This window comes from Vanellus vanellus (assembly GCF_965231255.1).
Source record: "Vanellus vanellus genome assembly, chromosome: 3".
Taxonomy (NCBI): domain Eukaryota; kingdom Metazoa; phylum Chordata; class Aves; order Charadriiformes; family Charadriidae; genus Vanellus; species Vanellus vanellus.
This window is the reverse complement of record NC_138907.1, coordinates 25,648,651-25,792,829: the sequence shown is the minus strand read 5'-3', so window position 1 is coordinate 25,792,829 and position 144,179 is coordinate 25,648,651. Positions and strand designations below refer to the sequence as shown.

The 144,179-nt window shown below is 40.8% G+C and overlaps 2 protein-coding genes across 2 annotated transcripts; one reads left to right on the top strand and one right to left on the bottom strand.

Annotated features, from left to right (window-relative positions):
* Nucleotides 1-35,484: 35,484 nt before the first annotated feature.
* On the top strand, nucleotides 35,485-64,824 carry SMYD2 (SET and MYND domain containing 2). Its single transcript, XM_082481328.1, has 12 exons — nucleotides 35,485-35,815; nucleotides 38,910-38,973; nucleotides 46,425-46,535; nucleotides 48,151-48,211; nucleotides 50,388-50,512; nucleotides 53,804-53,871; nucleotides 55,672-55,774; nucleotides 58,143-58,253; nucleotides 59,716-59,836; nucleotides 60,637-60,811; nucleotides 62,230-62,338; nucleotides 64,408-64,824. The coding sequence occupies exons 1-12, from the start codon at nucleotides 35,634-35,636 to the stop codon at nucleotides 64,486-64,488; spliced, it is 1,311 nt and encodes a 436-aa protein (XP_082337454.1). The 5' UTR covers nucleotides 35,485-35,633; the 3' UTR covers nucleotides 64,489-64,824.
* A 7,542-nt stretch (nucleotides 64,825-72,366) lies between these two features.
* Nucleotides 72,367-142,172, bottom strand: PTPN14 (protein tyrosine phosphatase non-receptor type 14; the record flags this gene model as incomplete). Its single annotated transcript, XM_082480900.1, has 18 exons — nucleotides 72,367-72,495; nucleotides 76,476-76,639; nucleotides 78,780-79,014; nucleotides 79,952-80,080; nucleotides 84,116-84,334; nucleotides 85,359-85,502; nucleotides 88,237-89,726; nucleotides 91,042-91,120; nucleotides 94,480-94,537; nucleotides 96,777-96,859; nucleotides 97,573-97,660; nucleotides 99,303-99,391; nucleotides 101,847-101,934; nucleotides 103,672-103,742; nucleotides 106,503-106,570; nucleotides 108,771-108,868; nucleotides 134,076-134,245; nucleotides 141,999-142,172. 18 exons carry the CDS (start codon nucleotides 142,170-142,172, stop codon nucleotides 72,367-72,369), a joined length of 3,576 nt encoding a protein of 1,191 aa, XP_082337026.1.
* Nucleotides 142,173-144,179: the final 2,007 nt, after the last annotated feature.

Sequence of the window (144,179 nt, the reverse complement as noted above, 5' to 3'; positions counted from 1 at the left end):
TGAAAGGGCACTCAGTCCAAGGCAGAGTATGTGTATACATAGGGTGCACGTTCACCTAAATGACGCCTGGATTATGAGCACCTTGGTACGTACACGGCATGATCATTTATAGCACGGGCAGTACTGTATGGCATATGACTTTGTCCTCACATGTTCACTTCAAATACAGGTGCACTGTAAGCGCTGTGCTCCTTTTAGCCAGAAAGGCTGTTTGATCCATAAACACGCTTTTTACTCTTTTGCTCCTCTTAGAAGCCCACCTGTGCCTCAGAACTAATTCTTGAGTGGGACTTCCAAATGCTCTAAGGGTGCTTGTTCCCCTCTCCACTCCCAGAGCTTTACCATATCTGTTCTTCTCCAAGTCAGAAAATGCACCTAAGGAAAATGTGCCAATAGTTTCAGACAAGACATCATGCATATCACTGACGTGAAGCTGACTGTTCTGCTAAGACACATAAATTCAGCATCTACCACCTCCCCTGTGGTCTAAATGGACTGTCACCTGGAAGGAAGCCACAAAATCAAGCAAAGAAAATGTATTTACCATTGGTTACTATTAGAGGACACAGTATCCAAGCCATTACAGCCTATAAAACTTCCCGGACCAAACCAGGCACAACATACCCTTGTTTATTGTCCTTCTCCCTAAAATTCATTTATGCAAACCCTGCTCAAGTTCCTCAGCGAATATCAATGGAATGATTCATGTAAATGAGGACTGGAGAGGGTTTTGGCCCTTTAAGTTTTGTCTTTGGTGCTATCATTTTTACCATGTTTTTCCTGTTATTTTCTTTCCAACTCAAAATATGGAATATTTTGTTACTTTAAATCTGCAGGTAAGAAGATTAGCCAGCTTTGGAACATGGAAATGTGCTTCTAAGCAAGTGGCAAGCACCACCTCAAACACACAGCCCTGAAAGGTGTGCTCAGTAAACTAGTACGATTTTTTTTTACTGAAGAGATGAGCTTCCTTCTGCTCTCTCTCGTGTAAAGCTCATTATGGAAGCTAGTTTCACCAGTTCACCCCCATGTTTATCAAACCTGTATACTGAGAGCTCAGAGAAATAAAAGAAACTGCAGAAGTATATAAAATAATAAATATTGGAAATTATATGTTTAATTCATACAGCAAATTACCAGAGATTACTTGTACAAGTAGCCTGCAATGTCCTTAAAAATATTCTTTAACTGAGGAAAAGTTTTCTGACCTTTGGAGGAAATGCTTGCTTCTAGCTATGACTAAAAAGAGATTTCCTTCTTTCTCTGTTGTGTTAAGAATCTTTTCTTCTTATAAAGAAGGCACCACAGTGGTTTATAACTGTCATAAAAGCCTGCAATCCTTTTGAGGTTAAGCTACTCAGCTATTCAACTTTTACTACAGAAACTTTGAAATTCAAAAAGAAAAAATAATGTAAGTTTTTGAAGGACATGTGTTGCTGTAGGTGATCCTGTTAATTAAAAGTGATTGCCTGCTAGGAAATCACACTTTAAAAAGTTTCATGAATTTATTAGAACCCTGAAGGTATCTTTGTATGCACAGGGCTTTACATGCCATTTATGCAATTTTGTTTCAGATCTGTTTAAAGCTTCACTGACGCTCCCAGAGCAGGGAACAGCACTGCCAGCATTTGTATGTATTTTGGCTAATTGAATTATGTGAAAATACATACTAATGAAGCTTTACCAGTGATGTTTGCTGAGGATAGTTTAAGTCTCATTTTCTTCTATATTAGAAGTATCTCTCTGTTGCAGAATTACCTTTTTGAAAAGCACAGATTCCTATAGGTTTTTGTACAGAAACTAAGTCCCATTTTTTTGCAGTGTTATTGAGGAAGTAGCTATGTGAAGGTATATGTGAATATATGTCAATGGACATACAGCTTTTAAAAAAGATGAAAAAAAGACAAACAGTAAATTATGATTTGAGATTAAAATATACTAGTTCATTATCAGGAGTGAACAATTTTAAATGCAAAACAAATGAACATCTATTATAACAATTTATTTTTCCTGTTACTAGATTTACAGATTGTATTTTAATTGGTCATTACTTAATTATCCATTTCTGCACAAATCCATCTGGTAATATTCTTATATAGACTTTTCCTCAGCAATGCTTTGCTACCTCTTGACAGTGGTGTTTAAGGAATAAATGATTGAGACAGACAGTTGTTTATTGTGTGTGTTTTTTTAACCTGAACCATGGGAAATATCAAAGCTGAGGTATATGAATCTATCGCACTTGAGATGGGTGGGGATCCAAATCCCTATGCTCACCAACTGACTGCAGGTATCTCAAGTTTGTCACTAGTTCAGAAAAGCAATCAGCTAATTGCCTAATAAAAATTGCAATTGGGTATTTGCTGCTCACATTTTCTTTTTCAGGTCACAGACATTAGAAAACCCTTTTTTTTCTTTCTGTCATGTCATTTTTGTACTTTACAGTGTATTGCATATACTAACCCAATATGTAGGCAGCACCCTGCCTTGGTGTAATATCAAATACTGAAATGTTAAAAGGAAAAAAAATCCTCTGTGACTCTTACCAGCCAAGAAAAAAAGAGCTGAGGAAAAGTAACAGGAGATTTATGAAAGTTCACCGTACACTTTGATGAATGTGTGGGCAGGTAGTTTTGCACATGCTTTGGAATATGTTGTCTGTTACAGAGAAATTTATGCATCCCAGGATTGACTTGGAATGATCAGTGTTGGGGAGTTGTTGAGACTTGACTGGGCACTCGGTAACGTTAGCGTTCATCTGGGGCCACTGAGCTCTCTTTTGCTGAGCTTTTCCAGATTGACGCTGATTTCAATAACCCAGTGTAGCTATAGACAACTGCATGGTTTCAGAAAAAAAAATAAATATCAATAGCAACCAGGGGAAACTGTCATTTGGTATAATTCAATCCTCTTTTTTAACTCTAGAGTTCTTTTAAATTATTGTTCTTTGTTTCATAAAGACTGGAATTTATTTTTTCAAGCTGGGCTTCCCAGGCTATTTATGAAATTTAATGACAGCACCTTTAGAAACTTAAATATTTAGGCTTTGTATGTGGGTGTGCATGTGCATGCACTTCAGAGTCAAAGTTACAGGCTTGAGAGTTCTGTCTATATTTTACCTTTTTAAAGTCAGAATCTGCATTTATCTGATATATCTACCAGCTGTAGCACAGACAGTTTGTTATGTAATGCATGAATAAGAGATGGATGCATTTGTGAATAACAAAGCCAAGAGTTAATACTTTAGAGGGAAATATAAAGTACAGTAAGAAAAGCAAATATGCAATTTTTATCAGTCTCCCACTAATATTGGTACTGTCGATCCAGACTATAATGTCTTTGAGGATTAAATAAATGTGTCAGTTCATCTGAATGACTGAGTGAATAATGTATTAATGTGTATTTGATGTGCACATTTACGAATATGTATCTGCCAAGCCCAGTAAAAAAATCTCTTCTACAGAGACTCTCCTTTTTTGCAGAAATGATACCTCTTGAGGCATTAGAAACAAACAGGACTTTTCCCTCAAGCTCTTATAGTCCCTCTTCACCCTCCAAAGTAATCAGATAAACATTATTGACATGTCAGCAAATTCATCATTAAATAACCTCTAACTTCCATCACTATAATACCAAGGTGTTTCAGAAAACTTAAATGAAAGAAGCCTGCAGGTTAAGGGGAAGACTTTGTTCAGTCATGCAAGACATGTACATAAAGTGGAAGAAAGCATCTGAAAAGACCCTGAGCCTTTTGAAAAATATGTAACTTCTGACCAACAGAACAGAAGCAAATTTTGCATTTTGTCTTATTTATCTGTCATGCCTCTGTGCTCAGTGCCAGTATCTTGTAACTGCTTCTGCAGCAGGAGTCACGGCCAGTTCTACTACAAGTTCTGTGCCACCAATACACACTCAAATACTCACCAGCTGTTTTGCTCTGAAAAGAAAAAAAAAGACAACCTGGTGTTGTTACCAAATGCCAAGACCCTAGTTGAGATGCAGACAATGTCTCCAGGCTCCCATTATGTTGCTTCAGCCCTGAGCTCTGAAGAGTATCGATAAGGGGCACAAAATAAAACAGGGAAATCAAGAGACGCTGAGTAATAGACCTTTGAATCTTTGTTATTGTTAGATTTACAAATAACACAAACTGGTTTGGGTAGGGAAGGGAAATCAGTTTGCAGTTCAGCATTGGCCTTGATACAATATCATTTCTCATATGTGGAAAAAAGCATATTTGAACACCGAGAGTCATCCTGGTACAATGAAAGTGAATAAATCACGGCTGCTTTATTAAAGGGTCAGCCTCTCCATACCCATGTAAAAGGGTTAGCAGTGTTCATGCTAACGTAAAGCTTATCCACCCGAATGCATAGTGTACTATACGTGCATTGAAAGACAATAGTTGTGTGTCCTGAGTATTTTCCGTCTTGCAAGATCGTCTATCCTTTGTATCAGGCGTTTTTCATCTCTCTTTATATTTTGCCTGCAGCCAGGAAAACCTTATGCTTTTGAACCCAAATGAAGATTTTCATAGAAATTCTGGATTTTGACCGAAAAGAAACTCCAGCAGCTGAAAGCCTATTTTGTGTGGATGTCAGCTTGCATGTTTGCATACAATTGTTCAGCCTTCTAGAAAGAATGTATAGTTACTTGCTCTTAAAAATGTCACCAAACCCAAAACACTTTAAGCAAAGCATACTATGCTTTACTGAAAAACAAAAAGATTTCACCGTAAACGCTCATAATTGAAACCCTCTCCTGGAAGAGATGCCTGGCACTCATCCAGCCACAGGGCTTGGCAATCTTTGTCCCTGGGTACTGCCTGTCTCTGAGGGATGTCTGGGACTGCTGCGACTTTTCCAAAGTTCTTGCTACATCAGTGCCCTTTACCAATTCCGACAAAACTGTGGTGGCATGGTGGTACCACCTCCCTGTCCCTCTGGTGCTAGCTGCTGTCCCCAGAGCAACAGGGTTCAAACTGCAAAATAACTGGAATAATCACAAAGTCAGTATAAGGCAAATATTTTAGGTGGGTTATAGACTCAGATGGACAAAATTGTGTCGCTTAGTTCAGAACAATTTTTCAGTGTCTCTGTACAAAAATGAAATCTAAAAATAATGCATTCAAGGAAAAAATGTGGGTTTGCCATCTTTGCATGTCTCTGTAAATACATGGGCTTATTGTGCCACTACTGAATCTGGAACTCAGTTTTCCAAACACATCCTTGGCTTCAGGTAGGGTTGTTATCTGCCTGCTTTCCAATCACACTGCCCAGTTTGGCCCACACATAGACTGATCTGTGCCTGCACAGCAGCCCTTTGTCTGAAGTGACTTGGGTTTTGTATTTCCAAGGTAGCAACCCTAGATGGAACAATAAATACCCTTTTCTGGCAATGTTTTTCTCCTTAAGATGGCAGCTTGCATCCTGTTATTTTTAAGGTAGTCCACTGAAGTAGACTATTGCTTTGAGGCAAAACCACAAGGAAGCCAGCTCTATATGTGGTTCTTGGGTAAAACACACCGTGATTTCCTACCAGGCTGCTAGTACAGCAGAGATTTAATCCTTTCCCAAAAGATCCATCTCCCTTGAGCCTCAGTTCCAACCAGTAAAGTAAAGGATGGGCCCTCCAGAATTAAAAAAAAAAAAAGAAAACAGACATGGCTCTTTGCAGCTTGCAGTCCTGATATAACAGCCTCCCCAGCCTCTGGGGGATCAGGTAACAATGGGGTTTGATAATACTGCCGGAGTTTATTTGAGGGATGTTGACAAGCCTAATTGCTTGGCAGCTCGGAGCAGCTGTAGGGCCCCTGGCTGGTCTGAGGAGGGGCATTAACTCTTGGCTTGCCTGTGGGGTTCCTCATCACAGCTGAAACACTGCCTGAGAGAGGGTTACTGTGACACTGAGCTGCGAGAAACACTCCTGGAAAGCATTTGAGTCCAAAATATGGGAAGTGACTAAGAAAGACATTGAGAGGATGTAACAGTAGTAGAAGAATGAATAATGGATTTTAAATGGATAGCAGGTCTAGAAGTGGGCTTTCTGCATGAGTTCTCTGCAGATTTAAAGTAATGTGCTACACTGTCAGTTCTTGCCATAGAAGCTTTTTCCTGTGTTATCCAGATAGCTAGTTGCCTGAAAAGAAAGACCAACCAAGGCAAAAAAGCCATGACAAATCATTTCTCTAACAGAGACAATGAGTCAACTACCCTCAGCAGTCTCTCTGCCATTTATTTTTACTTTTCACTGAACTCTGAATTTTAAAGCAAATGGGAAGAATATATTTAATATTCTACTGAGAAGCAGAAGTGAATGGGGAGACATAACGCAACACCAGCAATGCTGACTGTGATATAAAACATTGCAGATGTTAGAATCTGCATCATTTCCACTTTGTGTTCTACCCTAGTGGAAATAGGTCATTTGCAAGTCTAGCAGCAGGTATATAGCTGTAACATGTCAGGGTAAAGTTGCTGTGGGAGTTTCAACTGCGTATTTCTGAATTATTTTAGTGAAAGTGAAGTTTCCATTTTGCATTACAGCGGCAGTTTTGCAAACAATGTAGTTATCTGATGTGGAAAATAAACCACACAATAGTACAATTGTTTTGGAACACAATAAAACTGCAATTCTCATTATGCAGTGACCGTTTAATACAGAAATCCCTGAATTATGTCTTAAAATTTTGGATTAGTACTTGGCATTTCACCATTTCACGGCTTTTGCTAGCAGAAGTCTGAATAGCCAGAATTTTAGCAGAAACCAAGAAAACAGTTCTTCACCGTCACTGCCAAAAGGTCCGCATGGTGCTAGCCACAAAGTCTTCCTTTTCTCAATTCTGTGTCAGTTGGGAAACAATGCTTAAAATCTGGCACTCAAGGGCAGCTCTAAGTGAGCCCACTTGGCACAACTATCCCAGGCCCAAAGGATTTCTAGGATTACTATCTTTCAGAGAGACCCCAGCTGTGGCATACAGTGTTACAACTTCTCCCTGCAGTGTACATGTGCTGTCCACTTTTCTACCTGGCCCAAAACACATGTATCATCTCCCAGTAAGTGTCAAAAGGACACATACTCCCTTCCCTTAATTATTAACCTCTTCTCCTTGATTTTATCCTTATTTAAGCATTTAGGATAGTGTTTTGAACCCATTCCTGCAACATTTCTACATGAATTCAGGAGTTTCAAGTCTGTATCATCTGTACGTTCCGTACATAAGAAAGATTTTGGTTTAATTCTTTTTACTGCTACTGGGCCTTCAGAGCAAGGGTTTCTAACATATGAGCTGTAAAACCCAGGGGATCTGTGAGCTATTTCTAAGGAATTCCTAAGAAAAGGACATATATTGCAAATAGTTACATTTTCTTTGCAAGCATCTAAACATTCACTACAAAAAAATTCAAGGGTTACAAATCAGAAAATGTTGAGAGCTACTGCCTTAGCATATTCTTTCTGAGAAAGTAATTCAGATATACTTGTCGAAAAGATGACTCCCTGAGCTCTGAGAACACTGAAAGCTTCCTTTGCACAACTCGTGATTTCTTTGTGTTTGTCATTTGGCTCGGATCAGTGAATCCCACACAGTGCATCATTTCTGATAGGAATGGCCAGAAGTGCTTATATATCAATCCACACCGTCTGCTATTCAGGGAGTATTTTGGCCACACCTCTATTTGGTGCAGACCTTTGGATTTTTCCTTTTGTGATTTGCAGTGCTGACTTCTATTTTCTTGGCAATGGATAAACTCTGAATACAACAGAGCTATTTTTAGCTCTACATGAACACATTAAAAATAAAGAAATAATTTCCAGTACCCATATACAAGCTAACATCTAGGAGGAGACAAGATTTTAGATAGCTAGTAAACTCAAGTTGCTTTTACTGACTGTCATGGCTGGCAAGCTAACTGCTTGTTTTGCACTGAGTAAAGTAAAAAATACCTTCCTATCTGTTTTAAATAGTCTCCCCTTTCACCACTCCTATCAGAGAAGAATACTTTGTCTTTGTTTACTAGGTGTCTTGTCTTCTTAAAGTGCTGAGAGGATTGATAAAAGCTAATCAGTTCCAGCATTTAAGATACAGTAAATGACACAATTACCATCTGTGTATTAATGTATATCAAGGTGATTAATTTTATTTTCTTCCAGCTCAGTGAAAAAGAGCACAGTAAGGTAAAATGAGCACCGGATTCCCAATGACTATTTTCTCCCGCATCAATATTTTTCTTTCACCTGGAACATTTTTTCTTTCGATAAATTTTTTTGAACGCAGCTCTTAATTCCAGGCAACCCTACAACATGAGCCACCCAAAATGGCATTTATGCCAAGATAGCGGAGGGCCACAAAACTCAATCTGCCAGCGGTGTCCATGTGATTTCTAGTGAATGGTAAAAGCATGCAGTGCTATGTAGTGCTCTGAGGACTCAGACACACAGTGCACATTAAAAGTAATGCCTGCTTACTTCTATTCTCTTTGACCATAAACAGTTTTGTTCCTAAGTGGTGTGTTAAGGACAAATAACTGCTTGAAACGTTTCCAGGTAAATAGTTTGAGGCAGCACTAATTTGAAACACCAGAGATCTGCTCAGAAATAACCTGAACACCTGTGTAGAAATCCTACACCTGGCCCTTTCTCCTTATGTGGCTCAGAGTCACTTATTTGCAATTCTTCGCATCAGTCGACCCATCCAGAAGACAGGGACAGTTATAGCAACCTCTGCAACAGCTAGGGATCACTCCAGCCTTCATTTGCTGGTGCTTATGAAGTACCTTAAAAGCACATGGCTGAAGAAGACCTGAAATTTTATGCTGTCATTAACTCACCCTTTGGCCTTAAGCGTATTATTTACATTCCTTGTCTCTTCAGTAAAATGGTCAGAGATGAGGTTCTGAGGGGTGCACTGGCCACAGTCACCATGTAAGAGCATGGACTCCTTCCAAAGCAGGGCAGGCCATTACAGTTTCCCTCTGCAAACATGGGGAAAGGGAGAAAGTAAGCGGACACAGCATGGTCAGGCAGGCCCCACAATGTGCCTGCAGTCCCCCCATTCCCCAGCTCTCCCAAGGTAGTGTGAAAAGCTGCTTACGTGCTTCAGCACAAGGAGCTTGCTCTGAATGATACGCCACTGGCCCACGCCTGGCCAACATTCCCTTGGTGTCCCCACAAACACCAACACCCGCTTTAACTAAATACACTGGAGCCAGTGTGTCCCACTTAAAGAAGGGACTTTCCATAAAAAAACTCCAAACAAAACGGGGAATATTGCAAAACGAGGGCTGTGGAACTCCCTTGCTCGGCAGGGACGCACGGCCATGCCGAGCCTGAGGAGAACTCTGCAGCCGCCCCATCGTTCGGGCCCGGTTCCTCAGGGAGGCTGCTGCTGGCTCTGCCAGGGGAAGGCCACCCCAGGCCGGGCCGGCTCCTTGCCCCATCCCTGCTTGGCGGCCCTCCGAATTATAATTCGTGCCGTAGCCAGCAGATGTCAGCAAGTGATAATAAAACACGGGCCGAGCCTGGCAGGAGAGTGCGAATTTGGGGCTGCCCGCAGCTGGCGTGGGCAGAGGCCTCGGGGTCGCCTGGAGAAAGGTGCCTTCCTTCCAGCTGCTTTCCGTTTGCTTGGTCCCCTCCTAAAAAACACCTGCCACCTTTGAAATGAGGGGAGCTGCCGTCATGGGGCCACCTGGGGAAGGGGGGAGTGCGTATTGCCCAACAGGACACAAAAGCATGAGGTGAGCCAGGCCTGGTGAAGACAACATGGCTGCTACGTCCCCACTACTAATAAATGAAATGTGTCCCAAGCGCCAGTGCTTGGGAGCGTTCGCTGGCACCACTGGTTTTGCAGTGTAGGAACAGCCAGTATGTCTCTGGACCTGCTGACGAGCCACTTTTAACAAGCACAAAAAACCCACACCAAACCGTAAGGTTCTATCGCAAAACTGCATGGTTTTAAGAATCACATCAAGTACCTCAAGTGGCAAAATAGCATGGCAGTAATCCCCATATAAAGGTGCTTATACCAGTGCAGCATACCTTTATAAAGGTTTAGACTTTAACATAGCTACAGCCAGAAGTGGAAACAGGAATGCATTCAACTGAATAACATACTGATCCTCTGCAAAACATCTGCTGACGCTTTTCAGAAACTCTGCTTAACATAAGCAGCAAGTTTTATATCAGGACTGCTGGGTATGAGAGCAGTTTAGTCCTTACTATGGTTTTAGTGTCCCAGGTAGTAAATGTGCACAGGATCCCAGACCAACATCCTGCACGTTATTTGCTGACTGCTAATTTTGGCCTCACTGGCATAATAAGGGTGAGGTAGCAAATTTTAATTCTGTATTTTTTGCACTTTTGGATGAAAAACTCATCCCCTCATCAATGCCCTGTGAGCATTGGCAAGGCATGTGGAAAATTATTGTACATTTGCTAGGATTTTGAAGTAAAGCCTCACAACTAAGCTTGGAGTAATCTGTGTTTGCACTGAGCTCCGCAGACCTTCAGGAAAACAGACTAAAATCCAGCGTCCTGGAGCCTGCAGCTGAAGTTTTGAGTAAACCACTGAATCCTGGACACAGATAGGTCAGCACACACGAAGAGACAGTGGTGGGTTTAAGTCTTCTTTGTGGCTCTTTGGAATAGTATCTACTTTTCTCACTTGGGGCCACACATAATGTTGTTAGATTTCCAGCCTTTACAGAAAGACTGGAAAGCATCTGATTAAAGCAATCAGATTACAGAAGCATTTGATTAAAAAGCAATGAAGGAGATTTTTTAATAGAAATAAAAGGCATTCAAGTGGCATCACATGAGGGTCTGGCCTTGCACCTTCAAAATTGCCTAACTTGTTTTCTTCATACTGTTTTTTCTTTTCAAGTTAGCTATCCACAGAGAAATCTTTCTCACATAGCTCAACCCTCTGATTTCACTGAGCCTGTGTGTGTGAGCTGGATAACTTACATTTTCTGGCCCCAGTTTGAAACTCCTCATTTCAGGTGGATTGGAATTGTCTGAGCCTGAAAATGGATTGGAACTTATGCAGAAAAATGGTATTTTTCATAGTACTGTGCCAAAGGCTTTGCCAGTTCCGCCCCAGCTGTCTGACTTGTCACCAAGCACAGAAAATACCAGCCTCAAAGGAATTGCTCCTTGACATTTATGGGCTGCTAAGGTGAGGTAAGACTAAACCCTTCTGCCCTGGTCCTCTCAGGGAGTTGTGCAGGCAGGGAGCCCTTCATCTGTGCTTCAACCAATGAAGAAGGTGAACGTGGATGAAAATAAAAATGTTGAAATTCATCAGTGCAAATTCTAGACGATGTCAGGAAGTTATAGAAAATTCCCTACTGTAAACAGTGTATGGAAAGAATACAGGGAAAATGGGCGATGTGGCTTAAGGGGCTAGAAATCTTACAGCAATACTTATTGCACTGGATTTAAGTCCATTTGGACGGACAAGAATGTTTAAAACACAGGACAGGTTAAAGAAGCTCCAGAAGGATCTATAATTTCAAAAGTAAAGGGCATAAAAACATTGCTGAATAAAATTTATAAAATCAAAGTTGGAAATCAATAAAATTAGGATTAAAGACCAATTCATGGTATTTTACCTCATATTATTAATTGTGGTAGCTAATTTTTCTGGCTATCATATGCCCATGGTACATTAATAAAAAGTAACCTAAAGGCCGAAGATATCACCAACATTAATATTTACCTCAGTAAAACAAGGCAGAACAGGTTCCCACAGAGGCTGTTACATAACTTGGTATTTTCTTTTATCCTAAATTGCTATTGCCACAGTAACCCCAAGAAAACACAAAACCAAGGGTGTTTGCACAGGTGCAGCTGTGTTTGTTATTGCAGGGTTTCTCCCCAGGGCTGCAGCCGGGGGGAGTGGATACAGGTGCCGGGGGCCGGCAGAGACCAACAGCCTCACCACGGCTCCCTGTGTCCGACCCCCTCACCCCCCTACCCTTTACCTTCCTCTGAAAATACCCCTGTGTGACGTTGGCCTATTTATTGCAAAACTAAGCAGGGGGGCTGTAATTTGAGGGGCTTAGTAGTGCCAGTGTGAGTTTTTCCATAGGATTTCCATAGGGTTCAGACACCGTTCTTAGGTCCTTATTCCAACGTCCAACTTATTCCCTGTGAGTTTAAACGTGTACTTGTGGGATTAGAGCAGGTGTTTTGATTGCATGACTGAACAGAGAGGCATTTAAACACGTACTTAAATGATTTGTGGGACTGAGGCCTGGAAACCCCCCATTTTCTCCTTACTGTGAAGGAAGAATCAACAAATGACATGAGAAGTTAGTCATGGAGTTCAGAGAATTATCTTCCCCTCCCTGAAAGGAAATTCAGAGAAAAGGAAAGTAAAAAAAAAAAAAAGAAGAAGAAAAACAAACCCAAAACTCTCCTTTAGCACTTCATTTTACAGAAAATGTCCTGGTTTCCAAAAGAGTTTAATCTCTTTTCCAGTATCCACCAGAATAACAACCTTTCTCAAAACACCAGCACAGATGCAATGTCAGATGCAATGTTCTGACAAAGCAGGAAACAACCCTCATAGTCCAGCAGGAAGAAGGTCAGATCACCTTGCCCCTCTTTCTGATTGGAAAACCTAACATGGCTGTAAGAACTCTGCTAAGATGTCAAAATATTCCTTGTCCCATGGCTGCTCTTCTCTCAGCATGTGGAGATGGATCTGCCTCAACCAGCAGAGCTCTGAGCTCAAGGAACACCTGGCATGACACTGCGGAATGTCCATTATATTCTTTCTATACGTTTCATTCTTAGCAACCTCCCTGTCTTTTGGCTTAAATGTCATGTTCTTCCTCCTTTAGTTACAGATACAACCCCGAACTATCAGTTATTTCTCTAGTCCAGAATGTATCAGATATTTTAATTTTTCTTAGTAGTGGGATGTTTGACACCAGGAGGAAGAGCAGCACTGTTCTCCAAAGGCACCGTTTGGCATTTTACAGTTCGTTCTTATTTATTATTCTCTATTCACATTGTTTAGGTCTTTCAGTGCTCCTTTCTTTGTGTTGTCAGACTTCTCTTTTGATGACTGAATTAACTCTAATGGAAAGTTCTTTCAGCTGTTTTCATCACTCCTGCTCTATTTTTTTTTCCAGAGAAAACAAGGGTACATCTCGGCTGCTGATGCACAGTTCCCAACAGCCTACGATGTCCAGGAAAACAGGCATTTTGGCAATGTCCCTTCACCCATGGAAACGGAGTGACCCACAGGTTTCTTCAAATTTTTCCAAGGTTTCCCAGTAGTCCATTATCACTTCTATCCTTCTCGCATCCCTCTAACCACACTGGAGTCATCATAAGCCCAAACCCCGGTTCAGGAAGGGTGAGCACAAGTCCTTCAGGAATCCCAATGCACTGAGTGCTGATGGCAAGCAACTCAATGTGCCATAAGGCATGAAATATTTTATGACTGAAAGCAAATTTTAGTGGGATTTTTCCAGAAACATGAATGGCAAGGGGCTACCTTGGAGGCAGTCCTGTCTTCCATTAGGCACTATATGTTGCTATCAAATGGTTGGAGGTATTGGAGTTGCTATTTCAATTTTGATACTGAACACTCCTCTTAGATTTTGCCTGTGTTAAGCAGCAATCCAAATATTTTTTTGGCTATATTTTAGGAGGTAGTACGGGTTCAACATATACATTTGTGTGTAAAACAGTAAGAAAAATTATTGTGATACCTGGGATCCCACTGCAAGGGAATGGTTGAGGAATCTTGATATTTAACAGAAGGGTGAGATTTCTTAAGAACTGGCAACATGGCCAGACTGAAGCAGGATCAAAAGAGGAACAACATCAACACTCTTTGAGACATTGAGGTTTATATCATAAGCCTGAGATAAACTGGAATTTACCTAAAGGTCTGAAGAAAAAAACAAATAACTCCTTAGAGCAAAGCTGTCTGTACTCTCTCTTCATCCCGTGTCAAGCCTAGTGAGTTCTGTGATTCCCGAACAGCTATTTTATCTGCATTTAAAAAAAAAAATCTTTATAAGGTTTACGTAACAAATTGACATCTAAAATTTTGAAGAAAAGACAACTTTTCTATGATTCTATTGTTTGTACAATCTCAGACAGCTTTCAAATTATCAAAGTTGTAGTGAAATATATGTATCTACATCAGGCCATTACCATGCAGCTGTATAATGATTACAAATGAAGGTAGGAGATATCCATAAAAGTAGAAAAGTACGGATTACGGACTCATTCTTGTAGAGGACACTCTCAGCTTCTACACATTTCATTAAGGGCTAGATTGTGATACTCTTACCCATGTCAAGTGATGTCTTAATATTTCATTCCAATGGGATAACTCAAAGAATTAGGTATTATTCAACTTGAGAAAGGTACCACAATCTAACCTTAAAAGCTGAGTGCTCTTAATGCACAATAGCACCAGGCTTATTGCCGAGAAAATTAATGTTAGACTTTTCAGGTGAATAATATTCATTGTTTTCCATAAATGATATTTTCTACCAAAAATCATTTGAGAAGTTGCTTAACTTATATGCTAAATCCCCTGGGGGGAAGGGAGAATAGCTCCAGTTTCACTGCCTAAGTGTCTGTTCCATTTAAAGGATATTAGCTAGCCAAATGAAAAATGCATGAATCAATCAGCAACAAGGACCTTGATCTCCAAATGAGACAATGCTGAGCTTTGAGATTTATGCTCTTGCTTCCAGAATTCCATTATTTGGAGGAACAACAACAATAACAATGGGAGATGACATCAGAATAGTGAGTGTTCTTCTTTTCCTTTCTTTTCCTGTTGATCACAAGATGCTGACTTCTGTGTCATTCACCCCTGTCAAATGAGTAAATGTTCAATGCTTTAAAACATTACCACATGCATGCTCAGTTCAAAATAAAATGCAAATGTCTTGAATGGAAGGGCATTATTGCCGTTTGTATTTTGCACTGCTAATTAGTTTATCCACAGAACAATTATATATCACTTACTTTTCTTCTGTATTTCTTCTGCAGGCAGAACTCCTTTTGATTTTTAGACACAGAAAACGTATTGTTGGGAGTCATACTGCACTGACATAGAGCAGACAAGGATTTCATTCTAACCACTTGTGATTCTTGTTTTCCATTTCCCTGGACAACTGCAGAAAACATAATAGAGTTGCTCCTTAACTTTATGATATTAACTTTGTGATATCTACAGTGGGTGAAGTTCCTTCAGACATTGTCTGCCTGACAAGACCAACCTAACAGGTTTAAATTCTTCTGCCATAGTGCCAAAAGTGAGAGAAGGTAATGAAGGGATAAATTTACTGGAGGAGGCAAGACAGACTCACATTAACACTGGCTGGACATGGGGACACTCACATCATGTGATATGCATGTGACCATATAGCTGTGGGGTGTCCTTACCCATCCATGTTGGAGTTGTGCATCTTACTAGTGAGAAGTAAATCCCGTTTCAACCTGATCACACAAAGTATGTGGAGAAGCAGCAGAGCATAGATAGGGCCTTTTCTAGAGTCCATGTCCAGACCAACCTCTGGATTAAAAAAAAAAACCAAAGCTCTTATGCCACCTTGAACATCACCAGCTCACTCTGGTTACATGTATACAGAGAGATGGATAGAGATAGATAAAGACTGGATGGAAATACTGAGAGGATAATGTGTTCAACATATAGATTAGTAGCAGCCACTTATAACACTGGTGCTGATATTCCTTTTAACATGCAGCCATATATGTACATTTCTGGTAGGAAAAAGAGGCAAAAGTAGCCTATTATGAAAATATGCATACATTTGGAAATGGCAGCAAAGATCAGATGCAAATCCAGCCCTAAACTCTCTCCAGACCAGGGGATATTTGGATTTAGGCTTTGTTTGGTGCCTTATCTTGCGTGAATGGCTCCTCTCTGGGGCTGTATCCCTTCTGCAAACATCACGGCACAGCTCAGCCAGTGAGGCAGGAAGGAAGGGTAAAGGATATATCAGAGATAGGGCTGATCTTGCTCCCTTACTTCAGCAAATACAGGTTATCCAAACCCTTGATATAATCTTAAGACCTCTTTCCCTGATGACATGGTCCTCATTTAGGATGACAGTGAGTTTAATACGGAACATATCAAGTTAGGGAGGTAAAGCAAGCATTACACCACTTGAAACCTCCTCACATTTCAGGATCGACTTGATAACTGGTTATCTGCAATGAATATGGCATCCAGAATGAAGCCACAGCTCTTTATGTGAATGTGTGTATAGAAAAAATAAATTCCAGTGTTAAACTGCAAAAGCAACAACCTCATTGGCATAGAATCTCTTCTCAGCAGCTTTCTACAACCTCTTGCAAATAGATCTGCACAGAACATAATTTACTTACTCTACTAGCATAGGAAAACACCTCCAAAGAAATCGGTATATATGCTTGCTAACAGATAACAATGCATTTTCTATATTTGGGTGCCATATCTAGTAACAGGAGCAAAAAAAAATACACATGTATGATAGAGTCAAGATAAATGTAGTAATAGACCTGTTGATAAATCCATTACTTCTACGCTATTAGTTAACATGCTATTGTGAAAAAAAGTCAAAGTGCTGATTACTAAACTGCAGCACTGGTGGTGTTTGTAGCCATGACTGTATCATCCTATCTGCTCGGTGTTCTTCGGAGAATGGTCCAGTGTGCCACAGACAGAACGTCATTCAGTTCTTGGCAAGAAATCCACATCTCTAGCAGGAATATAATTTAAACCAAGACTAAGTTCTCCCACAGATTACTTAAACATATATTTTAATCCCCTTCCAGCCCGAATATTTATTACATTTCCATTTCCTTTCCTGGAAAACTTTTGTTTACCACGTCACAATACATTTCACTAAACGTATGATGAAAACTATGAGGAGAAAGCAACTGTCTTCAATACTTCTGACCTGATGCAGTAGCCACTGGAGTCAATATAGGAATTCCTCACTGGTTTTGGTGAGTTTAGGATTAGACCATTTAAAACACAATATGTGTGCTAAAGCTAATGGAAAATTCTGAAAATATGATAGCTAAGAAACCATCTATGCTTGAAAAATATTAAATTGAATAATAAAAAAAAGAAGTCGGACATTGTCCATTTTGTATACTTTGAATAAATTGTTATTATTGCTTATTAGCATTACCGGGGAAGCTTGCTTAACAAGAAATTCTTATGTTTTCAGAGTTCACTTGCTCCTGCTGTTTATAGGAGCAGTTTGCTGAGACCAGCAGTACTCCAGCTTTTTGGGTCATTTATTGCAGACAAGTCAACCTTTTCCCATATGGCTACTGCTGGTGTCCTGAGAGATGTGGCCATATAGAAGGCACTTCAATGTAGGACATCATGGCATTGTCTGGTGATGGTTAGTTGATGACTCAGTGCCATTTCTAGAAAAGGCAAGCAAGTGACTGACAAACCCACCTGTGTATCTCATACATACCTAGGTGAATTATGTTTTGGAGAGAGAGTTAGGGATAAGGGAATGGAATGCACACGAGCTCAAAATGAATCTGTAACCTCAAAGAAAAAGATCCCCATGCTCCATGGCCTTGAGGAATTAGAAGGTTTGTAAAGCTTTGGGAACTAAAATACAACTCAGTGTGCGGGGAAACAGTACAGGTAAGCAGGAACTATGGTTTCCATTCTGTGGGAAATTCTACCTTTTTGAAAGTGTTTTCCCTATTCTGAAACAGAATAAAATCTCTTCCTAAGTTTTCTGTAAAGTAAAAAGCTAACAGAAAAGAAATATTAAAGATTTACCCAAATGCTCACTTTGACTTTGAAATTTTTAAAGCATTTGAATTAAAATACATTTTGAAATGAAAATCAAAATGCAACATCTTTATTTCAGTCAGGTATTTTTCACATTTTTTTTTCTAATCAGCTTTCAAGGAGTGAACATATACAGTTTTCTGTTTATTTCTGAAAATTTCCAGAGAGGCAGGGAAAACAACTGGGAACTGGGAACTGCAGCAGGTAGCTACACATACAATAAGCCTTTGCCAGTACCGTTCTAACCTGGTCTCAGCACAAAGTTTCTTTACCTGCCTTCGTTGCTCCAAACATTCTTCCAGACAGGTAATCTGAAGGAAGGGTACATATGGTCATGTTGATGACACTCTTTTATTTATCAATAGATTTCTACTGCAAAAAAAAAATGGTAATATGACTTCAGTGGCCCCCTGCAGATGGAGAAATCCGGAGATCTAAAGTTAGGTTTCCCATTTTAGCAACATATTGTACTAACTTATGATGGCTTTTCTTTTAGCTAAGAGCCTCACCCAATTTCCAGCATGGTTACAGCTGCAGGAAAAGTCTGGCAGCTAACATAGTAATGAGTCAGTATCTATTGAGATTCACTCATTACTATTAATTTCCCCGTTGCTTCCAACTGATTCAGGAACTACTTATGGAAATTCTTCTTCTTCTGTCATACCGAAATCCAGCACTGTTGCTGTCAAACCTGCCAACAGGCGCAGCAATGCTACTGTGATAAAATAAGTCCAATTCTATCCCAATCTTGCTTTCCTAGGGAAGAACAGAACTCATTAAATAATTATCAACTGTGACAAGAAAGTGGCTGGCCAAACACTTGCTGCTAATCTAGGCATGACAGCAGGACTATACCTTTCAAAGCAGTAATTAGCTAGATGAACAACAACATAAGTACCAGACAATGACATGGAAAGGACTGTCCCTAAAGGACAGATTCATTATACGTAGGGTTTAGTGTTTGTGTGACTTATGAATGTTATTTTGCAGTATACAATTACACTTCTCTTGTGCTGCCTTTCTCTTTGTTTCCTGCACAGTTTATGGAAGGGGACAGAGAGAAAATCTGGAGCTGAAGCCACGAGAGAACAGGTGATGCAAGCTCTGGAAGACCTTCCTTACGTTCATGAAATGAGGGCGGTGGCATAGATCTCACGGTAGAACAACACCATCTGCCTGCAACCCCATCTTGTGGGAATAAGAAATCCGGCATTTGCACTCTGCCCTCATTTTATGCTTGGACTGATACCTAGTGTTTGTAGATCAGGTCTAGTAATCCTTATGAACTTTTCTTTCTCAACAGGGCAGATTCGCAGCTGGTGTAGATCAGTGTAACGCTCTTGAAACCAGTGGAATCGTATGGATTTATCCATAGCATACACCGAACCAGCAGTCAGCACCAGTGCTAAGGCTGTTGTCCCATCAGCTAAAAGAAATCATGAGCTCACACTGCTTCCTGGGATTGTAAAAGGAAGGACTACAATCGCACCTAGAGCTGATGCTGGAATTACACACAGCCAAACTTGTTTTCAGCTGGACTGTTCAAGTGCTTAAAGTTAAGCATACACATAAGTGTTTGCAGGATTAAAGCCTCCGTTTGGAAAGACAGAGTAAATCCAAATGGAGATGGATTAGCTGGCAGGGGGCAGGTGAGGTGGTCAAAGGCACATGCAGTTTATCATATGGCTCAGTAATTTACTACATGATTATCACAACTACATATTTGGTGTGGGGATATAGATATACATGCACACATGTATACACAGAGCCAAACTTTTTTGGCACGGGGGCCACACAGTCATTTCAAATTGAGACTCTGGGCTGCACTTGTTCCAGGACTGCTTGTCTGTTGCCAACACACTGAAGCGCCTCAGGCTTCAGTCTGATTCTTTGTTTGCTTGCCCATTAAAGTTCTTATCCCACACTCCCTTTTGGCAGAAATTTTTGTTATTTCTGCTTTATGCTGGCCTAGGCCCTTCTCTTGCCTCTGTTCCTATTAACCTATAGCAGTGACAGCCAGGAGCAAACTGAAGCAGCTGGTTGGAGATGCTACTATCAGACTGCGAAACAGCTGTTGTGCAGAGGGGCCACCCTGAAAAACTTCTATTACAGCACTGCTGGGCCGTATTTTGGCCATTGCAGACAGGGAATTGGGGAAAGAGAGCACTTTCATTTGCAGATATTTAATTGCTGAAAAATGTAGGGGTGTGTGTGGCATCTTCATTGGATGTCACACAGAAGTAATGCTTTCCAGGTATTTTTTTGGCACTTCACGTCATTATCCTCTTACTGCCAGCATGCAGTGGCCCCATGTTGCAACTCAGTGTGAAACTGATTTCCAATTTTTCTGTTTAAATTAATATTTACCAGTTGGTTATTTTTGGCAGACTTTTATTGACAGCATTGACTCAAGATGAATAGCCAAATTCAGTTCTTGGTTACAGCAGTATGACATCTGGCGTTAACTCCACTTTTACCAATGTTACCAAGAGCAGACAGGGTCCTTTTTCTGTCTTTTTATAGTGTGATATTTGCTCTGTTCTTACCTATAGTCAAGAGTTGGGCTGCAGATTTAACTTTGGAAAAGTTGGGATACAGCATTGAGTATAGCTCTGAAATTTATTGATTGGGCACTTCTCTAAGATACTTAACAGCACCTGCATCTTAACCTTCGGGAATCAGTCACTTCAAAATACCATTATGTATGTGCAGAAATAGCTCTTACAAAAGCAGTATAAATTAGACCTTCGCTATCAGCCAAAAAAAAAAAAATTATTTGAGTACTTTTGTATCCATCATCAATCAGGTGGATTAATCACTTCAGAGTTATTTTAGCTATTTCTAAACTAATGATGTAGCAGAATCACTGGCCAGGGCATAGGACCTACATTATAATTTGAATGGACTCACAGAAAGTGATGTACTTGACACAGCTGTGCAGAATTTTCTGCGTGTCCTGTTGTGTGGTGGGGACTTATTGTCCCCACATCTCTGTAAGTGTACAACAGTCCACGTTGCCCAGACTGAATCCACTCCGTTGGATATTGATACAAATAAATACCTCAGCTATAAAATTGCTTGTCAATGCCTATGTAATTGGCATGCAAGCCTATGCGGTGTTGAGTTTGACTCAGATTAAGAGCTGTACTTCGGACTGCATTCCTGTTTGTCATCTTAAGGGTGGGAAATCACTAAAAGAACAAAGTCAGCCACCAAGGCTGCCAAGCTAAGTTTACTGTGACATTGATAAATATTCAAGCCAATGTCTTTCAAATGTTATTGTGAATCACCTTTCCATCCTTCCTTCCCCTGCTTCAGTCATCTTGCTGGCTCAGAATATTCACCTTTGTCTCAGACCTCAGCTGCCTTCACTTTATTGCATATGATTGCTATTGTCTTTGTCTCTTTTATCCGCTTCGCTGTGTCTCATTTTCCTAAAGTACCTGGCACCCACTTTTCCATAACACTGTTCCTTTGTTTCAGGAAAACATAATTTCAGGAGGCAGCAGAAATACAGTTCCAAAGGCCACAGGGTGACATCCTCTCTCACCTGATCTTTATTCATATCGGGGTTTAATGGATTTTTTTTTTCCATTTCTCAAGCACCCTGCAACTCCCTTCCTCCCTGACAGGAAGGCACATTTTATTTCTCATAAAAATACTTTCCTACCAATCTTCTGTTCTTCAGAAGCTTCAGAGGGCCTTCTGTTAAATGTTGGTTTTCTCATGTGGATGGACCTGGTTGTGGTTTATTACTGTTTTGACATTTTTTCTCCTTCCTAATTTGGAGGAATTTAGACCCTTTTGTCATTTCTAATCTCTGTTGTATTGGCTTCAGCAGCCATCTTCCCAAACTCTGTTTTTAATTTTGTGGTAGGAACAATTGAGAAGTTTCAACATCTGAACTGATTGACTTTCTAAAAGTAGTATTTTTAACGTACAGCTAATCTTGGGTTTGTGGTTCGTACATAATCTACCTGCCTCAGGTATCACAGACAAAAAAATGTAGTTTCTCTCATTTCTACCAAGTCAGGAAAGGATGCTGTTATGCAGTCCTTTATGTACAGTTTCTTAGCTCCCTGATGCACTAAAAAAGGACCCTCAGTCCATTGAAATAATACAAAACCTCAGTTGCTGATGGAAGTGGTATGTGATTTTCTGTGTACATTTTACACCAGAAGGTACAGTGCCTATTGTACATCCCCATTTAAAACTCAAACACAATGGCTCATGCAGCTGGATGGTGACCTGCCAATGAAGTTTAAGACAGCATAGACTTCCACATGAATCTGCAGATTAATGAGACAGAGAACTATCTTCTTTTTTACCCACAAAAAGGCTACTCGCACATTCAGGATGTGCTGCAGACTAAAACCAAAGTTCAGCTCGCCACAGGAGCGGAGAAGAAACACGCACAGGATACACCTCAGAAACAGCCCAGCCCTTATGGAAAACTCCTGTGGAATTTAACACAAAATGATAAGCTTTCTGCAGCTTTTTTTTTTTTTTTGTACCATCCTATAGCAGATACCTCTGCTATTAAATTCCATACAATGGCTCAAAAATGTTCATATAAAAGATGTAATGCTCCATAGGTTTTAGAGTAATTTCTGCAGTGTTCTGTTATATTTCTATAGGACCCCCTTGTTTCTATTCCAATTATGTTATCTAGAACTTTTCATAAAAGACCTATCTTATAACAGGCCCTTTCCCTCTCTCTCCATTTTCCTTTAAGTATAACAAAATGTGTATAGAGGTAGATATTACAATGTGTACTTCTTACAGCTCCCGGATTTTAGGTGTACTACCACATGTGGCAAAGGCATTATTTGTCTTTCGGCTAGTAAGCTGAGTACACTAGTAAGCAAACTGTCAAAACCAGACAAATACAAATAGCAACTACTTTCTCATCTTGATTAGGCCAATGAAACAACGCTAGTGTGGAAGAGGGGGGAAAAATGAGCTTTCAGTCTTTTTATATTATAATTTTGAAACAAAGCCCAAATCATAAACACTTACAGAAACCTTTATTTGTGAATGTCCTCTCAGGACATTATGTTGCAAGATGAAATTGTGCAAGGCTTAATTTAGCTCCTCAGATAAAAAAAAAATGTCTTCAGGAAGTGTTTGGCACATCATAATCCTACAATTCTAATGTAATTCTTACATATCTGTCCTTCTGGAATACAGCGGCAGTTGTCTTAGGTATTGATTCACGCAGTTCCATGAAAATGGGCTGCTTAATATTTGTCAATGGACACAAACGGAGCAGGTACCTCAAGGCTGACTAATCAGCTTTTAAGGTATTTTTGTTGCCTTTCCTTTTTTCCTCTCCTATCAGTCAAAATTTTCACAATTTACTCTTACACATCTCTTACCCACCTCTTACCCTCCTCTTACCCTCTTATGACTGCACACAGTGAGCTCCATCAGAGTCACTGTTTCTGTGTTCCCACCCCATTATTTCCTGAACAGGCGATCCACCTAGAAAGGGGCAGATTGTGGTGGGCATTTGGACACTGGAGACACAGACAAGTTGCTTACACTGCCAAGACCCGGTGGCAGTGCCAGTGGGATAGTGATGCTGTCAGGCAGGTGGCTGGGACAGCCTGATCACAAGAGACCCAAACTCAGAGCAAGTGAGGTTAAAAAGGAACATCATTATGTCAACAGAGGCTCAGAGAGCAGAAGTCTGTACAGCCCTTCATCTGCCTCTTCCTCATCCTAGGGCTTGATGGGAGAGCTGAATCAGAAGATTGATAATCAGAAGGCTGTAATCCACCATGGAAAGATAGTTCAGACTATTGTTTGAGCTAATAATTACAGGCCAAATTAATTTAAAATGGACTGAATAAATGGCAGTAATTTAAATAGAACTTTTCATTTTAAAAGTCATCTGGTTAACTGTTATAACAACATCGGGTTCGCTAGTCCCTGTTTGTCATGGTCATGGCTTTGAACTTGAAATTGTCTTCACATATGTCGCTGAGAGGGAAGGGGGCTGCAAGAAACTCTGTATGACCTTATGATGAGCAATGCAAATTACAGCAACTAAAGAGATGCTGTCTAAGAAATAGCTTTCATTACTCAGTTTTTGCATTGACAGAGGTAGGGATCAAAATAAGTAATTCAACATGTATGAAAGCAAATGCTGGGCACAATAGGAAATGTATAGAAGACTAAAAGTTAAAGTAATTGAACCAGTGAAGGTCCCACAGTCTTTTATTTTTTTCTCTTCTAGGAACTTCATAGGGTAACCATGTTTTAAACTTAAAGAGGCAGGAGGTGGAAGCATAAAGCAAAGTGGCAGGCTTTAGCTTATCAATTTGAGTCAAATATTTTTAGTCACTGATTCCTGACACAAGGATTACCCATGCCAGCTTTTGTGGCTTGAAGAGAAGGGGCCCCAGAAAGGTTTGCTGAAGTCAAAATGCCTTTAAAAATGACTCACAGAAAAAATACAAGTTACAGCAATCCTCCTTGAGATGACTAACTCGATTTGTTAAGCAACTATTTTGTGTCAGTTTTGACTCATAAAGAGCTTATTTAGCTCATGAGGATGCCTTTGATGGTGTAAAAAGATCTCTGAATACATTCACGTTCACTCTCACAATTCAATACCATCCAAAGTATCATCAAATGTTACATAAAGGGACAAGTTCAAACTCCCAAAGTGTTTATGTGGATAATGTATCCACTTAGTTTTATTATCAAATCTTTATTTCATTCCTGAGACTACAATATCTTCTCTTACTGCTTTGAAACTGATTGTTTCAATTCATCTAGTTTCTGAATATCTTTGAGTATTTACTTTTCATTTTTTACAGAACTCCCTTGAGAAGTAGCTTTGCATTGACTCATTTTCTTTCTTTCCTTTCTTTAAGAAAGTTTTGTCTCTGTGGATTTTCTCTGAAGATGTTTGGAATTGATGAGCTGTAGTTTCAACCCTGTTTCCCAGACTGACTTGAGCAGTAGAGTCTCATTCATGTCACGAGTATGTTTGCTGAAGTTGGTACTACGGGTTCAGCTGAACGCAGTTTTCAGCTGTTAATACTGTAATCCTAATGCATCTTCTACTCTCTGTCTTTCCTTTGATCATTCAAACTATTTCTTGAAGTATAGACAAACCCCACTCCTCTTCAAGCACTGCAGGAAAAGTACCATATTAATCTTTGTGGATGCCGATTTCTGTTTCTAGTTTTCTAGAAGAGTTTTCTAGTTTTCTCTGGAGAGATCCTGACTGTCTGTTAACACAGTCATTATCTGGGAAAGAGATTATGGTTGATATATTTGTCCATGCACTCCTGTTTTTAATTTTATTATTTTAATGAAATAAATTAAGAGAAATCAAAACTACGTATTTTTACTTTCATTTCATATTTGCACCAAATCCTTGGGTGGGTCTAAACCCAGCTGCATTACCCAGATCTGTTGCTGAATCGCCTCATTTTCTTTCTTATATATTGGGATCTTCCAAATTGTTGTCTTAAAGAACATTTCCTCTTCCATCTGGTCAATCACATCTGCTACACTCGTCCCTCTACCTGCCTGGGCCCCACAGGCCATTTATCCTGTGCAGTTCAGATGCCCCACACACATGCATGGAGTCTGACAACTTGCAGTCCCACTTAGCCTTCCTTTCTCACCACATTCACAGACTTCTCAGTCACATAAACCTGCAGGACAGTCACACTTGAAGGTAAAATTTCCCCTAGTTTTACCACTATTATGGTCAGGGTTGGAAGGGACCTCTGGAGATCATCTAGTCCAATCCCCCTGCACGAGCAGGTACACCTATCCAGGTTACACAGAATGGTGTCCAGGCGGGTTTTGAGTCTCCAGAGTGGGAGACTCCACCACCTCTCTGGGCAGCCTGTTCCAGTGCTCTGCCACCCTCAAAGTAAAGAAGTTCCTCCTTATGTTTAGATGGAACTTCCTATGTTCAAGTTTGTGCCCATTACCTCTTGTTCTATCATTGGGCACCACTGAAAAAAAGACTGTTCCCATCTACCTGGCACCCTCCCTCTAAGTATTTATAAGTATTGATAAGATCCCCCCTCAGTCTTCTCTTCTGCAGACTAAAAACACCCAAGTCCCTCAGCCTTTCTTCATAAGAAAGATGCTCCAGTCCCCTAATCATCTTTGTAGCCTTTTGCTGTACCCTCTTCAGCAGTTCCCTGTCCTTGAACCAGGGAGCCCAGAACTGGACACAATACTCCAGATGCGGCCTCACTAGGGCACAGTAAAGGGGAAGGATGACCTCCCTCGACCTGCTGGCCGCACCCTTCTTGATGCACAAGAAGGTGACGCTCAAGCCCTCCAAGTATTCGGCTGTGCCCTATCCCTGGGCTCGCAGCATTCTGTTCAGTGAAACTAACTCTGAAGGGGATGCAGCCTAAGGGTCACATTATTTCATATACTTTGAACAAACACCACAAATCAAGAGTGCTCTCCTCAGGCCAAAGGCTCACCCACCACAGGCCCAAAGGTGAGCCTGTGCGAAGTGACGACCCAGGGGACACAGCCAGCCTGCTGGGAAGAGCGCTAGGTGCGGGCAGCGTGGATGGGAGCCGGGCTGAGGCCCTTAGCCCCGGGGCCAGGGCTGCACCCCACGTCCTCTCCTGGTAGCAGTGTGGACTCAGCCAGCAGCTAACACCATAGCTCCCAAGAAGATTTTAGTTCCCAAGCAGATTTTAGTTCCCAAGCACATGATTGAGGTGCCACTTCTTTTTAAATAAGTATTTCGCTAAGTGTAAATGTAACATCACAGCAACTGGCCTGATAGCTATCTTCCTATTAACCTAAAACAGGCACAAGCCTACTTTCATTCAAAGCAAAACTCCCCAGCCTTGACTACATTTTTTTTCTCCCTTGATAAGCAAAAAGGATCCCAAATAAGCAAAACAACCACCAAAAAAATTCTTGCAAGGAGTGAGAATTCCCGAAGTTACTGATTGTGATAAAAATACTCTATATTTGGCTTCATTTTCAAATGCGCTCTCTACCCGCAGCTCTCACTGGTACCAAATACAAAGCTCAGAGAGCACTGCATTTCTGTATAAACACATCTGGAGGCCTTCCAGCTGCTGCTGGTGTGATGCCTCTCAGCGTGGGGTCGCTTACAAATAGCCAGTACTCTGCTGGACCAGATTTCATCTTTCAAGAAGTAAAAGTGCCTGTCATCTGATGATGGATGGTGGTGGCTCTTCTCTCAGTAAAAGCCTGTGTATTCTCAGCTTCCCTCCATGTAGTAAATCGGCCACAGAAGGAAAAGCAGAAGAGGTGGTTGACAGAGAAACCACCAACTATGTGGACATGAATTAGCCTGCTGAAAGATGGGCCCCTCGGTCAATAGGGAACACCAGCAAAGAGAATAAGAGGAAGCTGGTATCACTCCTACTCCTTCTACCTGGAGCACACCTAAAGAATGCTCTTTGGTTTCCAGAATCTATCCACTCAATGCTTTTTAGAGCACTGGGTGCCGCCAAATCAATCATGAAGTCAAACTGGGACAGCAAGGTAAGAAGGTAAGTACAATATTAGTTATAATTAAAGAGACTCTGAAGATAGCAGAAGAATTAACTTTTTCATTCCCTTTCTCTCTCCTTCCAGCTATTACTGTTTGTTTTGTAGAAGGCAGAGATTTGAAGGAGGAATAGCGGCCGGCAGCAAAAGGAAGAAAAAGGGGAATTATGATGCACATAAAATTGAAGCTTAAGATATCTGCATATCCAGCAAGGCAAAAAAACCAACCCAAAAGACAAAAAAATAAGAAAGTATTTGAAGTACATTATACACAGAAGAAATCCCAGCAATGGAATTAGCTAGTGACCACAATGAAGGTGGTAAAATCATTAATAATGAAGAAAGCCATATTCAATAAACATGTCTCTCCTCAAGTTGGAAAAAGTAGGATGACAGCAGTATCATATCGGGCAGCCAAAGCCTTTTTCAAGTCCATTAGTAACCAAATAGGATGTTAAACATCTACTTGTGATAAAAACCTGTAATTCATCAGGCCCAGATAACCTGCACCTTAGGAGTCTCAAATAGTTGGTGGAGGAGATTCTTCCTTCCACACGTTAATTTTTAATGGGTCTTGAAATAATATAGAAATTCCAGAAGACTGGAAGAAGACTGATGTTTTGCCAGTATTCAGCAAGGACGAACATGATGACCTTGGCAAATATAAGCCAGCTAACCTAACATTAAACTGGAGAGGAGGTAAGGGGGGAGCAAAATAGCAGAATATGGGGTTCAACTGATAAAGAGTGAAAGGACAGGAAGTAATTAATGCCAGTCAGCATGGTTTTATGGAAAATAGGTCTTGTCAGACAAAGCTGATTAGATTATAAATTTGGCTGAAAAGGTAACTGCTTCAGTGTGATATACTGAGACATTTGTAAGGCGTTTGATTTCATTTTGCAGAACATTCTGATTAAAAACAATATTGTGCCATCTAAGTGAAATACCCACTAGCAGAACAGTGGTCTTATTAAGTGGCTAATCTCAAAAACGAGTTATCACTGGGAAGTCATCACTGAATAAAGATATTTTTAGCAAGGCTGGAAAGGGGTCAGTTTTAGGCCTGGCACTTCAGCATTTTTGTTGCTGAGTTAAATATAAATTACTGTTGATTGTACTGTTAATGCAGTCTTTGCACATATAAATAGAAAAGCAACTAGTATTATATAGATAAGATGTTACATCTTTATACAGCATTGGTGTGGCTACTGAAATGCCACACCATTTCAGTGACCGCATGCTTAATGAAGCTGAAAAAAATCGGAGGTTTGGAAAATAGCTGCAAAAAATCATTGTTAGAACTGAAGAAAACGCATTACCATGAGAACTTTAGAGAATATGGAGAAATTGCTTGATTACAGTGTGTGAATACCTCCATCAGCAGAAATGCAGCTCACAGGCTTTCCTTTTCCAGCACCCCCAGTGAGCTGGGACAAAAGAGTTACGCAGTCTTAGGGCCCAGGTCACCCTGAAGGGTTTCTGTTTCCACATCAGTAGCAGGGTAGGTTAAGCACGGCCCGGTGGCAATGGGGTGTCCCTCATGTCGGGAGGGGTTCCTGACCTACAGCACTCACGTAGGTCGTCTGCATCTGTGAAGGCTCCAAGACTTTTCTCTTGCCTGTCATCCCTCTCCAAGTAAAAGGGCAGATAAAATGACCCTGGATAAGTCAGGAAATGTCCTGACCAATTATCTTAGGGGGCCTCAAGGAGTTATCAGAGGATCAAAGACCCTTCTCTAGTCTTCAACACAGAAATGATGCTATAGTAGCACTGAGTAAGATCCTCAGCTTGAGCGAGCAGATGCTGTTCCTTCAAAGTCAGTGGAGAAATGCTGATTTACACCAGTGGAGAATCTGACATGTTATATTTTTTTATTTGCTTGAGTCCTGCCGTGGCTCCATAAGCAAAGGTTAATGCAGGTCTGCCAGGGGCAGGCTGGAGTTAACACAGAATGGCAGTTATGAGGTTGCTGATTCTGATAAAAGCAAATTGTGAACTGCAAGCATCTGAGTGTTGAGTGTCACATTCACACCTAACAGCTGCCCTTGCCTGTTCCCCACAGTCATCCAGTTCTGTCATCATGATATGTTCCTGAAACCACATTTGTGCTGCTGTCACTTTTTGTCTTTGGAAATTTGTGTACAGGCTTTCTGTAATGACATATTAAAAATGCTTGTAAACTTCAAATGAATGGATTAAAATATATTTAACCCAGGCAAATCACTTCCATATATTAGGCACAAACTTGAGTCTTTACTTTGTCTAAGTCTGCACTCTCCCCTGTAAAGACTTGCAGTAGGGATGTTAATATTTATAAAGTTGTAGGAGGTATCTAATGGGTGAGAGCAGTGAAGAGTTTGTTCCTTTCATTAAAAAAATGAGGAACCTTTCTCTAGATCTCTGGGTCTTTCACCATCACAAATGTCTCTAAAGAGAAGAGACAGACATCTCTATGGGGTTGCCCAGCTTCTCCGTTTCCACTGGTCCTCTTTGGTTGGGAACAGCCTGACTATCAACAGAGCCACGGGCATCTCTAGAGCATTTTTGTCTGTGTATCATGTCAATACTGTCAACATGTCAACAACTCGTGGCATAGATGTGGAAGATAACAAGAGGACAGATTTTGAATGTCAAGCCCAGGACCCTCCAGGGCTGGGAGCTGGGAGCACACCAGCCTGAGAAATGCACCGGTTAAACGCTGTGCTTGCAGCCCCTACTGAATTCTGAACTCATTGTCATCCCTGAACTCCCACCTTGCAGCTTATTTCCTAAAAGTGATTAACTGCACTTTTCCTCTTTGAAAGGCAGCATTTCCCGGCTCCTGCTGAGTTTTTACCTTCACACTTAATCTCTGGTTCACAAAGAATAATACAGGCTTGCACTCACCTGCTGAAAAGGTGCAAATCTCTGAACCCAAAGTACCCATAAATTGCCAAGATACCAGAAGCAGCTGCCTAGCTACAGCAGGACAGAGTTTAGGGTGAGCTGTGAAATCTGCCCACAAAGCCTATTAAACCAGCTTACGCTGAGGTTTTTGCTACTTGGACCACAGCGTGGGATGTGCTTCCAGCTGCCCCAGCTACCCTGTATTCAGTACCTGCGCTGGCCAGCTGAAAGCAGCTGATGATACCAATAGTTTTGGGAAGAAGAAAAAAAAAAGACAAAAAAAAGACAAGGTTAGTAAACTGTATCTCTCTGGAAATAATTGCATTAAATATAGAAAAAGTTATGTACGGTTTCCTTTGTCCTTTCTCTCCCCATAGGCTGCTGGTCTATGATTGTTCCTTGTACCTACCCTGTAGCTGATTTTATTGTTTATTCCTCACTCACCCTCCAGTTTGCTCGGGGCCCTGTGTCTTAGCAAGTGAATCCTCGCTCCCTTTCCAAGTTCAGAACCTTTCTGGCTAAAGTCTGCAGTGACACATAACACAAAAAGACAGCTTTGGGCACAGGGTGTGCAGCCGTTCCTGGAGAATAGAGTCTGCGGTTCGGCGGTACCGTTTCTGGAAGATTAAGTGATTAAGCCTAACTAAAACTGACTAACGGGGCTGGATCTTTTCCTGTCAAATGAGCACAGTTTTCCATAGCGCAGCTCCAAGGTTGTGAGTGAAGGTGAACAACTCTGCTTCTAAAGACTCCTTAATTTTAAGAAATTCAAAGAGCAGGCACGACACTTTGTTCTGTGACTTTCTTAAACCCATACCCTACTTCACATCCTTTCATGAGCCATCATCTTTCATATTTAAAGCAGATGTAACGGAAGTTAAAAAAAGACAGAGGAGATGAGAAGTACAAGTCTCTGCAGATGTAAGGCATAATTCAGCAAAGTATCATTTTATCACCCAATCCTGCCAGGTCCTCAACACATCCTGTGGGGTACAGACTCCTCCGCTAATCTTGTGAGCGCTGGGGAGTGAAAGCACTCCAATCTTTTTCTGGTTGTTTGAAACTCCCTGGTGTTGGCTATTTATTCAGCAGTTGCATGCATATTTATACCGCTACAGCTTTGAGAATCTTCATAAATTGATTAACAAGTCTGTGTTTTGCAATAAACAATATTTATTTAGGCATTCAAACTGATTTATAAAAACCCATGTTCGGATTATCTGACGAACATGGTATGAAAACACAGATAAAATAGGGAGATCCAAAAGAGCATGTTTTATTTACAGGTTTTGTATAAATATAGAAAAGGGGGGAGAGGATAAATATACTAACAAAGTAGTTACAAAACACTTTTCATTAATAACTTATCAAACCAGTTTTATTTCTTGAAAACATCCAAAGTAAGCTAAAAGTTATGCAGGCAGCTGGTTGAATTTCTCCTGGGGGGTTTGAATGGGGCTGCAGGCCGGTGCTGAATTTCACTCTTGTGAATATATTCACGCATTATCTCTTGGAAAGCTACATTTTTCAGGGTGGAATAAAGCCTATTTAGGAAATTATTATTTTTGTTTTTAAAACTAAATGACTGTTTATTAAAAAAGAGAGCTACTGAAATTCAAATTTTTCCTCATTACCTGAGGCATAATCAAATTGTCAGCTGTTCAACAAGGGTGATAATGTGGAACAGGAGTGTGATAACGTTTGCCATCATCCCAGCTGGTTCCCCAAAAAAGAAACATTCTCACAAGCTTCTCATCAGTGAGCCTACATGATCTTACAGAAGCTTATTGACCCGGCGCAAGGTATCGTTTAGAAGCGATCTGATAATGCGTATGAGTTGTTAGACCTCTTTTATTTGGACACAACGTTACTGGAAACAGAAATTAAATCATGGCTTCATTAAAGAACGTAGGAATTTGTCATTGACTTCAGTGTCACCAGGATTTCACTACTGGAGTATACAATGCTATGTTTTCAGAAGCAAATGCTGAATCATTTCATTTTACCAGTGTCTAAAAGTACTAATGCAGAAAGAAAAAAGTTGAGAGCTTTTCAAAATAGTTTATAATGTTATAACAAGATCCAGTAAATGAAAAGACAACTGGGCATAGTAAGAGTAGAAATAAAACATGTTATGTTTAGTAGGGTTTTTTTTGTAAAACTGCTTACTAAGGACATTTTAAAATCAAGATTAGCTGTTTCTTAAAAGTTTTGCTCTACTTTGAGCAGGAATTAGATCAAGGAATTCAATAGCTTGTGCAGCATAAGAAGTCAGAGTAGATGGTTTTAGGATCTGTGACTCTATTTGTCTACCTATAATTGACCCATCAATTAATCAAACTGGATTGAACATAAGGGCAGTTTCCCAGTTAATGCTAATTCATTCATAAAGTGAATACATTATTGATTACTATTTTTAAATATACTTACTTGTAGAAATGTCTATAATTAAGAGTCCAGACCTTTGAGCTAGACATTCACGATCTACACTGAACTGGGATACAGAGTAAGTGGCAGCCCTCATGCGCAAGATGCGGTACTTGGTTAGTCAATTAGATACTGCTTTTATTATTCTAACTGGATGCACTAATTCCATCCCTGCTGTCCGTAGATCTGCAGTGGGTCACAATTAGCATTTAGCTTAGTGGTAGAGGGTGATAGCATATTTTTCAGTGACTAAACCTATTTTCATTGCTTATGTTCTCCTTGTAAAATGTGATGTTTTAACTAATTCAAATAATTCCAGTCCAGAAAGAGACATTATTTTTGCAGTGGCTCCATTAGTTTCATCATGTTACGATGGAAGAAAACTTCAAAGGTGTTAAAGATATGTAACTGCATATAAAGTACATCAGTCGTATGGAATACTTTATTGTCGGGGACCTGAGGATTCAAACAGGCCTTAATTTCCCTGGCCAGCCTTCCTGGGCACCCCCACCCACAACCCCTGCACCTTGTCTCCTGCTGCCCCAGACAGGGCTACCTGGGTGGCCCCTGGAGCTGGTTCACCCCTTGGCCATACCTGGGGCTGTCACTGACCTGTTTCCAGCTCATAGCTTTGTTTGTCCACCTCAGCCTCTGCAAGACCATACCATGGTGAGAGATACAGCTTAAAATGGGGTAAGGTTGAGGTTTGGAGGGTTGCATCACTTCTCTTACACTGGAGTACTTCCAAATTCCGATTCTTGGGGTGGCCCCACAAATAGTTGAGCTTACGCAGCTGGGGAGGTGCTTCACAGCTGAAAATGTGATGGAGTTCAGGCAGATACAGACACGCTTGTGCTGCAGCTCAGGTGGCATGCTGAGTCAGCTCTGATGAGGCTCGTTTGGGTGCCGACAGCAAAGAAGGACAGCAGCACCCAGCTTTGATGGATATCTGTGATGCTGGGGAAGGTGTCGTGCACCTCAGTGTAGCGCCTCACTCCCACTGTGGCTGTCACCCTGTGTCTGCAATGAGGCAATATGATGCGTTACATTTTTTGCAAATTGAATTTTGCATGCTTATTTTCCCTACTGTTATTTTAGTATTTCTACTTCTACTTAGTTGAAATTATCCAGAGAAACAGACTGGGTTGGAATATGAATATTGGATAGCTATAGACTACTGCTGCTGTTTTAATTTAGGACTAGATTCTCAGTTCAGCAACACAAGAATAGCATTAGCAAAATGAATAGCTCTGCCACATACTGCACTCAGATTAAAATCTAGTCCTTTCATCTTCATCCTACTGGATCAATTTTTATTTTATTTTTATTTAGTGACATTCTCAAAGCACTTTTGAAAGCTAATTTCTTATTTCAAGTAAGCTGCTTCAATGTATGTCTTTTCTTTCCACTTTACTGATCTATTTCCTTGGAGAAATTTTGAGCCTCAAGTTCCAACCGGTGTGTTTAGTCAAAAAGGAGCTTACCAGTGATTTAATGTACAAATAACTTAACACAAACCTAAATACACAGCTACTAATAGCAGAGATTACAACATTTGGATGCTTATATCAGTCTACATTGCTTGTGAACTACAAGTGGCACCAAAAATATTTTCATTCACTTCAATGCTTTACTTGTCTTTCTGAAAGCAATATTCTCTTAATGCTGTATCAGGGTGTGGTACAACTGATAATTATATGCAAAATACTTGCACACAAAGCTGTAGCACTTTTCTTAGTACAGACAGCTTTCTTGGTTTCCCTTGGGTTGCTTTTGGATTTCAGTAATAGATTTATTCTTAATAATTCTAAGATAGAATTCTTACTTTGCATAAATTCAGTCTTTTCTTGCTGTTGGAGGTTTTATTGCATTTACAACATGGCTGTCGCTGTCATATTCAGACTTCCTGATCGTTTGCTGATTGACTGATTTATTATGAAGAGTAGCCTATCCCTTACGACAATTTTTCATTAATTCCATGGGATTTTTTTTGGCTCAGGCTACAGGGTATTACCCTAAAATACTAGGAGAGGATGGTCAGCTTCCCAGCCTCTGAGCTGTAACCTAAACGTGGTATCCACAAGCCACGCACGCCAGCACCACACTGGCCAAGGCCCTGGCCTGACTCTCAAGCTGGCCCAGCTGCAGGAGGGGTGGGCCGGCCCGGTCACCTTGGGAAGCCCCTTCCCCTCACGTTTTGTCACCTCCTGCCCACCGCACCATCTTCAGCAGCCTCACTTCCTTGCACCACTGGAGAAATGGGTTATGCAGGGGTTCTTCTGCCCTCAGGGCCCTATGGCGGGCAGTGTAAACCAGGACGAGCAGTGGGAGAACCTGAATGGCTTGCACGAGCGGAGTATTGCCCTGGTTATCAGGTGGGCCACGGCACCTGAAGCCCCCTGTGACCTGAACGGCAAAACTGCCCGTGACTGAAGTGCTTTGTGTTGGGAGGCCATGCTGTTACCCCAGGACGGGGCTGCGAGGTCGGTGGGGCGAGACCCTGCCCGGGGGCACTCGCTGCTCCAGGCTGGGTCTCGGGGAGGCTCCCCCCGCGCCTGTGAGTGGCGGTGTGCGTAGGCAGCCCCCCTCCACCATACCAGCCCACGGCGGGTGAGCTGAGGGGGCGGTGGCGGCCCGCCGTGCTCGCCCAGCACGCTTGCCGGGCAGGGTTTCGCGGCCCAAGCTGCCCCAGCCCCTTCCAGCCGCGCCCGCAGCGGGAAAACGAGTTCCCCGGGTGCGCAGCCGCCGGCCGCCCCCGCCGGTCACCGGCCGGCTAATCCCTCGCCTCCCGCAGGAGGCGCTCCCCGCGCCGCTCGGCGGGCAGGGGCAGGCGGCAGCGGTCCTTCGGCTCCCCGCAGCGCGCTAGGACCCGGCGGGCCCCGGCCCTGGCCGCGGCTTTCCTGGGCGCTCGGTGCCGGCGTACGCGGGCCGGGAGGGGAGCCCGGCGGAGGCCTGCCCCGGCGCCCCTTTCCTTCCCCGCGGCAGGATGCGCTCGGAGGCGGCGCCGCAGCCGGACGGCCTGGAGAGGTTCGTCAGCGCCGGCAAGGGCCGGGGGCTGCGGGCGCGGCGGCGCTACGCCGTGGGGGAGCTGCTCTTCAGCTGCCCGGCCTACGCCGCCGTGCTGACCGTCAGCGAGCGCGGCAGCCACTGCGACGGCTGCTTCGCCAGGTAGGGCCGGCGGGGGGAGGCCTGGGGCGGGCCCGGGGAGCGGGGCGGGGGCGGGGGGAGGCGGCGGCGGCTCGGCGGGCTGCGGCGGGGCCGGCCCCGGGGCGGCTTCTGGCGGTTCGGCCGGCGGCGGCCCGCCCCAAGCCAGCAGCGTGTCGGCCCTCCCTGCGTCCCCCGGCCGTGGCCGCGTCAGTCAGCGGCGGGGCAGGCCGCGACTCAGCCAGCGGCCAGGCCCGGCCCTGCCCTCTCCTCGGCCCGCGAGTGCCGGTTGTGGCAGCGGTGCCCCGCGGAGGGGGGTTGCCAGGGGGGCTCTGGGGGCCCTTCTTCGTAAAACTTCCCTCCTCCTCGGCTCGTGGTTCTCGAACGTTTATCTCGAAACGGGTTCTCTTTGCTTAACTGTTCAGGAAAACGGGAAGAAGGACAAAAAAAGTTTTGCTCTTCACATGCTCTTGCGGTGAAGTAGACGTGTACGTAGCCGTGTTGTCACGGCAAGCTTCATCCATCCGTCCAACTTTGTAGCAACATAACGTTCACTGATTTTAATGAGGTTTTGACTGGAGAGAAAGGGAGCGCGAATGCCAAATTCACCTTTTGCGCTTCCGTGGTGCAAATGGAGTATATACGAATGGAGTATATCTTATCTATATGTAATGAAACACACAGAAATATCTGTATATTTCGCTTCTCTGCCCGAGACCTTAGTCTTTTGACAAATCGCTTTTACTAGGGCAGAGCGCGGGCAGTGCGAGAGGTCGGCTACCGTGTGGCTGTGAGCATTTAAGCTTGACGGCGGGCCTGCGGCTGGCCGGGGCTCCAGTTTTCTGGGGGTTTTCTGCCCTCCTCCCCGGTGTGGAGGGGCGGTTTGACCCGCTTGGGGTTATTCCAAAAAAGGGCCGTAAACCTGTCAATGTCAGCTGCTGCAGGAGAAAAAAAAATATAGTGCCGTTTAGGGTTATCGTTAGAAAATTAGGCACGGATGTGACACTGGCGTGTCACACCACGCCGTGTTTTTAAAAGGCATAGTACTTTCCTGACTTCTGATGGGTTATTGAAGGATGACAGTGCTTACCTGGTTATAACTCAGAGAAAATGTTTGTGTTTGCCTCAGTGCTGTTGTACTTTTGTTGTACTACTGTTGTACTTTTGCTGTTTTTATTCGTAGGTAAGTATTACTTGCATATGTAGGCTGAGGGGCAGGCTGAAGAATGTAATTATTACACTCTAATAGCTCTTGTCATCTCTTGCCTGTCATCTTAACTCACGCTTTTCATTTTCTTCTCTTTTCTCTTGGCCTTGTCCTTTTTCTTTCCTGATTACATTATCTACTTATATGACTTACTCGCTTTATTCACCTTTCTCTTTGCATATGAGCACCTAATATAGTTCCTAGTGAAATTAGTGAAGCGAGTCCCATTAATTTGAAGAACTGTGGAACCGAGGTGATTTTCCTCTCCTTCCTCTGTGGCTTTTCCTAGACTCCAAGTTTTGGCTTTTTTTCTTGTGACTAACCACAAATGCCCTTGTGCCACAGAAACTGGCTGGGATTTTTGTCACATCCAGAAGATTTCTCTCTGTAAAAGGACCAAGGAATACTTTTTATGTTCCATTGCTATGAAGTAATATTGTAGAGATAATAGTTGTCTCATGGAATGGCTTTTAAAGATCATCCCCAGGAGCAGCCTATTTAAATGCTACTTGTTCTCCATGCAGGTTTCTCCCATGGAGCACTGAAGGAGTGCACTGATCAAGGAATCTACTGAATGCAGTACCATAGCAGTTACAGTGGGGTAGTCTGAAACCTATTTCACACCAGGGTGATGAGGTTCCACTAAGAGGAGAGACATCTCAGTGATGTAACTTGACTCTGCCAGTGCTCAGAAATGTGTTTTGTGTCTGTCCCTTGTTGCATTAGTGCTGAACTAGCACATAATAGATTCAGAACTGTACTTGTTGAACTTGCAGAGTGTTAGGAGAAAAGTTGTGGGCTCAGCACTCATCTTGGGAAGAGAAACTTTGCTAAGTGGTCATAAAACCGTTGTAGTAAAACGTGCAGAATGAGACCAGAACATTGTATTCGCATCTAATAGTATTTGTTACTTGAAATATGCAGCTGTGCTTGAGGTACATACTGTCAGCAAGCAGAGTCATGATGTTAGCCTGACTCACTCACGTTGCGCCTTCTACTTTGAGGGTGTCAAGACCTGCCACGCTTTATGGACTCTGAATGCCAGTGACCTCTGAAGTGTTGTGCATTATCATATTGTATGAGGATGCTCACCCTTATTTTACTCCAATGAACTTACCTCAGTTTAAGACAATTTTTTTGCCGCTTATACTGGAGGCGGGCGTGTAGACATTTTAAAGTATTAAATACTGCTGAGAGATCCCTATTGCTGTCACACCAAAATATTATGTGTTGGGTAACACATGCACCTTGAAGCAGAAAAAGACCTTCCTTTTGGCAGTTCCCTGTGTTGGGATATATACAAATATATAAAAAGAAGAACATGAGCCTTAGGTCACCTTAGAATACACAGATATTGGAGCAGATGTTAGCGGGACAGTAAGAGGATATGTGGTAATAGGAGATCAAACAGTGTATTTAATAATGCAGCTTGTTTTCTCAGTGTTGGGAGACGGTTACTCACGAAACAGTGGTTGTGTTTTCTGTAACCAGACAGAGAAGCAATGGAACTGGCAGAGCAGAAGCAAAGGGTTAATATTGGTGGGCAAGTATATAATTGGGAAGTTTGGAAAACAAGGAAAAAAGTTAGCTATCAGTATGCATCATATAATGGCAAAAAATGACACTGTCTGTCAAACAGCATAGAATAACATTTCCAAACCCAGCAATTTATCTGGACAGCAGAGTGCTTTTGCATAATAACAGCTGTTAGGAAAATCTTACTTTTGAAACTCTAAACAAATAAAAGTAGTGTCTGCTGTCGGAAGATTGGGTTCAAGCTGTAGCCATAGTGTTCTGAAGAAAATACAGTTTTCATTGTGAACTGCAAAATATTGTGCGAAAAATTATATAGGATACATTCATATTTCATTCAGATTTATATAATAGAATAACTTCTGTTTTCTTTTTAAGGAAAGAAGGATTGTCCAAGTGTGGAAGATGTAAACAGGCTTTTTACTGCAATGTGGAATGTCAGGTATGGTAATACAATTTGTGAGGATGCAGGGGGAAGAAGGGCGGGGGTTGCTGAACTCCATTTCTGTTTGTGTGGCATTGATAGCCTCTAATTGTAGCTATGGTTAATGGTAGTCCAGTCAGTTTCAGCATCCCACAGATGCTGACCATGGAGTTGTGCATTGGACAATTACAGGATTTGGACATGGTCTGCATGAGTCTTTCAAGATCAGTAGCTCCAGGGCTTGGTACCACTGAGACTTTGATTAGAGCTGCCTGTCAGCCCACTAATTACATCTATATTACTTTTTTCTTTAAGCACAAACCAGATAATTTAACATTAGCTTGCGAAACTGGTAAGACAGTCTGTGTCTAATGGAAAAATCAAATCACTAAACAGCTATCTTAAGGGTTTTTTGTTGGTTCTTTTTGTTTTCTTTAGAATCGCAAATGTTTTGTGTGGCCAAAGCTGACAGGAGTCATAACTGTTTGAAAACTACCATGCTTTCTCCTGAACTCACTCATTCTGGCAACTTTTATTCTTTTTGTATACTTTGTTTCTCAAAAGCCAGTGAAAATACAATAGAAGTATACACTAAAGTAGAGCAATATGAAGACACTTGCATGCAGTTTCAATTCCATTTTTACTTTGAACTGGAATAAAGACCTTTCAAAAAAATATTTTTTGCCAGATCTAGTATCTGCCCTCTCTGGGCTGTCTTCTTGGCATGGAAGAATTATCCAGCTTATGTGGGAAAAACTCAACTGGGTTGCTAGCTAAATAGTGTAAGCTATGTAAGATCTGTGGTGCTGGGCGCAGAGTATGGAACAGTGCTTGTGAAGGATTTGAGTTACCAAAGGACTGGCATGCAACTATGCGTTAGCTATAAATAATCCGAACTTTCTCCTACATGTTAGCCTGCAGATGAGCATGTGGGTTGCGTGCAAAGTATTTTCCATTGTCAGTATCTGGACGGAGATGTTGCAGTTTGTGCTGTTTAGTTCCCAAGCACTTTGGAGATGGCTACCACTTTTATTTCAAGGATGTATCTTAGTCTCCCATTGTGCAAGTTGCAAAATGAGCCTGGCCTCCCCTTAGTTTTCCTTCTGTTGTCTCCCTGGATTCCTGCTTTCCCACAGTGTCCTAGTCGATTGTGGGTAAATCAAATGGTCTGTTGGTTTTGAAGCACCAAGAGGACTCAAAATACTTAAATAAGTTTTTAACAAAATTTGCAATAGTTCACAGAATATTGAAAGACTGATAGCCAGCAGTTTCTGGGAAGAAAGAGAACACATACTACATGAGTGTCCTTAAGGCTTTTGAGAGAAATCTGGGTGAGTTTTAAAGGCAGTGCAGAGAAGATCCATGGTTCTTTTACAAGAAATACTTATTTGTAAGAAATGTTTCCATATGACATTATTTCTTAGGAAGCTTTTAACTAGATGAGGGAAGGAAATACTTGAACAAATAGCGCTTTTTGTCTGAGGTTGCAAGTTTCTTCACTTACCGTATAAAATTCACAATGTTTTTTGAAGCAAGCAAGCAAGATTTACTGAAGTAGGAAAGCTCAGTGATTTGTGCCAGGAAAAATAGCAAGGAGATATCACGATGGAAGTAGTAGAACTTACTTCTGCTGATCCATTGCCCTTTGCTTTTACCTCCAAGTCTCTTCTTCAGTCCCTCCCTCAGTGTCCTGAATTCTAGCCGTGACAAAGTTTATACTTTTATATTTAAGTACAATGAGCTTTTTTTTCTCTCTTTCCACTGGGTGAAGTCTTGTACATGTATTACTTTCTTAATTTGGGGGTTTGGGTTTTGTTTGATTTTTTTTTTTGTTGTTTTTTTTTTTGGTGGTTAGAATACCCTTTCTCTAGCAGGGCATATTCCAAGAATAAAAAGTGAACTGCTCAAACTGACTGTCCTTAAGACTGCAGGAGATGATGCTTAGCAGAAGCCTGTCTGTCTGATAAGTTACTGAATTAAAATCTTTTCTGTATGTTGGTGTGTAGTATGATGCTTTAGATATAAAGGCATTTTTTAGATGTTGTGATGTCTAGTCAATAGTGTGACAAGCCCAGGTGCTACTGTTGATATGCATGTGGCTTTTGACTCCCTAGTTGATTTAATGTTATCTTCCATGTTTTGGTCACTTCTGAGTTAGTCTGATGAAATTTATGAATGTTGCTGAGATTGAATTCTTTGACATTCTTTCAAAGTTACTTTCAAGCATAGTATTCTCTAGAAACTGGTCTCCACTGACTGTACGTGCTGCACAGATAATCTGCATTGCATCTTCATCCCTGTCTTGTTCAAAGGCACTTTTCAGCAGTTCAGCACTTCTTTGTCAAAGCCAAAAAGGACATTTGTGCCTTGATACTGAACTTGTAACACTGGAATGTACAGTAAGTGTGTCCCTTTTGCCTCCATGGATGTGAGACTTCTTCATACAACACTGATAGAAGGGCAGGGCTGTACTTGAGAATTGTGATGGCATTGTTCATTTGATTTTTATTTTAAGTTAATTTTCTCTGTAAATCCATGTTTTCTTTGCTCAGCTAAAAATTACATGTACCCAGCAAGGACATGGTATAATTTAATATGTTGACTAGTACCTTGTTACTCAATGTAATTCAGTTTGACAACTGTTTATCACATGAAGTATACTGTATGAGATCGAAAACCAAATTTTTTGAGCGTACTCTTTTCTTACTTAAAGACCTGCTATACCACAATTCATAGGCGCTCTTTCTAGTGGTGGGGACAGATGGATCAGGAGGAGACAAGAGAAAAGTGCCAAAGTGTGCAGCAGGAAACATTTTTTGGATGTCTTTTTCAGAATTACGGATTTTATAAGTGCAGACATCTTCCTCTCTAGTGCATTTCTGTTGAACGAGATTTTTTTTTTCTCTTTCAGAATAACATGGTTATCGAAAGTAAAGGTAGTGACACTGCATGTATTTCACACTCTGAGCCATATAGTATCCTTGTTTTGAGGTTCTTAAAATACTTTCCAGGCATTTAATGAATGAAGCCTCACAGCAGCCTTTGTGACATTTCTGTTTTGGCATTGGAGTATAGGTACACAAAGATACATGGACTTGCTGAAGATCCCCCGAAGTAGTAAAAGAGTGTATCTCCTGCCATATGGCCAGGTGTGTGGAGCATTGACCAAGCCCTGCTTTGCAGTATAATTCCTTTGCCATGGTCACTGCGAAAGGTGGTGTCACACTGTAGTGTGAAGGACTGAGCCTGGGGGAAGACAAAGTCTTGCAGTGATACAGTGGCTGACTTGTTTAGGGCACTCTCTATATGCCCACATATGCACGCACGCTGACCCTGGCACAATTCCTTTAGTACTAACATGTCTTTTGCCTCTTTTGGTCTATTATTTTGCTTTCAAGATAGATAACCTTAAGTTTGACCTCTAGTAAGCTGGATGTTTGCATAGGCGTAGATTCAGTCTCGGATGCAGGGCACATGAGAGTGGAAGTTGTCTTCTGCCTGTCCTTGCTGCCTTGAATGTTTTGTGGGTTGGTAGGATCTAGCCTGGGTTTCCTGTGTCTTTCTTTTCCCAGCCCCTAATCCAGTTCTCCTTTAAAAAAGGTTTGTGCTTTCTGGCTGATTCATACCGCTCTGCTCTCCACTATTGCCTCCTGGAAGCACAGGCCTGTTATTATAGTAGTGGCTTTCAGACCCCATCTGCAGCTGTTCGGGTCTTGACTTCTTAAATTATAATAATTTTAGTCAAACAGCAGGAGACCTGTGCTCATTTTTTCTCCTCAGAAATTAGCTGCTGAAACACTCTGAAGAGAAATGTTTTAAGAGGGTTACGTGGTTGCAATTGTGGAACTGGTGAACTTGAACCAGCTACTGGAGCTCCTCTTTCTGTTATTACACATAGCTATTATTTATCCCAGACAGAGTGGAGATCAGCTAGACAAAGTGCAGAAAGAGATGTTTTTGTCATGACTTTCTGTATTTGAAATATATTTCAAACAAAATATTTACGGGTTTTTCTTAAAATGTCATGTTAAAGAGTGCTATAGTTGGTATTTCTGAAGTAAGGGAAACGTATTTTTAACCAGCTAGTAAGTCTCAAATTGTATTTGTAGACCTGGAATTAGCATCAAGCAGATGTGTTTTAAATGGGATCTTGTAGAAATTGCCCACTCTGGTGAGCCGTAGAAAAAATATGAAATTCTTGCTGTAATGATTCTGCAGAAGAGGAATCTGACACTGTAAGACCCTGCTTAAGATTGCCTGGGGGAAGTGTCTGTCCCCCTATTCAAAAATTTTCTCCATGTAATTTTCTTGGATAAATGTCTCCTGAGAACCTTTTGAACATTAACCCATGGAAGTCAAATACCCTCTGTGGCCCAGCATTTGGTAAATGATGGTAGGGAAGACTGACTGTGAAGATCTGTGAAAGTCTTGCAGTCCTTTACCAAGCAGTGAAGGTATCGGAGAACTTTACCGGATAACATCAGACATCAGAAGTTGCCTCACTGAAACTTGATTAAAGAGTTGGATGCCATTTGACCATAATTGGGCCTTAAGTATTTGAAAAAGTGGGCTTAACCACTGCACTGGCTTGCCATGCATTCTGTCTGGTATTTGTATGTGTTTCTTTTCCATCAAGTGAAATACAGCAGAAATCTTACATCCTATTGAAAAAGTCCACGTAATGAAGGAGGTACAAGGACATTTGTTTGGACTTGAGTCTTATTTTTTTGAGTATTTCATTTTGTTATTTGTTGGTTTTGATTTTGTTTTTTTTTTTGTTTTGTTTTTATGCTAAGCTATATGGCAGTGTTCTGGGAATTAATCCAGTGGTCGTGGATGGTGGAGTCATTTTGAAGAACTTGGTGGAGAAGATTGTTTCCATGCTTTGATGTGAAAAGCATAAGCTTTAAAGAACTTCCCTTCCAAAAATGTTGTCACTCAGTCCTAAATGAAGGGAAAAATACTGTGGATGTAATGAAAATAGGAAGAAAATATCATTAATTTAGCATTAAGGATTCAACTAGAACAATGCTACCTGTTATAATTCGAACTACTTAAGAGAAAAACGTGGAAAAGAATGCAAAATACAGTCCTGCTGTGATCTCAGGGAAAGCTACTGTCACAGTATTTCCATCCCAGGTATTACTCAGTCATCAGTACTCTGTCTTCTTGTGGTGTTTCAGGCTTTTATCTCATTTTGCACAATTCAGCCGTATCTTGTCCCTTAAACCTCCCTACTAGTTCATATAACTCAGTATGATTCTGCCTGGGGAAAGATTTTAATTAACAAATGGGTAAAGAATAAAGGGAACAAACGGATTTTTAAAAACACTGCTTTGAGACATGCATGTGATTTTGCATTTTGATTTTTTGTTTTATCAGGTAAAATGATATCGTGTTTATTTAACCGGTGTGTATGAATGCTTGTCCTGCAAAACTTCAGGTTCTGTGCCTTCGCTTCTTGCACACCCAGCAATCACGCTGAAGTTGGTGGGCATTGTGGGTGTGCAAGAAGGGGTCAGAGATGAGGTCTTGCTCTGTCTGTCTTCTTAGCCTTTAGCCTGTGGACTCCTAAGCAAAGGCTGTTGTGAATTTTCCAGAAAAAGGTCTTGGGGCATAAATAGGAAACAGGTCCCTTGGGGGATGCATTTTGTAGTGTGACAGCTGTAGGAGAGTTGGGAGCGTAATTGCACATGACATGGTTACAGTGTAATATACTATTTTGGTTATCCTGGTCTCTATTGCTGCATCCTCTTGGAACACTTACACTGGAGCTTATTTCAAGCAACCTCTATGTAGGTCTTTTTGGAAGGACCATACTGAGATATAAAGGACAATGAAGTTGACATTGTGAGGGTTTGAATACCCTTGCAGTGTTGCACTGCTTCAAATCCTACATGAGGCTGGGACAGAGTTCAGCTTTCTGTGCCTAATAAAATAAAATCCTAAAGCTGTCCATGCCCAGGGCAATTAAAACGGCCATTTTCAATGGAAGAATTTTTGGTGTACTAACTCTGAAATTAGTGATCTCGGCTTTTGTTTTGATCTGCAAAACCTGTAAATAAGTGGATCAGCCAAGGCAGGAGACACTGGGGATCCTGATTCATCTGGCTGTTTGAGGTGCCTTGGGTTGTCCTATGTGGCCCTCCAGCTGTAGCTCACACAAGGAATGCATCTCCCAGTAAACCTGTGTCATATCTACTGGTCCTATGTAGATGTTTTAGATAGCCTAGGGTGTCTGAAACGATTCTTGCCATCAGTGGTTAAACAGCTGAGGGACACTCTGGTTTTCTTCTGTTTCTGCCACTCAGTCACTCTGATGGGCTATATTGATTTTTATTTTTTTAAAATTAATTTAATTTTTTCTTTGAGTGGGCTAATACAGGGTCTGTGATACTGGGTGAATCACAGTAAGGGGAATTAAGAACTTTCTGGAGGCTGCAAAATGTTTTTTAAGTTTTCACTTTCAATCAATTATAAATTTGTGGGATTTGTTGTGATTTCTTTCCTCTGCTACCATTTTCCACCAGTTTGAAGCTGGTCTGAAAACAAAACTTAATGCAGAACACTGTAAGTCTGTTCTAACCCAGTGCTATAAATGTGTGTTTGGATTGAGATACAGAAATAAATAACTGTGCATTGCTCAAATACAGAAATAAGAATATTTCCAAGTTTGAATAAATAAATGAAACTTAATGCAGTTTGAGGACAGCCCATGCCAGACTCTGTGTGCCAATGCAGAGTGTTAATCTGTGATTGTGTGCTCATTTTTGAAAGATTCTTTTGCTTTGGAGGAAATCTGTAGCATGCCAAAAGCCAGTGGCTTGTGCCATCACTCCAGGGGTTATTATATGTTGAGCTAGGAATATGCTATACATTCTTAACTAAAATGTGTTTGTTTTTATTAGTGTGTTTTCATTGCCTAGCTTGTTCTACAACATTAAAGGAAAAAAGCTGATAATTCTATCCAGTAGGTCTGGTTTTGACCTTACATATACTGATTCTTACAGTGATTGTAAATCCATTGACTTCAGAAACATTACTCCTGATTATACCAGGGTCGTCTCATAATGAGGGGCCAAGGTATTAAATGGAAATGAACCCCATAAAGCCATCAAGCTCAGACCTACTCTGTCCTCACGTGCTTGATCTGAACAATAAGAACTGGTGATTTATAAATCATGTTGTCTGTTTGCTTCTTCGTCATTTAATTCTTTTTTTCCATTGAATAAATGAAGATGTTCTGACCTTAACTCATCCCTTGTGAATTTGTTTGAAAAAAGCAGGATAGCTGTACCCCTTAAATGTGACTCAAGCTTTTGTTCAGATTTAGTGAGTGTCATCTTACTTTTTTAAAGGAAACACATTTCACTTGACCTCTAGGATCTGGCAGGACTTGCTGCATCCTCTTTTTCATCACTTTATCTTCATGGCTCTTTTTTTTTTTTAATATTTTTCTGCATTTTCAGAAGGAAGACTGGCCAATGCACAAACTAGAGTGTTCTGCCATGTGCGCTTTTGGGCAGAACTGGAATCCCTCAGAGACCGTGAGGCTAACAGCGAGGATCCTTGCCAAACAGGTGAGCAGGAGGCTAGACTTGCGAGGTACATTCCTATTCTGAGTGCCAGGGAAGGCAGGAAAATGAAAATTGACCGACAGTAACTGTCCCTGCAAAGCACATGCATACTAGCTTCCTGTGTATAGACGGGTGTAATACAGAGCTTGAACAGCTGAACAAACTGACCATCGGACCACAGTGTCAGGGCCACTACAGTCCAGCTGGAGACTTCTGGGGGAAGATGGCAAAAGGCTAGTGAGATTTTAAGCTGTGTAGCTGTAATTTACGGCCAAGGTACCGTTGAACAGAGTGTGGAAAAGTTTACTGATAGTTTCACAGGGTGCATAGTGTTTCAGCCTCTGTTCTGGTAGATTGGAGCTCTTGGTTACACGTGTGGGCTAGCACCAAGGCCATGTTGGTGAAGAGGAAGAATGAGACTTGGTACATGTGGTTAAATTCTGAGGAACGCTTCTAGTGTTAATCTGTCTGCAGGCGCTGACGTCTTTATGAAGCAGTTGCTTGTTTTACTATTTTTCAGCTATATCTGCATAGCATTGTGTAATATGTAACTCCCAGTACATTTGTGAGTCAAGAACACCTCTGAGGTATTCAGGTATAAATGTTTATAATTGGTGGAACTAACTGGTGATAAACAGAGATTGAGAGAGAAATCTCAAGACCTTGGTCTTTGCCGAAAAAGAATATTATTAGTAAGGAAATAAGATTGCAATGTCAACCTCCATTTCAGTGTCCCCTAACTATATGGATACTGAGGATAACACAAGTGCTTACAGGGAGGGGATGGGCTTCATGAGTTTCAAGGTTATTATGCTGTGTATCTTTGTAGAGCTCTAAACTCTCTCCACAAAAACAAATCCTCTTTGAAGCATATTTGTGTGATTGAGGTCTGCTTATGTGACAAGGGCAACCTGGATACTGTATGTAGTGAGGATTTTGGTGGCCTGCTGGGAAGGTAGCTGCGTACTTGCTGTGTGTGTGAATGTATGTGTGTGTGACTTAATTAAAGCGTGGTTTAGTGGTGATCCACAAACAAAATCGAATGTTTAATGACAAAAAGTCATTGGAATAAATTTGTGCTTTTATCGCTTACAGGGAGGGGGGAGAACCCTACATGTCATATAAAAGCTAAATATGCAAACCGTAGTCCCTGAACCTCAGCTGCTGGGCCACCTGCAAAGCCATATTTAATGGCCAAGATTACAAAGAAGTGGCCTTAGGCCAACAATGGAGCATTGCTTTTGAACTCTGTCAACAGTCAGTTTATTCACTTTCCTCAAAGCAAAGCCCGTCTCCTGCCTGCTTGCTATTGTTAGCAGCTTTCTGAATGTCTAGAACAAAGCAAATGACATATTTAAAATACTGTTCAGTTTATGTATATAAATTTGATAGGAGTTAATCTTTGGCTGCCTAATTTGGTGTGGAGAGAATATTTCTATGGCTTTACTAAGGGCGGTCAATTTAATTTGTTGCTGTTCATAAACTTCTATAAATTTCATACAGTGTGGATTTGGGTTTGCTTTACAGGTAGGAGTTCCTAACTTATGAATGAGCAGACAAAACTGCTAACTTAAAACATTAAGATATTTTCTTGTTGTTTTTTTCCCCTTATTGCTAGAAAACTCACCCTGAAAGAACACAGTCTGAGAAGCTGCTTGCTGTAAAAGAATTTGAATCACGTAAGTAAAAAAGGCTTGCAGGTAAACAGAGGCAATTATCTATATTCATGATTTGCTTCCCCCTGGCCCCCTCTATCAAAACCTTTCAGAGCATCCCACTCCTGTTGGAGGGAGTAAACAAAGAGAATTGTGGTTCCTCATTTTTTTGAAAGTGCAGTGGTCGTATTTTTTTTTTTTTCTTGGTTGCTTGTGGAGGCTGTCAAACAAGGGTGAAAACCTAGGCAGAATTAATTATGTAGCATACATCCATCTCATGGCTTTTCTGGTACTCTAATGTCTTTTGAGAATTGTAATGTTGTAAAATTAAAATAGCTGGTGTTTGTTACCAGGAGGCATAAAATCAGAGACGGCACAGTTGCTTGATGGTGACAGTGACTAAGGGGCTAATTGCAGAACCCTCTGGACTCTGCTTCAGTATCTGTCACTGCCAGTCAAATCTGACATGTTATATATGATTGTGTTGAAATTCCGTGTCCGAAGTGCTCCAAAATAATCCAAGGAAGGAGATGAGGCAATGGCTTGCTTTTAACTAGAAGGCTACTGTTTACCTCCAGTGAGGCAGAGTTAGAAGTTGAGTAACTAGGGGACCAGTAACCATCCTGGCATAGTTTTCACTGGTCTGTTGTTTCTCTTTCTTGGTGCTTGGGGTAATATACAAGGAGACAATAGGCTTGTATATTCACATTTCTCACTCTGATGGCTTCCAAAACCCTTTATAAAATGCTGAATAAATGCAGTCATTGCTGGGACTTGAGGTAGCAGAGCAACCAAGCACAGCAAGATTAGGGTCTTATTTGCTTCCTGGACAAAAACTCTTGTTACAGCTGTTGGGACAACTGGGGAAATAAGGGGGAAAAATGCCAACATTTGACTTTGCCTAAGGCAAGGATAATTTTTACAGGTAGGTTAGTAGGATTGAGGTTGAGGAGGTTGGGTAGGTGCTGAAGTAATTTCTGTATATTCTTCTGCATTGCAGCTTGTATTCAATAATTTATTAATTTGGGAGCTAAAAGCCTGAAAGGTTTTTATGTTGCAATGTCTCCCTTGTCCTCTAGGAGCCCTTGTTTCGTTTCTGGTTTTCTTAGTAAGAACCTTTTGTTCCTTCTGCCTTGTTAATTCTCCTCATCTCTCAGCACACCTTCGCCATGTTCAGCAGTTGCCTTACTCTGTGCAGCACCCTGCACAGGAGAGGAAAAGGCACCTGGCTTTTACAGTAACAGCTCAAAATTTCTGACTTGTTCTAATTCTCGTGAAATTGTCATATTTCATTTTCTGCAGTATTTTTTGTGACTGTCCTGTTATTCGCTTCTGGTCTTACAAATAATTTCCCCCCTTCTTCCACTGTTGTGCAGCCTTTTCTCTTCCTGCAGGGTTTTCTCTCCGCTATTATTTTGAGTTGGAGAGGGCAAACTGATAATTTGCTGGCTCTCTTAGAGAAGGAATGAGTTGGTGATGCTGCCACTGTGAGAAAGAGGATTAGCAAAAAACTTTCCAACACTCTGCTCTTGAGGAGAGAGAAGGGACCAGGAGTGTATGGTCTACCTAGCTTGCTCTGCATGGACCAGCCAGAAAAAGGTTCAGTGGCCATAGCTTTGGCTAGAACCTGTCATGGGCCTGAGGGTAAATCTCTGAACAAACTATAAGGGAGTACGCTTGGCAGGTGTGCCAGGACGACTCCACTGATGTTTCTGCTGTCTCCTATTATCCTCAGATATCTGCAGCTTAAGCACACCTCTGTTGATGGTCACCCTCCAGCCCATGGAGACATGGACATTCTCAGGTGGCTCATAAGGTCATGTTAGACAGCTGAGGATAGCTACCCACAGTTGATAGACTTCTCGAGGGCCAGGGCTGGCTGGTCTGTTTGCCAGGGTTAACAAATGCATTTTAAACGCTGTAACCCTTCTCCCAAGTAAGGGAAATTTGTGTCCAATTACCTGCTAACGTAAAGATGTTAGAAAATGCTTTTTAATCCTGCATGTTCTTGTAGCGCACGTGTGGCTTTGTCTGAAGCAGCATTACATTTATGGAAGAACAGACACTTCTTGCAGTACTTCCAAGTAGGTGTTCCTTGAGGGGTTTCTGTTTAAGTCCGGGCCTGTTCTAACCTAAGTCTAGCTGCAGTTCACGGGGGAGTGTTCCTGTTACTGAAATGGAATGTATTCTTTGTCCACAGACCTTGACAAACTAGACAATGAAAAGAGAGAGCTGATTCAGAACGACATTGCTGCTCTTCATCACTTTTACTCAAAGCACTTGGAGTACCCTGACAATGCTGCCCTTGTAGTTCTCTTTGCACAAGTAAGTTGGCTAGAACATAGCCTGCTTAGGTGGATAGTGCTGTAGGATTTTAGCCTTTGTGAAAGGGAAAAAATGTTAACGGCAATAGAAATGGTAGCTCTTTGCTTATCTTCAGGAGAGCTGAGTGTGCTTGATGGAGAAGATCCACTTCCTTGAGCAGAACTGGCTGGACATGCCCCATTTCAGTGATGACGGGAGAGACTTTTGTCTGCAAACTTTTAATTAGGTGCTTCTCAAACACTCAGAAAAAGGGGAAACAGCCTGTATTAGACCCTGTCAAAGTTAGACTCCTTGTGGGCCAAGTGTAGTGCAGCTGTTGTTGGACTTGTGTGGAAGGCTGCTGGTCTGAGACCCTGCAGAGGCAAAATCCTTCATTCAGGCTTCAAACTTGTGGAAATACTTGCTGGTCAGGTCATCATTGTGATTGACCTTCACAGGGAGTAAACTTCAGAGAAGCAGAAAGAGCAGTCTGAAACTTTTATCTGGCGTGTGGCTTTTAAATGCAGTCAGGTAGTTTGGTCATCTGGAGAGATGAAGGAAAGGCAGGATGTCTTGTTAGATAACTTCTGAAATGTGTCGCCTCTTTTTTCTCACCTGCTTTTCATACGCATCTAAATTGAATGTATTGTAGTGGATGGAATAACACACCAGTGGAATACTGAAAGATCCATTTTCTTCTTTTTCCTCCTGTACTTCAAAATAAGTTGGTTTAAGCTTAAACATCTGAGTTAAAAGTTTAATTTGAGATGGGGACAAATGTTGACTGCTGTGATGAAAGCAAAGATGGCATTACCCTGGTTGGTAGAGCTGGGCATCTACCAGCAAGGAGACACAGTTACTGTTACCTTAATACAGAGGTACTGTTATTTTGTAGGGGAATGATTCTTTGGCATGTTTAACATCTGCTCATCATCCATTCTGTTGTTCCTAACTATACATTTCCCTTCAATGAAAAGTTTTTTCTGTTTTGAAGACTTTACAATTTATATTTGTCAGAGATACTTTAAAGATATCAGTACATCCAGTTTCTTGTGGTGTTTCTGAATATTTTTCTTAGAATGTAGCCAGAATCCCCAAAGGTTACATTATTTTGGGGTGTAATGACATTCCCTTTGTGTTCTATCCTGGACCAGCTCCACCAGTACTTTAACTGACTTCTGTGGACTGCTGACTCCCAGCTCTGCTGTTCCATCCGATCTTCTCTGTAGATGTCTATTGTCACCTTTAGGTGTCACCTTAATCTCTTACTGATCATCTGACAACTATCTGCCACTGTGGACATTGCAGTTCTTCAAACTAAAATCTCCGAAGCTCATCTGGATCATCATTTGTCTGACGTTGCTTATTACTCAACACAGCTAAGGTGTAATTGGTCCTTTTGAGTGGAGCAAAGATTTTTGTCCAAACCATTCTTGCCTTTCACCACTCTCTTCCCCAGCTGTTGGCATCATTCTACTCTCACTTGTCCCTGTGGAACATAGCTTTCAAGTCTGGACCTCTACCTCCTAAGTCTCACCTTGTCATACTCTTCAAACAGTATCTTTTGCCTCGAGTTCCTCTCGAGTTCCTTGCTTTCCTTGAAGATCTTTCATAATTTTGTGTCCCCCTTCGCACGACGCCGAGCTCTAGTTTTCTTGCTTTTGTCTCTTTACTCCTTCCATGTTGCCTTTTTTAGTCATGCATTCATCTGGTGAAACCAGTGGTATCTCATCCCTTCCGATTCTTCCTCTTGTGTCATTTCTGGTATGATGCATTCAAGAAGTGGGTTGTCTCTGGCTTAGTGGAGAGGAGTTGATGATAACTCGCTGCATATTTTTAAATATTTCCCTGTGATTCAGAACCATCAAGCTGTTCTTCATGTCAGCCTTTGTAGCCTTATGTTCTTACTTGCTGTTGATATAATCTTTCCCTTCTATTGTTTTTGTATTCAGCAATTACATTTTGGTTTTGATTCAGGTATGCTCATACATTGGCTAGTGCAGTAGCATGCTCATCTTGAGAGGCAGGGAGCCTTTGGATGCTACCTTGCTAAAAATAGCAGGATAAAGATCGAGCAAAGATAGAAGGATACCAGTGAGTGAATCAGAGAAACGGGACACTTTCCTTAATCATGAACTCATCCTGAACAGTTCATTCCCGAGGAGTGGCTTTGGGAGGTATTTGTATATTTCTAAAATCCAGTCTGAGCTGTGTTCCAACTTGTGGGGCATATCATTGTTGGTAGCATTTGTTGTCAACTCTTACCCTTCCAGAACAAATACTTACACTGTACTTGGTTGACTGTTCCTGTGCCCATTGTAGCTTCAGCTGGACTTGGCCACGTGACAGTACTTGTTTTAGTGCTTTTCTGGTACTTCTGTCAACATTTTGATGACTGTAGGGAGTTGTTGGTGTTGGGTTCTCTTTTTGTTGGCATGTATGCGACTCGCAGTGAAAGTGGAATAAAGTACTTGATTGAGGTGTGTTTTGGTCACTTAAAGTCACATAAGCCACATGAAACAAAGCTGAAATTCCTGGAAGATTCCCTTATTAGTGAGAATGAAAAAAGGAGAAGGTTTTAAAACCTGCTTGAATCTATTATATAAGAAAGATTTGTGAACAAGCTCTTTTGATCCTATGTCTGTTTAAATTGGGACTAGACTTCCTGTCATACTCTGTCCTTTTTCTGTCCCCTCCTATTCTTAGTCATTATTAGGTTCGAGTCTTTCTCACTGCCTTTGTTCTTTATATGTGCTTTAGTGTAGCTGATATGTGCAGCCCTTGATGACAGATGCCATTGTGGCAAGTCTCTGTAACATATGCTTCGTTAAAGCTCGGTACTGCCCCAGCCCGGCTGAGTCCACTGCTGTTCATCCCTACATTGCTCCTTGCATGTGTAGATCTGCTTCAGCCCTTTACTTGTCATGGCCAAATGAAGTCTCCCTGCCCTGTCAGCGTCAGGCTTTGTTTCACGCTTGCAACGTTCTTGCTTTGTCTGACACTTTTTTTGCACTCTTTTCAAGCCCTGTTTCTCTTGGTTGGCCCTCCAAGGAGCAGTCCCTTAGATGTTGTGTCCTGAGCAGGTGTGTTGGACTGTCAGTTCTTTAGTGTCCTGCACATTCCTTTGGATAGGGACTTTGTCCTCGCTTCACTTTTTGCCATTTCGTGTAGCTCCCTGTGAGTACTGGTGAGGTGGAAAGCAAATTGTAAGCAAATTAATGCAATTAACTTTGAAGTATGAGAATGTGACATGTCAGTGTGGAGTACTTAGCTGACCAGAAGCTGAGGTAGTCTCTTTTTCTTTTTCCTTAGGTTAACTGTAATGGCTTCACAATTGAAGACGAAGAACTCTCTCATTTGGGATCAGCCATATTTCCTGAGTAGGTTTATTTTAATATTTTTTAAAATAAAATTAATTTATTTAAAACCAAACAAAGGTTCTTGCACGTATATGGAAGTCGATCTCTACTGAAAGAAATTTAATTAAATACTTCGTTTGTCTTGTTTTAAATATCTTTAAGTAGCTAAGCAAATGTGGCCAATGATTTGCAGCAGGTTTCTTTTTTTTAAAAAAAAATCAGGTAATTGTGGTAAAATTGCACTTGTAATTTGTTTTGAAGCTTAGATTGTGAACTATATGTTGGTAGGAAACAATTACTTACTTAGCTAGCAGATTCTGGACAGGGACATCATGCAATGATCAAAGTGAAATGAAAAAGATTGCGGGTGACTTGCTCTATTCACAACTTTCTGTTTTGGCTGGGTATAATCCTTCACCTGGTGTTCTCTGAACAACATCCCTTCTACCTTTGTTCTTCGGCAAACAGTAAATCCCTTTCATAACTTCTTTCAGCCTCTTCAGATGTTTTAAAAACTCTGATGCTTTATGTTGCTATGACAGTGAAAAAAAATATGTACAAGCTTCTTAGCTTTGCAAATAAACTGCAGATGTAAAGTGCTAACTGCAGTTTGTGGACAGGGGAGCACAGCTCTCTTTAAGGCTGAGGAACATTTATTCTATTTAAGTCTGTCCTTCCCACTTAATGTTGTAGCGAAGGAGGATATTTTCTGCCCCTGTTCTTTGCAAACCTTGTACTGAAAGTATTATCACTGTCTGCTTAGGTTGACTTCCTTGTGAGGCATAGATTTCTAGTAGCTTATCTGCGTCAAAGTAATCTGAAACTTACAGATGCCCAGTTAAAGCAGGACCCGATTTTGCTAAGTGCTGCATCCAGACAATAGCAGATAGTCCTTGCTTCACAGATTCTCCTTCTTCAGGCAGGTCTGTCTGAAGTCCATATCCCTGGCATACAAATTGGAAATTAAGGCCTTGAAATGCCCAGGATCAGAGTCATGGTGGGAAGAGGAGAGTATTAAATCAGGATGTTCTGGAAACATGTCCAACACCATCCTTTGTTTGTAAATGCTCAGCATGCAAGAGTCAGATCTTTCCTACTTAACAGTTATGCCTGTCAGCTAAAAGACTGAAGAGACAATTATTATTTTGCTAGATTAGAAGAGAAAGAATTAAAATTATACATATATCTGTTTATCTCAAATAAGCAGCAAATTGCACTTTCTTGAAGCTTGGTAGTAAGGGGGGGATACTTTTCTCTAGCAGTCCCAAGTTTTTATGTAGGTCTTGTCCCATTACAACAGAGATCTCTTCCCTCCCACTTCAAACGTGGAAGCTGTTTACATTTGCGCAGAAGCAAGCTAAAATTTTAACACCCGTCTTAAGTTGGAATGCAAGAGAACTTTTGTTTTCCTGTATTTGCTTGTTTCCTTTAGGTTAAATGTGTTTTTCTTTCTCCTCTAAGGAAAATAGTCTGTCTATCATAGGTGCCTAAATAGGATGTTGATAGTTAAGCTATGCGAACACCACTTTCAGCTGTCCGTAGCACTATAAGAATGGGAAAATAACTTGCCTAGTCCTGCAATAATAGGATTTAAAAATTGTAATGATTCATTAGCTTAGCCATTCTCCATATCATTAGAATAAATAACACTACAACAGATTTTCCCAAGGTTACCTTCATGTTAAGCCTCAGAATAAAAACAGCTTACAGAAAGAGACTGACTCAATCTTTCAGACTTACTTGTTTTATGAAGTGGTGCTTAACTTTTTGCCTGTTGTTTTGGTGGTGTGGGGGAAAAGGTTTACTTTTCTATTTTTACAGTGTTGCATTGATGAACCATAGCTGTTGCCCAAATGTGATTGTAACTTATAAGGGGACCTTGGCTGAAGTCAGAGCTGTTAAAGAGATTGAGCCCGGAGAAGAGGTAAATGCACTGTGTTTGAATGTACTCGGTATGCAGGCATGCTAAAAGTAGGATCCATTCTACTTTTCAGGACTCATTTCAGTTAGATGATAATTTAATGATAGGGAGGAAGGATCTCTTGTTTCTCAGAGAAGTGTAAGATGTTGCTTTGGAAAAGTTGGGGTGGCTCTGGAGAACTGAAGTGATTCTCAGGGGCAGTATCCCATTTTGTGCTAAAACAAGGGATGGGCACCTGCAGCAGTCACTGTGTATCTGCTAGCCTCAGTCTTCAGTTTACCCGTCTGTAAAATGAGACTGAGTTTACTGATGTTTGGCTGGTGCTTTGAAATTCCAAGATCAAAGCAAATTATTACTGCTATAATAGTTCCCAGTATAATAGTAATGTATTGAAATTGAAGCCAGAATAAACAAGGTAAATGGGTACAGATAAGTCCTCTGACTTCTGTTTGGACAGAGCATCCACAAAACATAGGACTCGGTCATATCACCTCAGCAGCGTTTGCTAGGAAGTCACAGAAGAACAAGAGTGTGTTTTTAGGTGGGGTGAAGCTGAACAGTGATAGATAAAATTCTGTGAAATTGAATAAGGCTCTGGGTTTACCTGGAAACTTTCTCAATCAAACAATGAACTTGGCAGGGAGTCTGCAGCAGCAGAGCTGCTTTTTGCTTTTAAAAAAAAAAAAAAAAAAGTTAAGCAGAGTTGAGGATGTTCAAATATCTGCAGGGGATGAAGATACAGAACATGCTCTCTGGGGATGGAGTTTGCATAGAGTTACAGTGGCTCATTTATTAATGTTAATTTAGCGGGTAAGGTTAATGCTGACTAAAATACGTTTTGATTTTGATAAGTCCTACCGCTTTGTGAAGTATGTGATACCGTTTTGAAGAAGGGGAGAGAGGTTATTTTTATGGATTGCAGCTGTTCACCATTGTGAACAAAGCAAGTTTAGTTGCTGGAGCCAAAGGTGAATGACTCAGGTGAGCAACTTCTTTTTATGCCATTTACTAACGATGATTTGTCTGTGATGTTGGCAGTCACTGCAAATGCATTGTGGTAATGGACAAGGACTGATCCTGGGTTTGGAATTTTACTGTGGAATCCCGGACATTTTCAGCATTTCTGGGGAGGGCTTACTGTGAGAGGTAGAGATGTGGAGTATTTACCTTACTTGACATCTTCTTTTGATTGAGTTGTGCCTTAGAACCTGCATCAGTTCTCCGGGACCTCATGGCTTTTGCGCATTTGCTTTTCTGACACTGAGAATTTTATAAATGTGAGCTTGTGGTTTTGCTTGGACTTTGTGCGGTCTTATGGCCTGTGTCTCCATCTTCAGGTTCAGTGTAGTCATTGCATCACAACATTTTTAAAGTTTTCGCTGTAAAGGTGGTTCTTGCGTTTCGCATGCTTTGAAAATGGGGAAGGGAGGAGAGGAGTGTGAGGGGAAAATGTGAGATCACACAGAGTAAGAAGAACATGTACTGTATGAAATTACATGTACATTTTACTTTAAAGAAGAAAGAAACCTTAAGCATAAAGACTGAGCAAAACATTTCAAATAACTATAAATGAGGAAATGGAACTAAAGCTGTTCCTTGGTCTGCAAAATGATCAACTTCACTGTGCATGTGACATGTTTCTTGGGGGAGATCTCATTTTAAAAACAGAGCATTAAAGCTAGTTGCAGGGGTTCTTTTCTAAAGACCATTGAAGTAGAGGAAAACTTAAGAATAGTGTATGTGAAGGGCCTTTAAAAAGTTCAAAAGCAGGTTTTTTTTGCTTTAAAATATTGCTGCTGAAGTAAATCTGTTATTCATTCCCCTAGAACTGGAGCACTGGGCCTCTCTTCTTTTCAGAGATCTAAAGGTCTTGTCCTAAGTTTCTAAAGCTGCTAGTGACTGCTGTTGCCCCAATTTTTGTAGGTTTTCAGAAAGAAAAATTTGAGATTCCAGCCTCCGAAAAAAACAGGCCGCTGTAATTTATCCTAAGCTGGATACCTGAAATCATTATTTTACTTCTAAAAAGTAGGCATCTCTTTGTAGTCTGACAGGAGCCTGAGATTTATGCTGTGATAGTTTCCTTATCCACACCTGAATCTTGCTGTCCTGGGTTTAAGCCAGGGTAATATTTGAAGGGAAATTCCATAATGAATAGGAAAGGAAACACTTCTCTGTCAGATCGCATTCACAAATGGCAACTTGTGATGCTGCCGAGAGGCTTGGAATGTGAGGGAACAGGCAGGTGATGTGGCTGCAGGGATCCACAAGTTGTTTGAATATGTAGTCGTCGTACTACATATACCAGAACTAGTGGTGATAAATATGTATAGTTACACTGCTTTTCACTGACTGGGGTGTTTTTACCATATAGGTTTTTACCAGCTATATTGACCTGTTGTATCCCACAGAAGACAGAAATGACCGGTTAAGAGACTCGTATTTCTTTAATTGTGATTGCAGGGAATGCATTACAAAAGAAAAGGTAATAAAATTGGTGTGAAATATGCTTCTGACTGTCATCTACTCAAGTCCTTAGATGTAGCATTCTATCTGGTATAATTACATTTTGGAAAGTAGAGTAATAGGGGTGGTGGTTTTGTTTTTCTGTCTAGAAGACTTTCTGATACTCATTCTTTCCATTGTAATCATGACACATCAGGAAATTTCCTGGTGGAGGCCTATTTAAAGTTAAGCTACAAAGCAAAGATGAAAACTTTGTTAAAAGTAGATAATTATACTGTGTCTCCACTACCTGGCCAAAAGAATTTAGCTCAGAACTCAGTTTTTTTAGTAACTGTATGTTTTCTACCAACTCCCAGCGAGTGAATCTTGCTTGGGGCATTTCTGGGGCAGAGTACCCAAACCTGACAGATACTGGAACAACGGTGCCTGTGCAACCATTTGGACCTCCTTCACTGGAGGTCCTAGGAGAATTGAGCTTTGTGTGGCTCATCTGTCATTCCAGCCGCGATCAGTCTGGCTGGCATAATCTGGTCCTTAAGTTCCAGATCATTTTTCCCCCCATTTTCACAAAGGTGTCCTTTTAAGAGCTGCTTTCCAAACTGACCGGACAATCATCTCCTTCCTCTTAAAGGTGTCATCTTTTGCAAATTTTTTTTCCAAATAGTACCAAATATTCTTGTTGGAGGCCATTCTGTTGATACCGTAGTTGTGTTTTTCCCCACAGTTACCTTGATAATATTGCCACTGAGTTTAACGAAGCCAGGATTTCATCTGTGATTTCCAACAACGTGCTACTATTGGAATCACCTGTCACTCAGCCTCCTTCAGCTCTGGAAAGAGTCCCCTATACCCCTTTCAGCTGGCAGATGAAATAATAAAGGCAAAAGAAATCTAGCAACAATGTGAGGCTTACACAGCACAAGATTGTCTCCAGATTGCGGCTGACTCTTGATGAAGTAGTAAGTTAGACAGAAAGATAAGAGTAAGTGGAGCTGTCCAGCAGAAATAACAAAATACGTGGGACTGTGCTTTTGTCTGTAGATTCGAAGGATCCTTTTCCGTATTTAATACCGTCTCATTTTCCACTGAGCTAGCGCTTGGTGGTAGGCCTAAGGTATTTGGGCTTTTCTAGCCTTTGAAACGAAATTTGTTTTAATCCCTAATCTCTCGGAAGCAGTGACATTTCCTATGTAAAACTGCATTCATCACAAAATCGAAAAGCTCTTGGATCTTTCAAAAGAAAGGGACTTCATGGAAGTAGAGAATGGCAGATGAACTGGAAGGCAGAGAGGATTCTAGGATTCCCAGCCAAGGCTTTAGAGAAAAATTGCAGGTGCGCATTTCTACCTTTGTTTTTGCATTCTTTGAAGAGCTTAAGTTCCCATCTGTGTCTTTTTATTAGAGTAATTTTGTGTAGCAGGTGTACCTTTATTTGTAGGGCTTGGAACCTGCATTTATAATGTCCATTGTGTTTCCTTCAGGATAAAGAGAAACTGGAAATCCGCAAGCTGAATGATCCTCCATCAGCAGAGACAGTACGGGACATGATCAAATACGCCAGGAACGTGATTGAGGAATTCAGGCGAGCCAAACACTACAAATATATCCTTTGTGTCACCCTAAAATCTTGACCTAAAAATCTTACCTGCTGGATTGCTTGAGAATTACGTGCAGGAGAAATACTATGACCATTAGAAGTTAAACATACGTCTGTCCTCTTTGTGGTTGAAGAGTTGTCCGTGGAGACAAGGGGCAGTTTCACCTTGCTGGTGTTGTGGGATTGTGAGACCCTGTGTTTGTTCCTTCCTGTGTGGTTCTCAGTTTCTAAGAGTGCAGCATATGGCTGTCTCTGCACAGCAAGCCAGAGACTGGAGTGAGCATAGGTGTGTGCATGTGTGAGTCTACTGTAATATTGCCCAGTTTTGAGGGACTGCGTGTGAGGCTGCAGCTATCGCTGATGGTCACAAGCCTACCTGTTGTAACAGTGGTGCGATGTGGACACAAATGCAAGATTGATTGGGCCAGAAGCAGACTGAGCTATCTCATGCCTGATTCAGTACCCACTGCGTGGGGAACTGCACTCCCCCTTCTTCTGACACATTGCTGGTGTGGTGATGATTCAGGAAAGCTGCTTTTTTTGTTTCTTTTTAAATCTGAAAACTAGTTTTGTAGAATATCTGAGTAGGAGGGGGAATAATCTCATGAGCAGAATATCTCCGAGTGTAGAATACCTCTCAGAGTAGCTCTGGGGTTGTAGCGTAGATGCTTTGATGCCATTTGGGAGAAAAGAGGACTTCTCAGAACCATTCTGAACAAGTTTAAGTCAATTCTTCTTTGGCATTACCAGGTAGTTGTCTAATTACAGACCCATTTATTTATTGGGTTCCTTGACTTCTTCATACCTCCTAGTGAATTACTGGAGATCTGTGAACTCAGCCTGGACAAGATGGGTGCAGTCTTTGAAGACAGTAATGTTTATATGTTACATATGATGTACCAGGCCATGGGTGTCTGTCTCTACGTGCAGGACTGGGAAGGTGCACTACGTTATGGGCAAAAAATTATCAGACCGTACAGGTAAATAAGAGACTTCAATTTTTTTAGTGCTCTAATTCAGTAATCTGAATAATTAAGACATGTTTGGGCAGAGATCACCTCTCTCAGTACATATTGAATAAACACACTACCCATGACATCACTACTCAAAAAGGAATGTTTAAATGCTGGGACAGATCTTGTTGCTGTCAAAGTGTGGTCTGCAATATATAGCAGAAGGTGACTGAAATCTTTGCGTTGAGTTCTCAAAATAAGTTTGTACCACCTTGGGTACTGTGCTAGTTTTGCTTAGCTAGATAAATACTGTGGTTATTTTTAATATCCTAATACTTTACTAAAGCAGAGCTTCGAATTGTATCTGCAGTGAATATTTTGTATAACGTAATGGAGGCAAATCCCGCTGTTGCTGTCAGCCTCCTGCCCTCTCCCAGTCCTTTCTCTCCCCAGTAGCACAGCGCTCACGGTTGCCGGAGAGCAGAGCTGTGTCCCAGGGCCGGGGCTGAGCAGCAGAGGGAGCTGGAGCTGAGCTCAGCTCTTGCGCTCGGAGGCTGTGGGTGCCCTGATGTCCCAGATCTCCACTGCCCTAGAGCTGGAGGCGTGGGAGAATGTGCCACCTGAAGCCCTGTGTGGGGCAAAGGCAGCAGGCAGCCTCTGCAGGAAAAAATGAGCACTCTGTCCGATACATTTTTCTGTGTTTTTACAGTAGTGATCTCCGTCATTAGAGCCAGCCAGTTACACACTGTATCTGATCCTGCCACGAATCTCTCAAGCAGATTCTCATCTTGAGACGTGACTTTCTTGCCAGCTGGGGGGAGTGCAAGTGAACCTCTCCCTTTGGAGCAGATGCCAACATAAAGTCACAGATCACTTGGCAGAGAGCAGCGATACAAAGAAGGAGCCAACATTCCCCCCCTGGGGGCTCAGTACTATTTATCTTCCCTGGGACTTGCCCAGCTCCTCTGGCTCCGAGCCTGGCATTCCAGGTCAGCTCTGCTGAACCGGACTCCGCTAGCTCAGTGTGTGCGAGTACAGAATGGCATGTGCGCTGAACGCGCTGCTGAGGGCCCCTCGCTTTCCATTAAAGACCGGCTATTGTGGAACAGGCAGAGTTACTTCTGTGGGTGTAGGGTGGCTCCAAAAAACTCATAACAATGCAGTCTCTTTCTGTAGCTGGCTAGATTAAAACTAGTGGCAGAAAGTCATTGCCATCTGACAGCTGTTCAGAGGCATATGGTAGTTTCAGTTCAATTCCCAATTGACAGGCGTCCCCATCCCAGACACAGTTGGCACTGACTCCTGGCAGTCATGGCAGAGGAGGGGAGCGCTGAATGGGCAGGGGCAACGAGAGGCAGCTTCTTGCCCCCAGAGAGGGGGCTGGGGGCTGGGAAAATGCTATGAAACTGCCAGGTTTGATAAAGCTGAATTTCTTTCTCTTGCAGTAAACATTATCCCTCCTACTCGCTGAATGTTGCCTCCATGTGGCTGAAATTAGGAAGACTGTATATGGCGCTGGAGAACAGACCGGCTGGAGTTAAAGCCCTGAAGAGGGTATTTATTTCTGGGTTTCTTCATTAATAATACCAGTTCAGGCATGGGATCGTTGAAGCACTACGTGCTTCTCTGTCAGTAAGCCTGGCTTGGTAGGAAATGCACCATGTGTTAATATGTTCGGTTACTGGATTTTTGGCTCAGTTTTGATTTTTTCCAAAGATGCAGTATAGGTCTGTTCTCGCATACAAGGGGTCTTACCTTTTCGCAGTGGACTTCTGTTGCAGCAGCTGGACTGAGCATTATGCTTTACCATTTGCTATATGTTCTGCACCCAGCTAGAGCTGCGCTAGTGTAAATAAAGCAGAACTCTAGCTACTCCTCACTTGCTAGGTAAGGACAGAAAAAAATGCTTGGCTCCCATAAAAGGCACACAGTGTTTCATTGAAGTCTGTGATTTCTATATCCAAGTTAAACTAGGCATGCTTTTGGTGGTTATTTGTTCTGGAACCAGTTGATTTTTAAATAGCTGAAGGGAATTCAGTGCATCTGGTAATGCTGAAATTGGCAAATACAGCATTTAGTGTTACATTTTTCTTCACCCCTTTTTATTAGTTTGTTCCTTATTCTTTAGGTTTTTATTCTTACATTTTTTTATTAGTCTGTACCCTGTTTCATGACTTTCTTCCCCTACTGTTGTTGGACAGAAGTTTATTTTAGTTTCTTAAGTATCAGTGACTATTGTAGCATACAATGACTTGGTGTGGAATCTCACGATTTTTTTTTCTCTTCCTTTTTCAATGCTGGCAAGTGTTTAGCCAGCAATAACAGAGCCGTCCAGCCATGGTGAAAGACACTACCAGAGTATACGCTTTAAAATTTAACTGCTAACTAGTTTAAAATTAGCATAGGTTTTCCTTCGCTGTGGTGTTAAAGCTTTGACTAAAACTGGGATTTGTGCCAGTAGGAACATGGGATGGGGGGTTGGGAACTGTAGGTAGATTTGCTGGCATAGTTAGCTTCCTAACACAAACATTTTCTAATGACTCACTTCCAAAAGCTGCCTACAGGAACTGCCCAAAGTTATCCCAGCCCCTGATGTTTGGGTTTTAGTGGAAAAACAAAGCCATTGTTCTCTGTCAGTTTGGAAGCAGCTCGTCCAGAACGCCTTCCTTTCTCCTTTTGGGCAGGAGGGGGAACGGAGTAATTTCTCACTGCTCCTGAGGTGGAACCAAAGGCTCTTGTACTGACTTAACAAATACAAGAACATAATTCCATAAAAATTTCCCGAGGAGAAAATAACTAAATGCTGTGATGGCTACGATGCTGCAATTCCTTGCTTTGTCTTAGCACTGCGGTCTTGAAATATTATCAGACTTATTCCAAACCTGCTGCTTTCGCTCCTATCTACTGGTGCCTTTTATTACGTCCATTTGTGGCCACTGCTGTCTTTTGTTTGACTGGAAATCTTGCCTTTACACCCACTCTCCCGTACAGTGTGGACAGCGGCAGCAAAGTGCAAGTCAGTGGGTTTGGCTGCCTGAAACCTTCGCTCTTAGGAGCAGAGCAGGCTGTAGGTGAAACGGCAGGGAGTCGGCACAACAGCGTCTGTCTGTATCTGACAAGATCTCGCTTTTGCCTCAGTGGTTGCTGAAGCAATTGCTTCCTTCATAAAGCAGTGGTAGCCCCCAGAACCGGCGGAGGTTTTACAGAATTAAGTCTGAAATGCCTTAACGTAACTTCTGCAATAGGGCTGCTCGTCAGTCTGACAGCTGAAGGGTAAATTGGTAGGAACAGAGCTCTGTCTGATACTGGTTAAGTCCTCTGCCAGAATATTACCCACCCCACGTGCAGTTTTCTGTCCTGGAGCTGGTTGCATTCAAAGTAGTTTTGTCAGGAATATCATTTTGAAAGGTGCTTTGGGATCCTTTAAGATGAAAGATGTATTCTCTGAATGTAAAACCTTTATTACTTAGTTTTGAATTTCATTTTATTTCCTACTGGGTTTATGACTACAAGGGGACAAAAAGTAGCTAGAGGTGTCAGACTGTTTCAAACCTCTAAAGAGAGTATTTATAGCCTGGTGTTATATAGGAATCAATTGTGTGAATATTTTTTTCTTTTCATAGGCAATTGCTATCATGGAAGTAGCACACGGGAAAGATCATCCATACATTTCAGAGATCAAAAAGGAATTAGAGGACCACTGAGCCTTTGAATCTATGCAATCCTTCAAAACCTTTATTTAAAAAGCCTTGTTATGGAAACCTTCAGGAGCGCTTTGAAAAGTGGTAGAGTATGAACACAGTTCTGTCCTATAATTGGAATGACAAACACACTTAGGCCTTGTAAAACGTTCCTAGCTTCCACACGTCTACAATTGCCTTTTTTTTTTTTTAAGGAAGTATCTATGGTTTCTTAAATGTTATGCCTTTTGACAACTCATGTGCAAAAATGGCCATTTTTTCTTTATGGATTTTAATGTGTTACCTTATTTGTGTAAAGTAAATAAAGTGGTCTTGACCCCTCTTGAGTCCACTTGTACACTTACAGGAGTGCAATAGTTTTGTGACATTTACTGTTGCCTAAGTAATTTCATTTAATCTGACAAATTAATTAGCAAAAGTTATACTTTTTGTTTGTTGTAGCATCCAGTTCCTCTTTTCGCACATCATTTCTGTTTGCAGTGGCTTAGCTGAGAGAAAGGGGAAATGGGGGGTGATGAATTCTGTGCACTGTGCAGGAAAGCCACCCCTGTCCCTCAGCCTATCACTGCTCCTGGCGTGGGGGGTCATCGCTGTAAGGACCTAGAGCTTGACATGCGTTGTACAGGGAACGCTGGTACCTACCTCAGAGCTTGAAGGCTTTTGCACAAGACAGGAACTGTGCAACTTCTGGCCTTTTAATCCCCTTTACAAGTTAAAGTGAATTTATTGCAGAGGAGAGCTCACATTTCCTTATAGCCCTACTTTTGCTTCCAGTGGATTAAAACTATTCTACTATTACTATGTTAACAATTACATTTAGTAGAGGAGCAAGAACATTTTCTGAGGAAAAATTCCAGGACTGTGCCCGTGTATGACTGGGGGGATTCTCAATTGAAACCCAGTGGCAGGAGGTTGCTTTTAAGGATGGGAGGAGGAGGAAGGAGAACATGGCTGCATACTTCCAACACCAAAGTTGAAATGCATTGCACAGTAAAACTACATGACCGTTCTTTACTGCTTTCCCAGCTTATAAAGTATGATGAGAATGAGAACACATCACCATTGTTTAGCAACTTATTTTCTTTCTTGTAAGCATGCTGCTCCGAAAATAAAACTGCTAGAGAACAAGGGTTTGTCAGCTCATTTTGCTGAAAGCTTTCATTGCTCTTGCGCCAGCAATTGTTGCTGGAGTACATAAAACTGCACCAGATCTTAAGATTCCAGAAAGCCAAGGCCACTTCACTACAGCCAAGCCTAGGAAGAGGGCACCAGCTGAGTACAGGACAGAACACAAATCTAGTTTTCCTTGAAAAAAATGGTTTATTGTATACTGTGAATATGAAGGACAGCCTTACCAAAAAAACACCTTAGTGACTGAAGACATTCTCATATTTGCAAAAGCATATAAGAAACTATTTACACAAAGGCAGTGAAAAGGGTAAAAAAATTATTGCAGTCAATTAATGCTGAATAGAACTTTATAAAAAGAGAAAGAAATGAAAGTGCAAAAATACTGTCAAAAGTAATCAGTTCTATACACAAGATAAAACTGACAAGCATAAGCTTATGTACTGATACGAATAATACATTAGAATATAAAATAGCATGCATAGATTTTTTTTTTTTAAAGGCTTTCAATAGCATAGAATAGTTTCGCCATTCAGCCCTAACAGGAGGGAGTGGGGGGCAGGAAGGGCATATAACTGATGTCTCATTTCTCTACAAAATGTGTACATACAATGAGGTTGTGAGATTCAGATCACTGTTTTGTACTAAACTGTCATGTACAGAATTACAGAACAAATAAAAACGGGAAGCATCAAAATACTGAAGTAAAACAGGACAGGAAAATCCAGTGACATAAAACTAACTTAAACACATTATTACATTTAACACGTCCCACACAATTATATATGGGAATATTACAGTCATCTGCATGTGTAAACTTTTTTCCTTTGTAAAATAGCCAAAGAAAGGTAGTTTACTAATGAGGAAAACATGTTTTCCATATGGAGCAATCTCAACAGGATAAACATCCTGTTTGTTAACAATGTTTCTGGCACTAAAGATTTGTTTTCTTTTAAAGATTAAGTAGCAGCAAGAAAATACTTTTATTTAACACACACAAAAAATGAAGTTCTTATAGATGTAATGTATAATTAAGTTGTGGAACTCACCACCACAGGACATCGTGAAGGCCAGAGGAATAAATGGGTCTTAAAGAAAAGGTAATGCGATTCACGGGAGATGGATCCATCAATAGTTATTAATCACTGTGAGCGGGATATAACCTTCTGCTCAGGAAGCCCCTAAAGGTTGCCAGGTGTGCTAAGGGGGCTGAGCACCCGCTTCTACATGTATTCATGTCTTCCTGAAGTGTCAGCTACCAGCCACTGGCCAAGACGGGGTGACCTCCAGCCTGCTTTGGAAGTACTTTGTAGGAAGCCCTCCTCTTTTATTCCTGCCTGCCTCATCAGGGAACGCTGCCCCTGAAATATATGGAGCCAAGTGTCCAAAACCACCAAGTCCTTATCCAGGTGATTTGGAAGAGTAAAACCATTAAGGACTTTGGTAACCATTAATTTACCATTAATTTTTTGGTAACCATTTTGGGGGTCACCTGAAGTATTACTCTCTCCTTTGCTGTTAAATAGTGCTGGAATTCTTCAGTGAAGGCTGTTGTGGCGTGTGGGAAACTCTCAGTGAGGGTGCACAGAAAGCACAGGCATCAAAACTTCAAAGAAACACCAGCTGAGAGGAACCAAGAGAACTGTAGTCTAAGATACTCTAAAAACACTGACAAAAATTATTTACTTTAAATATTTCTATAAATACTGCTATTTTTTACCTGTGAACTAAATGTTTTGTTTCACAATCTAACAATAGTTGTTCTATGGTTAAGACCTCCATGTTCTGTTGTTGTTGCCCAAGCAGCCAGCTGTTCCCTTCCTCAAATCCCAGCCCCTGCAAAGCCAAGGCTGCATGCAGCTGCACGTATAATGTCCTCCTCTCTAAAGACTCGGATGGCATCCGTAGTTCCCCCAGCACCAGATTCTACAGGAAAACCTCTCTAGAAGGCTAAGAACAAACTGGGGACAATTGCCTTTGGGGTTTGGGACTTGCAACCTTTCTCTTGTTGGCATCAAACTCCATCTCCAAACGCCGTATGACTTGGACTCTACATCAGCAGATTTATATCCATTTTTATGGGGGGGCAGCCAAATGATGTTTTCATGCAGCACTTCCCTTTCAAGGTCAGTTCTGTGTATTTGCTCTTTCAATGTGATGCATCCTTTATTTCACGCAGTGGGTGCCACCCAGTTCTCTGCATGTAAAGCATTCTTTTCCATAAAGACAAGCAGCAAAATTTAACTCTGACCTATCTCAGTGATGCACGAGAGCTGCTACAGCAGGTTTCAGCCATACTGATGCTCCCACTTTCTCAGCACATGGTTCACAAACTGTTAGTGAGACTGACAGCAGCTAATTCAGTCTTCATCTCCTCCCAGGAGACTGGTGGGATGTCAGCTGTTGAGAATGCAGCATGGTCAGTAGCTGCTGAATTTTCCCCATAGCTTTGTGTGCTATATCCCAGTATGAGATTGCCCATCAGCATTTACTCTAGGTCATTTTTGGGCTACACAGACGTAGCAGGTACTGGATAAAAAAAAAAAAAAAAATGTAATAGCTTAAAATGACCATCTTTTTTGAAGCACTGAGATTTACTTATTCCTTTCCAACCTGTGTTTTGCCATTTGCATTTCTGTCTGTTTACAAGAAAGTAATTTTTTTTTTTAAAAAAAAAGCTCTTGAAATCATGCAAATATTTAATAATATTTGTAGCTGAGGCAACTGATCTAAATAAGTGGACCAGAAATGTCCTTCAGTATACTTCTTATAAAGGACTGCAATAGCAATAGGTTGAATAAGTTCTCACAGATCTGTCTCCTGACAGCTGAAACTAGTTTAGGAAAAAGGTATTTCCAATAAGGCTGAGCATTTAGGGTCCCTATATACTTATACAGGAGAAAGTTTTGGGGAACAAACTTCATCTTTACTCAGGTAATCAAGGACAAGTGGCTCCAAAGCAGGCCCGTGGAGGAACCTGAACAAGTAGGACCTGAGCAGCTATGTCCACCATCCTTCAGTGCAGCCTTTGGAGGACGGAAGGACAGATACAGGACGCCCACAGCACTGAGCAGTGTCAGAACTTGGCCGTCATCTCTCCCATCCCTGATTGGACAATGTTAGGCATGAAATGCTCAGACCGTAACTTTAACCAAAAATGTGATCCCAGCAATACTATCGATGGTAAGAGTTTAAAGAAAAAACAACCAAAAAAAAAAAAGGGTGTTAAATACAGATGAAGAGTACACAAAACAAAAAGACATACACAATGGATCCTCAAGTCAGACTTACTCATCCACTCCAAGTTGTCTCTCAGAAAGAGCCAGGAAGCGTAAGCTAAACGTGCCAGACTGCAACGTGGGCACCTTGGAAGACAACTGCTTGTGTCAAACTTTAAGGTGCAGCTCCATTCATTGACCACTTGATGCATCTTTGCGAGATCAATGCAAACTTTACTCCAAATGGGTGAAACGGGTCTCTTAGAACCTACCCGCTGTCGTGCTTTGATATTAAACAGCATGGAGCACAAGAGAGAGCAACCCCAAACTGTCCTTTTGTACTGAGGGACTCTGCTGTTAAAGCCTGCAGGATAGAAACGAATCAGTACTGTTGCTTTAAGTCTCGTGTGTTCATTCCTGCTATGACTAATGAAATTGGATGTAAAATACATTTTCCTGTCACTCCCTAAAGGTTAGGAAACACTGCCCAAGCAATTTGGGCCTGATAAAACGACAACAGGTTCAAAGTCAGAAGGTTCAGTTTCTCCCCTACAAAACTGTATCACATTTCAATCACAAAACATTGGCACGCTGAGGTTTGGTTGCAAGCTGGGGTGGAAAGGAACCTCTGAAGACATGCACCAGCCCAATTCGCGTATGATACTAGCAGTTCTAGTCAAGATAAAATCTAGCAGGAAAAAATACATTGAAGTCAGATGAAAGGAAAAGTTTAGAATTACCATTCTTTGACAATGAAAGGGAAAAAGTGAGTCAAGTTGGCCTCTAGCTACCATAGCAGCCACGTTAAGCGTTAATTGGAAATGACTGTTTACTATGTGGCCACTTATTTGGCTCATTAATAGGCACTGACTTAATTTGGAAAGGATTTTTGGTGCCATTTTGTAATTAATATTTTTCTAAGACACCTATGATGCATCTTTGCATAAAAAACACTTCTTTAATTTTCTTCCTTTCAAACAGAGCTCTTTACATTCTCTTATGCAGTAACTTCCCCGTGCTCACTGTAGAAACAGAAGAATACATTTCAGCCAAGAAAAGCTGAATAATAAGACATAGGAACAGATTCTTTTCCCTCCCGATTTTCTACTTCTCATATCCAAGTGGAGCAATGGGACTTGACAGCTCTGAGTTCAAACTTAATTCATCATTAGGAAATTATTCAAAAAGCTATAACGAGATAACTAATTTAATACACTTTGCTTCAAGGTTTATTCCTTGGCTTGTTTCCCAGATATAAAGCATCTCTGTGTAATTATCATGCAGATGCTGCTGAAAAGACTTTAAATGGTTGCTGCTAATTTAACAAGAGATATGTTGGCATTGGCAGAAGAAATTGGAGGAAAACTGAAGTTGACTGAAAACTCAACTGGTCTCTAAAAGGAACACGGTTCAAGATATTTACAGCTAAATAACTCCTCACCATTTGTTGGTAGCTAGCAGTCTCCACCAGGGGCCTTGCCACCTCATTAGGCCTGCGTTGCAGAGTACCAAATAATCACAGTGCTGTTTTAAATAAATTTAAGAGACATTCTGGTACAGAGCCGTGGATGAAGCTCCCGCTGATTTTAGGGAAAAGTAGGTGTGTAGGTCCCTTCAGTGGTGAAGCTGAGAGTGCCTGTAGGCTTAGGCCTTCCTACACTGATGAGGGGCTCTGTGGTGGGGGTGCAATGGGAAAACAATGATGGGACTAAAAATGAAATATAGCTGGGAAAAGGATACCAAAAAAGATAATTTAACATGACAGAGTAACTGCATTGCATCAGGTGCCCCAAGAGGCTGTGAATTCTCCATCCTTGGAGATCTTTGAAACTGGACATGATCCCAGGCAAGCCCATCCGACTCTAAAGTTAGTCATGGGGTAAGCGGGGCTGAGGCCAGAGATCTCTAAGGCTCCTCTCCTGTGCACAAACTCCAATGTAATCCGTAATGTGTTTTGCTCCAGTGAAATAAACAGCTTGGGGAAAGGAATATGCACTAAGTTGTGCAAAACAGCTAACCAACGCCGAGGGACAGAGGATGAGGAAGAGAGAGGAGGACAGTTTTAACTGCTGAGATACTTACAGGACGTGGATTTTTTCTTAGCTCTCTCATAGATGTCACTGTTGGCCTTGGGCAAGCCAGGTAAGAATCCATGCCTGAGTTATGCAACAGAGGAGGTTTGTTTCCCTTTTCTGTTCTGATTGTAAACTTCAGGCAAGGACTGTTTCTCCTTTATGTATTTATACAACTTCCTTCTAATCCCGACTGGCATCTCTGAACATTACCAGGATAAAATAGTATTAATAAATAGGAGGGAGAATCCAAAGTGACCAGACAGAGGAGAGAGATGACCCATGCAATTTAATGCAAAAACCACCCTAACAAAGTGAGGTACTGAAAGGAAGACTGCTCCATACATTCAGAAACCCCAAGACAGTGATGGGGGAAGAATCAAGGCAGACTCTGAGCTAAAGCACGCAAGGGTCACTGTTTGGAGAACTCAGATATGGAGGAAAGACTATATTGATCATTTTGACAAAGTTCAAATAACTAGAAAGTAAAATGATAACAGTGCTGAAGACAAATTTTTCACAGGGGAAACTAAGGCAACTGGAGATGCCCAACTTAAATGGGATTCCTTTTCTATGGGAGGTGAGCCTCAAGGCAATAAAATTTCAGTGTAATTCATGAGAAGCTGCTTGAATTGAGGTTTTTTAGCTGCATTTAGTTGAAATTCCTCTGCTGTTCTACCCACAGCCCACCACAGTTACCGGAAAGACTCATTCATTGATTCCAGCCTGCTCTGGGTCACTGCGCTTCACCCTGCACTGCTTCAACTCTTATGAATCCCTTCAAGGACTGCAGACAGCAGCAAAGGCCTTGTTTAAAAGATCCAATATTGCTTTGTTTCAAGGACTAATCTAAAACCATAGTCTTGTGGAATTTGAACAGTTTAGCACCCAAAACTCTCTGCCATCACAATGGCCTGCGTTTGAGCCCTCTGTAATGTGCTCTGCTGCATGTGCAGAGGCTGAGGTCTCCCTGCCCCGGGACTGTGTCCCCTCAGCTTCCACTCCTACAGAGCCATAGCTGACATCTAGCAGGTCTTGGTTTTACCATGGAAGCCACATACTACAGTCCAAAGTGTTCTTATGTGAGAAAAAGCCCACTGCTAAGTAACTGTTCATTTCAGAAGCTATGTAGCAGAATAAAAGCCAGTAAACTACCTTTACAAAGGATTGCTTTCCTTATGGACACGTTACAATGCAGACCAGTCATGTCAAACGTGGTTCAATTTGAAGGTCACTATAAGTTTTACAAGTTATTAAAGTAATTCACAAGTTATTCCAAGAAAAATAAATTATATCTTGTATAAAATAATCCATGGGAGACTAGTAAAGAACGATCATTCCTTACTTTCAAGACAACTTCAAAAAGTGCAATATATGCACACAGTGTTGTCAAGGCAGTTCCCCTTGTTCATCAGTAAGGTTCAGTCAGATCCACAAAGCTGGGTCTGGGATGTTTGAAAAGATTAAATAAGTCTGGAGTTTTGCAGGAACTGGATGAGCACTTGATAGACAAACTTGTACTGGGCTATGGTCTGGATCATGAACATTCTCTGCTCCCTCAGGTGTCTCAGCATCACAGGAACGTCCACTTTCTGTAAAGCAAAAGACAAAAAAAGCATAAGTATGTAGGTTCATTAAATTAAACAATCATTGTCTCAAATGTCAGTTATCCGACACAGGGAACTGTATTGTAGTTATAGAATGCAACGAATTATAACCAACTGTAGTGAAACTACAATTATTTTTTTTGCCACCAACTTCTGTTTCAAGGAGTATTACAGTAGTACACACAGGTTACTGTGCAGCCAATGTTTTCGCCACTACAGCTTATGGGAATTTCTGGACTGATGTAAATGGGCAGATGACCAAAGGCTTGTCTTCCAGTTGCATCCCACTGATTACCTCTCAGTGGATCATCAACGGAATACATAACAAAGGGCTGCTTCACTTTGGAGTTTTTTCTGTTTCAGCATACCTATTTTCAACTCAGTAAAAATAACCCAAATATGTCATATTATCTCAGGTTAAAGGCTACATATATCGGGAAGGTCTAGTACAAAACTTGAAGAGCCAAGATTATATAGCTCAGTTCAGAGTCTACTCCTGACCACATCAGCAGGCCCTGTGACCATTTGCATACTGCGCTCTGATCCATGGTCAAACTCATTCACAGAGGGAGGATCTGAGAGATTTTTCAAATGGCAAGCAGGCATCAGCACCAGTACAAAGGTTCTTTAGACAAAATTAAAGTGCAGGCAAATATAATGAGCCTTCCGCTAAAAAAGAAGGGAACTCACTGTCACCAAAAGATCCAGAAGCTCTGACACCTGACCTCCCACACCCAAGTCTATGCTAGTAATTAATGCTCCCCAAGAAATACATCTGTGAAGTGAAACGAGGACCCAGTATCCACAACACGTGTTTTGCAGACTTCAGGCCAGCGTTGGTCTGTTGCCATCTACGGAATGTCCACTAGCAGCTGGGACACATTAGGTGTTCTCCAAGAAGGCATCTTCCAGCTTAGTTTCATCCAAAAGAAATTCACTCATGTGCCCTGAAAATGCTCTGCAACAGGAACTAAAGCACAGTAAGTGGGGACGGATCAGGAGATCCACTGTGAAAGAACACCCCTAAACTCATTGAGCACACTGGGGCACAGGCACCCCATAATGTTCCGAAACAAAAACTGAATGAGTTGTGTGAAACGGAGGCCCATGATGTTGTTGTGGTTTGGGCTGAGCCGGCCACTAAAGCGTTAGCAATCACTGCAAATTTCATTAGGTGTTACCATCATATCTCCAGCATTTATTGTGTATTATCTGTTACAACAGGTACGTGAGGCGCTATGGCGCTATTCAGAAGTCAGCGAGCCGTGAAGCTCAGCCTGCCAGGCTCAAATTCAAAGAGTGTGTAATATGACCCAAGATGAGGGATACAAATTTTCTATGGCAGCAGCAAATGCAAGCACTAAAATACACACTATTTTTTGAGGAAGCTCTTAAGCAGTTCAAGATATAAAACTGAAGAACAGTTACCCTGTCAGGCAACCCAAACTGCACTTTGCCCAAATGCCAGTTTGCCATTCCAGAAATGAAAAGGAACTTAGCAAGTCTTTTGGCTGAGATGAGAAATGTTACAAGCGCAACGCCTGGACAAATGGACAGAGAAACAAATTAAGACTGCTGCTAATCATTGGAGGCGCAACTGAGCACAGAGTCTGCTTGCATGCACACTGGAAGTTCTCTGGAAAGTTTAAAATAAAAATCATGCTGCATATCGATTTCTGTCCGTATATATACAACTCAGAATCTCCACTCTGTGTAAACAAGCCCTAACTCATAGGCTATCACTTTCTGAAAACAAGGCTAAATATTCTGCCACACACCCCAACAAGCTGTTATAAAAGGACACCTCTAGAGAGTCAACAAGCGTAAAGATTTGTGATGAGTAATGTCATCTTATTTTCAAACGGGTGCAAAGGAAAACGTAAGCTCTTTCCAGTTAACTGGGCTAACTCTGAGAAAGCCTCCCCGTGGACTCGGATGCTTACGAAAGCCACGCGGTCCTTGCTGAGCGGAGTCACGCAGAACCTGATCTCACCTGAACAACCGCAACAAGAATGCAGGCCAGCTTCGACCTGCACAACCACGTTCCCCTCTCAGCAGTTCAGTGCTTGACAGTTCGTTGATTTTTACTGGGCACACAGTGACCCGTGCACCTCCTCAAAACGGATTGACTTATCTCAGGAAAGAAAGAAAAGCCCATCCTGCCTATTCCACCTCACCATTTGTACTCAATTTAGCATGTTACTCCAGGCAAGCAGGATCTTCAAACTCACCTTCATCACAACACAAACGTCAAAAAAAACACACATAATGCTTTGCTAAGGTGACATTTGAAAAAAAAGAACAAACGCACGCTACTCGCTTCTGACTCCCAAACTAAAAGATCTCCCCTATGAAAACATGCTGCAGCTGCAATCATGAGTTTATGTCCCAGTGCCAAGTCCAAACTAGAAGTCAGTAGAGCAGGATCTCAATTACTTTCTTGTTCTACATGTCTACAGCAGCAAGGATGTAATGATGTGACATATTACTTACTATATAGCACGTTACTGAAACTATATCCCTGCAATAAGCTACACAGCTTTAGCTTCAACCAGCAATTGCCCAGAAGCCACAGTGACTGAAGCTGTATCGAATTTGATTAAACATAGCTTTTTACCTAAACCTGAAACATCAGAATCAAAAGTTCTGGTTTTAGTTCCAGCACTGCTGCAGACTTTCCAAGACAGTCTGTATCAGGATTTTCAACCTCCCTCCCGTTTCTTTCCTTCACCGCTAAAATGTTAACGTTAATACATGTACGTACTTACTTACTAGGACACTCCTGAGGAAATGAACCAATTTGTAAGACTAACAGCATTTTAAGTAATAAGTCCTTTTATTTCAGAAAAAAAAAAAAACCAACAATTTAATACTACTTCAAAATAAACCAGTAAAATTGCTGCATGAAAAGGAACCCTCTCTGTGCAGAACGCAGTATCTGTCACAAACTGAAAAAATACTGCTTAATAACAAAATGTTAAGATTTTTAATCTTTTTTTTAATTAGGTTTTAACAAACCAAAAATATTAACTTAGCACAATCTAGACTAACAAAGCCCCTAAGGAAAATTGTCTTTAATACTAAAGATGATTTCCACTATTAATCAAGACAAAAGAACGCTTTAATTAAGGGACATCAGAGAAATCCCTTATTATTGAGCACTACCACCAGCTCCTAGTGAAGTTGATGAGAATTCTTCTGAACGTCAAGGCTCACCTCCATGCTCAGATGTTGAGGTACCGCCTTTATCTTCACTTGCTACTCAGCTACTCTTTGCCAAATAGATGAATTCCGTAAACCGCAGACAAACTGAGGTGTTACACAACTGTTAGTGTTTGTTCCTGGCACACCATTAGCATGTAGAGGTTACTATAAATTAGACACAGCTACACTGATGCACACGACCGTTTCAAGTATGGCTCTTGTAATTATCTAGTACCTATCCAGATTTCATGGCTGCTGTGGGAACAACAGAAGCCAACACTTCCAGATGCCAGTGTGTAAGGAAAGAAGTCAAGCAGGCTCAAGAGTCAGAGCCCTTTCCCTACAAGAGAGGGGAGGGAGTCCAAGGAGTGAATGTAGAGAGCAAACAACTTTAGTTAAAAGAGCAAGGAATCTGACATTATTCTCTAGCCTCTCTGATGTAGTCCTTGTAAACATGCTGTCTCTAGACTATTAGTTAAATACAGGTATGAATTAGACTAAATTCTTAAAAGAGAGAAAAAAAGCCTTAATTTTGAATGTATTAAAAATAATACTAATAAAAAATGCATAATATCAACTCAACAGAAAACTACAGCAAGTAACCTACCATGGGAAATCTCTGCCTGTTGCATTTAAAGTCCTTGTCTCAAAAAGGTAATAGAAAGCAAGCACTTCAATCCCTTTTAATTTTAACCTCAGAAATGTAGCTGGTTAGTCAAGAAAGGAGCTCGAGGTTTGTCTTGAGAAAGAAGCTGACTTACTTCATTATGCTCCAAGCACCCAATCATCAGCTCTGTTAGGATAACCACGCCGGTCCTTCCTACCCCTGCGCTGCAGTGAACCACGATAGGAGGGTTGCAGTTGTTGCTGCTGTCCAACACACTGTTGGTATGGCGACGCACCGACTGTATCTCCTCCAAGTAAGCTGCAAGATAAAATGCAGACAAGGTCGCAGATATCTATATGTTTAAAATGCAAAAACCGGGGAAAAAAGAATACTGAAAAGTCATTCTTTGTCAAAGTGGCAATTTACATTTTTTTACAACATACTAATTATCTTGGCCAGGGTGCACTGAACCACACTGAATCCAGCAAGTACCAGCTGGGTGTCAATTATTACTTGGGAGTCTACTCCTTTAAATTAAATAGTTCTTTTAAAAAATTAAATTCTGTTTTCCCCTCTGCAAATCTCCAGGTCCCCTAAGCAGATGATTCTAGACATTACTTACAGCAATTCCTGCTATTAACAGGCTGGGATCAAAACAACAGTTAAGTCCCATTGAAACTACTGCCTGTCAAAGCCAATATCAGATGGGAAGAGAGCATCCATCTGCCCTGTTTCCCCCTCCCTCCCTTCTAGAGTGAGACAAAATCTCACCCACCTCTCTGCTCAGGATTGTTTCTCAACAGCTACGAGCCCTTCTGGGAGCTCATTGTCTTTGTTTTCCCTGAAGCCATTTCTAGAAAAAGTGCATGAATCAAGAACAGTTGTGTTCTGTGGCTATCCTAGCGCTGTTCAATGCATTCGACTGTCAAACCGCACAGCAAACCTTACATACTGGAAGCTCACCTGGTTAGATAAACACACCATAAAATACAACGGTGACTCTGACCTCTAAACATCCTTTCAGCATAGTCTAGATGCATGGCAAAGACGATGGACCTCACCCAGAAAGATATATCTGGATGCATAACTCTTAGACACTTAGCTTCCCACCAGTCAGAGTGGGAAGAGAGATCCCAGCCAAACTCTCTTGCCCTGACTCTTGGTGTCATGGCACTGCAGCCTGAGCAGCCCTTTTGACACCGGCCGGCTGTGGCTGGAGGCCTAACGACATCAGAAAAGCTGCCTTGTAATGCACCCAGTGAAATGGGACTGTACGTGGTAGCAAACAATGGGACAGAGGAAATGGGGAGAATCGGGTTCCAATTACTGCCATGCCCAACCACAGCTACATGGGTTGGTAGGAGAAACAAAGTACAAAAAAAAACCCTAGGAATTCGGCAATAGCTCTGCTTTAAAGGCAGATCCCATGGCACTCCTTTGCCAAAGCTGAAGTGTCATTTTTGTTTTCTGCCCCGATGACAGAAATGGGAAAAGAAGAACATGTTATTTACATCAAGCTTATATCACACAAAGGAGAGTGGATCACTGTAGCTGTGCCAAGACTGAAGTGGAACTAACGGACCTTGCTGAGAGAGGACTTAGCTGCGACAGAGCTATGCTGCTGCAGCTGCAAAGCTTTCAGGAATTAAGAGGGCAGGCATCTCCAACGCATCAGTACACCATGTACGGACTCCTTCAGTGGTAACTTAAAGATCACTGCATCATGCTCTCCTGTAGTGTCAGAGATGTGGCTTTCGTTAAATAATGGTTGAATTCCTATTACTTAATATGGTAGTGTTTATTACTTGGTAAGAAGCAGGAAGCACTATTAATTCATTACAGATGAATATAATGCCTGTATTTTCAGAAATGCATGAACCAGGACCATATTTATTTGGGAAGGCTCTTAGCATTGCCTGGGTGCATGTGTTTAGAAGAGCGGCGGCGAGTTTAGACTTACTGCGTATGTCATGTAGCCCTCTGCTCTTTTGCAACAAGTCCAGTGCCTCTGGACTACTAAATGCTGGCTGTCAGCAATAAGGGCCTCCTATGAAAGTGGAGGAGTTGCACCATATTTCACTAACACCCGAACCTCTCACCCAGACCTCTCTAATCACATTTGTGTGCAGCCTCGTATCTCCTACGCTCATTAGGTAGTTGGGAAGTGGCAATAACTTATACTGACAGATCAGCCAGCAGAGGCATCCTATTATTTAAAATATCTCGAGTTCTTTAGCACTGCTGCTGCCTCTGATTTTTCCTCCTGTTATGTCAGGTCGTTCAGGGACAAAAATACTCAATCACCTTAGCTCCTACCTCTTGAATCCCACTTTTTTCTCCAAATCGCAGCAAAGTACAACCTAGTTTAGGCCTTTGTATGCCAGAGCAATAACCATTTAATACATATCCCAACTCTAGGTGCAGTGAACTGAATCCACGCAAGTTAAAGAAATCTTACATAAAAAGCCTTGGACTTCTTCTGGACACCCATGGTCTGGCCAGTCAGTATACTGCAAATGCCACACTGTCCTCTCTTGTCCAGAGAGAAGATGCTTGACCTTCAGACCAGTAGTTGCGTAGCAGCCGGAGTCTGTGCGGAACTTAGTTGTCACCTTGAACTTCCCGTAAGTGGCTGAGCTGTGCTTAGAGCCCAGTTTAGGCCAATAACGATGACTCTTACTTCTTCCTCCCTCCTTAATAATCAAAAAACAATCAAACAAAAAAAATAGCCATTAGTTCCTGCAATTATAATTCTCTACAAACAGAGGGCATAAAATTCTGCAGATAAGCCAAGTATCCTTATTTCAAATTACTGGAAGAGCAAGGAGCATCCCACAAAGTAAAGAAAATATCATTAAAACTCAGTCGTATAATATTTCTAAGTGTAAAAATGTTTGAAGAACTACCTCTTGTCTCATGGCAAGAGTCAGCTACTGCCTACAACACTTTGGTAAATATTCTCCTTCTGGGGAAGCCTTTCCTTTAAATGGAAGGAGATTCTCTTCAGCAACTCCTAAGTACTAGTTTTTGATCAGTCTTGGGGACTGGATAGTGACTTGATATGCTATGGCACTCCCTGCATTTGCTAAAAGCCACCAGGCATAAAGCAGAATGCAGTGTTAGTTAGCAACGTGTGCCAGTTTTTATAACATAGCACATAGTTCTTGGATTACAATAGAAAAAACTGTTTTGCTTGGCATAAGAATAAAAAGATTTTTTTTTTTTTTTTTTTTACATGGACACTTCTAAAGAAATAACAGCTTCTGGTCTCTTTTCAGCTGATAAGAGTGACGGCATGCAGAACTGGCCTTGGATGGGGTGGAAGCCTGTGTCATTTTAACCAGGAGCAGTTCAGCGCTCTCACATTCCAATGGAAACATCTTTGTTTGCTTTGGCCAAAGCGAAGTGAAGCAGAGGGCAGAGAGGGTTCTGCTTGTTTCACTTTAGCACTTGCCAAACTGAGTATCAGAAAGTTACAAAGTATAGTATTATAGCAGTACAAGCATACGTTCAAACGGAGCAAGAGGAAAAAGGGTTGTTGATAGAAAAAACAGGTTACTGGAATGGGAAGTGATGATAACAGGAGATTTGCTCACATCAGAAAGAACTGTATTCTGTGATTTTACGTACCTCCTCAGCTGTGACCATGGCTATAACATTCACCCCCTGTTCCCACACCATCTGCCAGAAGTCATGGCACGTGTGTGGCAGAGGCCCTTGGGTAGCAATGTAGTGCCACTCCTCTCCACCTACAGTAACCTGGGAGTAAGGAAAAAGAAAAAAAATTACAGTCAGTGTCCAAATTCTCAGCAGTGGCTGTGCCAGAAGTGCCCTTTAAACAAAAGAGACCATAATGAAACCTTTACTTCTTTGTTCTTCCTCTTTTGTTCAAAATTTTGAACAAGAATCATCCTTTTGATAAGAGCAAATCTGACAAAACACAGTCTTTGGTGCTTCCAAGTCCTTTCTTGATGCCCATAAACATAACGCTTTGAGAAAAATGTCATCTATTTTTCTTGCCATTGCATCTGGATCATACAGATGAAAAAAAAAATATTTTTTTGAGGCCCTGTTTCTGATATGGCTTAAGTACAAAATAAGCAGCTGACTGACTTCCCTGGGTTTGGTGACAGACTCGTGATGAAAGAAAAACTGAGCACCAGAGGAAGTGTCTATATGCATTAAAAAGGCACTGCGCTGCTGCAAATGAAGACACAGCGGTGTAGAAAGCCTGAATGCAAATGACATTTTGCACGAGGAAAGCTAAAGGACTCTGCTGTTTAGGACATCTCTCAATTATTTTCCACTCAGGCAAAAATTTAATTTCTTAAACAGACTCTTACTGCACTGATAACTGTTGAAGATGTGGCCAAGCTGTCCCCAGAGGATGCAGTTATGTCCCCACACTGTACATAACACAGAGCTCAGACAGGCCTGTTGCCAGCTAGTGATGAGATCAAGCAAGGCTTCATTTCAAGTTACCCTTCCTCGCTCATCTCGGGTTTTTCAGTTCTGAAGCTGCGAACTACTATAAAGTAAATCCAGCACATTAAATGGCTTTCAAACGCCATGTGAAATTTAAAATTACCTAAAGCTGTAGTCATGTAAGTCTATTTCCCAATACATAAGTGGATTACCAACTACATCTTATAGAAATATTTGTGTATTTGCATGACAACACATAATTAAATTATTTTTAAAGCACTAACACATAGATTTACACACTGTAAATTATGTAGTGCCCTGAATAGACCCAGTAGTACCTTGGAGTTAACCGGTATAAACCACCGCATCATTTACCTGACTGAGGCAGATCTTCATACTTAGGCAGTTAAAAAAAAAAAATCATTTGTATGTAAAAAATTATTAGTTTATGACAGATTATTTGCTAAACATCAGGAAAGGTTTATACAAAAAATTTTTTTTCAACATTTGAGGTAAAAAACCAAACCACTTCTAGAGCTACTAGGTTTTATTTTAAAATGTGCTTACCAGCAAAAAGCAAACCCAGATGAACCAATTATTTGGGGAAATTAAAATATTATTCCTTCTGAGGCTAAGACCTCTTAATTCCACATGTTAGCCCAGAGCCACTTCCCACAACAGAGTTGTAAATCCCAGAGAAAAAGATTTACAACAGAAATGCCGACACATCCATAAATATCAAGGTGCTGGCGGACAACGCTACAAGGAACAATCAATAACTCTGACAGGTTTAAGTGTATACTACGTTTGAGGTACAGGTCTTTGAATGCATTTTCAGAAATAGAATAAATTTATTTGTTATTCAAACAGCTGTTCATTAAGCTGAGTTACTCAGGTTTTTACACCTGTAACTAACAGCATTTGTACGATAACAAATGTGCCGCTGCACTGAAAATGGTTTTCAACCCTGTACACCAGCTCATTTTCTTATTTCATACCATGCAGCATTCTCCTCTGTGAATGATGGTTAAAATCTGCAGGATCAGTGCAGGTAAACTCCCCAAGTTCTTGTAGTAGGTGGGGATGGATACAAACTGCACAGCACCAACTGGCATCTTGCGCTGGGACTGGTCTTGCTCTTGCACGCTGATCTGCAGTCCTGAGTGCTGCTACGGTATTACCGAGCTTTTAAAATTCGTGCTGAGCTGACCCAAACAGTCAGACGAAGTGGCCTGAAGAACTTTTTTGCTTAATCCGTAAATTTAATTACAGTTTGTCTCTCTGGTATAGAGAACGATCTTAAAAGCAGAAGATCAGTGGTAAATAAGCAGAGAAATACTGTAAAACCGTGGGGCTCGCAGACTGAGCTGGAATCCTCCAGGCATGGATCTTATCAGGATGATATAGGAGTTTTCTTTGTCTACTGACTTCTGGTCCAAATATCCAGCCTCCTGGCACATGATATGAAAGGACCATAAATAGTCTGGAGGGAAAGGGATGCCTGGAATGTTTACTGCATTCTAATGCCCTGACTGCAGGATATTAAAAATTGAATACTGGACTGCAAACGCACACACACTGTGCTACTGAGGTAAATTTCGCAGATGCGATTTCACCTTCTAAGCAAAAGCACATCTGCTTGGCTTCCGTACGCGCCACTACGAGTGTGAGAGGAAAATACTGGCAAGGACCACTGTCATGTGCTAAAACATTTGTGTGTGTTCCTGGGCACTCTGTGAATGTGAGACGCATGAGTGTCCAACACTGACACACAAGGTAAAATGTGGACTCAAAACTGGCCAGGGAAAATTCTTTTCTGCCTAGTATTGCTTTGTGGGCATAATTTATGTCAGGAATCTTTTTTTTTTGGCCTTCTAACAAAGTAGAGGAAAAATCCTGGGCTCAGAAATCCATCATCATAGCAACGTCTGATTATGCAAAAACTCAGTATCTGCTACCTACCAGGCTATGTAGAAAAGTGATAACCTGCCAAGATCCTGGTTCAGAAATTGTTTTGAATCAACAGGATTTGACACTGTAAATCACAACCAAGGAGGCAGCAAGTCTCTCTAAACTTTCAAAAGGCTTTTACTCCAGAAAAATATTAATTTAACAGGATGTGTTGTTTATTATTTTTGAATTATTCTTTTTTAATTTGGATTTTGACAATGAGAAAAACCAGGCAGCCCTCTCTGACAACAAGAGAATCTGTCATCTGAGGGAGAGGAGTGCTGTTACTTCTCTCAGGGTAGAGTAAAAGCCAACAAAGGACTTTGCAAATAGTACCGGAAGCTTGAAGAAAACCAAGCATCTGCAGCCACTGCAGGATAGTTCACTGTTAAAACTGGCCACCTTTGTAAGCAACAGAGTCTGATCATATCTTAAGTTATTTCTACATTGAATTACAAGAAGACTTCTGAAGTACCCTGACAAAACCTTATTTTGAAACACAGAAGTTGAATGCAGTATCCATTCAGAGACACAGGGATCTCATTAGTAAGGTGTTCTCTTCATCAATGCATCAATTTTTATTGTTATTTTATTCTTTTTTAATCACTCAACTCATGATAAAAGGAAGAAATATGTTATTTATATATATAATTGCATTATCTATGTGAACTTGCATTACCCATAACTACATACTTTTTCTTTGGACATGGAACTGCATACATGGAGCTACACCCTTTTTAAAAATCGTATCCTATATGCTAGTAACTGGAGAAAATATTTCAGTCAAACCTTGTGCAATATTTCTTTCAGGCTGCACCAGTAAGTTGCGGGGACTCGTTCTGCATGGGTTGTTGCAGTCCCGCAGTGGCCCGCAAGGCTATTGGGACTGATAAATCAGAACACGTACTGACCAAGTAGGCAAAGTTTGCCTGCAGCTGTTTGTTTCTTGAAAACTTCCACTGGTGGAAACTCCGAATATATTCCTCTCTAGGAGTCATGTTGCTTTGCCCTGCGCTTAGCTGCTCTTTCTGTCAGGTACAGGGCCATGACAACTGTATGGCATTGGCGGTATTGGGGCTGATCTAACGCATTTTCATGAGATTTAAGAAACATGGCATCTCTTTCTACATTAATCAATAGAAACATTACACAGCCACCTGGCAGAGGTGGACATAAAAAAAGTAAGGATGCCTCTCTAAAATGATGTGCCAGTCTTTAGCAAATAAATCAACTCATGCATGTTAGTTGATAAGGGACTTTAGAGATGCCCGTGCTGACACAAAGGTACAGTGATGCATTTTGACTAGGCTACCTTTTCAGAATTTCCAGAGTTACAGAAAACACTGCTGTGCATCCAAAAAAGCAAACAAAGCTTTAATGTACCTTCATTTGCAAAGCAAAGTTCAAGAAAACTTTTACCTTTATGTGTGAAGCATTGATGTAGCCTGTATTATTTTCTTTGGTCGGCACCAGCTCTACTCGGTTCTCCTCATAAGGAACGACCTCCCTGATGCGGTTGCGCTCAGTGTTTTCAGGCAAGGCAGCAGTGGTGAAGATCCCATCTGCCTTTTTCTTTGGAATCTGCTCATATTCTGTAAACACCATCCCCTCTTCCAACTTCCTCTTCAAGATTTTGCACTAAGATTTAACAAAAAGGAACACTAATCCATTAATTCCTCCTGGAAGAAGGTTTACCACTAGACCCACCCACTGGTTCTTTGAATTTCAATAAATAGCCATAGCATTCTCTCACTCACTTCTTTTTTTCGGTTGCAGTTATCTGAGGAAACACAACGCAATTATTTCTACTGAATGAAACCACAAGCAAATTTTACATTTTTACATTCTAGCTCCACATTTTTTAAGACTGATGCCATAAAAAGCAAAGCCATATTAAATACAATCTTGGTTCAGTATGAATTTGTATGCGATTTCACCGCAACAGATACTTGTAAAAATATTTTAAATATATCTTTTTAGGAAGAAGATCACACTGCGAGAAGTGTGATGTGGTCCACATTTTCAAAATATTCCCTAACTTGCACACATGCCATTTCTGTGATTGAACAAAACCCCACAAACGTTCAGGCAGAAGTTAAGTTCTGTTGTCTGCATACCAGACAACACAAGGCTGCAAATTTCCACCCAGAACGCCAGAAAGATATTTTGCAAATCTTAATGGCATCAAATGTTTTTAATTTCCGAAATTCCATATGCGTGCAACACCCGCATGCGCAAACATCAGGAGGCAAACAACTTTTTTTTTTTAATTTAATCTTGTTAGAGATGTTAATTGAACTCCTTAGTTTTATCAGAACAGGCAAGATGGTATCTATGCATGACCACTGTAGAAAGACTGCCCGACCAAGTGAAAAATGTGCAAAAAGTTAGATTTACAGCTTGATCTTGTATGACACTTTATGGTCACATGAAATGGTGAACAGCCTCCGTTTTCTCCAACTTCAGTAAATGTTCGAGACATCTAACACTCTGTCAGCATCCGAAGACACACTAGTGGTAACCACAGACCTTTTTCATTAATGGCTCTGAAAACTTTTAAGATATTTTTTTTTCACATTTTAAATCAAATTTTAGTATTTTAGAAACTTCAAGCTGCTGGGAACAAAGGGAACTAGCAACATTTCATGAGCCTCCATCTTACCCTCTCATCCATTGGCACCTTGGCGACTTCATCCTGGCTGTCCTCCGGCACTGGAACCCTAGCAACTGAGAGTCCGTTCAGTGCTGCCAACATCAAGGGCCTCTTCTGGGCCTCCAGGCCTGCCATCTTCTGCTTTTCTAGATTCTTTTGGCAAGAAAAGGCACGTTTTCATCTCTGTGTGATTATTTATAATGCCAGTAAAATGCTGGAATGTTTTTTTAATCTCCAAAATCTGCAACTCTCTGGCCAAGGAATGCAGATGATCACCATTAGCATCGTAAATTCAAATACAACCTCTATTCTTCCTGTTATTCCTCAAAGGCCTGCTCCTACATGAGCACAGAATTTTAATTTCAAAGAAGCAATCACAGTGTATAATACAGTTTACATGCCATCAAAAGACATACAAATAAAATCTCGAGCATTTTTCTGCAAGCATTATTCTGAATGTAGGACACACAAAGCATCACCCTGTTACGTTAAAGCAGCGCTACTGCAGCCAAGATACCTGGGGCATCTTTTAAAAAGCAATAATTTCAATCTATTACAACAAACAGTAAAACACAGAACAGTTGTTTCTCTTCTGTGATGGTAATACTTAAAATGAGAAGTCTTCTGATGCACTCAGCTATTATGGTGATTCAAATAGGACCCCATGATGTATTTCACACTAAAAACTGAGCTCACAAATCCCAGAAAGCGAACATAACAGCAGCCATGAAGGAATATCGTTTATCGTACTCGTGCATCATATTATGCTGTGACACAGAGAACCCGAGTATGAATTTTAAATTCATCCCGCTGCCCTCCTTATGCCACTGGGAGCTGAAACGTCGAGCAAGACGACAGACCATCTCTAGAAGAAGCTGAATTATGGATATTTTATTCCATTTCCGTAACAGTTCTTTCTGCTGGATTTGGAAGGAAAGATGAACACAAGGGAAGCCTGGTTCTCAGCAAGCATATGGAAGCCGCGGTCACCACACAGGCCAAGCTCAGCTCCTCGAAACACACTGCTAAACCTGAATGCCCTCAGACATATGTAAATGGCTTGATTTTTCAAAAGCCTGTGAGCGTTTTCCTCACCACTGGGTTCCTCCAGAGCACTAAGCAAAAAACAAGAAAAAGAAAGCAAAACCAAAATCCAAACCCACTCTGCTTTCTTTTCTTACTTCCAGAAAGCAGAAGAATGCAAGTATCTTTTCTTTGTTTGGGGATTTTATTATTATTACTACTTGCAAGGTAAGATAGAAAAGCCTGTGTTTAAATGATCAACGTCATCAAATTACCATTAATATAACATGATTCCTACGACAAAAGGAAGGTCTGCATGTGTTAAGACTGCTGATCTAGGCTGAAACCACCTTAAAAGCTTAATTGCTAACACCACTCCCTTTACTTTCAAAACATCAACAACAACAGTAGCACCTTTTGACCAAAGGCTGATCTGAATGAATATTCAGAGGAAGAGTACTCAAACAACATCTCTAAGCTCTCTTCTTACCTTCATTTCCATCCTAAAATTCATTGAGTTCCTGCTTCTCAATATGTTTTCTTTCCTTCAGAAGATCAAAGTAGCATATCTATGCTTGTTGTTACACCGATGTCTACAGTATTAATTTGTGAAAGATTATGTTTTATAGCCAAGTATCTATTTTACATTTGGAGTTTAAGATTCTGCAAGGAGTAAATTCAGTCTCCATGATACAACTCAGTGGCCCAAGTTTGATTAATAACTGTAACATCAGCATAAGGATCACCAACGAACAAGAAGCACTATACATACGTTTAGAATTTTTTTTTACTATATGGTAGTACTTAAATCTACCTAGTTACTGATCTAGTACATTACAAACTCTTTTCTGCTCTGGACCACTTAGGCGCTACATTAACTTGTTTCAGGAATCATTTTTGTTTCAGACTTCAATTCTGAAAAAAGAACCACGGCACACACTTTGCTTTCTGTGACTGCAGTTGCATTTCCCAGAGCATTACATCAAGCACATACGTAAGTCACTGAATGGAAAGCATCCCTCAAATTTCCACCATTGCTTGCAGCAACACTGATGCCTTTTAATCCTAAATTCATTGCAAGTTTCAAAGTACCTATTTCTCACACTTGAGTACATTTAAAAAAAAAAAATAAACAATCCAGATCCTTAACCACCCAGCCTTTACATCTGCCGATTCTGTAATTAGATATCCAGTTACTCAGTTATTGGCAAAACCAGCAATCCATATTCTACAACTCCAGTGTTTTATTCAGATAACTATGTTATACAAAGTGGCAGGAAAGGCAAAAAGATCATTTGAAAAACTCAAATGTTTCCATTATTTTATATATTATGTGATAATTAACATCCCCACAAAGAAGGAATAAAATGCCAGTGCCAAAACACAATCTCCCGCTCATCTCAGCAAACATGTTTCAGACTCATCCTGCCCTCAAATCCACAGGGGTTAGAGATCCGTGCAGGCAGAAGGGGAGCAGGCACTGGGAGGGGGGAAAGGTTGCGGTCAGCCTCCTCATCACCCAGCTGCGTACTCTGCCACCCACCTTGGGCTGGCCCTGCTGCCAGGGTGGTGGCATCATCAGCTGGATCAGACGCAGATCTGGCCAGCAGCCAAATAACCACAGCAGAGGAAGCAGACAAGCCCAATAGCAGTGCGTGGGATCAGCCCCTTTGGTGGCCACACAGACCCATGAAACCAAATTGTATGTGGCACTTAATATCACATTTCCTAACTTTAAGCAAAGCAACGTCTTCCCACCCACGTGTTCCCCACCTCTTCCTGATCCAACAATTTTCTGGTATGGAAACTAACTTGTATGATTACTAATTTCCAAGAAGCCACTGCAACAGAGGAAGGCACTTACCCTCATCATGATTTCTCTTTCTATAATGCTGTCCTCAATAGAAAACATTTCAGACACAGGCCTTTCTTTGACAGGTTCTTTCTTGACCCTCTCCTTCACACTCGTGAGGTCAGGCTCTGAGATAGAGGGCCCGAGTGAAGACCCGTTTATTGCCATTTGATCAGTTCGAGAGACACTAATGGCTTTGGAAGGCCCTGGCCTCATGGCCTTGGCCCTGGCAACAGCCACAGAAATGCTAATGTGGTCCTGCCTCAGGGCTCCATTGCTGACACTTTTACGAGGTCCAGGATACTCTGGAGGAGGTTTATTTGGTATTCTAGCCAAGGCAGCTTGCAGCTGAGCACTATACTCCATGTTCTCATGGAGGGCTGTTATTCGCGACACAGATTCTGGGGTTTCTTCTTCCTCTTCGCTTTCGCTGCTGTGTATCAGCATCGTGGCATCAGAGAATGTCTTTTTGTGATGATAATGAGGAACCTGCTGAACTTCATGCCCCATCTGAACCGACTCTTCTGGCTGCACCTGCTCCCGCAAAGTGTTCCTGCGTGGCAGAGGGGCATTTAAAGTTTTTAATGCCATGGCTTCTATACCACGTACCATATTGCTGATGACCTCCAAACTATGGCGCTTGTTCACAGCTGCATGATGCTTCACCGCCATGAGGGGTTCGCTGACCTCCTGCAGTGACTGACGCACGACTGGCGAGCTGTCCTCTTGGAAGGTCTTTACTGAGAGCTGGACTTTGCGAGTGACCAAGTCAGGACTGCTCCCACTGACATACTTGTGCCGGTGGCTTGCCAGGTCTGGCGTGCTAGTGGCAGGACGCGGGCGCGGGTACGGAGGTGGGGGTCTGAAGAGATAGTTCTTTAACATGTGAGCAGTGTTGTAACTCTGGCTGCTCTGCAGCTGCATGTTAGCCAGTTCTGGTGTGCTGACAGTGTGTGATATGGCACTGGCTGCTGTCTTATTTTGCACAGCATTATTAGGGTTCATTTGGTCAGACGGGGCAACAGGTTTGTTATAGCTGCCACCCTGGGGCCCGTATGTAATCGTGTAAGGATGTCTCTCTTGAATCTCAGGCTGACTGTAAACTAGGTCTTCCGGCTGGTTATAAGCATGGGTGTTTCCAATATTGAGATTCCTCAAAGACTGACTTTGGCTATCCATCTGGATCACCCCTCTCTTCATTTGCCTCATGACAGTTTCATAATCTGGAGTTGGCCGGTAAGATGGTACTATGATTGCACTATGTCTGTGGCTGGGGATGTAGTCTGCTCTCATGATATCGCTTCCAGGGATGCTCAGATTTGAGGACATCGGAGATGCCTGGATGAAGTTCTGTGAGCGATTGAGGGAGTTCATGCTGTGGGCACTGCATACGCTCCCGTTGGGTCCATTACCATTCAAGTAGCTGAAGTCCACTGGACACCTGTCCAAACTGGTCTGAGACCTACAGTAGAAAGTTTCTTCATTTCCATGGAAAATGCTATCTGTGTAAAGCAGAGACAGACATTGACAATTTTAACATACAAGGACTCATTCAATGTTAACAAAACTTCAAATACAGTCTGCACCAACGATTACAGAGATAGCTTAGTGTACAACTACTGCAGGGAACATTTGGTCTTGGGAACATCCTTGGGTCACTGAAATAGACCAAAGCTACTCCCGTAAACACTCCCAACAGTTAGCAAAATATGGTAGTTCAGATCCTTGTGGGAGACATGAAAGGGGAAGAGAGGAAGTGTTTTTGCTTGGGCTGGCAAGGAAGAATAAGGGGGCATCTCCTCTCTCAGCATCCTGAAAGGCCACCTTAAAAATCCAGTGCTGCTAGCCTATGGTAATCCTAAACATTCTCTTGTCTTTTCTGACAATTCTATGCTGTCTGTGATTCAAAGTAGAAGAGGACTGTGAAATTGGAAATCCTACTTCAGACCAACCAGCAGTTTTGAGGATCTTAAGTATAACACAGCAGGGTGAGCAAGACTAAGTCAAATCTTCTACTGTATGTGAGGAACTATGCTGAATGGGTCCTCTCAAAACTTATCAAGTTGTACCTTAAAATTAGTCAGACCACCACAACTCTAATACACTATCAGGTCTGACTAAGAGCTCCTCTGCTGGTGAGAGTACTTCAACTGTACCTCTCATAAACTGCAAAGAACATAGCCTAACAGACCTGGCTACATGTATTCCAAAATGTGGTGTGGTTAAGGGTGTGAAACTCAAGGTATTTAGGGGCTGGGCTCCATTCCTAGCCTTGACCAAAGTAACCTGGTACAACCTCTCAGAGAATTTATTTGTCAAAAGCGGGGGAAAAAATAGTTAACCCTCCCATTGTTAGTCTGTAAGACTAACAATGCAGGCAGATGTTGGTGAAAAATCAGCAGAAAAGATTATCTAAATATACAGTTTTGTGACCAGGAAACTATGATTTCTCCTACAGTAAAAGAGATTTGCTGTCACCTTTTCCCTCACTCCATTTCACTCCCTGGCCCCAGCTGGCAATGCCTTTGAGTACAGCCATCATACTTCCTTTAGAAATTATTTTTTCAGCTCACTGAACTGGAATACCAAGTTTAAGGTCCATATAATCATGCACAGACATTTTAGAGGAATTTGAAAACTGAAATTGGACTTTAAACAGAAGACTTACTGCAACATTAACTATAAAACTGCTCGTTCTCCTCCAGCAACTCCCATTTGACCACAATGGCATTAGAAATCTAGACATAAGGGGTAGGAGCTTCTTTGCATAAACATAAAATTGAAGCCCATTAACGGAAAAATATATGCTTTAAGTACCTTGTGAATTATGTGTTTCAGTGTAGTGTTCTCCACATTGAACATGCATAGGAGGCAGTATAAATGGGTGTTGTCTTGGCTGAAATAAAAGCACAAGGAAAAAAAGGCATTAGGAACTTTGTTTGCTACAGTGTTTGAGGCTGAAACAGGAAAAATGGTTCTATGCCCTTTCCACTGAATACTGCTCTTTCTTACTCAGCCACAGACACATGGCTTGGCATTTCTTTATTGAACGGAGAATAACATTTTGTAAATTGATTGCTAAATTTTGTTATGGAGCCCAAAGCTGACCAGTTAAGACTCCTTTAAGCTCAACCACTTCAGAAAACAACATCCAGACTCCCAGCTTGCTCAGAACTTTTCAGAAGTTTATTAAAAGTCTTTGCCCTTGAAGAATTAAAACAAAACAAAGCAAACACCTAATCAGGACAAAAGCAGAAGATGGAACAAATTCAAGGACCTTGGACACTGTTATACAAGCAAAAGGAGCACATATGGACTTAAAATAACTCCGCAAATTACATGAATGTCGGATTCTCTATATAATGAATTGGAGCCGCCCTCCAACAATCTGCACTGCAAGAAGCTTTTTAACACAAACAGTATCACGGGGTAATTCAGCATTAAATCAGCAGGATCATTTATAGCGAAACATTGGCAAACCAATGCGTTTTGCAATCACATTCTACACTTGCACTGTAATGTCCTGTCTGGTGTCGCTGAGAAAAGTTTATGAAACATACTTTTATATATGAAGTAAGCAGAAAGAGAAGGAAGACACTCTTGTCTCGTGAATAGAGACACAAGCCCTTATTCCTCTTCTTTAACAGCGGAATTAGGGCTTTTCATCTAGGCTGATTCAAGTAGTTCAAACTATTAAGTAATACTGTGGATGCCCAAGGCAAAAAAGAAACACCAAATAATTTACCTTTGCACGCACATGCACAAAATTAACACCATGCAAGTTAGCTATTGAAGAGGGGGTGGGGAAGGGGTTAAATTTACATTTTCTATGTAAATGGGGAGAGGGAATGAAAATCAAAGTAACTAAGCACACATATAAATTCTTGCATACAAAATGGTTGTGTTAAGCCAGAGCTGGAAGATGGCAGAAAATATTTCTGCTACAAGAATTACTTTCACTACTCTCACCGAACAATCTGACCCTGCTGCTGACAACCCGAGTAGCAGAGCTTAGCCTGGTACAAACCAAGATGTTGGAAAGCCTAACAAATGGGGGCAGAGGATAAGTGCAAGGAAGAAGTTATTTCGACTGGGAACATATAGATCTAGAGCAGACAGTCTTCTTTGTGATAGATGTTATGGAAGGTATCTGCAAGAAATTCGGGATTATTCTGTTGTGGGGTTTTGGTTTGGTTATTTTGAAGGCCCATCTGCCTTTTCTGATGAAACAGGAGAAGCCTGAGGTCTGCAGAACTTTAATGACCAACTTAAGGATCACTTGGGTTTGTTTGTTTTTGTTTTTCTTTAATCAGCTAATTAAACATATCATCGTATTAGGATCTCCTACACTGAGGAGGTTTTGCTGGAAAACCAGCATCACTGGGTGGCCTGACAGGAAAAGGAAACAGCATAAAATGGCTTTAAAGTAATAATGAAATACAGGTTCACCATGATGCCGAAACCATATAAAGGATCTTAATCTGAAAGTAATGAACGTGATCCTCAGTGAAGTGGCAGAGCCTCACCCCAAAGGTCCAACTTCACTTCCCATTTATGTCTACTGTTTTATTACCCTAGAAGACAAATGAATAGGTAGGTGTATAACGGTATGTACAGTGCAGACAAGTCAGGAAGGCTGTGTTGGATTTTTTCCTCCTCAAACAGAACTGTTCCAGCAAATTAACAAAACAACTATGGAAAAAGCAGTTGAAAGTTCAATGTGAACAGTTCACAGCCCAGTTCACTTTTTAATTGATGAGCACACATTCCTCCTCTTGATCTTCCTGAGATTTTGGGTTTTTTTAAAGCTTGTTGCATGCTTATGTTCGAAACACAGAGGCAGCAGGTTTTTCCTTTGAAAATGTAGATTTCCATTTTTCATATCTAATATAGAAGGCAGCTCTCTTTTTCCCCTTGTCGTATATCTGAGGCCATAGCATAAGAATGCAAAGCACATTTCATTTCTTCACCTTCAGTTTTTCATAGTCATCTCTAGGGACCAACGTAGCAGATACCAAAAATACTGTAAATATGCCTCAGAGAATGTAGTACACAGCCTGTGTATTGCATCGTGACACCTTAGAAACATGCTAAGAATGAGAGGACACAGAAACCCGAAGCCGGCTACAACAGGTTTCCTGCCAGTGGCTGGGAAACACAGAATGCAAATTTTAGATCAAATGGACCATATAGACGCACACAGGAAAACAGCCTCTGCTGAAATCTGCAAAGATAAAGCTACCCTAATATCAGTACGTGCTTAAGATTAATTTTGGAGTATTTTCACAAGCTGTAACCACGCCGTGGGGATGTGTCAAGAAAATGCTCCTGCCCACATTAACTTTCTGCCTCACAGCAATAGGCTAATGGAGTTACCACAAAGCAGGTATAACCTACATCACAAACGAAAACTGGCAGCCCGCATACAGAGAATATTGCCCTCTGCCTAAGGGACCAGCAGTGCTGTTGCTACTCTTATGCAAGGGGTTCTGAATTACTGTAAGAAAAACTGAGATATTAGATGTTAAAATTGGATCCAAAAAAGTGTCCTTAGAGCTGACCGGGGAAAAAAAAAGATTGCCACAGATGTTTTTGGTAAAGATTTCAAGAAAAAGTTACCTAGTTTTGTCAGATTTCCAGTATTTATGGAGATTAGTTAAATGGGAATAAATACAGTTTAAGAAAAACTCTGAATTGCAATCCTGTACTGATTACAATAGTTTTACTTAAAATCACAGTAACTTCACATAGAAAATAGGCTCTTAGCTCAAGAAGCTGTAATTACACTTTTTACAAAAACATGAGGAATGGAAGAAATGCAAAAGGAGCATCTGTAAAATTATGTAATGACTAGGTTTTGATGTATACAGTACAAGACACTTCAAATTCTAGAGGATTATTTTCTTTATATAAATATATATATATATATATATATATATATATATATATATATATATATATATATATATATATATATATATAAATCTCAACCCAGTAGAAAAAATGCTGTTTCTGCAGGGCAAATAAAAAATATAATGCCTTGAAGACTGTAATTTTTAGGACTCAGTGGTGATATTATCCAGTTAAATTAATCAACCTGGGCAGCCACACCCTTGAAACTCATTCCAATCATATTGCCTACAACAAATACATTAATACGCTTATTTGAAATTTAGAAACTATTCCATCTTACACAATGCCCCATCCCATCAGAAATGGTATAGACATTCATAGAGACCCCACCATGGCACATACCAAGGATGACCTACTCCAAGTGGGCCGCCGTCGGATAGGAGGAGGAGAACTTGATTGTCTGTGGAAGAAAAAATAAAGATAAATACTAGAAACTACAATATTTCAATTCTGATTCAAGAATGAATGGGAAAAGCAAAATATTGCTCATTAATGAGATTTTTAAAATGTGAATAAATTAAATGAAAATAATTCAGGTCCTTCTCTAAATACATAAAGTATTCCAGGTCCAAAATATACATGCCTTTTGTTCATTATCCTATTTGGCTTACTTGGAAACACAAAAAAGAAACTCTGGTTTAAAAATGAATCAAACAAACAAGTCTCTTAAGCAATAAAAACTGAATGTGGTACAAAGGCACAGTCTCAGGTGACTTAAGGTGAACATTAAAACAATGATAATTTTATGAAATTCATAGCAATCACTCCAAAGCAATGTGCGCAGATCAGGAGGGGGAAAAAAAGCAACTGGTTAGATAATACTAGCAGAGCCACATACAATGTTAGGGTAGCCAGGTGAGGTGGAAGGAACAGGGAGTGTAAGAGGAAAAAAAAAATGAGGAAGGGAAAGAAACAAGTTGAAGGAGGCAGAAATATAGTGCTTACGTGAAGAGAGGAAAGGTGGAATTTGTCCTCTTACAGTTTCTGATCTGGTGAATGATGTTATGTGCAATTAGAGGAAATGCACACAGCAAAACAAACAACTATCATTTTAACAGAGGGCAGGAAAATTATTTGGCTAGAAAACACACATTGGCATATGCTGTCATCAATAGAAGCTGATACCATGAGACCTGTTCTAATGGCAAAAATACATTTAAATTCCAGTTATTTCACTCCATGACCTCATGATGTTCCTGATTTTTATTAGACCAAATATTTGTAAGTTGTATATGAAGCCACTACATACATCCAGTTCATAATACCCACATACATATAGCTATTGCTTCTGCAGTCTGGATTATGAAGAGTAACAAAACAGTCCTCTCTGTTGACCCTGATACCCAGCTACAAAGGGCAAATATTCCAAGATGACAGACTATGGTATTTTGCCTGCTTTCTTGACTGTCACGTGGGAGACAATCAGGAGCTTCCTTTGAACTCAATTCCTCTGAAACCATTAAAATTATATATAGTATTGGACTACTGAAATACGTTATATTCTGCTAAGAAATGTCTTTTCTGGTCTTCCACTCACCTCCTAAGAATTATAAATGTCATCTGAAATCTAATCAACATCTCTTTTCTATATGCAAAAAGATGACTCTATGCAGTTCATCTCATTGGTCTCTCCAATACTCAAACTCACCGTATGTTAATATATTGTGTGCATATGTAATTTTAGAAAGCTAGACCTTCCAATCTTCCCTTCATCATTTTGGCTTTATTTTCCGACAGATGGCATTACCCAACTAAACAGATGGGATGTCCAGCTCTAACTAGAGCTGTTCATAGAGATGAACTTCTTCATATCTTTCCAGCTAAGCTGATAAGTTTTGCAAGGGATTCATGTTTTTATTGCTATACAAACCCTGCATATCATGAAAATTTCTCAAAACTTTAAACTTCTCAAAGCAAAATTTATCTAAAACTAAACTTTCTGCTTGCTGGTATAAATGAAACATACTCAGCTAATAAACTCACTTTTGACTTATAACTAAAGCCTCATGAATTCCTTCTTCAGTTAGGATGAATCCACTTGCGTGAGAGGACTAGCTCAAGGCCAGTTGCTTTATAAGTGCTCAAAGTAGAGCGTAAAGGAAAATTTGGGTTCAGATTTACAGTCTCTGCTGTGTTGTGCTAGTTTGGCTATGCAGGTTAACGTTCCTAAATGTCCCCCCTTGTTTGGTGCACATAAGAAGTAGATAAATTATATTGCTCAAATTAGAAGATGACAACCTGTGTTTTCCACTGACCTTAGGCTGCTAGATGGGTAATGCATCTTCAAAATGCTACTGCAATTCACTTCTGGCATGTTAACACATGTCACCTTTCACTCCTGTTTATATTAATACTCTGGGCTTATGAACAACAGAGACCAAGGGCTTCAATTTATAATTCTCTGTCAGATTTGGCTGCTTGGAGACCATCAAGCCTCACAAGGCTCTGAACGAAATTTCATTCTCAATTGTCAGTTACTGCTGGTGATTAAAACAAAACAAGAAAAAAAAAAAAAAAGGAAAGGGCAAAAGAATGACACAAGTGACTAGAAAAAAAAACAAACAAAACCAGACACGCCAAAACTCAGAGCAATTCCAAAGCAGGGTGTCAGAAAACAACTCTGAAGAAAGAGTACTCACTCTGTGCAGATTTTGTTCTGTTTGTAAAACTTGTGTCTTGCTGCAAACAGTCGTGAAATATATTTGGCATTTTCAAGATCATCCTTTAAACATAAGAAAACATAGGAAAATATATATCTCTCTAATAATTCATTTTGTTATTCTTACCAAGAAGTAACAAAGAAGAATTTTAAAAATCCAATTGCAGTAATGCTTGGTAAGGTCCGTCATGTACAGAATCTGGCTGCCAAGAACACGTCTAGTGCCCTCAAGAGCATTCAAGGCATTGAATTACTGAAATACAGTGGCATGCCTTTACATGCTGCCACTTCACTGCTAAGTCACAGTAGGAGGGAAGGAGGGACAAAAAAAAAAGGCTCAAGCTTGCTGGTCCAGTTTCTATACTGGCCTCGGTTCAGGGAGATACAGAGTGATTTTTAAATTGCACAGAACAGCAGTGCAGCCCCCTGAATTCCAGCATGTGCATGCATGGCAGCTTCTGCCCAATTTCTGCAGCTGCTTATGCTGCTGTATTTATGCCAGCACAAAAGATAGTGTAGCAACGTGGATGTTTCATCCAGCAAGCACTTCAGTTTTTTGCAGACTTCCCAGCACAGTATACTTTTGGATGCCTGGAAGAGAATGCAAATGTTGGTAGCTAAACAAAGTTAATTTCGCCCTTTGCATGAAGTAAAATGTGAACTTTAAGGGGAAGAGGGTTTATGGTGAGTGAGCCCCTTTGGAAAAGTGGAATTTTAAAGGTTTATTTTTTATATAAGCAGCTTTCTTGATGACACTGATTAGATCTTTTTCTTACTGTGTGAAAGAGCACATTCTCTTCTTTGTTGATCAACTCTAGAACAATCGAAGACTTGTTATGTGCTATATTCCCAATGTCATTCCACCTGTAGAGTAAAAAAATGTGGTAGAGTTTGCCAACGCATACATTCAAACATTTCACAAACACATTAAGAATCCCTTAGTCAACATTAGTCTCATTTTATGGGAAAGCTTTTTGGTAGCTGTTGGGTGAAGAAATGTGGTCAGGAAAATAAGAAAAGAATAAGGATAATCACACTCTGATTAAAGGAGAAGCAGATATTCAGCTCTTAACACAGAGCAGGAGAGTTAAAAGCTCTCTTTAAAAACACGATTTTGAAGACTCACAATAAAAGATGCATTGAAAATACATTAATGATAAACATTATACTGAACTGTGGCATTTTTGAACTGATCGATTTTAGCCACATGTAACTGAGATTTTTTTTTTTTTTTAATAGTGCCATTCCTCTCCAAATGCTGTTTCCAACTTTCCTCCAGTGCCAATTCTTACAGAAGTTTCAGTTGACAACATGGTTATGTAGACTATGCATACCATGTTAATACTTTGGTTTTATGTTTGCAATCTTTTTTTTTCAAGTAATTGTCAGGTTACCCAAGATCAGAGTTATAATCTTCTTACAAATAGCTGACAGACATTTGCGTACATCGCATGCAATCCATGGGGATGGAAAGGACTTGTTTGTTCTGTCTGCAGCATGCATTCCTCTTCATGTCATGGCAGGATGCTTGCAGTGCATATTTCCAAAGAGCAAGGATCCCAGCACCAACTACCACTTCTACATGTAAAGAAGTTTCTTGCTTCAGTCACCTGGCATAAAGTATTACCTAATTTCTTCTCAAAATTAAATATGCAAAACATCAGCTATGTGGAAAAGGGAGCCCTAACATTTTCGAAGATGACCACTGAAAGCCCTTTTAACGCAAAAAACCCCAACATTCCAGCTTAAGTCTGACACAAGCCTTAGCTACTGACTAAAAATTAGTGCTCCCCACAAAATACAATTTTTGGCTGTACAATGTCTTATTCTAATAACAGGGACTAGGAAAAATCCACTTCAAGTTAACACTGTCAGTAATGGAAACATGCACCAGAACAGCAGCAAGGAGGAATGAGTGAAACCCTAGCCTCCCTGGAATCACGGAAATTTCTAGCAACATTTTCATACAGAACAAACTTTTATAAGAAGCAACAAAACCCACAAAAGAAAGTTAATGGAAAGGCATAAGTGATTCTTAATAACCAAAATAAACAGCAGAACAACTAAACAGGTGAGACAGCCAGGATTTTCAAAATTACAGAATGAGAAAGTTCAGCTTTTTTTAGTGGGGCACCAAAATATGGCAACCAGGTTTTCAGAAATGTTGAGAGCCTAGGCTGCCAACCACGGGGTTTAACAGATTTGCATTCAGAAGCAACAAAGAAGCAGACATAAAGGCAAGAAAAGAAAAGGGATCAGAGCCTTGTAAGTAGAACAAGACACATGACAGAGAACTACATCTTTCTTGCCGTTAAACCCATTCACAGACATCAGAAATTGTTCTTTATCACATCTCTTACGGCCAAAAGGTCAATTCTGAAAACAGCAAGGTGACTACTTCTTAGTTAGAGGATTGGCGCTATTGAAATTACATATTTAAGCAAGGAAAAAAAACCCACACATGGAGCTCTGAAAAGAAACTCTTTTTAAATACAGAAGTTTTTACCTATAAATCACTGCTTTCCTTCCAATTCTGTTTTTTATGAAGATTCCCATGAAGAAAATACTGAGGTGTATGTCATTTCCATGATTATCCTGCAGAGAAAGGATATATATTTAGTTTAATAAAGAAAATGGCCAATACATGCATATGAATGTATGCTGAACTACCAAACAGAAGCCCTTCTTCAGGATGAATGCAAGGACTAACTGTTGACTAATCTATAGTTTGCTGCTTGATCAGATTCTGATTTTCATTATTTCAAAACAGTAGCACTTAGCTGGATTCATTCTGTTGATTAGTGAGAACAGATGAAGGCTAAATGAGCCCAAGGTTCTCCTCTACCAAACAACATGCACACCACAAGCTGGCATTCATTGTATAATACCCCACATTTGTATCATTGTGATTATAGCTACCTAGAGCCCATATGACTACCAAAAGCAATAGTCGTCTTTCACATTCACAGCATTTCTCCAGTCACCTGTTAAAACATGTCGAGATTTCAGAAAACCACACCTGGAGATGGAATCCCTCTCAAAAGCTATACCCTTCATGGTTCCTCCTTTAAGCACTCTGTGTAGAAGTTCACAGCATGTCACTCTAGAAAGGACTTGTATCTCTATACAGATACATCCTCTATTGTTCTTCAATTATTGGGTTAAATATTCATCTGCAGGCACCACATAACATCCACTGTTCTTGCATTGATTTTTAGAAGTTCTATTGGTTTTGTGCCTACCCATGTCTCCTTGTAGGCTCCTGTTTGAACATCGTGTGCTCCTGGTTCCATTTTGCAACCAGTTGTTTTCTTAAAAATGCTTTTTCTTTTTTGCTACAGAAGCTTAATGCTATTGACAAGGGTTTTTCTACATTTATCAACAAAACCAAGTCCCCTTCAGCTGCATATGTAGTAATTGATTCACACTTTAAAGTGGTAAATAAAAATCATGTTAACACAAACAGTGTGGTTGAAAAGAACTGCTAGAAGAAAGGATATCGGAGAAAATAATGCACTGCATATGAGCAAATTCTAGAAACCATCAGGTGTCCCTGCACTTTAACAGATCAGATTAGAGCTGCTCTCCTGGCCTTGCTGTACTTGATCCCAGAAGGCAACAATGGAATGTCTGTACCTATTTCTAACTACTAAGTGTTAGGCCTTTTGCAAACAAATGATGGATGCCAATTTTCAAGCCTCAGCCTATGCATCGATTCTCAGTGCTGCATACGCTAGCATTCTTCCACATATACTACAAGTCAGCAGAGGTCCTACAGCTGACAGTCTTCCCTTTAGTCCGATTAGAGGAATACACATTCCTCTGCCTTGTCCCAGAGGCAGCTTTAGAAGGCAAAGAGATTGGGAAAATATCAGGGAAAATGTATGTATTTGTACACATATATGCACACATGTGTATACACACAAGTATCTATACAGAAAGAGAAACATATTTCTAATAGCATTTTCTAACAGAGAAAAAGAGAAATCTTTCATTTTTCCCTTTGAATGCAATTCTATTTGTCTACAAGGCCAGCATGCTGCTCTGATACGAGGGTAACATCTTCCTGCAATTTTGCAGAGCACCCAGTCTGCTGTTCATACTTATCTTACTGACACGGAAATGTCATTAGATATTATTGCAACACAGAAATTCTTTGCAGCAGCATGCAGCGTTAATCTGAATTAATTTGAGGAAAACACCGATTTCATTCATTGCCAATAAAAGTTCCACAATTTCTGGTGTTGGGTAGGTTGTTTTTTTTTTTTTGCCATTCAGCTCCTCCCCTGCAGGCTAATTTTGATCCCCAAAGGATCAATTTTGACTTCAGCAGAAAGCTTTTTTGTTTGGTGTGGGATTTTATTTGTTTGGCTTGTTTCTAAATTCCGAGTCAGTTTTAACTAGCAGAAAAAAAGCTAGCGGTCCGCCACTTAGAGTGGCTGGGTTTCTTAGCAAAGAGAAATGGGTCATGTTGGTAACATCAGTTTTCCATTTCTCAGCACAACTTTATCATGGTGGTATGTGCTCCATAAGGCCAGGCAGACCATTCATGGCAGGGGCTTCCAGCAAAGGGAAAGGGACTACAAATGCAAAACAAACCTTGAAACCTCCCCTCAATTTTAAACGTGTGGAGAACCTGTGTGCACATGCAAGAAAACAAGGAAAGGTAAAGTTAATGCTTGGTAAATGGCAACTGAGAAAGATATGAAAAGGTCTTATCTTCCCATCCTGTTAAAGGAGACCAGAGTTAAGGTTCATTTGCCCCAGCCACTCTCCCTCTGACAGCACTCAAAGAAAAGCAAGGAGCATCTCTGGTTCCTAAGTGAGCCAGCCCTGGCAAATAGCAACCTCTCCTGATTTTGGTGGAAGAGACTAACACTACAGGCGTAGGATACTCTCATGCTGCAACGTCCATTCAAACTACCAGCAGTCACTTCACCCTCCAGAACAGTCTTTTTTGGACAAACACAACTTGCATGCGTTCCAAAGGTCACTGCAGACTGCTGTATTGTTTGATTCAGAGGTTGTTTTATAATATACACTAACATACCTTCACAGGGAAAGTTTCCTGTCCAAACCCATCAAGGCGTTCCACTTCATTGATGTACATCAGCTCAGCTTCTGCTGCTGTAATGCCACTGCAATCAGAGTAACAAAAGGCAGCAAGTGGTTCAGTATTCTATGCGCACATGAAATACTAGTGAAAAAATGGGATATTCACAAACCACTTTAGAAGATACGTTGGAGATGCTGCCTAGAAACACACAACACAAAACTAACTTTCAAAATAAGGATCATAATCAGCAAGGGGAAGAATTTTACTAAATGTTGCTAAGGTAAGGTACAAAGCACAGGTCAAATTACAGGAGGAAGAAACTGAACTGATCACATTACTCAGTTTCTTCTGTACACATCAAATATTTTCCAGGCTTTATTAAAACATCAGGACATTGCATTAGGTTGTGTCTAGTTCTGGATGGCCAATTTGAGCCACAGAGGCCCTAATTTGCATAAATATTATACAAATCCACTGAAGTTGCTTAAAATTACTTGAAAGACCTACATTTTCATGTTGGCTGTTCAAAAGCACAGGTGCCAAATCAAATGTTGAGCAGATTCTCTTTCATAATAGAGAACAAATCACCTGAAAACTTTTACACACGTGTCTACACATGCTGCTGTCACAGCTCAGGAATTCAAACATTTCAGTTCTCAAAAGCAGGTCAGAATAGATTGCAGGTTGCTCCAAAAGAAGGCCACTATTAACACTTCTCCTCTTTGCTCCTCCTTACCACAGCTTACGAACAGAAATATAGGAACCAGACAAATATTTGGGAGAAAGAGGGAGAGAAAGGAGGTGGAATAAGATCTACCTGCTGAAGTGAGGATAAGTATTTGTTCTTTGTGTTGCAGAAATAGCACTAAAGGGCAGAGCAGGGGAGGGAAATCTTTCCTTTCAAGACCGAGTTGACCAAGATGACACAAGCAGCCCATGGCAGAGAGAGAACCACCAGGCCTGTTTGTGGCCAGCTTGGAAGCTGGTTGCATCAAAGGCTCAAGCTTGCATTGAAACTCAGACTGAGAATGGCCTTAGACTCAGAAATTGGTATTTTCCCCTTTACAAGCATTTTCTGTCATATAATGGGAGTGCTGCACCCTTCACATAACATTCCTATTGCATTTCATATAATAAAGCCTTAAATGCAAATTCATAATATAACACAAAAGATTATTTCCAATGACATATAGGCACTGCCATTTTTCTAAGAACTGCACTCTAGAGGTTTGAATATTTCCACCACTAAAACATCTAGATGACACGGAAGAAGTCTGCTTACAAAGAATGTATTTGCACTGAAGCAGTAATACATACAATCCTAGCTCATTAACTAGTAACAGCATATTGTATCTTTTCCACAACTAGATTTAAAACCCAACTCCTGTTATTTTTTCATTTCCATTACATTGAGAGTGTGTGTATCCCCCTCTGTCTTGAGTGGGAGAAAATCCTCAGACAGATCCTCGGACCAGCTCCGATCAAGTCACAGGATCTTTCACCATCAGGACTTAAGTGAAACCAAGAAGACAAAGAAGTCTACTACATAGTGCAAGTAGTGTTAGACATGCTCATTAAACGTTATGGTGCAAATGCTCATTTATTTGGGATTAAGTTCCTCGGCCATTTTGTGTTCACAAGAGGCAGATAATCCTCTGTAACAGACTAATTAAAAATCCAGCGAGACACAGCGTAATAGTAACATGAAGATAGGCTAGTCTACCTCTGCCAGAAAAGCATAGGGAGGAAGGGAAGTCCTAGGATGATGATGACAATAAAAAAAACCCTCATAATATGAATCTTAACGTGTCCAGCTCACCTGTGAGTTCGGTGCTCCTGAGCAACCTTTTGAGTCAGCTCCTCCAAGACAGCTTCATCCTGGGTCCAATCCTGTAAAAAGATGAAGCAGCATGAAAAACCCATCCAAAGAGAGACATGACAAAATGCAAGACTGGAATTATGATGGCAGATATTTCAAGATTGTTCCCTGTTCACACTCTCCCAGGTAGTTACAGAAAGAGAAACTATCACGAACTACTTTGAAAATTCAGAGCACGGGATGCTGAAAATCTGCAAGGAGAACAGAAGGGTCTGGGGTTTTTATACCTTTTTTTTTTTGGGGGGGGGGGGGGGGGGGGGGGGGGGAAGGAGTAGAAAAATACTGTTAAAAATAGGGGTAAGGTGCTTATTATTCCAAAATAGAGAACAGAGTATAGAGCGCAGATAAGGGATCTTTTCCTGGATAAGGACCAAACAAGTCTTTAAAAACAGCTGGAAGTCTACAAATTAATATATTCCTTTTAAAACAGCCCAAAATAATGCATAGACCATGGAAAACCTAGTCATGGTTATTTTCTGTCATGCAACCTACAGAAAGTTTTATCTTCTGCAAATTTAATAATGTGTGGTAGAAACAATTCTGAAATAATTGAGAGCAAGTTAATAAAGGAAGTCCACTCATAAATTCAAAGCAAAAAAAAAAAAAAAAAAAAAAGGGAAGCTGAAAAACTTTCTTGCAAAACCTCTGAGTTCTTATTTTTATTTTAAAAAGCCTTAAGGCTGGATGTAACATACTTAAATACACTGCCTGTTTCTTGCTCAATGGGGCCCTCCCTCTGATATTTGCTTCTGCCACAAAAAAATGTGAAATTGGTAGCGTGCTAATGAAAAATGGCATGGTACATGCCTATGCACAGCTACACACCTGTGGGGTGTACTGTGTACATAACTTTGTTCTTTTCCCTGCTGAAGAAATGCCATTTGACACACATTGTAGCCTCCCAAGATCAAACAGTAGAAATGTAGCTGCCCCTCCCTCATCCACCAGCTCACTTCACTAATGAATTTATAGCAACGTTCTCGTTGGAGGCTCTTTCTATGCTGGAGATTCACTCAAATCCTCCCACTCGCTTCAGGACTCGTTTATATCTGCAGTACTTAGCAACTGTCACTGAACTTGCAGTGAAATATTTACTATTACGTTACCCACTCCTCCCCAGAAGAGCAGAGACAAGTAGTTAAAGAAATGTCTAGAGAAACAGTTGATTTAAGAATAAGCTTGTGAGGACTGTAGGAAGCAGGCACTGCTGATTTTGTTAAATTTAGCAATAGTAGCATGGGTGAAAGGCAAGATACCACAAAGTAAGCACACAAAAACCAAGACCACAATACCATGTAGGCAGTTGACTCAAACATGGGGGTTCTAGGAGACAGGCCCAAAGAGTAAATTGCTGAACCACACAGAAATTAACCACCTGAAGGCTCATCTAGAGGCCTACCCCCCCCCGCCAATTTTTCTGAATAGAAAAATAATATCAGTTATTTTTCAGAAGTTCAGTAATTTACAAACTGACAGCTTGACAACATATTTATCTGTCTAGATCTGAAGCCATCTTCTTTCCCACTTAGGCTATCGTACGTGACTTCATAAGCCATCAACTATATGCAAGATCATCAAGGCGGCCTACCAAAGAAATCCAACTCCACTAGTCACGCTAACAGAAGTTTCTTAGTAAAAAGTCAATACTGAAGCCTTGTTCTAGCTATATAAGGCATATTCAGACCTCTATACATTCATTAATTCCCCTTCCTGATGAGTTGCTTTCTCAGGTGGTATTACACTTGGTGTACCAGCTCGAAATTGCATTTTCACTTCAAGACACTGTGCAGCTGTCACCTTTTTGGACTTGAGAATGGACTATCTGCTGCAGTTCCTGTACAAAGAGTGCCAGTAAATGGGATGAAATGCTTTTGGAAGTGCCTTTCTCAAGTCTCCAAATTACAGTGAGATGAATCATTCTCCCTCTACCGCTCCACTAATTGCAGAGGGAAACCAGATGCCTTAACTTCTAGGCAGCGACACTCAGAGTATGGGAACCCCACCCCACTTCCAAATTTATTTTCCAGTTAGAAAGAATTTCAAGATCTTTTATGGTTTATGAAGCTTACACTCAAGACTTGTGCTGATGGACTTGTTCATCTAAAATAAAGCCAGCCTTAACCTCAGCAGGCTTTTTTTTCCCCCCGTCTAATCCATCCTCCCAAAGAGCCTCAATGTCATGGATTGCAAGTGCTTGGCTTTGTCACCGGAGTTTCTAACATCATTAGTAATCTAAACCACTTCCCTCAGCATTCAAATTATTTGCTAGTTTCCAATGTAAATTTAAAACAAATTTACAGCACAGTCCCTGAAGAACATTTTGAGAAGATCTGAACCATGCTTCACTTCAGTCTAATAATCAGTTGATGTAAATTCACACTCTTGTGGAAACGCTACACAATTTTTCCTGTGACACAACATTTATTACATCATCAGCCCTCATATTCCTTGTTATGCCATGTTATTAATACTGCAGTACTGCTAATACACACCACCTAAATTGTTGCATATTCTTTTTGATTCAAAGTACATTTCTTTTGTTGGCACGTATTCCTAGGGGAGGATTAACAGGAACTGAAAAAGGGCTAAATTTCCACAGCATATACTCATTCAGATACAATCAAGTATACGGCAGGTTTTGGGGAGCAAAGTTTACTTCCACTCTTAATAGTTCAGCATTGGTGCTTTTACTCTGTTATCAACAAAGCCATCTCTGAGGCATGGAGAAATTATTCATAAAAGACCACAAAAGAGGGGGATAAGGAACTCACCATAGGGAACAAGACATATTCTCGGAGGAAGTCATGAGATTCAAACTGATGATAGTCTCCAAAATCCGCTGGAAAAAACAACACAATTACTCATATTAGCACTTTCCACACATGTTAAGACCACACTCAACCTTTGCACAGATGCTTAATTTCAAGTGGGCGAGTTCTCTCTGAAGCCACAACCCAGCACAAAGATTTCTGCTTATACTTTAGCTTTTAACATGGAGGTCTGAAAATAATAGTGTTATTACTAGAGATCAAATAATAGCCGACAAGTAATTTCTCTCGTTTGATCCCTAATATTATGATCATTTGCAATGCTTAACCATCAGGAGTGCAAGAGTTTCTTTTTCTGTAGCCTTCGTGAACTAATACCAGCATCTAACAAGGCTGGGATCACTCAGCCTCTTCAAAAATGGTGCACATTTTTGCTTCCTCAGCGTTTCCAACCTTAACCTACCCCTGCTACAATTGCACACAACTGTACAAAAGATGCTTAATTTTACAGCCTGGGAGGTTAAAATCCACTCGCTGATTCTATTAAAAATTGTCAACAGCCAAGATGGTTGGGGGGAGGATGGGGAGGTCTTAACCTTCTGTAGCCAATATAACAGTACAGGCACCATCTCAGTTTAACTGACTGCCCCACACCTTTCTACTTGTTTTTTTTACTTCTACGTGTCTTTAAGAGGTACTCATCTCTACGATCACATTCACTCATATGTTGGGCTGAGGATTCTTGTCTAAATCTCCTTGAAACCATGGAGTTTTGAAAATGTTTTCTAAAGGCTTTAACTACATAAAAACAAAAAAACCCAAAGCCTATATTTATCTATCTGCTAAATACACAACAGCTTATATCAAAAGAATATCTTGCCAGGAGGTTTTTATTTTATATTAATTGAACGGGATCAAACGCCATCTACAAGATCCTCATATTATAGAAGCTGGAAATTCCCACCATAAATCATATTAGCTAAACATTCTTTCAAAGCTTCTAGACAATTTCACGTATTGCAGGATGCCAAAAATGCAGTTTCATTTTGTTTTCACCTCAGAGTTATGTTTTAACATAAACAGAAAGAAATCAAAATGGACATGAAACAGAGTCTGTAAGTTTAAAAGAAATAAGTATTTCAAATATCTTCGGTTGCATCACATGCAAAGGACAAAGGGAGTAATACAAGGTCAGGAATAAAGTGAACAAGATTAGGCACAGCATTCTGATGCAATGGTCTTTGAAATATAATAGATTATGTAGAAAATTCAGAATAAAAGTGATTACTTCAAACTGATAACGAAAACTGACTCACCCTCAAAGTTAGCAAAATGCTCTAAAAACACATATGAAACATATTCAGTATCTATTGAGTCCTAACTCACACACTGGAAAAAAATAATTTACTTGAATCGCAAGACTCAGCATGGAATATTATACATATTTTCCTTTATTAATAAAACATTTCAATATTTGACAGGAAAAATTTTTTCTTCAATTTTTAACTAAGAAATAAGATACTAAAATGGAATTTCCACTGCCCTAAGGAAGATCATATTAGATTACTCTCCATTGAACCTTTAATTTTCAAGAATCAGATTTTCATGTTTGCAATTTATACATATACTCCCCCCTTCCCTCTCATCAGAGGACAGGCCCAGATCATGATTGCTGAAACTCTACCTTAGGTTCTCATAGTCACAGATGGACTGAAACATACTTTCTCCAAATACAGGGCTTCCCATATACATTATGGGATCCCACTTTTATTAATGTCTTTGGGAGGCTCAGAATAAAAATCACATCGTAAGAAGTAGTTTATTAATAATTTATAACTCACATAACAATTATGGTCATGTGTTCTTTCATACTTCAGATAACACTCTACAGCAAAATGAGTTTTTAATTAACAGCAAAATTAAAGCTGCTGCTATGCTCTTTGATGTAATTGCATTTCAAACCAGAGAACGTGAAGCAAATTCATTCTGCAAAGTACTCCGTGGTTGGGGTTGGAAGAACTGGAGTTTTGTTCAGATTCACTAACATGGATTTTGGAAATAGGAAAGTTGAACACAGATGTGGTCCATCGTTCCCCCCGAGGGTGTGAGTGTTTCATCAGTGGCAGTCCACCTATGCACTTTTAAATCAATAGAAAACCCAGCTGTTGTGAGTAGGAGTCATACAAGACCTTAGTTAGTGCCCAGTCAACATGTAGAAAAAACCAAAAGATGCTAACGTTGGAAAAGGGTTATCAGGTCACATCATCTTACCTTGCACTGCCAAACCAGCTAGTCGAATTCCCTGCTCCAATGAAGGAAGTAATCGGCCATCAAGAACATCCTTTTTCACTTGTAGGTAATACTGGTACCTACAGACAAAAAAAAAAAAAAAAAAAAAAAAAAAAGGCACAAATTAGAACATATACAGAACAAAAGACTGCTGAAAGCAAGAAAAACTCACCACAAACAGGGTAGGCTGTCAAACAGCAGTCTGTGCCTGGCTTCAGAAGCTCCACGTTACCAAAAGAAACCAATATGATTCCTTCATGTGCAATGCTTCCAGGTAGATGAAAAGGAAAATAAAAAGTTCTAATTTGTGTTCCCTAGACCACATAGAAGGGGGACATCTGCTGGGATTATCTCCTCCATAACTTTGTAGAGGTTACTGAAGATCATGCAATCACCAATACAAAAAGAGAGCATTCCACATTTCTTCTATTGTTTTTGCTCCAGTGTCCCCATTTTGATAGAAGAAACAGAATTTTAGCAATATACTTTGGCCTACTGACATAACTTTAACTATGGCCCATATAGAAGCTTTTTAAAATTCATATCTCTCATCTGTAAGGATGACTTAGGCACACAAATCAAGCAAAACCAGCTCCTAATATCATGCACTTGCTGATCCCGCAGTAACAAATCACAAGAAAAACTATGTTAGTTTTAACCATAGTGACACAACTCACACATTTCACCTTACATTTGCAATAGAGAAGATAAGGACAAACAAGAAGCTTTCCACAAAAAGCTTAACAAGTTACTATACCCATCTGTGCATCCCTCCCATCCACCAAACTGGACCGGACCCACAGCAGAGCTGGCCAAAGCAGCAGGGATATGTACCAGTCCCTCCAGCATATCAGGTTAAAGTCCAGTGGAGACAGCTTTGTTAACAGGCCACAACTTTTTATTCTGCAGGCACCAACGCATGTTCTCTTGAGCTACCTGTGTGGCATGGGCAGTAAAACCAGGCAGGGGCAAGACTGGCAGCTGAAGAAATTATAGCCACAATTGCAAGGACACCATATCAACCACTGATGTGCCAATAATCAAATACAGTTGAGTTACAGCGATATAATGATCTCATGTCCATCGGCTTAAACTTTTGGTGCAGGCATATGTAATCTGTTCCAACTGAGTTGAAACACAATTCCTTCTCAGCCAACGTGCATCAATTCATTAGGTCTGAGCCCAGTGAAGCCACAGTCCACATGTGCACTCAGCATCCTGCACCCAACCCCCACACCTGCCAATAGTAACTGATGCACCTGGGTAACGCAACCCCAAAAACCAACAAAGGGGTTTCTCTGGCTGTGACCAGACATGCTGGTCTGGCTGAAGCTGAACCAGGTTAGGAGGTCACTGCTCCCTTCAGCTGTATGCCTGCTTACCCCCCCCCCTAACACAAAGGGCAGCCCCTCACATTGGCATGGATTTAAAACAATCACTTGAGATAAACTGAGTTAGAAAGAAATGGCACACAAGTGTGCTAGCTGGTCTCAGAGACTGCAACCTCTCCAAAGTGGACAGCAGAAAGTTTGGGGGCAGTACACCCCTAACTGGACTCATCTGCAACTGGCACGCCACATCTGACCTTACCTTTGAACCTTTAGGAATGGCAAAGAAACTGTTCTGGTCTTGTTTTAATGATTTCAGACATGCGTGCGTGCGTGTAACCTTCCCAGTACCAATGCAGCTAACCTTTCCTTCTTGGAAAGGAGAACCACTGTAACCCATCTTACAGGGACTGCACTGCCTTAACTGTACTCGAAAATGTTGTCGTTTAATTCTGTGCGGAGGCATTAGAAAATACCTACGTGCTTCAAAACCAGCATAACCCAAGCCATGCTTTGAGGGCTATTAATCAAATGAAGCATTTTACATTTTTCTTCAGTTAACTCTTCTGTCAGCGATGTGAGATGCAGTAACTTGCCACTAGACAGCACCAATGCTCTGACCAGACCCCTACTCTCACGGCGACAGGGTGCTTAGAGGCTACACGCACAGCAGGGCAGACAAATCCTCCCAGGGAAGGTCTCTGCACGTATTCTTCATGTCTGAGAAGTTCCCTTCGGAGTTCACAATTTTTACGTGTGCTTAAAAAGTAATTGTTGGGTTACTGGTTTTAGGCTTCCTCTTCCCCTCTCCCTTACAAAAGGCAGAAGAACATTTTCAAACAGAAAAAATATAATCTCATTTAAAATGCTTAGCTTTGGCTTTCACACAGCCTAATGAAGATTAAAACTTTAGGGGATTTTGAAATTTGATTGAGAGAGGCAGTGTAAAGAGCATACAGCTTCTCAGCTTGAGCCCTGTGCTTCAGCCCCGTGTTTCACACTTGTTCGGTCCAAGAGACAAAATCAGCTTGTTTCCACTTCTCTGCAACAACTAAATCCCAATTCTGAAAATACACATGCTTTCATACAAGCTTGACATAAGCTGCTTTATCAAGTATGCAGGTGAGCAAGTGTTTGCTGAATCTGGTCTTCGCGACTTGTAATCCCGCAAGCAGGCTATTTATGCCAATGCTACACATATATTCATGTGTTACATATTCTAGTCTAACAGAACAAAAGTAAAATCCACATCTGCCATAAAGTTGGAGCTACTATTAAAACAAATGAAAAATTAAGAGACTACATGAAAGTTAAAATAATGTGAAATCTTATAGTGACGCCCTAGTGTTATAGAAGTGAAGAATGTCACCAGCTTTAGCAGAGCCATGATTTCAACCACAGTGCCCGCAAAACTATAGATAAATCATAGAAAGGATTATTTAGGTAAGCATCATCAAAAATACAATGTCAATGCTGTTACTGTAGCATCAAATATTACAACCATGACTTTCAAAAGAAACAGTGATGTGGGGGTTTAGCTGCAATTTTAGCATTTATTATATATTGTAGATTGACACGTAGAAAGTGTTTGAAAGATGTATCTAATTAGCTGTCTGACATTTAACTAGAGCATCCATCAGAAGAAACCTCATGGAGAAAGTTGTCACTTTTCACAGGCAAATGCACTGAAAAGCAATCACCTACTATGGCTCTCATGCCTTTTTTAATGGAAGTGCCAAGGTAAACTGAAGAAGATTGAGGCAGAAACCTATGATCTGTACCAGTTTCATCTTTACCCCTGGACTGACAACGACAAGGGTCACCCACCTAAGGTGTCCCCTGACATCTCCTTTCACTGTGACCACATAAGGCACGAACTGGGACATCTCCTTTCACAAGGCACAAACTGGAGTGGCTAATTCCACTGCCAAGGAAGAGGAGGAGCATACCCTGGAGGAAGCTCTGCTAGAAGATTATAATAGCTCTGCCAGCCACAGATTCATGGCTCAGCCATGCTGCAAAACTGTGGTCAGGCTCTCTGCCCAGCCAACGGAGAGGAGAAATTGGCCCATATTCTGTCAAGAATTTGAGGCTCCTCCATCTGAAATTATGTTAAATGCTGTTATTATGTCACTATGCTTGCTGAGGCTGCTCTTTGTTCGCTTGGATTGCAAAAGTAGATCTATAATTTGAGGGAAATCAGACATTTTAAAAATGATTCAGCTATAGATTCACTGAGGAAAGCTGTTCCAGAACAGCAGATAAAAATATGCATTTTATAAGCCCCGCCTATTAGGTGGTTTAGTTGAGAAAGCATATGGAAACTGAACGAAAAGAGAAGTTTGCAATCTACACCCCCAAATAATAAAAGGCAAGAAATTCAAAACTAAGACTTACAAAGCTTTAATCACAAAGCCATTCTGGCATACTAGGGGAGTGCAGGGCAGAAGAGACACCACTATAGCCAAGTAGGCTGAGAGCTGAAATCTCTCACCTTCGTTGCTCATTTTGGGTTAAACATTTTTAGCAGAGCCGTTGTGTATTCAATATAAGAAAGGCTACTACAGTTTGCCAGCCTGTAGCTAATTCCAAGGGGAATGGGAGTGGACAACAAGTCTGAACAAAGCCATAATTATAAGCATATCATTTCCCACAACTCTATTTAGCCAACACAGAAAACATTCAAAGAATATTTGCATCTATTGCATCAAAAAGCACATTTTTATAAAGTAAATAAGCTGCAACTGGACAACATCTGAATTCTAGAATCAACAGCTGCATTTTAGCAATCCATACTTTATCAGCGGAAAAAAACCCCGCCAAATAGTATTAGTAAGCAGGAGATAAGGGTACTGGTTTAAAATTTAATTGCAACACCCAGATTCAGACTTGGCTACAGCTGTGTAAATGCAGAGAAACTCCATTTGCCCATACAATTCTGTATACACCTCCCAAGATCAGGATTCGTGTTTGTTCTCCTGTCACTTCAAAAAAGAACGTGGGTGTTTGTATAGTGTCAGTGAATTCATTGTATCCTTCCATCACTACTGTTTATCTGATGTATAACCCCGGTTGCTGTTTTACATATGCAGAAAATAACTCAACTCTACTGATTTCCGTTCTCTTCAACAACCAATGGGTCAGATACCATAAGCCATGCAGAACCTGGCCTGATCAATATCGGAAGTGAGATCTTTGTAGAGAAAGTAAAGGACTGTTTACAAAAGTAAGAGCATGGCTTAGTTCTGCAGAGTAATTGCACTGGTGCACTGCATCTTCACAATTTTCCTACCAGTGACTTCCAAAGAACCACAAGGCAAATACTTCTTTAATAATTACTCGAGCTTGCCAGACCCGGTAGCCTTAGTAATCAAGCATCCAACTCTGCTAGGAAATGTACAAGAACAGAACAAAAAAAATGCTTATTGCCCCAGGGATTTACAATCTAAATATCTGTTTCATACATACATACATCTATACATTTATACAAAAAGGTGACAGGATCAAGATAATAAGGACTAATACTGTTTGAAAATGTTATTTTTCCCTGGTTTTACTTTCGTTCTTTTTGCATCAGGGACAGAAAGGGTTTGGAATATACACTTTATCTCTAGGGCAGCAGGAAACACTTTTAAAAAAAACTTTCTTTTTATCAGTCAGTGTGTTTTTCTGGCCAGTATGAATAAATACATTACACTCAAGGTAAATATTTATTGGTATTGAAACTGTATCTGAAAATACACAAAGTACTACAAAACATGTATTAGTTACCCAAGAGGTACAACTCCTTTAAAATTGTTTCTAATGATGCAATTGCTGGCATGACTAACTTTTTTATAACTCATTAGGTACCTTTTTGGCATCAAGCCTATCTGTTGGATAACTGCATAGCTATGTAGTTTAACTTCTCTGGAGGAAGAGAGAACTGCTTTACCGTTTCATATCTCCAAAATAAGAAATCTTTAAGACTCAAAGGAGAAACAGATTGGCCCACGAGTGATTTAGCTCAATACCTTCAGCTCTTTTCCAACTTCAAGAAAAACTGCAATTAGAGCACAATATGATCTTCTAAAATTAGGAACACAATAAAAGTTCCATGGAATCACAACAACAGTCCGACTCAGCTCATTTGGGTTTTACCTTAGTATGGTAATATACTTCTGAGCAGAGACGCTGCAATGTAGACTTATGCAATAATCTGCCCACAGGGGAAGCAGTTTCTCCAGAACAGAGGCCTTTTATCATTTACTAGAATTATTTTAAGCATTAGCTTTGCTATTGATGTGTCTATTGTTCACCTCACACCTTAAAATCTATCACGATCTTGGCTTTGATACTATTTAGCAAGAGGATTCCACAGATACCTGTATGCTACATTTTAAAGATAAACCCATTTTTTATTTTAAACAGTCTTTCCTATTTTCTCAGCCCTTGATTTGGATGAGCCAATGACTCAGCTATTCAATGGACAATGAAAGGAACTAATTGATAATGACCAAAAGGTTATTTTTATTTATTACATATTTGAGACAATGATAATAATACTTAACTCTTACTGGTTGCTTTTCTAAGAAAAACATGCTTCAAGTAGTATTTATGATCATTAGCCTAATTTTATAAATAGAGTATCTGAGGCATGTGGCTGGTAAAGTTACTCAAGTAAACTCGGGCAGGAAACCAAGGCAGATTTGGAAGATCTACGTTTTGTTCCCAAGTCTCAATTCAGAGTGCTTCTTACTGGATGCTGCTTATTTCATGTGGGTCACTCGATATACTGCAACAAAACTGACTGCATACTTGGACCGGATTTTATATGGCAAGAAAAGAAGGCAGGCAGGCAGACAAGACTGGTCTTTTCAGATACAATGTTAAGTATATTGGCAAAGATGTTGTTATGATTTCTGGGCTTGAACATGCTGAAACACATTCTAGATGCAAGGATTCAATCAGCACATCTTAATCTAAAGGCACTTTAAAAAAAAAAAAACAGAGGTGCATACACAGTGATGATGTCATTGTCAGTAAAGCAGTGCAAAGGCCTTGTCTTTGCCATTGTAAAGAACTTAGATGGTGTTGATAAACAGAACATTTCCAGCTCCCTCCTCTGGAATTTCATCAACTTCTCTCAAAGGGAAAGTCTAATGTTTTGCAGTACTGGACAATAGCCATTTATCTGGGATTTGTGGTAGAATATAAAAAGCAACGGCAGTGCTTCCACTACTAAAGGGTAATATTTTTGGAAGGGTATTATTGAGAACAAGTCTACCACACCCTGTCACAGACCTTCAGAAAGATCAGCAGACATGCCAGAAAAAAAAGAGGGAAGGAGACGAAAGAGCCTTTGTCTCGCATGCAGGAGGAAATTCCTTCAGAAGCTCAAACTGTCAATGCCAATAGTATAAACACAGTCATAACAGTTTCTAGGGTAGGAATTCCTTGATCATAACAACCTTATAAGGTAGGTCAAGGTTAGCTTCAGGTAACTGAGAAATGAGGCTGTTCAAAAGCAGCATCCAACTGTCTACGTCCTGGTTTCCTCCAGCAGCTGGATGGAAAACATGACTGAAACTAAAAGGAAAATAAATGAAATATACGGAAAGATTTTTGTCATTCCTTTTCCCCTTCCCAATGAGACAGAACAATGCTGGGTTGGCATAATTTTAGCACGTAGGAATGAAAAAGGAGGACAGATCAAAACAGTTCATATCACCTACTTCCACATCACTCAATCTCTCTCTTTAAAAACAACAGTTTACAGCTGGAGGGGAGAAAAGGGAATTTGGCTAAAACAGGCTAATTTCACAATGACGGTCACTTTCCTTTTGTTTTGACATGCAACTTGTGAGCATAAGGACGAACAATCCACAGTCTCAATGGCTGGCTTGCTCTACGAGCTGCAATGAGGCACACGCTGAAAGGTAAGCTACCACATCTGACCAGTGAAGTTCCTACCAAAGGCCAATGTCTTCCAAAGGCTAAGATCCAGCTACACAGTCAACTCCTGGCTAAGGATACTAGAACACAAAAACCTTTGTGCACCTAAAAACAGTCTGGTCAGACTTTTGCACTGCTAAGTTCTTGTTTACCGCCTCTATTTCATCAGTTTACTATTGAAAGGTTGTTTGTTTGCATACATTCCCCAAAGGACAGCCTATTAGAGCTTCAGAGCTCCACCTCCACCAATTCTTTACACAGCTGGCAGAAGATTTCAAATGTAAATGCAAACTATGAGCACTTTAGGAGCAATAAGTTTTTTTTCTGGTATGAATCAGTCAATGAAGTCAAATTTCTGCAGCAAAATTGAGCATTCAAAAAGAAAAGAATGTATGTATTGCAAATGGACATGGGACTGTTTAGGAAGGTAATACACGCTTTATAACCCCTCACATAAGCAGCTGCTTCCAGTATAGCCAGGTATCAAAGTGTGGCTCTTTGGTGTCCAATGTTAAATGGATGGCTAGTGAAACCCTTAGCAGTTAGACATGGGATAACAGCATCACACTTAGCGTTCTCATTGGCAGCAAAAGACTGAGCTTGGATTATAAAAAAGTGCTCTGCGAGTTGTCTTCTTTTCCTGCCATTTCTGATGGCCCACAAGCACAGACGTGCACCCAAGCCTTGTTGTGGCCTGCAGACATGACACAAGCCTTCCAAAACACGCACTCCTTCCGCCAGAGGCTTAGCCAGCAGATGCAGCTTTACAGTATCCACCAATATCTCTATATTTAAAAAGGAACCCCCCAACCGCAACAGGTCCATCCTCTGTACTTGTACTTTTTGTTAAGAGTGTATTATACTTTTTTTGATACTCCAAGTTCAAATAAACCCACAAACACAAAGTTAAACCTTAAATAAAGAGGCCAGTAATGGCATGCTTTAGCAAGAAAGGAAGGCATGCCACAACCTGATCCTGATTTTCTGCCCTTGAACTCTTGAATTAATTATAACAAATTACAGGGAGCCCCACGACAATTTATAAGTACAATAAACTCCCTTACAACCACCTATAATTTTATCAGAGTCAATCCAAATACCTAAAGAATTATACAGCACAAAACTCCAACATGCCTTTTAGAGTAAAAAAAATGGGGTAGCCATATTCTCTTGTCTTCCAAGTCCTCTCTCTCTCAGCAAAGGCTACGTTTGGTGTCTGCAAGTTGGAGTCCAGCAAAGCCAGGCCATGGTGACACCACCATGTCTGGAGTAGAATTGCAAAAGTAAAGCAAAACAATCAAAATCATATAATGCTCAGAGATCTGTATTTTAGCATTTTCAGCTGAAAAACAACATTCAATGCAAGCAGAAATATTACACGGAAACACTAGAATAAAACATTTGGGAGTGAAGAGTTTGTTAACAACATGTCTTTGAAAAAAAGCCATGTATCCATCTGGTTTGGGTTTTAAGCTAAAAGCTTAAATACATGCTCAACTACATGCTCATTTCTCCTGAACTGAGCAAAACACTTGAATTTGGCTACAGAGATCCAAAGGTTACAATACAGGAGACTTTATTTTTTCTTATAAGCTTTACTTTCTTTTTTGATGATTAAAAAAAAAAACCACCCTAGAACCGAGTCAGGTAGGTGAATTGCAGCAATGCCACATACTGCTTTTCATACATAGAGCTTAAATACTGTAGAGGAAGATCAGTATTCTCATTCTCCCACCCTATCGCCAAAAAAAAAAAAGGGGGGGGGCGGGGGGGGGGAGAAAAAACCCACAGTGAGAGAAAGGGGCCTGAGGCAGGATGCAAATTCCCATAATGGTGGTAACACTGGAACTAAACCCAGATCACCTCTTCCTCAGTAGGGTCCACAGGTCAAATGGATATCAGAGCCTATGAGAAAAATCCCTCTTGCTAAACTTCCTTCAGCTTTTTTGTGCCATCTGCAAGAAAAAAAACCCTATCACTACTCAACAGGTTGTGGGTTTTTTTCTGAGTGCAAACCCACAAGGTCTCACAAAACTCCTGCCTCCACCTTCACTTTCCTACTAACATGGTCTCCCCCATTCCCATACATGATCCCAGGGCTCCTTCTCCTCACCCTGGGCTGTGCGTGCCAGAGGCAGCTCTGGTGAGGAGCTTTTGCTTGCAAAGCCACCATCTGCCTCAACAGCAAAATCAGAGGGACTACACTGCAGAATACCACTCTGTATCACTTTGCAGAGCGGTTCTACTAGCCATCACCCCTACTTTGCTGCATGACACAAAACATGGGCTCCAACTATGAATAGGAGCTCCAACCACATATAGGCTCCGCCTGTATATAGGTGCTCAATAATATGACATGGCATGCAGTCTACATGTCATTTCCCACTTAATTAGTCACATATTCAAACCATCAGGTCCCATGCACAGACAGCAACTCATGCCCCCAAATCCTTAGATAGCATAAAAGTAATGGCAGCTGTGAAGATCCATCCTCACAAAGATGAAAAAATGAAAAGATGAGCGATGGCTATATATGCTGAAAACTACTAAACCTCATGGGGAAGAGGAGCACAAAAAATCCGGTTGGTATTTCCTGATTTGAAACCGGGAAAAATTTCAGCAAAAATTATATTAGACCCCCAAAAGTTAATAATAGCTTAGATTAACTTCTACTCATATGTGTTGACTCAGTTCAAAATATGCCGTTCCCTGCACTGAAAAGAAAACGCAGCTAACCTTCAAGCTGCCTCCACTGTGGGAAAAGGTGGTTTAAGTTACATATGGATGCAATATAGGTCAACAGTTTGAAAATTCTCCTGGTAGCCAGCCAGGTTAATGGTCCAGCAGGTTAGAATATCATGCTAAAAAAATGTGGTGAGTTAACTAGAACATATGTATACTGTAGCTTATACTCTGCAACACTGAAAATAAATAGATAACTTTTTCAAAAATGGGCTAAGTACAGGCATAACTCCAAACTATTCTTTGGACATAAACATTAAGAGTTCTGATCGCCCCATGCTCCCCCCTCCCTTATGCCAGTTGGAGTAATAAAACATTATATATACCACATAAATCCTGTCTCGTTTTTCAATATATATTTTAAATATTCTCCTCCAGTAGGGCTCTACAGTCTGGAATGATGTTACATCCACCAGCCTTTTCTGGTTAAAGATATTGATGCAGAAGTTGAACAGAGTGAACACACGTACCAGCAGACAACTGGTGTGCATATGTAAGCATCCAGAAGCACAACACAGAATGGTTGGTTTGTGGGTGCAGAGCAGCATGCAAGTGTATTCAGGTGTTACTTTATTCAAAGAGGAAGTGAACACGTTCAAACTTATGGAATGTGTGCTTAACCTGAACTTTAAAAAAAAATAAAAATGCTCTGGTAGCCTGCAGTGAAACCTTCTTCATGAATTTATGGAACTGATTCAAAAAAACCCTATCAGTAAAACCTTTAGGTAGTATCCCAACCTCACATAATCAAGGTCTGAGAAAGCTCTATTGATTTAGTGGAATTTTACCTTGTAGGAAGCTAAAATTCAGTCCATTCACTACTGCCTTTTACAGTAATATGCCCTGGTAATAAGAAAACATTGCTTGAAATGTGACACAATGGAGTTGCCACCTATCTGCAGGCCATCAGTAAAATAGCTCATATTCCTGTGAAAGGATTGTTGAAGTACCTACGTTAGCACTCACTGCCAGCAGAAAACAGGAATACTCAGGTTGTTTCCACCTCCCAAAGAGCTTGATGACCCTAGTGTTTTCACAGGAACCATTGAAAACAGTCACCCTAGGCATCAGTAAATCATGCAATAAAACCATGGCCCAGGAAGTTCTAACATCCCAGTGAACGCAACCCTGCAAAAGTGAACACAGCTCTGATAACAACAGGATGTTGCCAGAGAAATATGTGAATCAGTGCCCTGTTGGGTGGGTAAAGTAGATCCATTTCATGAAATGAATAATTACTCTTTGTAAAAGCTTCAAAAACAGCTGAAGATATCAAGTGCAAAAGCAGCTGCCAAAGATAAAACAGTGAACCAGTAAACAACTCATTGCACAGGAATCTGCCATCTTCCGACACTGAGATTTCTGCCAAATTCTTGTTGAGATTTTCAGCTGCATAAGGGCCTCCACACAAATGCTTCTTTTAAACACATTCAGAGACTTCAGGATTGTACTGACATCCAACTGCAGCTCCTTTAGCATTATATGCAGCCAGCAAGGCAAAAAACATTAAAGGTGTTCTGCTCCCCGAAAAACGGTATGTTTAGAATTAGTTTTCGTGGCTTGTGTCTCAGCTATAAGAGATGTGAAAAAATTTGCTCCAGCCTGCAGTGCAACCATCAAAATTTGATAAATGTAATTGAAGACTGGCAGTGCTCCTGTAACCAAGACTTCTACTGCCTATTGAATTCTCAAAATTTCCAAAGCAGTTAGAAACCCCGATCAAAAAGCACAGGTCTGTTTGCTCACAGGTTGCTGCTACTGGCTTGACCCTCCTTCTGACACTATAGCCAAATTTCAAACATCTATCTGGGACTTCTAAATAGAAGACCAGTGAGCCACAGTTTGCTTTTCAAAACATTCAGTGGAAAAGAGAGAATGAATCACCTGCACAAAGCAATGCACAATAGAGGAATCCTGAATCATGCTGTGGAAATGCCCATTTCTTCTCACTGATTACACAGGAAGACTAGAGCAACCTTCATTCTTGAGGCTTCAACAGGAGAAACTACATGACTGAGGTAGGATCTGTCTGTCCTGTGAAGACTTTAAGTGGCATATCCCATAGCAGTCTGCAATTCCTTAAGGAGAAACTGCTGGTCACTGCTACTGCATTACATGAGAAGATAAACAGGAGAATACTAGGACCAATTTAGGTAACGTATTCCTGTGTCAAAAACGGTGCCTTAAACTTCACCGGGAGACAAGTCAGAAGCAGCATACCAATCTATGAGGTACACCATAATATTCACTGTGCACACCATGCTCCTTAATGAATGGGCAACCTAATTCTGCAATGATATCCGTTGCTACTACACCTTAAGGGGAAAAAAAGGTAGTCAAGCACTTCGCAGTAGTCTAAATGACAATGCCAGCGAGAAGCACAGTTCTAGATTAGACGAGGAATAATCCTTTTCATCTTAATTTAAGGTAATGCATAAAGGCTGACAGGCACTTCTGTGACTCAAGCAGCTAGAGATGACAAGTGTTTCCTGTTTTCCACTTTTCTTATCCTTTCTCCAGTAAACCAAAAAATTGAAGAGAACATCTTTTTTTTCTAGGGAAAGCAAAATCACCCCATGACCATAACTATCTTTAAACCTATTAAAATACTAAAATTTCACAGAAGAGGAAAAGAACAGACATTATGTATTCAGTAATTTTCAGAATAACTCTCAAACTCCTGACTGTTAGCCAGCAGTGAGAAATGAGAAATAGATATTTGCTGAAATAACTCACTCTCTTTTGCCTAAAAAATTGACAAATAGATTCATAAACACGCACAATGCCTTCTCCCAAAAAAGCTTTGCCTAGTAAGACCCTAATGTAACATGTCAGAACCAAGCTCTGAAAAGTTGGGCAAGGCCTTGGTAGGGAAATCACAAGTGAAGTGGAGATAAGCTGTTCCTCTTTCATAAGTAAGCAAGCATCACTTGGCCTTTACTTTGAAACTATCTGATTTTATGCAATTGTTCTTTCTAGTTTATGGGCAACAAGAGTTTGTTTTCTTTTTGTCTTTCTTACCCTCAATTAAGGAAGCAAAAGGAAACATTTCTAGTACTAGCACGTCACTTGTTTGATACTACAACTCCATAGGTTTGTTTATTTTCATAAAAGTGTATTAAAATACCGGCTATTTTTGGGCTAGCAAATTGCTGCTTGCATCTCTTCCATGCTGCTGCAAACGAAGTCCTCTGCTCTGTGCAACCTACCAATTCAAGAAGGATGTCTGTATATACAACATACATACTGACATAACGTAACAACACACCCACAAAACAGAACTGCATCCACTATCACACTTACTGAGTGCTTCTAGACCCTAAATATTCTTACCTGTGGCCAATCCCAACAGGAGACATGACTACCACCACCCAGCAGCTCAGAATCAAGCCTTTTGATGCAGTTTGAGACCACTGGAAACATTGAAAAGACAGTGTAACAGATGCCCTGAAATGCTGCCAGTTTTCCAGCAAGTAGTAGCATTCCCATTTGAAAACAATATTGTCCTTACAAATTTTTAAATGTTGTAACTGCTGCATAGCAAAGCCAAGGAACTACGTCCTCCTGCCTTGGCTGCTGTTTCACTTTTTAAGGTACAGGAGAACCTCATCAACTACTATAATGTCTTCCTGATGCCAGCAGTAAATGAAACAAAGAGAAAAGAGATTTTTTAAAAAGGTATCTTAGCTTTAAAGAAGTTAACTCTTGGCATATGTGCACCAAGAAATAAAGAGCTATTTGACCCCCAAATTTAGTGACAGCTAATTCAGTTCAAATTATCTTTTCTCTTCCTGCAATGCCAAACATCATGGTCTAAACGAAAGGAACAATTCTGTCTTACACAAAAGGAAAAAAATCCCTCTACTTGCTTTTAGTTGTGTCTGTCCAGTTTAAGAAGACAACAATACCTCCAGGGAACAAAATCCATCTAAACTGATCCTATTGAGAGTCTTTGCAACAGCCACCACAGCAGAAGCTTCTTCACTAAAGTTTACAGAAACCTCCTGACAGAAGCTCAGTATTTGCTTCAGAGGGAAGGCAACGAAGGGGGCAGGGATCCCCCTATCCATCGTGGTGATGGCAGCATGCTCCTGTCCGTCAGGAAATATTAGACTTGAATTTCAAGTCTACAGAATATTATTTCTGATTGTTATTTTGTATCTCTATATCTTATCTTAAGCCTGACAGTCCTTGAGAATAAATACCTAGTTGAAGGTTTCTTGTAGAGTTTTCACGTGTGAGTAGATCTAGCTGGGCCATGTTGTTAAATACAACTTCTCCTGACAAATCCTCCAGCTGTATAAGCAGAAGCTTACTATTCATACGCTCACCCTCTCACCTTAAGACAGTCTGCAGTTCAAAGAAAGCAGGACACAACTTTCCACTTCATTCCGAAGTGTAAATAAGTTGCAGTTTTCATGAGGTTGCCAATTACAGCAAGATTTAAAATCACTTTTCAGCACTATTTAAGATAACCGGTTACAAACAAAACAAGAACAGGGGGACACGTTCAGATAATAAAAGCAGACTTTCAAGAGGTTTTCCATACACACACACACACGAAATGGGTACTGTTAACAATACAGCTAAGCTGTATGTGTGTGTGTGTGGCACTGGGAAATCTAACAGGGAAAAGCCAAGGGCCAAGAAGGGCGGGATTTAAATAGAAGGGAACTGATGCTCCAAGTTATCCCAGCGATCCACATAACACAAGTGTTTACTGCCAACAGCGGTGAGGACAGCTTCCTCACAGGCTGAGAAAAAAGAAGCGGCAGGTGTGACTCACCCAAACACACAGCTTCATACACAAAGCAAGCTCTTCACGGATCAAAACAGAAGGCCAGATTTTGAGCTTCAGCACCATTTCAGCTGTCAGATATCACAGAATAAACATATAGGCCACTCAAAAGGTTTTATTTCCTTGCAGGAAGGCTGAAGACTCTCCTATATCAAACATTGGTTAGACCTCCAAAGCAAGTTTCAAAATGCTTCGTTTATTTCCTTATCTTTAAGGATCATAAAACATCAAAAGTACCAGGTTCAAACAGTCTCACAGACCTCCAGCTCTTCTTTCTGGAATTAACATTCAATCCCGACTGTTCTATGCAATTCAAGACACATTTTTAGCATGGCGGTTTGCAGCCATGTCCCGATCATAAACAGTCATTTCCTCTGGTGACCAGTGATAGGACATGAGGAAATGGAATGAAGCTGCGTCAGGGGAAGTTCAGATTGGACGATAGGAAAAGGTTCTTCCCTGAGAGGATGGTCGGTCACTGGAACAGGCTTCCCAGGCAAGTGGTCACAGCACCAAGCCTGTCAGAGTTCAAGGAGCATCTGGACGACGCTCTTAGTTATATGATTCAGTTTTAGGTAGTCCTGCAATGAGCAGGGAGTTGGACTCAATGATCCTTATGGGTCCCTTCCAACTTGAGATTATTCTATGATTCCTTCTCTGTCCTCTGCACATACCAAAATTTTCTATCCATCTGGCTCCCTCTGCACTTCTGAAATTGATGCACAATTGATGTACTGTAATCTCTGAAGTTTCATGGGCCGTGAATTAATCACCCTCAAAGCCATGCTATTATTGAACGATACTTCTTTTTTTGGTAAAGCTAGGTGCTCTTTTTCCTTTTGTTTTTTGAAAGCTATAAAGTACTTGGAGTCATGCTCCTCATGCCTTATTTTCTTTGCTGTGTTACCAATCTAGTTTGAGTTTTGTTTTGAACATCTAAAAAAATCCCAGACAGAAATTCCTATCATTACCTCATTTCAAGAGCTGCAAAGTTTAAGGAAAATCCTAACATAATAAGAATCACAGGCATGCACAATAAAATTGTTAGATCTTTCTATCCAGGTGCAGAATTTTTCCCCAAAATCTGAATCGTTTCTGGTTCCCAACTACAGTAAGTCATCCACATTCCTCACACCCCAGCAGGAGTCAACAAGAGCTGCTCAGCGTTCAATGCAAGCTCAGGCCACCCAACAAACGTACAAGTTCAGCAAGTGTCTCCAACAGCACACATGCCCAGATGGACAGGAAAGAATGATACAAAGTGCCTTTTCCCAAGCGTAAACACCTCCACCACCATGACTCGCACGGAAGGATTCAAGCTGGCCTACACAAGACCGGAGAGGAAGCTCCGGCACTGTGTGTAAATGGTGTATCTTTATCAGGGTAGAAGAGTAAAAACTCAAAATGTAACCTTTGCTGCCATTTAAAAGGCCCAAATAAAAATTCTAGAGTACTCCAAAACTATCTGTTCTACTGAAATCGAACACACAAATAACTCTCATCGGGACAGTGATATGTAAGAACATGTGACTAAGCCCCAGAACATAAAATAAGTATTATTTCCTCATGATCAGATGCAAATGTGATACTGCCTAATGCCAAGACATTCCTCTTACAACATTTCTAACCATCACAGCCACTGCCTTCAAAACACACTAAAGCAAGAATGCAGGCTGAAGTATCCAACATTGTATTTATAGTTATGCAACACTATTTTTTTAGAATTGCTACATATGTACTGCCCAGCCACACACATGAAAACACATTCACTTTCTGGTCTAAAGGCACAGTATAATGTAATAGATTAGATCTAAGCGTCAACAGTTTCTTAAAATATCTGGCACAAAGAGCTCAGCTTTCAATAACCGACACACAGAGAACAAGCTCCCCATTCACTGAAGAAAGTCAGCTGGGAGAAGGGTTTGCCCTCCTCAGCAAATTATTTTATAAACAGGGAATTAATGTTGAATCTTAGGTTTGCCTTGAAGGAGTTCTTATTTTTAAGTCAAAGTTTAAACATCCACTGAAATACACATCCAAAAAGAACCAAATCAAGAATATTACTGAAAAGTAAAACAATACATGTGCTGCAATAATATGAACACAAGAAGACCCAAACAAATACTGCACTTTATTCATTGTTGCTGTCCTCTAAAAACAACATTAAAGCTAATTAAGTATCAGCTTGTTTACAAGGCAAGCTACAAGCCTAATGGGTGTTTTTTATGCTGCAGTAGCCACTAATATTTAAAAAGTCTAATAATTAAAACAAAACAATAAAACCATCAAAGGAGCACCAAAATGCAAATACCCCAGACTGTCTAAGCCTGGGTGGCCACCCAGGGCTCTTAAGACTCATCCAGCTTGCAAGCAGTTCCAGAGCTGCTCCCCTGCCTGGGCTACACGAGCTCCGAGACAGTAGCTGGGGTGGCTGAGAGAGTTGCTGTTTAGTTCCAAATTCCTGCAGCTGGAAGGGAGAAGAAAAAAAAAAAAGTCAACATTACCAAATTACTTCAAGACCCATCCACACTCTTGTCCACCAGAAGAGAGCTGGGATCCCTTGGGACTCAGGACTCCCTGGGGGTTCACAAGTACCTCCACCTAGCAACAGGTCCCAGAGCTTGCCTTTCTACCAGCTTTGGGAGATACAGTGCAGTTCCAGTCATGAGATGATCAGCACTGGGACCATGATGACTGGGACATGTAGGGTCAAGCAGGCTGGCAACCTCAGACTAAACCAAATTAGGATTCTGTTCCAGAAGAAATTTCTTTGCCTCCTGTCAATTTATAAAATTTGAGCGCCAAAGTTCCTGCTGCTTCCTCTGGGACACCCCACCACAATGCCTCGTGAATATTCTCATGAATAAGACACCTACATTGGTACTTGTCCTAACTTTTACTGTGTTTCATGACACAGCACCTACCTACAGCACCGTATATTAGTTCTTCAGTTAAAAAAGAAGGGATGACTACCACCACATACAGGTCAGTTGGCACCCCATGCCCCTTCACAGTTTTCCCTACCATTCCCCTCTAAAAATTATTCAGAACTGAGAACAAAAGATTTGACAGGATTCATGGGATGAAATTATCTTCCATTTCTAAGGTCTGCCGTTCTGGCAGAACAGCCTGTCCTTTTCATTTGATACAACTTCCATGTATAGCAATGATTGTCTTAATTCGTGTGAATCATTTAAAATTTTACAGTTCATTGACCTATAGCTCTAAGACACAAATATGAGATATATAAAATATATATAATTATAAAGTTGGAAATATTCTGTTAGAAGAAAGGGAAAGAATCCAGCCCAATATAAGAAACAAACAAAGAGAACCGACAGAGACTTTTTAACTGGAAATAGTTAAAAACATGGGACTGTTCTGATTATTAATATCGTATTTGTGTTGAAGAGAACAGTCTTGCGTCTCAGTGAAGAAATGCATCATCTTTCCCATTGGGCAAGCCACACAGCTCTTTCTAGTGCCAAGAGAGGGGTCTGTGTCATGGCCTTTCCTGCACGGTGTGAGCAGATCCGCTCCGTAAGCATGGCACAGCTGATTGGCACATGCACAACATTTATGACATTTCCCAGAAAAGAGGGCAACGGGAAACTGGTTGTGTTCATTTCTCTGGAAGCCTGCTCCTGGATACTATCTTTCCAAGACAGCAGGCATGCTCTTAAAACATGTGCTGGGAAGTACACCACAAACATGAAATGATGAAGGTTCTTGGGAAGAGACAAATTTGGACAAGGCAGTTATGTGTCTGCTGCCTGAAAAACAAACTTTTTTCTGCTGAGTTACAGCAGTAATACTGAATGGTTAAATCCTGACTTAAATTTCTAGGTGTGAGAGAGCAAACTCTGGCCTTTTGTTTTTTAAATATTCCACCTTCCCACTTGCCATATATCACTCAGTTCTCGCTCATTTGCCAACCCATCCAACTTAACCACACCTCTATTCTCCTTCCATCCTGCATGATATTTCTCCGTACTTTCATATAAAAAAAAAAATTTTTAGTGTAGCTGAATTTTTAAGAAGCATTGGCATTACAAAAGTCCTGTGGGTCTACCAGGTATATTAACAAGCATGGCCACACAACCTGCCACAGCCCATCACTTCAGGCAAGCACAGTCAAGGATGTCCTGAACAACTCAGATGGTACAAGTCATGCTGCTTTTTTCTGACACACTGTGATATACAAAATAATCATTTTGGACAATGAAGTCACCACAGCGCTCAAATCAACTACCATGTACTAAAAAGTACACACAGAGACAGCCACAACCTGCAGGTGTGACCAAGCATGAAAAGCAAAGCAGCCTCATGTACCTTACAACCTTAACAGCCAAAAGAGTTCCACATCACTGAGCTTGCCACAAAACCAGGCTGGCACAGGAGGATATGTGATATCCAGCCTTAACACAGCAATTAAAAGCACCGTGTAAAGACAGCAGTGACTGGTACAAAACTCCAACCGATTGTACTCGTATTAAAAGCTAGCAACACGGGAGGATGTGAAACTCTAGCTTGTTCAAAAGCAGCAAAGCAAAGCAGACTAAAAGCAAAGATAAGCTCAAGTAGGCGAGACATTTAGAGAAGGACTTTTTCTGAGGGGAAGGAAAAAAAGTCCAGAGTTTATTAAAAAAAAAAAAAAAAAGTAGACTTGCCAGAACATTTTTCCCTGCAAATATGAAGCAGTCAAACACTAATTTTTTCCCTCCACTTTATCCTCATGTGATTTAAAAATTCATACAGTCCTAAGAATCTGTACCTCTGTATGTTATAGAATAACATCTGTTTAAAAATTCTTCACCTAACACTTGAAGAAAAATAAAGAAAGGGAAAGGTAGGGAACTGTGAAGAAGTATTTCCTTAAAAGAGAAACAGAAAAAAACAGCTACAAGAAATGGTGAAGAAAAGGGTAAAGCAGCAAAACATCAGAGGAAATAAATGTTCACTTAGTTAAAGAAGGATAAGTTTGAGGCTGATTTTTCACAGGCCCTCCAGAAAAGAGGCCTGGCAGCCACAGGCTCTAATTTTCCACCTGCAAACACATTCATTCCCACACTTTGCAGGTGCAGCCATGCCATTCCAAACACTCTGTGTTTTCTTTCACAGGACAGCTGTACAGCACGTTCTGCAGGAAAAATGCAGAGCTGACAGCTGAACTTGGGGCAAAAGCCCAGTGCAGCTCAGTGCAGATGCTGGAATATGTCCCTCCCTACCAGACCTACCATGCACAGCACCATGGGGACCCAGCCCCACTGGTGACACCCAAACTAGGAACTGCTCTTGTTTTGCAGGATTATGCCCCGATCTGCAACAGCACAAATGCCACTGGATATTATCACGTACAGAGCACATAAGATACTGAAAGCTTCTTCCAAGAAAGAAAAAAAGAAAACCAGACTACACTTTCATTCCTTCACAAGAGGCACACCAGTATAACGTGTGAAGATGGAGATACTGTGAGGAGCAAAACATAACTTCGCTTTTCCCTTAGAACTGTGAGGAAAAAAAAGGCCATGGATTGTCTGATACTTGTGCAGAAAGCAGCATCGCACCCACATTTTCAGAAAGCCACAAGAGTGTGTGGGTTCTCTGTTTTTAGAACAAGAGCACAGTGAAAGCAAGCTTGTTTACTTTAGACACTGTACAAAGACTTACTTTTTTAAAAATAAATGGTTGAAAGGATGTCTCCCCTCTGAGGAGTTAGCAGAAAATAAAAGGCAGATTTATATTTCTAATCTATGCAAATATCTACTCTACAGGGCATCACAAAGACTGCTTTATATCAAACAGTATGCAGATCCCAGGTGCTTTAAACATGCCAAAAGCATGCGCAGCATCTCCACCTGCGATGGCGGCTCACTGAGAACAGCTGGATAACTAAAAAGAGGTTGTCTAAGTAGCCTCCCATGAAAAATGCCTTTTGCTAATGTGCCAACCCCCATACTCCCACCCAAATGGCTCCTGCTGTAGTTGTCATCAAGCCTGGAGAGGGTTGTTTTGTTTTGGTTTTTTTTTTTTTGTGTGCGTGTGTAGTTTGTTGGTTGGGATTTTTTAATTTGGTTTATCGCAAATTCTTCTAGAAATTTTCAAATTATAGCAATTACAACATGGTGAAACTCCTACTGACACCTTAAGAAATTATCATGGGGCTTTAATTCATAATTCCCCCTGGAAGATGTCTGTGGGACTGGGTACAGGTAGAATGTCAGGGCTAGAGGGGGGGAAATGCTGGAGTCACTGAGATCTTGGAGGAAACAGGATTAAGATCAGGGGATATGTACAAATGAGAGCCTCGACTCACGACAAAAGAAACAGTGGAAAGAATAGGAAAATAAGTGGATTAGAGGGTAGGAAATAGCTCTCCTAGGAGAAGGCCCAATGCCAAGCGTACAATGGTATTACGTTGAAAGAAAGACATAGCAATAACATTTATTTCATTGTCATTACCAGAAAGAGACAGGTACTCTACAACTGGCAGCTGCTCGCTGTACATTTCCCTTGGACATCTGCAGGAAGCTTCCATCACAGGTCAAGAGATGAGCCTGTCCTGAGAAGCCTCACGATTCGCACTCAAAATCACTAACTGAACAAGACTGACGATGTCCTGCTGGCGCTTCTTACCCTGTCCCAATGCTCAACTTTGTCTGAGGAGGTAAAAATCCCCCACACCACTAATGTCTGCATCTTTAAGCAAGTGTCAATTTTGTAAAAAAGAAGTGAAGAACTGCAAGCCACAGAGTCTGAGCTGACCTACTAAAATGATTAATGTGTCCCCCAGAGTACTCTTTGCCTCATTTTTTCTTTCAGGCCTCAGAGGTTGACTTCAAAGAGCTGTTAGCCGAATAAACTGCTCTGACAGACTTGTCTTTTCATTTTCTTTCCCAAGGATCCCACAGGCCCTTCTTTCTCATATTATCAGAAATACCTCTTACAAATTAACTACAGGCATCCCACATTAATCATGGCTGTACTTGTGTTTATACGACAGGCGCCTGCAGCTCTACAGATCCTCAGTAACCAGTTCCACGGCTGACCCAGGTAACCCATTCAGCCACTCAGTACCCATCCACACATTTGAAATGATGAGGTCATTTGGGCTCAAACTGAAATACAAGAAATTCCTTCTAAACATAACCCCCGGTTCTTTATTGTGAGGGTGACTGAACACCAGAATGGGTTTCCCAAAAAAGGTGTGGAGTCTCTCCATCCGTTGATATATCCAAAACCCAATGGGGGACAATCCCAGAGCAATCTCCTCTAGCTGACCCTGCTCTGGGCAGACGATCTCCAGAGCTGCCTTCCAACCTCAACCATTCTGCAACTCCGTCGTTAGAACTCCTACTTGTGTTTAGCTTCAGCAAGCAAACTGACACTCCCACATCGTACCTCTGCCTTCTTACTAGATTACTATTCCACTCCTCTCCCAGCATGTCACATGCAGACACGTTTCCATAGAGCCTGTTCATCACTGGGCGACATAGCACTTGGGGCAGTGCTACTCACCCTTACTTCTGCATCCATATTTGGCTTGTGCAATACAGGAAGTTACCAGGAAAACCATTAAGAGCTCCTGACCACTACCAACACCTGCAGGCAGCTAAAATCCAGGAACCTGCAGGCATAATTAGCATTTTAGACTTCCAACAGTAATGAGAAAGTGTAAAGAAGTTATGATTTTATAAATAAATTATTATGGCCTCACCTAACTATCAATTGTCTTATTTGTACAAGGATTCCTCCTGTTGGTCCCAGTCACCAAAAGCAGAACACAAAATGGTCCACAGATTGTTTTGAAGAGTCAGATGGTCTTTCAAATTAAAAATGCTTAATGAACACTGCCTCAGAGCCACTGAATAACCCCACAAGTAACAGTCCTCTCAACCAACAAAACCTAAAAGCCTTGGATCATTTTCCCTCTTTGCGATGACAGAACATTAAGTGGTCAGGGGAGCTGCAGTCGCTGGAAGCACAGAGGAATAGTCAATTCAGGACAAATCTCTCAAAACCAGCTATCAAGGCAAAGTCTATAATCCTACAGATCAGAGGCAGTGTAAACCATCTCAGTAAACCAGTCCCTTGGTTTTTGAATACTTGTGGATCATCTAAGTGTTTGCTGAAGTATTCTTAGCATCTTCAAGGAATATTAATCAACCCCGGAGTCTGGAGTCTACAATTAACTAAAATCCTGGACTGAGGAATGGGTTTCACCTCAAGCTCCAAACATGAACAGGCAAGCTCAGGGCTGGAGATGTTTCCACCAAGAGAAGGTTACAAAGGTAACAGGTTCACTGCTAGCAGTGCTGTCCCTAGCTTTGCAGCTTCAGCCTTTGGTGATGGTTTTGTTTTGGGGTTGGGTTTGCTTGTGGTTGTTCTGCAGTTTCCCAGAGGAGATGAAGTGTCTGATCACGAGTTTTGCATTTAAGACATATTTATGTACAAATAACAAATTTAAGTCAAATACATAGGCACTGAGTGGGTGAGTCTAGTGCCTACCTCACCATCACAGGTAATCATATCATGATCAAACCTAATCCTAAAAGCAGCCAGTCTCAATTTCAAAACAAATGTTTAGTCAGTTTACCAAGAGCAAAGCCAAAAAAAACTACAAAAAAAAATCCCCATCTGTCCATCTAATCACACTTTAGACTAAGCCTTTCTCCGCTATTTGTTTCAGAAGAGTTCTCCATGTCCCCACCACTCATTGCCTCAAACGTGAGATTTACTGCGTCTACCTAGAATTGTAGTTGAAGGTTTGCTGCCATCACATCGTCTACAGTGAAGCAATTCCACTTCATACAAATGCGCGCACACACACACACAAAAAATATCTTAACAGGCTATTCTGTATCTGAGATCCATTAGTAAGCTGCTGGTTTTGCTACAGACATTTAGAGAAACATAAGAGGCACTTGTAAGACTCTGCAGCTTATGTTATCAATCACTTCAGAAAGAAAAACAATTCAGCAGCCACTCCAGCTGAGAGTGCTGTGAAGTTCAATTGTCACTGAAATGTTTTGTTATTACCAACCTGGGCCGAATGAGCAAATACACCTCTGCAGGTGAGCCATGAACGAGCAATCAGCACTGCAGGCTGCAGCTTGAAGAGATAATAGCATCCAAGTAGCTACAATGCTTCCTTGCACACAACTAGCCCAGAATTGGGCTAACAAAAGCAGCAACAGAACATTTCAGACATTCTGACTGCATGTTAAATAATTCTGAAGAAAAAGGTATGAGGCTTCCCCCTCCCAACGGGTACAAAGCAGGAACACACAGATACAGACAGGCATTGACGTTCAGTCTATTCCCAGGGAAACTTAAGTTTTGTGATACTTTCAACCCACCATTTGGCAAGAGTTCTGCTTATACAGTAGTCAGGGGACTGCTTGACAGCTGTCATTTTACAAAGCAAATCTTTCACATCCTACCAAAGTAAATTCTCCTGTTCAGTGTTAAGGAAAAAATCCTATAAAATACACAATCTGCAACATAAAAAACCCTTCACATCTTGCACACCTTCCAGAATTAAAGCCACTCTTTCTCCACTATTTGTACATTAGTTTTAGACATGATGATCACGTGGTGAATTTCAGGTTTGCAGCAACAGAACATTTTTTTTCAGTGGGAAGGCTTCTGCCACCCTGTAGCCCTCACCCACTTATTCCAGACTTTACCTCTAGTTGTGCTGATGCAACTTTGCTCTAGACCAGATAAATGAAATAATTTTGGTTAAAAAGAAAACAAGCCCACCCCTTTTTGGGTGAGGTGGGCTTTTTCCCCCCTTTCTTTTTTTTTTTTTTTTATTTAAATACAGCACAGATGTGCAAAAACCACACAGTGATGTGGTTTACAAGAATAGCCCCTCAAAACAGTCGTATTATTACAACTGCAGCACAGGGCTCTGAATAAAAGAGTCATTCCCACTGAAGTTGTTTGCAAAGGTGCACCCTGATCATAATTAAAGTACTAACACCCTCTAACAATTTTAATCCTTTTGTGAAGTGTAAGGGGAAAAATCAGGAGTGGGATGTGCAAAACCCAGAAAAGATGCCAAAGTTCACTTTCAGCAAAGCACAGGTAGACTTAAGAATAATAAACTAAAACTGTATATAGAGATCCTTTGCCTATGGCTTCCTTTTAATCAGTAGAAGTTACAGAAAAAGAGTATAGTCACCATGGTCCCCTTTAAAATTCATGTCGGATTTTTAAACATACATCTATTATTCCCTTTTTGTTTCTGCAGTTGTTCATGTATAATCATTCACCAATACAGCTTTTTTTTTTTTTTTTTTCTTCTTTTTCGAAACAGATATAATCAAGTGGTGACTTCTCTCACTTTCCCCCATTTCCATCATCAGGAAAGGAAAGAACCAGATGATACCTGAGCAAATATTGAATGTCAGAAACAGAGCAACTGTCCGTTCCCTCCCACCTATATCACAATAGTGTGAACAGAGAGAAATCACATACCTTGTTACCTCCTGCTGCAGTCGGGAAACACTGGGCACATAGAACATTACCCCAAAGAAAAGCAAAGGCTCATTGGCAAATTTGTCCAGCTGCTTCTTCAGAGGCTTTTCCAGTTCAACCCAGCGGGTTTGCTGGCTTTTGCTGAGAAACCAAAGGCCAAAGTAGTGTGTCTAGACAAAGAAACAAAATAGTGTCAGTTTACCTTTTTCAGCTAGATCACACACACAACCAGTGACACAAATGCAAATAAGAACAGATGGCATTGTGTAATTTTTCCATATGCAAAATCAGAGTAATTTTTTTTTTACTGTCCTTTATTTTTAGGACAATCTTGAAGACAATGACAAATTAATATTGCAGTATAATGTATTGCATGGAGTACTATCTGCCCCTTACCATCTCTCCCTAATGCATATTAAAGAGCTTTATCTGACATTATGGCACAGGTAACATAAATGATTTACAGAAATTGTCTGAGTCTTTGTTTTCTTTTACACCTGTGCCTTGTGAACAGACAGCAAACACTAAGTCTGAATCAAGGCACAAAGGCTTCATGAGACTTTGGATCAGGCCCACTGAAGGCAAAGAACAAGGACTCTTCCGACTATAAAAAAGAATGCAAACCAACACACATGTCAAAATATATCTACCGATACCAGAACTGTTTACCCAATACAGAATACGTTTACTTTTTTTTTAATGCATTCACAAGGTTTTAGGATGGACAAGTATTACACTTAAAATGTGCATCACACACACAAGTTATTTGGTCTAGGCTCTTACAGAAATACCTCAGCTGTTTCCTATCCTGTGTAAATCTCAATGGCTGTAGTACCTCCAGTATAAGCCACATGGAACTGCTACTGGTGGAGAGTAATTAACAAGGAACAGTGTTTAGAACTAGAGCTTCAAATAGTACAAATTGGTAATAAGCCGGTGAAGGAAAAACAAATCACAAAGAATTCTATCGAGCAGCCCTTAAACCACTGTATTAAAAACACTGACCTACTACTGCAGGCAAATACATACTACGATTAACAGCAAGTACTATGACTACAGATCTGCAGAAAAGGCAAAAAAAAAGTGTTCATGTTCAGCAAAGAAACTAATCCATCAGTTGCTTGGAAATCTTGTAGCCCTATTTCCAAGCCCTGGGCTTGGAAGTACTGTAGCCCTAACTCTGAAGTTCGTATCAACATCTTTTTCTTCAGTATTTCAGCTGACAGCATCTGGAGATTTCCAGCAATGCCTTAAAAGTAAAATACCACTCTGTACTAACACTGCAATGAATGAAACAGAAACTGTGAGAGAAACTTTTGTGGACACCAAGCAGATTTAGGATCTGAAAGTGTCATCATTATTTTATCTGCATATTTCTTTCATTTTATTTCAGTAAACTTTCTTGGTGTTTAATCCAAATGACTCCCTATTCAATGAAAACTTTCCAGTAGTTTCCATTAGATTAGATTAACCCTAAAATAATAACAAAAAAATACTTATTTTGTTGTTATAGCTTAACTTATCTGGACAACAGTCCTTTCACAGGCAGTCACAATCCTTTATACATAGCACCACATTTTAAACAAAGATACTTGAGACAAAGAATAGGGTTTTGGTTTTTTTTTCTATTTGCTGTATTATAAAGCTTTCATTTGAAATTACTTTTAATACATTCAAAAAATTTGGCCTATAAATCAACGATCCAGATTTCACCAACTGGATTTCCCAGATGTTCAGATGTGCTTTTATTTAAAAAGTATTCAAAAGTAGCAGACAAATTGCCACCATTACATTTTGCAAAAGCCACCATCAACAGCCTATTTCACTTTGGTACGGATACTTCTCTAAACACCATTGCATGTACCGTGATTTAGCATACAATACAAGGGCATCTAATGCAATATTGAAAAATTAAAATGATTAGAAATGACAAGCCAGCAAAAGCAACACTGCTCCAACTATTTTACAGCTGAGGGCGTGAGAGAATCACATGCAAAAACTCTGAACTGGGGTGCAGGTGTATTTACATTAGGGTCTCTTTATGTACATATTTTCAACTTTGGAGAGCATCCAGAGTAACATTTAACTAAGGTGATAACTAATTCAACTTGATTCTTCAATTAAGCCTGACAAACCTGCAGTATAGCTTGAACACTGCTCAGTCCTTTCTCTGTAAGCTTAGTTTGGTACAGTGAAGCAAGCTAGTTGTTTTTTGTTTGTTTGTTTTGTTTGTTGGTTTTTTTTGAGAGAATCAATGTATTTTTTCCTTCTAGAATTTAAAGGTTTCTTCAATAACTCAATCCAGTGCATCAATAAAATCAAGCAGTTGGCATCTCCCATAGGATAAACTTAAAACAAAACTAACCAATTCACTGATAAACTTCTACTCTCCCTCTGTAGTCATCACTGGGTACAAAGCTCTTTCTGACGAGTTCACCATGGTAGTAATTAGATTAAAATGAAGGTGGGAGGGACAATGGAGACAGTAAAGGAAGGGAATTTGTGTGACGGAAGAAAAAAGCACAGTGATTTTACCACCTCATAAGGGAAATCCTTTAATGCACAAACTCTTGAAAAATCACTGCAGGGTAGCTCATCCTCAGCAAGAAACAGTGCAGAGCTGTAAAAACAGATCTTCCATGTTACTGTAAAAAGTAAACATTCACATCACCTAGGACCCAAATTTGCAGTATCAAGTACTTCTAGAACATCTAGCAACTAAGATCATTTGGAGTCTGAAGTCTAAAAGATTTATTCAAGGGATTAACTGTATTGCAATTACACAGCTCAAATGAGCTCAGTGCTTCCCCTTTGAGTGGGGACAAGGGGACAACAAAAATTTATATTTGCTACAGTAGAAAGGCTCTTCAAGTACCGAAACCAGAATCCTGAATCACGTCCAAGGAGTAAGTGAAGGGAATGCTGTGTTTAAGCTTCTATACTACAGCAGATACAGTGGACTGACCACGCAGCATAAATTTCACACAACTAAAAGACGATTGTTTTCCTGGAAAGCAGCCTGGAGAGGATCGAGCAATTGCAGATGAAGCACAGGGGCTGCAGAGCAGAGCTCAAGTCGCAAACGCACAGACTTTGGAGAGACAACCAACTCAGTTATCTGAGTATCAGCTCCCTGTTGCCAGGAACTTAACTTCTTGAAAACATTTGCACTTTTTTAACAACCCACAGTGAGGAAGGACTGACTTCTATAGCCACTACTGCAAATGCCTGAAGAGACTCCCTCTTTCCTAGGAACAGCAGTCATTCACCCAACAGCAACGGGAGGAACTGGAAATGGCTGGACCATCAAGTTCAGTATGTTGTGACCAGGCATATGACTGTCCAGAAGGCCTTACAGAACCTGAGTCATGCATTGCCATACACTCCAGCCCACAAAACTTTCTTACAGTACCCCACAGACACCACACAAATTAGATGAGGGGATATAAAATTGGGATCTTTTTCTCTATAAGCAGCTGATTGAAAACTAGGTTGATTCCAAAAGCTGGTCTGTTTGTCCATCTGTACAAAGTGAACCACTGACTTCAGTTTTCATGGAATAAATATCTACCCATACACCTGGCAGGCTCTGAAGTAACATGGGCTGCTCTAGCAGGTACATCAGTAGTCCAAGGGGCAAACACAGTGAACGATGCTTTCACTTAAAAAAAAAAAAAAAATCCTTCTTCCAGCCATAGTTGACAGACTGGTGACACACATTGAAGGAAAGCTTTTCATAATGCTAAATGTATGCACACACATCCATTCTGAAGACAAAGAGCTTCAGTTGCTAGTGCTTTTGGTCTGCCCTAATTTTCAAATACACGAAGAACTCTCTTAGAAAAGAGTTTACAGTAATTTTCCTTCAAGGTTTTAAAATTTGTCTTACCTACCACAAATGACTTCATACATGGTACAAGGAAAAAGGCTTACACTCCTCCAGGAATTGTGGTGCCCTGATAAAGCAGCAGACAAGAACCAGAGCACCTGCATGTCCCAACGACACTACATGAAAAGGCAATCCTCCAAATATGGCGAGCCAGAAAAGAAAACTGTATACACAAAACCTGTGCTGAGAAGTCTTGAACAAGACTACGTCATAGCTGCCAGTTCAGGAGGTAACATATTCATTTTGGATTTGGATTTAGCTATATTCCCAAGTCCAGAACTACCCCTGCCTTTACATCAGGCAAAAAGAATACAGGAGATGACAGACACTTACTAAACCAGCCAATCTCATTCAAAAGGACCCAATGAGACAGGCTTGGTGATTATTAAAGCATCTGGTTAAGCGGACAACTAAATATTTATCCTTGAGAAAGAGGCAGAGTTCCAGCTCCTCCGGGCAAAAAGCATTAATCCCTGCTATCCTGGGGCGTTTGAAGGCACCGTTTACAGCAGCCAATTGTTCCTAGAAGGTCTCTTGTCCAAGCATCGCCTGAACCCCATTCCAGATTTGCTGGCAAGACGAGTCAAACCAAGACAAACTTTGATGCAACCTGGCTGTCGAACACAGGTTTTCAGTCGTGCCCTACAAGGAGGGGACACCTTCTAGGGCACAAAAAAAAAAAAAGGTCACAGTGGCAATAAATGGCCACAGTGGTTGGCATCCGCCTGCAGCGCTCAGCCGCCATTCTCCTGCTTTGGTTTGGGTTTTGCAGCATGGTAGTGCTGGAGGTACCATTGTGAAATTCTGCTCGGAAGAATAATTTTGGTTAGAAAGGACCTTCTTGCCCTCCCCCCACCTTACAATATGTCAGAACATTCCATCTTTAAACTTATTATCATTTTATAAAGTGAATTAAGGAGAACAAAAAGGAGGAGACATGAAGTCTCACAACAGATTTTTACAGATTACTGTTATTTCAGGCAGGTTCACTTAGTCTCACTTGAAGGAAAAAATGTCATTATATTGGGAAAAAAATCCTTTTTATAATCTGTGCGCATAAATACAAGAATTATGTTTCTGACCTTGTCTTTCATCTTTCCCTTCCTCCTCTCTTCTCGTCCTTACTTTTTACATAATGATGGCATAAGAGCTCATTTTATTGGAACCAGTAACTGTTCAACTAGAAGACCTGATGCTTTGTCAAGAGCTTTGCTGAAAAGGATAAAACCAGATTTTACAGTAGTTACATGGGTACACTTTCTACTGACCTATTCCTGAACCCTGACTCAGACAGGGAGAGTGTTGCATTCCCCAGAGATCAAATAGAAATATGCATAATCCATTAGATACTGTTTTTCAGTCATGTGTGGTATAATGATCGACAGCCCTTCACAACAATACATACAGTCATCTTAAACAGTTTTACATTTTAGCAGGGAGGATTTGGACAGTTTTTTGTTTATTTCTAAGACGTTGGCTTAATCGAAACATGGATGAGTTCCTAACACAAAGGTAAAAGTTGGGGTACACCTAGGATTTATTTAAACATAAGACCAAACTAAAGTATCAAACAAATTTACTTTCAAGAGAACACATATTCTTACCTGAGACTGCATGGAGGAGACAAAGAGGATTTTAGTACTGTTTTGTGAGCATGGAATTTAATTAAGCTTAGTTTCTTCCTTACTTGTAGATCATAGTTTGCTAATCGGGATTTCTAAGAAAAGGCATACTCCAGCTGAAGTTTTTGCTGCATTTGGGCAATTTAGAAAGTCTCCAGTATGGACACTTGCAAGGATTTTCTTCTCAGTACGCTTAAGGGGCTTCTCTCCTCTATTCAGCTATCCAGTTGCACAAGTCTTGTAGAAATTTGAGCTTTGTCAAAGTATTTTCACCCCTTCTTTAGAATTTGATTGGCCAGTGAGTTCAAAAATGGTGGTAAGCCCAGAGAAGGAAGGGGACAGTCACCAAATGACTGCATCAGCCTTGTTTCGCTACAAACCATGGCAGAAGGACTAGAGGGGCAGAAGACAAATTGAATTTTGGGTCTGAGGGAAAGGACAGTACCCAGCACTAGGCACCTCCAAGCTTGCTAGCTCAAATTATTCCTTATAAAAGAAGCAGAAAAGGATACAGGGAGACCCTCAGAGTTGAAAGAAGTAAGTAATTCTCTTCTGTCCTAAATACTTAAAGCAGCAATGGATGCTACCAGAATCAATCAGAAAGAGAGACTAAAAAAACCCAACTTCTGTCAAAAAATGCTGTACTGTTGAAATCTGAACTTTACAAAATTGGTTCAGCGTTGCCAAAACTTTGTTTAGGAAAAAAGTGGGGAGGGTGATGAAAGAAGGGAAAAGCGTTCCAACAACATCAAAGCATTCTCTTCTGTGTTGTTAAAATATTTATCTTGAAACACAAACTTTTTGTGCTGACATACTTCTTTTTGCATGACAAATAATTCTGAAATTGAAAAAAACCCAAGCAATAGAAAACCCCCATGAAATTGAACACTGACCAAAACAACCTCCTTTGCTACTCCACTGTCCAATCTCTGTTTCTGGAAAATTTTGAAACTTCAGTCTTTGTTCCAAAGTGGAACAAAACACGTTCTGAAATCACAAAATGCTTTGTGGAAAAGAATGCTAACCCACTGACAGAGCTATTGTTTGCAAATGCAGGTGGACCCCCAGAGAGAATCATTAGGCCACAGACTTTTGCTGCACCAACTAGATAAGCCCCGAAAGAATATGACAAGAATCACTTCATTCATTTCACTCCCTTCTGCACTGGAAGCTAAAGGGAAGGACCTAACCTCTCTGGTAAGGACACCTTAAAGCATCACCAACAGAAAAGGAAAAGAAAAAAAGAAAAAAGAAAAAAGCAATTACTGGGAAATCTTCACCTCTGATGATGCTACTAAAATCCACATGAAAAAGAAACCCAAGCATGAAAAATCACTATGCAGTATTCTGACTCTCTGCCCTATTCCTGCCTGCACATTCTCCTGCCTATTCTGCACACACACAGAGTGAGATTCTTCTCTGATTCTTCATCATTATTGATGTACAAAAAGGAGGTTTTGTTTCGTTTTCATCTGCACTAGTTATTTGTATGCTACCTTCCAGTTGTCACCATTACAAAGGGCCATGGGCCAACAAATGGTAAGACACTACAAGATTATTAGATTTTCCAGCTGTTCTTACAGAAAGTGTCAGACAGGACAGTCAGATGATAATGCAGCACTTTCAGGCAATGGTTTTCAACTTGTGACTTGCAAAAGCCTAGAAGCATGCAGGATACGTGTAAGGAGTCCACAGAAGGTAAGTAAGAAAAGCCAGTTCATTTGTGCCATGCGTATTGGAGAGACATTTCTAAAAGGGCCTCAAGACAAACACTGAACTCTAGAGCAAGAAGTAGAAAATAAAGGATTTCAGTCTTTAATAAAGTAAGACTGGGTTCCTTCAGCCTTTTCAGAAGCATTGGGAATGTAAAAGACACCTTTCAGAGTTTCAGATGCAAAACATTTCAAGTAAAGAAAAGGAAAAAAAATCACCACCCTCAAACTGTCACTAGTTGCTCCTGCTAGTAACACAAGTGTTGCCTCTTTTGGTATGTTAGTAACAAGAATATATTTATATGAAGGTGGATATTAAAAAGCCAGTGGTCTCCTTCCCACTGGCATAATTCAAGTAGCAGCGTTGGTGAAACCAGGGCTATTCAGATAAAAGTTACTGTAACTTGGCCCTTGGCATCCCAGCTCAGAAAGTAACACCCATCGCTTTCTAAGGAAAGAAGAAACCTCATCTTCATATTACAAAGAGCTCTCAAAGCCATGATGAATGAGCAACAGCACAAAACCCTGAGTACCGTTCTGCCTTCAGTTTTCATGCAACCAGAATACGTTTGTCCAAGCTCCAGCTGCTGACCATATCTGGCCAGCTCTGAGAATAACACGATTCAAACGAACAGACTGCCTGAGCTAAAAATGTGTCAAATTATACAGTGACAGATGGTCTTTCCCGGGTTACTCTTACCTCACGTAATTCCAGCCTCTGAGCGACAGCTTCCAAGCACTCCTGCCCCGTGCTCTCCACAGAGAGGGTGCACTCGATCACATTGCTGTCCAGCAGACGGATCCTCGTCACAAAGCAGTTCTTGCTCAAGACGTTGTAGCGTCTGGTCCGTCGCAGTTTCAGCCCGAAAGGCATGGCTGTTGGCCTGGAAGGTCGCCCCTTTCCTGTACTCTCCTGAGAGTTATCAGCACGCTTGTCGACTTGCCTTGAAGGCTTCTTCAATTGGCACTACTCTCCTCCAGAAATGGAGGTAGCTGTCCATTCCCAGGGTAAGCTTCAAGGGATTCCTGCAAAATACATACAAATAAGTAGAGTTAAGTGTGAAAGAAGATGTTGCTAAAGATCAGTGGAAAAGAAAAAAGCTTAAAAGAATCACATTTAAAAACCATAAAATAAACACTTCCACACACAGGATGGCCAGGCACTTACTACATCTCCCAAAAGAACACCTTATACAACAAATCTTTCAAAATTCTACGTTGGCGCTGAATTTAAAGCATGGCTTTAATTGCAAAGCCGTTCTTTGAGAAGCTCAGTACAAACAGCAACTCTACAGGGCACACATCCAGAGGTGCTAACTCTCCCACCATTACCCCCACCACAGGGGTCTATAACATAATCTTCAAGTTGAGTTTTTGTGCCCTCAGGCCAGCTTTGAAAGCTAGCTTAAAGAGCTAAGGAATAGAGGCATTTAAAAGAGGTGCGATTTTGAAAGAAGAAAGGCTGGCTGCAGTCAGCAGGAAATGCAGGCGCTCAGCACCTCTGAAAAATCAAACCTAAAGTATGCATGTGAAAGGCAAGAAGCATCCGAGCCATTTCAGAGAAAGCTCCTCTGAGGCAATCCCTGGCATTTTGCTCACTGTCAGCTCCAAAGCAATTCTGCATTTCACCCTTTCAGGTGGGATGAGTAACTGCAGGAGCAGCTGTCAGAGAACAGGATAAGACCGAGTGGGAGGAAGAGAACACATATTCTAGATGATGTTTCTAATTACTACTCCTAAAATTTATCAGGAACACATGCAACTGTTAAGCCAAAATACAAAATAGACATACATACTTCTGTAGAGATACAGAAACAATGACATTTAAGAAGCTATGATCTTCACCTGTGAGACCCACTTTAAAAAAAAAAAAAAAAAAAAGTATAGTTAGGAGCAGGTTCAAGCTAAACCAAAACAAAACATTTGCACTGGCATAACCAGCTTTAAAATGTCACTTTCCACAGGCAGAGAGGAATGAAATAAAAAGCGCTACCAAGCCTTCCTGGTTTTGCTTGAATATTGTGGAGAAAGAGATGGAGATAGACACTAACACTGGCATTGAAAAGTCCGTTTCTCTTAACAAATAGTACTGCAAACCAAAACTAGCTCCCATTTCCTTGCTTCTTAAGAGAAGCAACGAAAAGGATTGCCAGCAGAGTATGCATCATTTAGCTGGATGTGACATTTCAAACAGATAGTACATTGCTCACATGTATCATTTGGCATAGAACTGCATGAATCAGTTATTTTCACTTTTTACTGAATGTAGTTGCTATGGAGATTATTAGAAGCAGACCGATTGACTACAGTGATTATCATTACGCTAGAAATGTAACTATCACGTATTTGATAAAGTGTATTTTCCACAGGCAGTCTACCTTGGCATTTATGAGGGGGTTAAAGCAATACAAAACAAGAAAAATCCCACACAAACAGAAAACCCCAAGCAATCTCTCGCTGGTTAGGTGTGCAACTACCCTGATACCCTACTAGCTTTACCAGAGAAAAGCCTAGAGACTTTGAGAAGGAGCACATGCTGTTCGACTGAAGTGCAAACAAACCTATCAAATTAGCTGCTGTAGTTTAATCTCCCATTTCTAACTTTCGTGGGTACAGTCATAATGTATTATTTTCACGTGATTGCACGACAGCGCTGTTATTCCTTGCATCGCTGTTACATCAGAAGCCACCAAAGACACATGAATACATCCTCACAAGAATCTGATGATGCAGGGATGTGTTACCCATGGCTCACAGAAGAGGAACCGAAACAAACATTAGCCAGCTTGTCCAACATCACTCAGGAGAAAGGCAGCAGATCTATGTACTAAAACACACAGGCCAGGCTAGTGCTTTAAGCCCTAGCCAATTATTTGGCTAT

Coding starts and splice junctions, on each gene's coding strand:
- SMYD2 (XM_082481328.1), top strand. CDS start 35,634: ATGCGCTCGGAGGCGGCGCCGCAGCCGGACGGCCTGGAGAGGTTCGTC. Junction 58,254..59,715: donor AATGCATTACAAAAGAAAAG/GTAATAAAATTG, acceptor TGTTTCCTTCAG/GATAAAGAGAAACTGGAAAT. Junction 60,812..62,229: donor AAAATTATCAGACCGTACAG/GTAAATAAGAGA, acceptor TTTCTCTTGCAG/TAAACATTATCCCTCCTACT.